The sequence below is a fragment of the Pleurodeles waltl genome, chromosome 3_1 (assembly GCF_031143425.1).
Source record: "Pleurodeles waltl isolate 20211129_DDA chromosome 3_1, aPleWal1.hap1.20221129, whole genome shotgun sequence".
Lineage (NCBI taxonomy): Eukaryota > Metazoa > Chordata > Amphibia > Caudata > Salamandridae > Pleurodeles > Pleurodeles waltl.
The window spans coordinates 1534418075-1534562253 of NC_090440.1; positions in this window are offsets into that span (position 1 = coordinate 1534418075).

Here is a 144179-nt window from a genome sequence, read left to right on the forward strand (position 1 = left end):
TTTGAAAAGAAAATGGCACATTTAGAACATTGTATTGTTCCTGTCCTAACTATCTAGAGACTGCAGCCTGTTCCTGGGTCACACGACTGGGTGTAGTTGACAGTTGGATTTTACTTATTCCTCCCAGACAGCCACACAATAGAGGGATCTATTGAGCCTGGATGTGCCATCAACTGGCACGATGGGGGCAGAAATCTGGAGCACAACCCGACTTGCAACTGAATAGACCGTGCCCTGCCTTCACACAAGAGACTTGTCACCATTGCATTGTTGATGCAGCCAGCTTGGAGCCACGGCAGTGGAGGCAGGAAACTTCAGAGACTTCAAAGGGAACTCTCCAGAAACTTTTACTACTTCAAAGTGGGCAACTGAAAAAATATTAGACCCTCAGACTTAACACTTGAGTATACTTCTGGAACTGTGGATGCTGCAGAAGGAGGACTGCCCTGCTGTTTATCCTCCAGAAGAACTGCCACTCTGTAACCCTGCTGAATTTTCTTCTTTGTACCCCACTGCCCTGTTTGCTGAATGAAGACTGGACCTGCACGCTTCATCCCAGGATGAAATGACTTAGGGTCAGCCAGCCAACCTCCTGTTCTGAGCTACAGGGACATTACGGCCTCCCTGCCACTGCCCAGATAATCTACTGCCTGGAACTGCAACTGGACTTGCAACTGGATCTGCCTGAGCCCTACAAGCTTCTGCAAAATTGAGTTAATGACTCCCAAGTGGTCTCCTCAGGTCCTGAACCCTTGGATATGGCCTCAGTTGAATGTTTGTGATGTTTTGGCCAGTTCCCGAACATGAATGGGCCAGTTTACACCATGATGTTGTCACCGAACTACCCTCCAATGCTAAGTTCCGGTGAACTCGACTTCACACCACAGGGGCGGCCAACGACACCCAGAGGGACAGATCTGAACTTTGCAATATAACATTGATAGCTTACTGTACTCACCAACAAGAAGCTGCAGCAACAACTGTCTGGAACGCCTGACAGGATCTTTGTGCCACAGCTAGACCATCCGCAATGCCCAGCCTGCTTTTCGCACTACCTTGATGACCATCCGCGAAGCTCTCCCTGCTCTTCGCAGCTATTTTCACCTTAAACGTACCTCTTCATGCCTGTGCGTGACTGCGGTCAACGGGAACTTGTGAATTTCACCCGGTCTCACATGGCCAGATAACCACAAGTTGCGCTTTGTGCTTTTAGGTGCTTTACTTACCTGAAATCCTTAAAATTTCTTATCTGCAGTTCTACTGTTTGTAATTTTGCCATTATGGTGTTAAACCATTTGTTAGATTTTACTCTATTTTTCCAAATTAGTGTTGGATGTTTCTTGTGCTGTGTTTTCACTTTAATACTGTTTGAAATACTGTTGAAATACTGCATAAACTCCTTACTCATTGCTTTATGTTAAGCCTGACTGCTTTTGTGCCAAGCTACTGGAGGCTCAAGCACAGGTTATTTTAGAGTTTCTTGTGACTTCACCTTGACAGAAATAATGGCTGCTGCTTGAGTGGGGTTCCCCTCCCCTCAAGCAACAACCCAATTTCGAACATGGTCGAAAATAAAAATGTGTATAACACAGCAACAAACCAATGGGTGACGAGGGATGGCTGTAAGCCCCTGTAAGTAAATGTATATATAATTTTTGTAAAATCAAAATGTCTTGGCTAATGCCAGACCTAAATATTGGAACCTAGTTTTAAATTCAAGTTATTTGACCCACTAATAGAAGACAAGTTTTACTCTTTGGATGTGATACCCAGTTACAATGATGCGTATTGCATATATCACCCGTCCTGGGCACATCAACAGTGTTAGGGTCTCAGTTGCCAGTCACCCTTGCATCAGCTGCCCTTCAAGTCTCATCTCAGCCACCTTCTCTCTGTCATGCCAGTCTTTGGACCTGGACAGAGGCAACTGTATGGGCTCATGCTGAAAGAGCCCATGCTTCAGAGGAGCTGGCACATCTTGTCGCGCTCCATGGTATCCTCTCCTGGGTTCAGGTGTAGAGCAGGTGCAGCTCTGATATCACCCACCTTCTCGTAATGATGCTGCAGATTAGGGGTCATATTCACATGTGCCTATTTATTAATGTGCATATTTACTGCTACACCTATGTGTAAATCTACACTTTTTTGCGGTTCATAGTTTCTGAGTATAGATTTACACTATGTTGAATAAGTTAGGCTGAAAGGTTATGTAAAAAAAATCCCAATGCAGCAAAAAAGGTCTGCTGCTTTTGACAATAGTGTTGATGAACAATGAATCAAGCTCAATGGTTTTAACAGTAATATAATTTTACGATCCCTTCTGAGAAAGACCAAACATACATTTTGTCAGACTAAATATAAACAATGTCTTAACATAAAATGAAGGGATCTAGTCACAAACTACATTTTGCAGTATGTAAAATAGTGCTACGGTAGTAATACTCAAATACTACAAAAAGCTACTTACAAGCCTATGTACTGAGACCTCAAGCTCTCTTACATTCACCTTGTGGAGATCTTTGCCATGATGGCAGAATTGTTCGCACACATAGCAGTGCATTTCAGAAGTAGAAGTGGGAGGAACAAGAGGGAGTGGTTGGAAAATGTGGAATACTTACTCAGAAATGGGAAGGGTGTAGGGATATTTAAGGAGGGGTTTATGAGGGTACACACTAATATAAATGCACAGTCACAAAAGAATATGACTATTGATATCAACGAACTACACCTCTAACAATACTACAGTCCTAAAGGTGTCAAAACAGGTATTTAATACTCCAGCTCAGCCTTGGTGTAAGTCAAGAACCCTACGGGGCCCTCACAGGTACTGCAACACACTACCATAGAAAACATTGGAGTCAGAGAAATAAAATGATATGTAGCAAAGATTGTGTATAAGTATCAAATAATTGTTTTATTATTACAAAATAAACTAAATGAACATTTAAATATTTTGTAAACTTTTGTAAAGAAATTTAAACATTTAAATTAAACAAGCACAACATGATGAAACTAATTTACTACGCATTACGTATAAATGAAAATGTTAGTGGGGGAATTTTTTGGATCAATTTTACAAATATTTGTAAATAAATTTTTAACAAATAATCATTTAATTTAATATATATGTTGAACTGATCTTCTGTAACATTTAATTTGAATAGTTCGAGGTTAAAAATACATTAATATACATTTATATTTTACAGTAAAGTATTTCAATTTGTTTTTCTAAATGACAACAAACTTTAATATTTTCTCATAGGGACATCTCTGCCACGGTAACTGAGATCTCCACCTACGTCTGCAAAGTTACTAATAGTAACTTTAGGTGTGTAAATTTAGTTATAAAATGTTCCTTCCTCTGACTTGAGAGAGTGGAAGCATGCAAGTCTTTCCCTTGTTGCAAATATACACTTGGAAAGGTTGAAGTGTAAAAAAGGTATACATTTACACCTAGATGTAGTAGAAAATTGATACATGAGTGAATATACCAATGAATATTTACCTTTGTTAATAGGTCTCTTTGGTTTTCATAATGGATAGACCCTTTAACATGTATATTATGAACATAAGGTTTTTCAATTTCTTCCCACCTCACTTTTCTTCATGGCAAGGCTTCCTCAGAGGTCCCTCAGGCTATGGCGGTGAGAGAAAGAAAGGGCAAATGTTCTGGTCCCCTGAGGGACTAGCATTCACATAGAGATTTAAGGACAGCCATGATTCGAGGTTGGTGAATTTCCCAGGCTGCAATGGGCCTCCAGCATTTTGACACATATTACATACAGTTTTTTTGCCACTTGTGCACAGCAACTAACCTTATTTTTTAAATTTGACCATTGGAGATTGGATTCAAACCAACTTTAACAGAGCATTACAATGGATGAGCCTCTTTTAGGTTGATCTCCACCATAGCAAGCAGAGGCCCAAACACAAGATGTACAACACTCTTTGCTTGGATGCAGTGAATGAAGGGAGGAGTGGTGAAAGCAGCTTTGCAGTGCATGGTGTAACTTGTTATTCTCTGCAATGAACCTAGAGATGGCAAGGCAATAAGATGTGCTGCTGTCCTTTTTTTGCGATGCAGGGCACCTTCCCCACAAATTTTATAATTTCTGAGATCTGGTCCTTGTGTCTGCTGCCACCATATTTGTCAGATACCAGTCTTATTGGTTCCTAAGTGTTTCGAGAGAGAAGGAAGAGTCAGGCACTGCAATAGACTTATAGTAGAACCCTCGGGGTGCACAACTGGGCACCACAAGATTCAGGCAGGTGCTTGGGTTGAACCGGCAAAGGAGGGAAAGAGCTAAAAGACAGTGTAATGCATAGTTCCTAGACAGGAAACCAAAGCATCCCCTGATTTTCCATTTCCTTTTCTACTACAGTCCTGTTGATGGTGTCCAAGATATGTCTTTGATTTCTAGAGCTAGAAATCACAGAGGTTTCTTTATTTCTTAGGTCACCATTGCTTAGTACTCCTGCAGATCGAACTGTCCAAGAACATGGGTTATGACTTGGCTGCCCAAGGTGAGAAGCCCAGAAAGAAGTTCTATATTCCTGCATCCAACCCATGTAAAAACAAGTGGAAAGAAATGCTACTGTTGTGTAGCAATTTATAGCTTCATGCATGTTATTTTAACATACTAGGCCTGCCGCTATGCACTTTAACCTAGATATATTGTATTCGGCTTTGCTTTATTATTGTTACAGTATCCACTTTTATGGTCTTGTTTTATTTTCTCTCTATCAGACTGTTTTGCCTAGGCCAGCACTCTGTTCTCAAACAAGACATTCTTGCTCACTCTGTGCTTCTTCCAAGACTGCAGTAAGATAGGTTGTCGGTGAACGTGGTATAAGTTTAGTCTATGACATTCTTAGAAAATACACATCCTTATGTAGGGACATTTTCTTAGAACACCACCTGTTTTATTATAAAAACACTTCCCTGTCCCTTACACATTAGAGGGAGATTCCAGCCAGTGAACCAGAACTGTATGCGATTGCTGAATGCTTCGCTACACCTGTCTTTACAGACTTCAGGCCTTTGCTCAGGTATGGAGGATGATGTCTTCGCAGGGGAACCTGAAGGGCAGAATTAGAGCTCAACACACTGTGCTCTATCATAATCTAGGTAGGAATTAGACTGTTGACTCTAGTGACAATATGGTAGCATTATTTTTATGTTTTACTCTCCTTGTCACAATTTTAATCTTGTCATGCTGTATCATCCTGGTTATTGCAGTCCACGTTTTGCTATCTAAGATGCAGTCGCTTTATTAAAGAATTATTGAAATATATACTGCCTTTGTTTGTCATTGTGTATGTGAGACTAATGTAACTGAGAGAAATGGATAAGACCTGAGTGACCACAGCTTCCCTGAGAAACCAGTTATGTCATGCACTCAACTGCCCAATCATCGCTGCCCTTGGGTAGAGATGAGGCACTGCTAGTTAGCTGGAGCAGAACTGGGATTGGAGTGACAGGTGCCACTTGTAGTGGGTAAAGACTCAGTCTCCCACACCACAGACAATTCTGCCACTCGAAATCCAGTAGTCTCATTAGAATAAGGAGAGCCTACGCAACATTACTGGCAAGCGGCCTGCAATTTTGCCCTTGACTAGAAAGTGAATAAAAACAAAACAAAAAACTCTTCTGAAAGATCAGGTGTAAAGGCCTAGAGCTGGTGTAAGCATTTTTAGGGCTTCACACACAAATATATTTTGCCCTTGTGGTGCTCCTATTCCTTTAGTAAAAAAAACTATTTTTTTTACTATCTGTAAACTGATACCCTCTTATGGCCACTTACAGTGGCTCCATAATACAACTGCTTATAGAGGACATAATGTAGCACTAGCACTGTAAAGGCCAAGCAATATCAGTTTTGTGGTGTTGTCCAACTGTGAGTGAACATGTGATCTTACATATGCCACCCCTCCATGTGTGGTAGTTATAAAGAAAAGTAACACACCTTAAAAACATAGAGGGATATCTAAATATTTAAGAGATGGGGTTTCCCTCTATTGGAGAAGTTCAGGCAACAAAAGTAATGAAAACTGATACAATTAAAATCTTCCTGCCCAAACCCCATAATACAGAATTAGATGCACAAATAAATATTTTTATTAATTTTGTAAGACACAAATATTAATAACAAATGCACACATAGGACCTGATGATGAGGTGTTACAAGGTGCAACAGAAAAAACAGGATAAGGATTGTCTTTTTGCGCCTCGCTAACCTTGGCACAGTTTTGAAACTTCGTTATCTTCAACAAGAGGAGTCCTTGTCTTGAATTGAAGCTGAAATCACAAAATATGAGAGTAATTCATTGTCAGCTAAGCAGAGTTTGCCGCACAGTAACATCAGAGAGGAGTAGATTGCAAACCGTGAAGGTTCATCATTGGATTAGTAAAACTGCATCTCAAATCATTCAATTGAGTAAATTTGATATTCTCCTGGATACAGTATGCGCAAATATAATTCAAGTTGATTTAGTAAATCAGAAGCATCATGTGCAAGGTGAAGGAAATACTCTTTCCATAAAGTAAACACCCTAACTAATAGGCTTATGATGTGGGCAGGACAGAAGTTTTCAAAAGCAGTTGGTATCAGCAAATATAGATTTGAAAGAGGAACCAGATGAAAGTTCCAATTAGAATCAAAGCTTTCAAATATGTTTCTGCTACCAGGAAAATAAGGAGCGTTCCTCTCAGGATGTTGAGAGACTTCTGGCTGCAAAGGTGGACAGACATAAGTGATCCAACTAATTAACAAGCTTCACACACTTAAAACACCACATTTTGCCCAATTGCTACAATCTTCAGTTTCCCATCAAGCGATGACCAATCACAATCCAGTGTCCTCCCTGTGCCTAGTGTAAGCCTCCTTCTCATGGATCAGTACAATGCCAACTCTTTCTTCCACCCTAACCTTCACAAAATCACACAAAGGAATATTGATCCTTAGCTTTCTCTCCGGCTGCAGGTGCTGAGGTTTTGGTCCAAACCAACTAATCACTAGACTGCAACATTCAAAATGAAAGCTATCAAAGAATAAAATTTCAATGAGCCCATGGAGACTTAGGGGCATATTTATACTCTGTTTGCACCGAATTAGCGTAATTTTTTTTACTCTCATTTGGTGCAAAACTAACGCCATATTTATACTTTGGTGCTAGACCTGTCTAGTGCCAAATTTATGGAGTTAAAGTCATTTTTTGGAAGTGGAGACCTACCTTGCCTTTATGAGATGCAAGGTAGGCGTTCCCATGCAGAAAATGACTCTATGGCCTTAGCGCCATATTTAGGGGCATATTTAAACTCAGGGGCATATTTGTACTCTGTTTGCACCGAATTAGCATCATTTCTTTTACTCTAATGTGGTGCAAAACCAACTCCATATTTATACTTTGGTGCTAGACCCGTCTAGCACCAAGGCCCTGATTTATACTTTTTTTGTGCTGCATTAACTCAATTTTTTGATGCAAAAGTGGTGCAAACTTACAAAATATTGGCCCTTATTTATACTTTTTGCAGCAAAACTGCACTAACTCAGTTTTGCACCAAAAAGTTTATCACCGGCTTGCACCATTTCTGTGCACCAGCCAGGCACCATATTTATGGAATGGTGCAAGCCGGTACAAAGGGTAGGCTAGAGTGAAAAACAAATAACTTTATTCGGGTGGGACTGGCGGTATAGAAGAAGAGGGTTTAGCACAAAAAAATGACTTTAGGCAGGTTAGAGTAAAAAAAAAATGACTGACCAGATTAGCGTCATTTTATGGTGCTAAACCTACCATGCCACATAACTCCTGCCTTAGAAAAGGCAGAAGTCATGTCCACCACCCCAATGGCCAGCACAGAGGACAAGGGTCCGATGGGCATGGCCATTGCACCCTGTGCCATGTATGGGGGCCCATTTCACGGCCCCCTATAGCACTTTCAAAAATAAAATGCAATCTTACCTGTACTTACCTGGGATGGGGTCCCCCATCCTCTGCAGTCCCTCTGGTGTAGGTGGGGGTGCCCCTGAGGCCTGGGGAGGGCACCTGTGAGCTTATTCCATGGAGTTCCGCCATGGAAAAAGGCCCACAGGTCCTCTAATGCTTGCCCTGACCCAGACTTTACAAAATGGGGCAAAGCAAGCTTTGTACCATTTTTTGACCCCTCCTACCTCCCTTGCACCATTTTTGCATCGGAGTATAAATATGGCGTTAAGGCCATAGAGTCCTTTATTGCACGGGAACGCCTACCCTGCATCTCGTTAAGGAAAGGTAGGTTTACACTTCCAAAAAATTACTTTAACTCCATAACTTTGGTAATAGAAGGGTCTAGCACCAAAGTATAAATATGGAGTTAGCTTTGCACCGAATTAGAGTAAAAAAATATGACACTAATTCAGTGCAAACAGAGTATAAATATGCACCTTAGCATAAAATAATGATGCTAATCTGGTTAGAGTCATTTATTTTGACTCTAACTTGCCTAACGTAATTTTCTTTTACGCTAGCCAACTCTTTGCACCGGCTTGCACCATTCCATAACTATGGTGCCCAGCTGGTGCTAAAAAATGGTGCAAGCTGGTGCAAAACGTTTTGGTGCAAAACTGCGTTAGTGCAGTTTTGCACCAAAAAGTATAAATAAGGCCCTTGGTATCTAAACCAGAAAATATTATGCACAGCAAGCAGAAATACAACGTTTTATTGCAAAATAGTGTGAAGCACCACTCAGCTAACTTTGAATGCAAAGTGGCTAACTAAAGTTAATAAAATATGTGTTTATACATGGTATATTCTGCTAAATTGAAAAGTGAACAACGAGAAAGTTAAATAACATATTTCAAGTATTTAATCAGTATATCATTTTTAAATCATTTAAGCCAAAGGTAATGCAGGTTCCAGGTTAACATATCATTTGAGCGCAATTAAATAAATCAATTTTGCGTCATCACTACACTATACAAAGTTGTTGTAATGTAAAAAAATGTTTTTTATGTGCAGGCCAAAATGCACATTCTTCCTTGTTGTCAGCTAAAGACCACAACAAATTGTAGCAGCCATTAGTAAAGCAATTTCTCATAAGAATATAAGTGGCTCCTAAAGGTGTGAGAAGAGTTCTGTGAAGTTGCCATTTCTGACTGCTCAGAATTTTATGCATATTTAACAGAATATTTGCCAGGTATGTAAAGTGAAAAGATGACATTCTTCTTCCTTTTTTAAAGTAAACAGCTGGAAAACAGAGCCCTGAACAGCAGCAGGAACTTTCCCAAAGCGATGCATGGTTAGGGACATCGGCAGCATTCGCTGAACTTTTGAGTTGTGGCCCCATGCTCTTTCTGATTTGCCCAGGACACGGCCATAGCTATCTATACTGGGGACTTGTCCCCCACCCCGGTAGTCTGCAATCGTGCCCCAGCACGGAGCCAGAAATGACAGACCACAAGTATACAGTTCTGGCCTGGAGGTCACGTGCGCCCTCGCACCTGTTTATTTATAACCTGGGGGCCAGACTCGGCCTCCAGGTTAGGAAGCAATACATTGTATGGAGAGCCCAAGTGGCTCTTTACATCTATCCCTTGTTTTATTCGAAAGAAACAAACAGAACTCAAGCGTGTAAACAGAGTCAAGAAAAGACAAGGGGCCACATGTACAAAGCATTTTGCATGTCGCAAACGGCGAATCGGGCCGTTTGTGATGTGCAAAATGCAATTTGAGCTGAACAGACCAATTTTGGCGATTCGGTAAACGATTTACCGAATCGCAAAAAGGGTTTGCGAGTCGCAATTAGGAAGGGGTGTTCCTTACGTGAGAGAGAGAGAAAAGGGACAGCATGCAAATGCTAGTACATTTGGCAGATAAAGGGGGTCATTCTAACCCTGGCGGTCGGTGTTAAAGTGGCGGCCAACCCGCCAACAGGCTGGCGGTCCAAAAAATGGAATTCTGACCCTGGCGGGAACCGCCAACACAGCCCGCCAACTTAACACTCCGACCGCCGCGGCGGTACAGACAAACAGCGTGGCGGTCACCGCCAACAGGCAGGCGGCAGACAATGTACCGCCCACACTATCATAACTCACCAATCCGCCACCTTTTCCGGGGCGGGAGCACCGACGATAAAAACACGGCGGAAACAGACTACGAACGGGAAAACGCTCACCAAAACACACTCCACGAGTACGGAGGACAGCATGGAACCCGAATTAAACATCCTACCTGCTCTCGTCTACCTTCTCATCTACCACGAGTACGAAGTCCGGCGCAGACGACAACGGTGAGTACTGCACCTACGACACACGGGAGGGGGAGGACGAAAGGTTACGGGCACACACATATGCAACCCCCCCACCCCCCCAATCGTGTACTCACCAATGCAGAGCACCAAGTCACAGTGACACCACCCAAACACCCCTGAAAAATGCTAGGACATAATCATATTTGGAATAAATATTTATGTACCAAAAAGCTCCAGAAAATTAGCGTACAACCATGAAAGATATCCACAACAAAACAAATGACATACACATCAGTGTATAACTGAAGTACCAAGTCCTGCACATCCTACGAATTCAGCATGTCCGTGGGCCAAAGTCTTGAGAAACAAGGGCAAAGCCCACACAGGAGACCTGAGTCCTTTGGAGAGAACACTGCAGGGGCATCAGATGTAAAAACTACAGGCACCTCAGGGGGAAGGGAAGGGGGGGGCACCACAGCCACATGAGTCCACGACGCCAGATCCACGAGGAGCCACCATGCCCACGGGACCATCCTGGGGAGTGCAAAGCCACAGTCTCTCAAGTCTCTGCAGTGGGTGGATTGCCCACTGGACCATCCTGGGGAGTGCAAAGCCACAGTCTCTCAATGTCTCTACAGTGGGTGGGCTGCCCACTGGGCCATCCTGGGGAGTGCAAAGCCACAGTCTCTCAATGTCTCTACAGTGGGTGGGCTGCCCACTGGGCCATCCTGGGGAGTGCAAAGCCACAGTCTCTCAAGTCTCTGCAGTGGGTGGATTGGCCACTGGACCATCCTGGGGAGTGCAAAGCCACAGTCCATCAGGTGGATGACAGTCTCCACTGGTCAAGGAGGAGGCATGGTGGGCACAATGAACCATCAACGGTGCTTGAGACGGCGGTGCCCTGTTCAGCGGTGCTTGAGACGGCGGGGCCCAGCGGAGCGGTGCTTGAGAGGAAGGGCCCAGCGGAGCGGTGCTTGAGAGGAAGGGCCCAGCGGAGCGGTGCTTGAGACGGCGGGGCCCAGCGGAGCAGTGCTTGACAGGAAGGGCCCAGCGGAGCGGTGCTTGAGAGGAAGGGCCCAGCGGAGCGGTGCTTGAGAGGAAGGGCCCAGCGGAGCGGTGCTTGAGACGGCGGGGCCCAGCGGAGCGGTGCTTGAGAGGAAGGGCGCAGCGGAGCGGTGCTTGAGACGGCGGGGCCCAGCGGAGCGGTGCTTGACAGGAAGGGCCCAGCGGAGCGGGGCTTGAGAGGAAGGGCCCAGCGGAGCAGTGCTTGAGAGGAAGGGCCCAGCGGAGCGGTGCTTGAGACGGCGGGGCCCAGCGGAGCGGTGCTTGAGAGGAAGGGCCCAGCGGAGCGGTGCTTGAGACGGCGGGGCCCAGCGGAGCGGTGCTTGACAGGAAGGGCCCAGCGGAGCGGTGCTTGAGACGGCGGGGCCCAGCGGAGCGGTGCTTGAGAGGAAGGGCCCAGCGGAGCGGTGCTTGAGAGGAAGGGCCCAGCGGAGCGGTGCTTGAGACGGCAGGGCCCAGCGGAGCGGTGCTTGACAGGAAGGGCCCAGCGGAGCGGTGCTTGAGACGGCGGGGCCCAGCGGAGCGGTGCTTGAGAGGAAGGGCCCAGCGGAGCGGTGCTTGAGAGGAAGGGCCCAGCGGAGCGGTGCTTGAGACGGCGGGGCCCAGCGGAGCGGTGCTTGAGAAGAAGGGCCCAGCGGAGCGGTGCTTGAGACGGCGGGGCCCTGTTCAGCGGTACTCTTCTGCACCGCGGGCCCTGTTCAGCGGTGCCTATCTCCACGGCGGGGCCCTGTTCAGCGGTGCTCTTCTGCACCGCGGGCCCTGTTCAGCGGTGCTTATCTCCACGGCGGGGCCCTGTTCAGCGGTGCTCTTCTGCACCGCGGGCCCTGTTCAGCGGTGCCTATCTCCACGGCGGGGCCCTGTTCAGCGGTGCTCTTCTGCACCGCGGGCCCTGTTCAGCGGTGCCTATCTCCACGGCGGGCCCTGTTCAGCGGTGCTCTTCTGCACCGCGGGCCCTGTTCAGCGGTGCCTATCTCCACGGCGGGGCCCTGTTCAGCGGTGCTCTTCTGCACCGCGGGCCCTGTTCAGCGGTGCCTATCTCCACGGCGGGGCCCTGTTCAGCGGTGCTCTTCTGCACCGCGGGCCCTGTTCAGCGGTGCCCATCCAGCAGGTCAAGGGAGCCAGACCTGGCCTGGACTCCCTGTTCAGTCGCCCTCGGACCGTGACGTTTCTGGACCCTTCGGGGACGGACTCCTGGCCTCCTTAGTGTCCTCCGTCCCAGCTGGGATGTGGCATGTGGGGTCCACCTTCTCCGCGCTCCTGCTGCCCTTCCGCTCCTTTGATGGGGCTCTCGGGCCCTTGCCTCCCCCAGATGGTGTGGGTGGTGAAGTGGCCGCACATTGCTCCTTGGGGGCAGCCCTGTCGGTCCTCGCACAGCGGTCCTTGGTTTTGCGGGTCCTCTTGCCGGGGGGGGGGCTGGACGTGTCCTTGCTGCTGATCGATGTGTCACTGCTGGCAAAGGGTGGGCTCCAGAACCCAGGCACAACAGTGACACCCGAAGCTGGGCTGGTGGTGGCTGCGGTGCTCTTGGGACTCTTTGAAGATGGATGGGGGAGGTCATCGGGGGGAAAGAGGTTAAGGTTAGCCAGGAAAAGTTTTTTAGGGCCAAGGTAAAGGGTAGGAGAAGTGGAGATGGAAGTGGAGGTAGAGGAGGTGGTTGTAGGAGAGTCAGGTGTGCTGTCATTGGGTGAAGGTGCTGGTGCTGTAGGCTGTCGTGAGGTGGATGGCTGTTGGGTGGGTGGCTGCCTGCGTTTGTGTGTCTTGGAAGAGGGGGTGACAGACACAGTGGGAGAGGACACAGGGGACGTGTACATGGCAGTGGGGGTGGTGACTGCACGAGTGTGGACTGTACTGGAGGGTGAGGTGGTGATGGAAGCACTGGCTGATGTTGGGGTGCATGCAGGTGTGAGTGTAGACGTCACAGGGAGGGAGGAGGGAGACGAGGAGGAGGGGGACACAGGGGTGGCAGTGGCTGTTGGCATGTCTGCATCTGGGTGTTGCTCGGGTGAGTGTTTGCGGGATCTGTGGTGCTTGTGTTTGGATGAGCTGCTCTTGGGTGTTGAGGTGTGTGCAGGCTGGTCTGATGGTGTGGATGGGATAGGCTGAGGAACAGGAGACAGAGACAGGCTGGAGGCAGTCAGAAGAGGGAGGCTGGAAACAGGGACAATGGCTGCCGTCAGTGCTGAGGCCAGAGCAGTGAACGCTCGTTGATGGGCAGCCTGACCCGAATGAATGCCCTTCAGGTACGCATTGCTCTGTTGCACCTCCCTTTGCACACCCTGGATGGCATTCAGAAGGGTCGTCTGCCTAACAATGAGCGTCCTTACCAGGTCAATGAGCTCCGCACTGAGGGCAGCAGGGGCAACAGGGGCAGGGGCTGAGGTGCCTGGGGCGAAGGAGACGCGCGCCTTCCTGGGCGAACCGGCACGGAGCGAAGACTGAGGGGCTGCTGGGAGGGCGGGGCTGGTGCGCTGGGTGGCTCCCATCTGAGGACGTGTCGCTTTCGCTGCTCTCACCAGCGGTCCCCGTCGTGGTGCTCCCCTCGCCCTCCGGATCACTGGTGCCCTCGGTGTCTGTTCCTGGGCCCACCGGGGCCTTGTGTCCTGCAGCTCCCTCGTGCTCCGATGCCATATCTCCTCCGCCTGATGATGCTAATGCACACATGCACAAGAAGATGAAGAGAAAGGGTGGGGGGAGAAAAAAGAAGACCAGGTTGAGTGCATGCAATGTCAACACCATTGGCGGAGAGGACAGACACAGGTGCCTAATGCACTAAGCCGCGCATTCGGGGTACACTACTCAGTACTACTGACTAAGACAACAGGCCAAGAGACGTCAAACGCGCACATGGGAGATGCTGGACCTTCAATGGCTGTACTTGTCACCCTACAGAGGTGGGGGCCGGGGGCACAGGGCCATGCCTAAGGGAGAGGACTACACTACAGAAAGCGCCCTGGCCTAATGTCACCCACAGCCCTCCTCCCCCACCCAGACGCCTCCACTGCGCAGAAAGATAGGAGAATGTGCTGATACTCACCCCCTTGTGTCTGCTGTGATGTCTTAAAGCGCCCATCCAATTCAGGGTAGGCCACCGCCAGGATCCGGGACATCAGGGGGGTCATGGTGCGACTGGCACCCCTCCTAGGTTGGGAGGCCATCCCCAGCAGTGTTTCTGCGGTCTTCCTTGTTCTGCGGCGGATGTCCTCCCACCTCTTGCGGCAGTGGGTGCCCCGTCTGTTGTGGACCCCCAAGGTCCGGACTTCCTTGGCGATGGCACGCCAAATCTCGATCTTCTGATGGGCGCTGACCTATTAGACATGTACAGGGTGGAAAGGAGGAAATCATCAATGGCCTGCATGTTAGATGTAATTGGCTCCCCCCAACCCACTTTGCCATATGGCACATGCTCTCATCTGTCGGGCGTTGCACTCCTCATTCGCCCCCACCCCACCAACTTACATCCACCCCAATCCACACAGGCATAGCCCATTCCATTAGCACCCGGGTACTCACTTGTTGGTCTGGAGGACCGTAGAGTAGCGCATACTGGGGGAGGACCCCATCCACGAGCTTGTCCAATTCTTCAGACGTGAAGGCAGGGGCCCTTTCCCCAGTCACAGCAGCCATTGTATCTTCCAGACCGAGGTCACAGCAGCACTTGCAGTATAGGTCCTCTCCTGTGGATGATCAGGTCTCGAGTGATTAAGCAGATAGAAAATGGCGGTCACGTCCGCGGCGGTGCGTACCGCGGCGGTGCGTACCGCGACCGCCGGCGCACTTCGTTATTGGCTCCTGAAACCCATAGGCTTCAATGTTAACCAATGCGGCTTTGCGCCGCGGTCTTCGACCGCCTACCGCCACTGTGTGACCCGCCAGCGCAGTGACCTCACATCCCATTGTCCCACTTCACAGGTCAGGCAGCCGCCATTTCAAGGGCCCACATGGCTTAATTTTGACTTGACATTGCCACACATACACGCCTTTCAACCCATTGCCATTCTTTAACTGTGCAAGCTGTCTGTACGTACCTGTGGTTTGGCAGACTCTGTGCTCCATGTTGTCCTTCCTAGGCACCGTCCGCTGGGACTTGGGATGAGAAGGAGGAATCCTCGCGTGTACCGACCGCTGGTGGACCTGTCGACAATGGAAGAACGCCATATAATCCTTCGATACCGACTTGACCGTGCCACTATCCATGAACTGTGTGCCCAGCTGGAGCCAGCCCTGATGTCCCCCATCCGCCAACCCACAGGGATTCCCCCTCTGGTGCAGGTTTTGTCAGTCCTCCATTTTTTGGCCAGTGGGTCATTCCAGACCACAGTGGCCATGTCATCTGGAATGTCTCAGCCTATGTTTTCAAAGATTTTGAGCAGAGTGTTGTCTGCCCTGATGAAACTCATGCGGAGCTACATCATTTTCCCCGAGGAGGGTGACTTGCCCACAGTGAAGGGTGATTTCTATGCCCTTGGACATATCCCCAACATCATTGGTGCCATTGATGGGACCCATGTGGCTTTGGTACCCCCAAAAGACGATGAGCAGGTGTACCGAAACAGAAAGAATTATCATTCGATAAATGTCCAGGTGGTCTGTTTGGCTGACCAGTACATCTCCCATGTAAATGCCAAGTTCCCAGGGTCAGTGCATGACGCGTATGTGATGCGAAATAGCAGCATCCCCTATGTGATGGAGCAGCTACAGAGACAACGTGTGTGGCTAATAGGTGACTCTGGTTACCCCAACCTGCCGTGGCTACTGACCCCAGTAAGGAATCCCCGGACAAGGGCAGAGGAACGCTACAATGAGGCCCATGGGCGTACAAGGAGGGTGATTGAGCGAACCTTTGGCCTCCTGAAGGCCAGGTTTAGGTGCCTGCATATGACTGGTGGATCCCTAATGTACTCACCAAAGAAGGTGTGCCATATCATCGTGGCGTGCTGTATGCTTCACAACCTGGCTTTGCGACGCCAGGTGCCTTTCCTGCAGGAGGATGGTCCAGATGGTGGTGTTGTAGAAGCCGTGGAGCCTGTGGAGAGTGAAGAGGAGGAAGACTCTGAGGACGACACAGACAATAGGGACAGAGTGATACAACAGTATTTCCAGTAACACCCAGGTAAGAATCACCCACGCCATTTCACAATTGCTTCTAGCCTCCTGCATCTGTACTTTCTGTAGTTCCCCACAGATGTTTTTTAATAATTTATGCCTTTCCCTTCCCTTCTCAGTGCTGTCTGACTCAGTACCTGACTTCTGCTTGGTTCGCCCATGAAATACAGCGTATTGACATTGGTATGTTGTCATGACTAATTGACAGAACAGAAATTGAACAGTAATATGTTATCCCTTTGTTAATAATACAGCATGACTCAAAACAGGTTTGTGTGCAAAATGTGATTTATTTACAGTGCTAGATACCGGTACATGTGATTCTAAGGGTGATGGGTGGGGGTGGAGGAATATCCATGGCAGAGTCCAGTTCTCAGTCTCACAGGTGCATTGTTCTTTTGCCTGTGGAAGGATGGAGCATAGGCAGTTCACGGTTGGACAGGGTGGCAATGTGGGACAGTGGGAAGACTTGAGGGGGTATGTCCTGCTGGCGGGGGTCTTGACATCCTACTCTGTCTTTTTCTTTGGTCTCAGGCTCCTCTTACGGGGTGGTTGTTCTTCAGCAGGAGGTGGGGTTCTGGGGGGCTGTCGAGGTGTTGGGACCTCCTGTCCACTAGCGCCGGCGGAGGTGGTAGGCTGTTCCTGGTCCGGCCTAGTGACAGGGGCCCTGTGTGGTGCACCATGGTCCCGCAACGCGTCCTCTATCCTGTGGAGGGCCAGGACGATGGTCCCCATTGCGGTCCCGATGATTCTCAGCTCCTCCCTGAACCCCATGTAGCGTTCCTCCTGCTGTGCCTGGATCTCAGTGAACCTGGCCAGTACCGTCGCCATCGTTTCTTGGGAGTGGTGGTAGGCCCCCATGAGGGTGGTGAGGGCCTCTTGGAGAGTGGGTTCCCTGGGCCTCTCCTCCCCCCCCTGTCGCACAGCAGCCCTCCGAGCTGCCCGGTTTCCCCCGGCCTCTGTCCCCTGGCCGGTGTGCCCGCTCCCACTGCCCCCAGGTCCCTGTTGTTGTTGGGGTGTCGGGTTAGCCTGGGTGCCCTGTAGTGGCAGACACACCGCTGATTGAGCTGTCCTAGAGACAGAGGCATGGGCCCGCTGGGTGGGAGCTGTGCTGGTGTCGGCAGAGGGGGTCGGGTCTGGTGTGGCCTGTGTCTGGGTGAGGGGAACCGACTGCCCAGAGGTCCCCGATGGTCCGGGCTGGTCATCAGGTTCACTGTCGACAGAGCTGCTATCCTCAGTGTGGGCCTGTTCCGGTGGTGGGATGGACACTTCTGGACCCTCCTGGCTGGTGTGCTGTCGTTCGTGTCCTGCATGGGGTAAGAGAGTTTGGTTATTGTTTCTGTGTGTGCAATAGCATGCGTGTTGTGGGTGCCCTTGTCCCCCAGTGCAGGCATTCCCTGGAGGGAGGTGTTGTGAGGGTATTTAGTGGGGGGGAGGGGTTAGTGCAGTGGTCATGCTTAGGTGATGGGTGCCCATGGTTTGTGTTGGCATGCAGGAGTTGGTGTTGGGATGGGTGGGTTGTGCTGGTGAGACATTGTCAGGAAGGATGTGTGCTGGGGGGTTGGGGGTGAGGGTGGGGGTGTGGGTTGGCATGCTGGTGGGGTGTGGGGGATATAGTAGTTGAGATGGGACTTACCAGAGTCCATTCCTCCGGCTACTCCTGCGAGGCCCTGAGGATGCAGGATGGTCAAGACCTCTTGCTCCCACGATGTAAATTCGGGAGGGGTGGGTGGGGGTCCGCCGCCAGTCTTCTGGACCGCGATGTTGTGCCTGGAGACCATCGACCGGACCTTCCCCCGTAGGTCGTTCCATCTTTTGCGGATGTCCTCCCTGTTCCTGGGATGCTGTCCCACCGCGTTGACCCTGTCCACGATCCGCTGCCATAGCTCCGCCTTCCTGGCTATACTGGTGTGCTGCACCTGCGAGCCGAAGAGCTGGGGTTCCACTCTTAGGATTTCCTCCACCATGACCCGGAGTTCTTGGTCCGAAAATCGTGGATGCCTTTGGGGTGCCATGGGGTGGTGTGGGTGAGGTGTGGGGTGGTGTATGTGATGAGGAGTGTGTTGGTGAGTGGTGCTTTGTGCTACTATGTGGTGTGTGTGATGGTGTAGTGTGCCTCAGTGTGTCTTGCTTTGGATTGTCTGCTGTGTCTCTCTCTCCTTCTCTCAGTAATTGGGGTCGCATGGGTTTGTGGGTGATGTGGGTGTGTGTTTTATAGTTGGTTGATTGTGTGGGAGTGGTGTGTGTATGTGTATCAGGTGTGTGTTTTTCAAATTGTCCAATGTGGCTGTGTTTTGGTGATGTGTGTGTATTCTGACCGCGGCGGTGTGTAGCGCCAATGGAATACCGCGTTTGAATGACCGCCGTGTGGATTCGTGGGTCGTAATGGCATGGGCGTATTTCTGTTGGCGTGACGGTGAAGGTTTGGTCATCTCCAGTTTATCGCTGCCCGCCGATGTGGCGGGCTGCAGTGGAGGACGGATTTTTGGAGGTTTGGCCGTTGTGGGTCAGAATGACCGTGGCGGTTGACCGCGGCGGTGTTATGGCGGTCTTCTGACCGGCGGTAAGGGCATTTTACCGCCGAGGTCAGAATCACCCCCAAAGTCTCTAAGCTGTTTGCTGGGTGTCAGGTTGGGACAAAGATCATACTTCTGACTTCGGCAGGCATGTTCGCCACAGCCTTTGACATTGAGCTCTGGAGGTCAGGCCGGCGGTTGCCCCAGAGAGGCACCATCACCAGACCTTGGAAGAAATTATTTCATGTTCAGCCTCGTAGAATGGCGATGGTCACATTGTCTTCTTCCCACTCACAGTGAGGGTCCTAGGTTCTGTCTTTGTTGGTAGGCACCACCCATTTGAACCGCAAGACATTTTGGGTCACTAATATTCTATTCCTTTGAGCAGTGACCATGGTTCCATCCACTTTTCCCTCTTACCACACCTCAAGTTCATATTGGGTTCGGAACCCCAGGTGTTGGTCTTTCAGGATGACAACGTCTTCAACTTGTATATTGGAGTGTCTCGCATGCCTTTTCTTGCTGGCTTTGGTGTTTGTCCTCTGTTGTTTCTTCTGTGTTGCTTCAAAGTCCATAGTGGCTGGTTGCCAGTTCGCATCTGCTGGGATGCAGTGACGCGGAGGCTGCCTTAACAACAGTGTGGTGGGAGCACAATCTGTGGTGCAGTGGGGGGTCTGTCTGTAGGGCCATAGGAACTTGTACAGACCCACTCAGTGTCTTCCCCTTGCTCCATCCCTGGTTTAGGGTACTCATAAATCATTCATCATCCCCGTTTGCTTGGGGACAGTGTGGGGTGATTCTGCAATGTCAAATTGTGAGAGAGGTGAGGTACTCTTGAGATTTCTGCCCGTGGAAGGGAGGGCCATTGTCCGTCCAGACCTCATCAGGGTGTCCTAGCAGGGCAAATGTCTTCTCCAACACCGGCCTGACATGCTCAAATTCACTGGACGTGACTAGCGCAAGCATGGGAAAACATGTGTAGGAATCAAACATCACTGCTGTTAGCTGGCCATCGGGGAAGCTTCTGAAGTCCATGCTTATTTCGGACCACGGTCAGGTGCTAGGGTCTTAGCTTAGCACCAGAGCAAGGAGCTGCTCTTAGGCAGTGATGGTGCAGGGGTGGCATCTCTTCACCAGTTTGTCGACGAGGGCATCCATCCCCGGGAACCAGACTTTGCTCCAAAGACAAGCTTTTGCAAGTCCTTGGTGGGCCAATTTGATTACTTTTTCCCAGAGGCATTGTGGTACAACTATTCCCTGCCCAGTGAGCAGGAGGCTCTCATTTCTTTCTGACAGTTCGCTATGTGCTCTCCACTGCAGCTGCATGGCGGTGCGCTCTTCTGTGTTGAGCGCTTTGGCCCCTTCTAGGAAGCACTTCCAGTGTCTTCTTGACAGCACCTCCTTGGCTCTTTGTATGACGGTGTCACTGCGAGTGGCACCCACGATTTCAGGTACCATCAGCCCTGTAGAATATGCCAATCGGATGACCATTTTTACAAAACACTCTGTCCTTTCCCTTTATCTTCGCTGGAACTGTGTGGCACCTGTTGTGGAGGATGTAGCGATAGATAATCAGCCGGATTGTTGACCCCTGGGCAATAAATGACTTGAAAACAGTAGATTTGTAGTAACAGTGCCCACCGCTCGATTCTTGGGTGGGCGAGTCACGATGTGCCGGCAAAAAGGGATACCAGTGGCTTGAGATCCGCGATTACTCTGAATTCATGCCCGCACAGGTATAAGTGGAAATGCTGCCACACACATCGAACGGCAAGGGCTTCCCTTTCTATCTGGTTGTAGTGTGCCTCTGTCGGTGAAAGAGCCCTGCTCACATAAGCCACCGGTGTTAATTCTTGGTTTTCTTTTTCTTGAAGCAGGACTCCACGAGGCTTACCGAACTGGTGTCCACAACTACATCTGTCCTCCTCTGTGGGTGGAAGTAGGCCATTGTGACTTTGTCCAGCAGTACCTTCTTGATGGTTTGAAAGGCCTTGTCTGCCTCAGGGCTCTATTCCGATGTTGTGCCAGTCCAAATGAGATGCCAGAGGGGTTCCGCTATTATGGCTAGGTGGAGGATGAATCTCCCACAGTAGGTTGCCATCCACAGGAAGCTCCTTACTTTGGTGGGGTTTTGCAGGATCGGTGTACTCCAAATGTCCTCTGCCTTCTTCAGGTTGACCTGGAGCCCCTCACGAAAGAATATGTAATGAAAGAAGTTGATGGAGTTGCAGTTGAAGCTACACTTCCTTTTGTGCAAGGTGAGGCCAGCCTCAGGGAGTCGTTGAAGCATTGCCCGCAGCCAGAGGTGATGATCCTCAAGGGTTTCAGAGAAGATGAGGATGTCGTCACTTAAATTGAGAATGTAGATCAGGCCTGACAGCGTCTCATGGATCGTGCTCTGGGAAACTTCGGCAGCTGACGAGACTCCAAAGCTTAGACACTTGTAGCACCAGAGGCCCACGTTGGTGGAAACCGAGGTAATGTTGCAGCTTCCTGGGGCCAGCTCCAACTGATGGTATCCAGAGTTAGGTCTAACTTGGAGAACCATTTGGCCCCCACTGAGATCAGCTATGATATCATCCATGGTAGGAATGACGTGACACTACCGCTTGATGGCGCTGTTGGGGAGCCTTATGTTTACGAATTCACAATAGTAACCTCAATCACCCTGTGGTGGAGGTGATAGTTTCTTGTACTGCTCCATGTTCATGATGTTTACCAAGGTGCCGGTATCAGTGAGTGCCGTCACCGGGACACCGTTGATGTTCACTGTGCACATCGGGGTGGCCACTTTTTCTGCTCTGGCCTCCCTGCGAAGGGTATAATGAAGATGTCTTTGTCTTCTTCATGGTCATACTTGGCGCCTCTTCGGCAGACCTTGGGAAGGCTGCCACTGCCGTTCTGTTGCTGCAGCTTTCCTGGCTTTTTCTGCACCAGGCAGAGGTTTACCACCTCTACAGAGTGTGGTGAAGTAGTTTGGCTTGCCGCATCTTGAACATGTCTTCCCTTTCGCTGGGCAGACTCCTGGAGTCCTATACTTAAGGCCTTAGTTCCTGCAACCCTTGTTGTCCTGCTTTTGGCGATACGTTGGGCATTTGGATTCCATCGCCTCTGAATGGCGTCCACTTGCTCTTCTTTCCCCACAGCTTGCTTGGCTGTCCTTGCTGTCGTGGAGGGCCGACCCAATGCAGCTGCTATATCCTTGGCCTGGTTGTTTGAAATCTCATGCAATTTGGCCAGGATTAGAATCTCACTGGGCTGACGCAGGATCAGCTTGCGCAGCAGGCTGGAGAGCACATACTTCGATTATGTGTGAGTGTATTTCTTTGTGTTGGTTGAGGCCCACACACGTGCTCGCTAGCTTCTGCAGCCATGTGTAAAACATGTCCACCAACTACGTGTTTGTCTGCTTAGCCTGGCGCAGTTTGAAACGCTCATAGGTTGAGCTGGGGGATCAAATACTGATTGAGTGCAGCCACTGCGGCATCAAAGTTGTCATTGTTGCCTGTGTTTGGCAGTGTCTTGAATAGCTCGTAGAGTTCATCACCCCAAAAATGAATCATCAGTGACCTTTGAACAGGGCCATCCACTTTCCTCCTGGTGCAGATGTAATGCCTCAGTCTTTCCAGCCAGTGGCACCACTCTGGCACATGCTCTGACGGTGTCTGCCAGTTGGCTGAATGGTGGCAGCGCTGTGATGGATGAATGAGCCCTTGGGTTGGGTGCTGGGGGTAGCTGGAGATGCTGTGGCGATGAACTCATGGTGTTGTTTTGGAGTTGTCAAGATCACTCTGGAATGAGTTCTTGTTTCCGCTTAGTAGGGCATGGATGGCCCTGTTGCTTCTCCTTAGATATTTTTTTTTTAGGTGCTGCTTGTGACAATGCAGAGATCTTGTACACCAGTGTCCTCTGGTGGTAGGGGACTATACCAACTCCCAAGCAGACCCCTGTTGCCCCTGTGCACTTTGTGGTGGGGCACGAGTGGCTGTTCACTGTCACTTGGGGAGTCTAGGCATCGTACCTCGGTGCCTTGATCTCTAAGTGCCCTCTGCTGGCAGCTTCACAGTGTGGAGCCAAGTCTCAGGAAGGGATGGCTGTCCTGCAGGTGGGTTTTCAGACCCCGCACGAGGAGCATTGCAAGCCTCACAGGCCATCTGGTGCACTGTATTGAGGTAACGCGTGGCCCACCTTTTCATTCACGGTCACCAACTGGGGACTTTCTTGCTGGGCCGCAGGATGATCTTTGGGTCAGCAAGCCGCCCTTCTCCAGGAGACAATGTACCTCTGTTGCGCCGTCCATCGGGCGAGCATGCCACACCATGCTGATCCCAGTGCTGGAATGGTGGGAGTTGCTTGGCGGGAGCTGCTGAGATAGGCACTAGATGTCGGGCAGTGCATTGGATCCCATCTTCATTGACAGTTTAGTGAAGGACTGTCTCCCAACACAGTAGGCTACAATCGGACCCCAGCACGGAGCCAGAAACGGCAGACCACAAGTACACAGTTCTGATGTGGAGGTCACATGCGCCCTTGCACCTATTTATTTATAACCTGGGGGCCGGGCACGGCCTCCAGGGTGTTATGCAATACATTGTATGAGAGATCCTGAGTGGCTCTCTACACTATCATTGGTGCAGCAGGTGTAGTGTCAAAATGGCCCAGACCCTAAGGAGCCCGATGAATGCTGACAATTGCTGTATATCACCACCCCAACAACAGTCAAAGGGGCCATTTCTCTTGCTTGCTCCAGTGCTGACGCCTGAGGGTGGGACTTTTGGGCACAAGAAAAGAATATGACAATGGTGGCCAATGACCATTTTGTTTCCTGGTTGCTACTGTGATACCATTGGGGAATCAGATGTCTGTGTCTCCTGTCCATGTTTGGAAGGACGACCACTGGCACGGATTAGGCGAAGTGAACCTCACTAGCCTATGGCAAATTTTGTATTTCCTTGTCAAGTTATAAATCTCTGAATTCACCCACACAGTACACATGGTTATGCACTGAGGAGTGTGAGTGTGGTGCCTGAGAGGGGAAAAGCAATTGCCTGTGACTGTTAATGAAAGGACCATTCTTTTCCTAAAACACAGAGGAAGACAGGAGGAAAAAAGGTCCCACTTCTTTGTGCTTGGCGTACCTCTTTTTCACAGCATGGGAAATGCTAAAGAGAGGCAGATGTGCACTGAATAGACAATATAAACGTTAATTATGTGTCCCAGGTGTTCTTTCTCCACATCATGTTACATACAGTAGATATCATCCTTTCTCAGCTGTAATGATCCTTTGTTGACTATTTGCTACTGTCAGAAAAGATTCCATTTTGATACTAACGTGGCCTTTCTGACTTGGCAACATTGTGTTTCGAGCATCACAAAAGCGGCTAAAAGCCAACGATTATCCTGTTCTCGTAATGGTAGATAAAAACTATCATTTTGAGAAATCCAAGGTGTTTTCATGAACCTCTGAATGGAGCTGATTGGAATGACTGATTGCATTTTTTATAGGTGATTGACATCACTTATGAAAAAAAACAGAGTTATCGAAGTTGCTTAGGGTCCTACTTAAACTATGACTGTTTTTTTTTAACCCTGTTCAAGAAGGGTCCTGTAAATTGTGTGGGTATCTGATGGGTGCTTTGTGCCTAGCCCCAACATTTTTATTACCATCTTGTGCCTCTTGTCACAGGGCATCTTGAGGGAGAACAAACTCTGGGAAAGAGGAAACCAGGCAAGGCGTTTACGATCCTCTAACCTTGGAGGTTGTGCTTGATTGTTTCATCGAATGTTCTTTTTCATGTTTGTTTCTTTTTGAGTGTGTGTGCTGGAGACATTGGGCTACTGCAGCTCTCTTTTGTTCTCAATCAGAAACCCGACTGTTTTTATTCCTTATTTGTAACATATATTGGAAATGCCAGTAGTTCTGTAAATGAAACTGCCTCTTTAGTCACTGGTACGTTTAGGTAATCAGTATGTTATAATAAATTGCTATGCTACTTAACCTTGCATTCTTCAATTCATTAATTCATCCACTGACTCTGACCAATCCACCATAAAACATATACACAAACTCAACAAACATATGCCAGAAACTTAAAAAAATAAACGTAGCAAAAAGAAAATATAGTGCTGCCTGAACATGGATTACCATCTTGAAATTGTGTCTTACTTGTACATGATAGAGTGCTGAAATGACCTATTGAATTAATGATGTGACATTAGAATGTTAACTCCTTAGCTGCTGCCCACCCACCCCCGGAGTGCTAAGCACTTTTTGGGCTATTGGGATAGTTCACACTTAGGGCTCAATAACTTTTTCCCACAAAAGATATCCACACCAAATTTGTGTCCTTTTTTACAAAATCCTGGGGATTCTAAAGGTACCTAGAGTTTGTGAATTCTCCTGGAGGGGACCGCCACAATAGGCAAAAAAAAAAGGAAAATTGTGAGGCTTTTTTTAATAAAAATAAGTAAAAGGTGCTCCAGATAGAAGTGTCTGTTTTTTCATAGTCTTTGTGCTCTCAATCCCCTTCAGGTTTGTAGTGGAAACAAGTGTGAAACCCATGGGTAATCCAGGAAAGCTATAGATTTCTGAACAGCAGTTACTATTCTGAAATCAGCAAGAGGTCATATGTGTAGACCCCTCAAGAGTTCCTAAGGAAAGCAACTGTTGAAAAAAAGAAATATTGAAAATGAGTAGCAAAAAACAGCCATTTGTGACATTTTCATGTGCAACTATTTGTCACGATCAACAAGACACTAAGCAGATCCCAAGGTAGTATGTTGTATATATACTTATTCACTGTCTGAGCACTGAATCGTCTGCACTAATTTGGATACATAGGCAAATGTATATTGTCCTTATACCAACGTTGTGAAAACATTCATCATACAAGATACTGTGGGGGTCATTCCGACCCTGGCGGTATTGGGGTCCGCGGGAGCACCGCCAACAGGCTGGCGGTGCTCCTTTGGGCATTCTGACCGCGGCGGTACAGCCGCGGCCAGAAACGGAAAGTCGGCGGTGTACCGCCGACTTTCCGCTGCCCAGGGGAATCCTCCATGGCGGCGCAGCTTGCTGCGCCGCCATGGGGGATTCCGACCCCCTCACCGCCATCCTGTTCCTGGCAGTTTGGACCGCCAGGAACAGGATGGCGGTGAGGGGTGTCGTGGGGCCCCTGGGGGCCCCTGCAGTGCCCATGCCATTGGGCACTGCAGGGGCCCCCGTAAGAGGGCCCCACTTTGAATTTCAGTGTCTGCTTAGCAGACACTGAAATTCGCGACGGGTGCTACTGCACCCGTCGCACACCTTCCACTCCGCCGGCTCCATTCGGAGCCGGCTTCATCGTAGAAGGGTGTTTCCCACTGGGCTGGCGGGCGGCCTTTTGGCGGTCGCCCGCCAGCCCAGTGGGAAACCCAGAATGACCGCCGCAGTCTTTTGATCGCGGTGCGGTCTTCTGGCGGTTCCCGCTTGGCGGGCCCCCCTGTGTCCTGTACCCTCTTTGAATAACATTGGTTATGATGGCATTTACTAACCTGGTTTGCACACCTTCAAAGGAAGAAGAAATGTTGATGAATAAGTCCCACAGGATACTTGTTTGACTTATTACACTTACTCTGGTTCTCATGGGCAATCAGGATTGACGTGTGTTGTATATGCAAGTTCCCAAAAAAACACTTCAAATCTAATCAAGTCATTAATATTTTGCCACACAGGGTAATGCGTGATAACGTGGCATAAGTTCCGTCCACCATTATGGGCAGAGTGGGGACTATAACGAACCTGTCACTCAGTGCACAGAACACTGACCATGTTCTGACGGTGGATAAAGGTGTGAAGCAGACCGTGAGGAAGTCCGTGATTACCTTGAATAGAGGAACTAACAGATGAAAACTCAACGTTGTGCAAGCAGGAGCTGTTTCCTCCTGGGAAGTGGTGGTCCCCAGGCTACTATAAGTCCTAGGAGTGGGGGCTGGTGCACCACCCAATTTTCCAGCCCCCAATGCCCCCAGACTTGGTCCACCTAGGCGCAAAATAAAGAAAGAGCGCAGGAGTCTGCACTGAAAAAAAAAACTTAAAAAAATCCTCAGATCCACTGACTTTTCCAAGATTCTATTTAAAAGATTGCATTTTGGCCAAGCGGGGTCCCTAGGGGACCCCTGCACCAAGGCTAGAGGCTCAGTGTGTCCCTAACCTGTCTCCTTTTCTTTTTTTGTTGGACTCAACTGAAGCTGAGTCTCAAACTGGCTGCCAACACTTCCTTGTTAAAGTGCTAACAGCTAATCAGACATCATCAAAGGACAGTTGGATCCCTTGATATCTATATTTTTCTAACCTCTTATTTCTCTGAAACTATAGAGCTATACCAAATCACAAAAAGCACGCTTTCTGGACCAAGTGCTAGCATTCTGCTGAATTTGGTGTAATTCCGTCTAGCAGTTCGGGCTGTTGTCATGCTCAAAATCTCTATGAGGAAAATGCATGAGGAAAACGTGTTTTGGGACTCCCCTTTTCTCTTCCCCCATTTGTTGAATCACCACAAAACTTTTAAGACAGCAGCTGCACCGACTGTAGTATAAGTTTTGAAAATTTCATGAAGGTTTGTCAAGTGGCGCCAAAGTTATTGGTAAAACAAAAAAGCCTCTTCCTATGGAAACTAGGTCCTAACTATGACTACCTACTGGAGACCACCAGTAGGTAATATATACATACAGATTTTGCTATATATATATATATAAATCCACTTTAGTCGCTGAGTTCCAGCCACTTTGGTGCAGCGACTCCGCGGAAGGGTAGCAAGCCCTCTAATATCCGGCACAACGCATTGCCCAAATGAGCAGACAATACAGACGTCCTTAAGGCAACGTACCGTGGTTCGTAGTCAGAAGGAATGCTCCAATATGGCCAAAATACTTTTAGAAAGTGAACGAGCAAGTGTTAGTCCATTATTTGTGTTGATTGTTAGACTTACGTTTATTTTTATAAATGTCATTTAACCGTGTATGACGTTTATTCAAACCTGTGTGCAAGGAGCGGAAGCTCTGAAACGCGTCGGGTGAAATTTGCTGTCATTCTTGAAAATAAAGACGCTGTCTGACGCTGTAGGTTGCCTTTGTGACGTTTGGATTGTCTGCTCATTCTGGCAATGCGTTGTGCTGGATATCTATATATATATATATATATATATATATATATATATATATATACATATATGTATAAAACCTAGTGGCAGTTGCTACTATGTACTTATAGTTAGGACCTAGTTTCTATAGAAAAACATTTTTTTACTCGCCTATATCTTTGGTGCTGATTGAAGAATCTTCACAAAATTTGCCCAAAAATGCCCCAGTCAAGGCAACTGCTGTCTGGAAAGTTTCGGGGTCATCTGTCAAGCAAGGGCTGAGAAAAAGGGGGAGGCTCAAAACACGTTTTCCTCATTTGTTTTTCCATAGGGATTTTGAACTGGTATAGCGCCAAAACTATTGGACGGAATTGCACCAAATTTGGTAGAAAGGTAGACCTTTGTTCAGAAAGAGGCTTTTTTCTTAATTGGTGTAAATCTGTTCAGTAGTTTTAGAGAAATTAAAGAAAATCCAAATTTGTATATATAGAGACACAAAGGATTTGTGACCTCTCCCGATCTCGTACTGACATCTGATTGGCTGCCAACACTTCAACAAGGAAGTGTTGGTTAAAAATAAAGAGAAGGGGCCAAGGTACAGACACCCTGACCCCTTAGTTCTGGTGGTGTGGTCCCAGAGGGACTACCGGAGCCACAAAGTATTTTTTCAAAATGGTTTGCTGCTAATTTACTGCTGGGTCATGAATCTGTGGCAAAAACTAAAAAAAAAATGAGGTGCGGGCTCCAGCACTTCATAAGTCTGAAGCCCCCAGGTGGGACAAGTCCTGGGCCCTTTATTATTTGTAATACAGGAGGATCACCCAGCTCCTCTGCAGCTCCGGGGACCGCATCTCCCCAGGGTTTAATGAATTGTAAAAGGGGGCCACCTGGGCTTCACCCCGGCTTTGAGGACCGCCATGTCCTCAGGGCTGCGATCTAATTCTGTGCAGGGGGCTGCACAGCCTCCCACAGCCCCAGAGACCACCACCTCCCCGAGGCTAATAGTAAATTTAATGCGGGTGGCTGAGTGACACCCTCGCAGTCCGAGGGACTGCCACAAAATTCAATGTGGGGGGCGCATGGCCCCCCCGCAGTCCCAGGGACTACCACTTCCCTAGGGCTATTATGTAATTCAATGTGGGCGACGACATGGCCCCCACAGCTCCAGGGACCACCATCTTCCTGGAGCTATAAGGTAATTCAGTGCAGGGGGCCTTGCAGGCCCCCAGTAGCCCTATGAACCACCACCTCCCCAGGGCTACACTGAAATATGGTGCTGGGGGTCCGCGCCCTGGGGACCACTACCATCCCGGGGCAAACTATAAATAATAGAACAGGGGTTTGTTTCAGACTCCCAGGCCCTGGGGATCACCACCTCCCTGGGGCTATTTTTGTGGGGGGGGTGCTGCATGGCCCCCTCTATCAGCCACTGATGGCCCTGGGGACAGCCACCCCCCAGGGCCGGCTCCTCATATGTCCCTGGATACCCACCCCAGGACAAGGCTGTTTGTTGTGGCTTGGTGGCAACTTTGACAGTGTCCACCAGGGCACAGCAAACACTCTGCTTCAATGAAGGTAGAGTTCTCCCTTCATCAGAGTGGAGGTTTTCTCTGTCTGCCTGCCTGCGGAGATGCAGGCAGGGAGAAAGAGGAAACATTGTTCTCCAGCAGCTCCCTCTCTGTGACAGCAATGCTGGCTCCACAGGAGGCAGGGAGCCAGCTGGGACCCTGGGGGCCTTCAGGCTCCACCCACAGTCCTCAACATTGAGACTGGGTGCCTTAGGGGCACAAAGCTCACATGGCCGGGCCAAGGGATGGAGTCCCCAGGGCCAAAATCAGCCAAATCAAATGCCTTCTCGATGTCTAGTGAGAGTACCATTTCGTCATGTGCATTCGGAGGAGTGTCTCCCATTACGCTCAGCAGCCTGCGGATTTTTAAAAAGGTGTTACATTTTGGGATGAATCCGTTTTGATCATCATGTATCAGGGTGTGCATGAAGGGGGCTATCCTGTTAGCCAATATTTTGCCTCGTATTTTACTATCTAAATTTAGGAGCGAGAGTGGTCTGTAAGATTTAACATCTGTGGGATCGCGCCCTTGCTTAGGGAGAACCACTATCATTGCCTCTCTCTGTGTTGGTGGCAATATCTTGTTGGTCCATGCCTCCTCAAATAATTTCAGCAGATGAGGCTTTAAGCGTGCTGAGTAAGTGGAGTAGTATTCCATTGTGAGGCCATCTGTGCCTGGCGCTTTGTTCCTTGGCATCTGCGCTAAAGCTAAGTCTAGTTCCCCCAGTGTCAGAGGAGCCTCCAGTACCTCCCTATCTGCCTGTGAGAGCTGCGACAGGGATGAACCTGCCAGAAAGGACTCAAGTTGTTGGATTGTGCATGATGTGCGTGTGGTACATAGGTTCGTGTAGTATTCCCTAAACGTCACATTTATCTCGTCCTGCGTGGTGGCCATTGTGCTTGCGCCTGCACGTATAGTCCCAATGGGGGTCTGCTGCCGGTCCTTACGTAGGAGCCACACCAACAGTCTGCCCAATCTGTCTCCCTCTGTTTTTAGTCATATTAAGTGATATTTATGATCATGTCGGCGGAGTCTGGTGTCTGCCTCGTTATATTTTGTAAGCGCTTCTTTTAGCGCTGTGTGGGGTGTTTCATTGCATGCCACTGCAATTTCTATAGCTCTGAGTTCCTTTTCCAGTTTACTGACCTCTGCATGTAGGGTGCGTCTCACTCCATATGTGGTTGAGATGCAATGACCTCTGGTAACTGCCTTATGTGCCTCCCATTCTACAGCTCTTGAGTTTGTGGATTCGTCATTTATTTCCCAGTACTGTCTCAGTGTTGTGCTCAGAGCGTCTATGAATGCCTGGTCTTGGAGAGCTTCCACTTGTAATCTCCACGTGGGGATCATTTGGCGTTTCCTGCCCCAATTCAGTGTTATTCTAAGCGGTGAGTGATCCGATAGTGTCCTAGCTAAGTATTCTGTCCTATTGACCAATAAGCATATATCCTGGGTTCCCCATATTATGTCAATTCTGGTATGTACTTTGTGTGGTATTGAATAGAATGAGTATTCCCTCTGTTGTCGGTTCTTCATGCGCCATACGTCATGGAGTCTCATGTCGCCAGCCCATGCCTGCAGTGGACATCTGGTATTTCTGTTTGCTGTCACTTTCAAATGAGTGTTTGACCTATCTAGTATTGCGTTCGGTGTGCAATTGAAGTCACCGCCCCATATGGCCGGGGCTTTGGGGTTTATCAGTAGTGCCGGAGTGAGTGTGCCCAAGAATACTGTTATCGCGCTGTTGGGGGCGTATATGCCAATTAACTATAATTGTCTACCATCCAGCTGGCCTTCCACCACCACAAGTCTGCCCCCTTGATCTATTCTGTGCAAAGTTTGGCCTCCTGCTATCCATATCAGTACTCCTCTAACAAAAGCTGAGTATGATGTGCCTATGACCTGTCCTCCCCACTTCACGCGCATCTCCTGTAAATCAGGCTTCAGTAGGTGTGTCTCTTGTAAGATGGCGATGTGTGAGCCCTGGCGCCTGAGGCGTGCATATACTCGGGATCTTTTTGCTCACTGTCCCCAGGCCCCTCACATTCCATGTGACTATTTCATATTGATGTGTGGTGTGATTCGCATTTTGAGCCATGTAGCATTGTGAGGTGTATCTGCATGTGACACACTCTTATTTACCAAACCCTTCCTGGCACCTCCCGGCCCTGCAAAGTATTTTGTTAAGACTAACATCCTCAGCAGTATTTTCTGTATCTTCAATAGACCTGTAGTGTAGAAATTAACTATTTCCCCCCCTCTTCCCACCCCAACTGATTCCCTAACCCAACTATAAACTTGTGGTAAACTACTCAACCCGTGGTTGTGTGAGAAAACCTGTATCCATGTGGATATCTGTGGTGGAGCTATTGTAAAGACCAGATGTGGCTCTTTTACGGGGCTCACAGCCTTCCGCAGACCTAGTCTGCAAATGCAATTGGGCGCTCCCGGAATATATGCCCCCCCGCATTCAAATGTTCAGCAGCATCGAGCAGTGCACTTGGTGGAAAGATGAAAGTTTGTACAAAAGATACTCATTGTTGTAGATTACGTCCTCCAACATGTAATCATGTACACGGGTGACCTGTGCCTTCCTTCAAGTTTAACGGACAGTTCAAAGGGAGAAGCGGCACAGCAGCATTTAGTCAAAGTGCATCCGCGGATCTGGGGGTGAGTTTCGGACCATTCAGCACGTCTGTTATTGTAGAGTCTGAGCTAGCCGAGTCGGAGTCCAAGCTGTCCACAAGTGCCTCAAAGGAGTTCTGTGTGAGCAGAGGAGTTTCTTTCAGAACTTTTGCCCTTTCTTCCGCTGCCTGTTTTTCTGTGGGTTGTCCCTTAGGTCGTTTCCTGAAGCGTTTTCGCGAGGGGGAAATTAGCCACTCCTCACCTTCATCTGTGCCCTCCTGGGAACGTGCAAGCCCCTTGGCATGAAGCCACGTCCAGTCATCCTCAGGGGAGGTGAACACATGGGTGCGGTCATCTAATGTCACTCTTAATTTAGCAGGGACCAGTAGGGCATATTTAATATTGTGCTCGCGTAGCCGTTGTTTAATTTTAGCGTAGGAATTACGTTGTCTCTGTACTTCTTGAGTGAAGTCTGGGTAAGCATTAACAACCGAGTCCTCATACCTGAATGGGCCTTTGTTGCGGAACTGCTGCAGTATTGCATTGCGGTCTCTGTAATTTAGGAATCTGGCTATCAGCGGTCTAGGTGGTTGGCCCGCGATGGAGCTCCGTTCAGTACTTCTTTAATTAGCCATTGTTCTAGAAATATTTCTGTGCTTTGCTCAGGCAGTTTTTTGGGGAACCCTAGAAAACGTAAGTTATTGCGGCGCGATCTGCCTTCTGCCTCCTCTGCCCGCCTCCATAATATTTTCATGTCTGCATCCAGGCGTTGAATTTGTTTTTGATTATCTGAGGCCATAGGGGTTAGCTCAGTCAACACCTCTTCTGCTGATTTCACTCTTTCCGTCAATTTGCGGTGGTAAACTCTAAGTAGGTTCAGGTCTTGTGATACTCTGTCTATTTTATTTTCCAAAGAAGATTTAGGGGGTCATTCTGACCTTGGCGGTCTTTTCGCAAGACCGCCGAGTTACCGCCGCGGTGAAGACCGCCGACCGCGGCGGTATGCCGCTGTGCGCATTCTGACCGCTGGGAGCGTTCCGCCGGAAAACCGCCAGCAGCCACACTGGCGGTCGGCGGGAAAGTGGAGACTGGTCAACCTCCACCGCCACGCCAGCAGAACACCGCCCACAGAATTACGACCCACATTTCTGTGTGGCGGTCTTCTGTTGGCGGTCTTCTGTTGGCGGTCACCTCCCCATGGCTCCTGTCACCTCCCGGAGGACCAACGCACAAGGTAAGTTGATCGTCCGTGAGGGGAGGGGGTGGGGGGGTGTTGTGTGATGTGTGCGTGCATGGGGGTGTGCGTTTGAGTGTGTAGAGGGGGTGTGTGAGTGCGTGCATGCGGGCGGGGAGTGCTGCTGTGCCTATGGGCAATGTGTGTAGTTCGGCGGGTGCGCATGTCGGCATGTATGTGTGCGGGTATGTGTCCCCGTTGTGTATGTGTGTGTGTAGGGGGTGTGTATATGTGCATGTTGGGGGTGTGTGCATGTCGGGGTGCGTGTATGTGCATGTCGGGGTGGGGGTGGGGAGGGGGTTCGTACCACCTCTGGGGGGTGGCAGGGGGGTGGAGGGTGTGGGGGGAGGACTCGGGGGGCAGTGGGGGGTGGGGGAGACCCCTATCAGTGCCAGGGAAGGAATTCCCTGGCCCCGATAGTGCCTACCGCCATGGTTCGCATGGCGGTTCCCGAATGCCAGAAACCGCGGCGGTAAGCAGGGTCATGATACCGTTGGCGGTCTTGGGTCGACCGCCGGACCGGAGTGCGCAGACTCCAGCCCGTCGGTCATGACCGCCGTGGCTGTCGGAGTGGGGAAGTGGCGGTCGGTCGCGGCGGTGACCGCCGCGGTCAGAATGCCATTTTTAATACCGCCGGTCTGTTCGCGGTCCGACCGCCGCCTCTCCGCCGACCGCCAAGGTCAGAATGAGGGCCTTAGTGTCCATGATTGCCTGTAGCACTTTTTCAAATTGTGTGGAGTGGATTTGGAGTGTGCTTTCCAGTGATTGTAAGGATGGTATTAACTGTTGGTCGCTGGGTGCTGGTCCATGTGTGTTTCGGTCTTGATTTTTTGCTGATTTGGATTTCCCAGCCATTTTGCTCAACTGTTGGGCACCTCTTGAGGTGCAACAGAGCGTGTCCAGATGTTGCCTACTCAGCAGATTTCACTTTTGGTGCGCCCTTGGTCCAGCGCGAATTTCTCTGAACCTTGGTGCTGCCGGGAGTGCTTAGATTTCCCCTGGGCAAGCTGGACAGAAGTGGCGTGCGTCACAAGCTTTTAACTGATAGGCACTTACTCCAGCTTATGAATGTTCTGGGGCAGAGGCCTGCTATGAGCCAGCCATCCCCAATTACATAGGTCCTTGAGGGGTCTGGGGCGACCCCTGTTATACAGTTCCTGTGTGGCACCTGTGCATTGATGTGGCCTCCAGCGGGAGCGGGGGGGCAGGCGTCAGCAATGCCCGAGGAGCAGCGGCGAGGACAGAAAAAGGGAGGGGGAAGGGGTCCGGCCTCACCCCCCCGTTCAGCTCCTTCCCAGGTTGTTTGATCAGGTGGCCGGCACCGCCGGGGGCAGAGAGATCCGCTGTTGGAATCAGGCAGGAAGCCGCATTCCCGGCTTCTGAATATCACCGCCGCACCCGGGTGGTCAGTCTCTGGGGCTGCACGGTGAGCAGGCGCCCGCGTCCGGGCCAGGCCAGATCCATTTTGCCTGTCTTGGATGGCAGGCCTTCATTTCTTATGTGGCGCGCGGGTCCCAGTGCTCTGCACGGGGTCCGCCGCAGTCCGAGCGCCAAGATGGCGTGCCCGTCAGTGGGAGCGCCGGGATTCCACTCAGTGCAGGAATGGGGGAGGGGGAGAGAGCCCCAGCTGGGACCTGTCTCCCCCTGTTGGAAGCCCCCCTCTGCGGCCGCCCACGCACCGCCCGTCAGTATCCCCCGGCCGGGGCTGTAGAACGTGCCTCGTGTCGCCCCAGCCACCGCAGCCTTCCTCTCTCTCCTCCGGCTTCCACACGCCCGCCGCCCGACCTCTGCGGCCGCATTGCCACTCACGGTGCCAAGCGGTCCCTCCGTCACTCGCCGGCCACCCGAGCCTGGCCGTGCTCCTGTATGCGGCGGGCGCCGCTCCGGGAGTGCCCTAAAGGATGTTTCCGGCAAGCCCAAGTCAGAGCTCACGGATAAAGCAACCTTCTCAGCCGCCATTTTGGCTCCTCCCTCCGACTGGCACCTGTTTATCTAGCTGACAAGCTCACCTTCTCCCATATCCGGGATAACATCATATCAGAGATGAAGAAGTGTAAAATGAAAAAGGCAAGGCAACAGTTCTTCTCCTTCTAGCCACCTGGGATCTGGGATGACATCCTTATATGCATTATATCCTTATATCCTTGTATGCACTGTTGCTGCCCAATTTTGGAAATAGATGATGGTACACCTATTTCAAGAACATTACATCATGATGGAATAGCAATCCCCTTTCTTTTTTTAAAACAAGCAACCCCTCGTTGACTCTGTCTTTGCCTTGGACCCAGTATAGCTATTTGATTCCTTTTTTCTAGGTTTGAGCTATATAAATATGTGCACACATACATTCATGTATACACAAACACATACTTGCATACATCTCACTAGTTACCTGTATGAGGCTATTTTGCCAGAAGTTAAAAATGGCTTTGTTTGAACTATACACTGGTATTTAAAATTCAAAGTAATGTTTTTCATTGCAGATTTTCATTAGAACAGCCCTTGCCACACCTACATACTGGGTGGTTAGGAAATCTTCAGGCTCAAAGGACTGCCTCGGAATCTTCAAATTAATTACAGTAACACATTACATTCTGACTCTAGTACATATGATGAGGTCTCAAGAATAACAATAGAAACATAAGTGATGGAAGAAATAAAGTATCTCCCTTTTTTTAGACAATACCTCAGAACTCCGGGCAAATTGATACATGACAAAGGACAATAATGCCAAACAAAATATGACCCAAAGATAAAAAGGTTATACATGCAACACAATACTTTAAGAATGAACAAAACATATTTATTTCCTCACACAGGTTCTCTTTTGTTCTTGCTGTCTTTTTTGAGGCATGCCATTAGAAAAAGCACTGTGCCTCTCAAACATTTGCAAATCTAACCACTGTTGAGCTTGGAGTACACTGGTTAACCCAAAATAGCCAAGTGTTAAATAATGTGCACCAATTCTCCCATTAATCAGTTACCTCGAGAAACACCAGCACCATGCCTGGGGGAGATTCAAGCTATACCGGTTCTGCTCCACATCTATGTCCATCAATGCTTTCATTCTCAGGAACTTCTTCTTTGGGCAGCCCTTCCATTGAGACCACATCCAAAAAGAAGTCTACCACAGCCTTAGTATTGAGATGTCTGCCCAATTTAACCTTAGTCCATTAAAAAAAAGTAATCAATTAGTACAATAGGCAGGTGTCAATCCAGTGTAACAGCTTGAAATAGTCCCTCACAAAACTCCTTTTTTCTCACAGTCCTTTGGCAATTCTAGTTGACACCACTATATCTCTAATTCTTGACCACTTCCTTATGCACACATCACATCTCTCTACTTTGTACTCAAATTTTTCATCCTGAAACTATCACCTGTATGCCTCTCTTGATCTCTTCCTAATGAAAGTCATACCTAAATGGCCAACATGCACAATACCAACATGTTTTGGCCTTAGTTCAGATGGTTGCACAAATGTCTACCCCCTCATTGAAATGTAATTCTCTTTTTCCTTTAACCTAATCTAGTCCATGACCTGGAATAATATAGTAGCCTTCAGATTGCCATTCTATCGCTAATCATTTTAAACAACCCTTATTTTCTAGATCAAAATGAGTCAATTTCCTCATCCATGTATATAACTTTTTCATGCTCACTAAGCTGTACACATATAAGGAAATTCCTATTCAATATGCCTGTAATATGTTATGTTATGCAGATTTGTGGAGTGCATTATCACCCGGGAGGGTTTTCTGGTACTGAGCAGGTATGAAACTTTGTATATGAATAGATGTGTGCAAGTGTAAGTCTGGGCAAACCAAGGTGTCTGCAAGGTTTGTGAAAGCAGATGTGATTGTTGAGGTATGCAGGGCCACTGTTATGTACTGACTTGAAAGTGTGGGTCAGGAGTTTGAATTGTGTTTGTCTGTGTATGGGGAGCCAATTGAGCACTTTCAGATGTGGTGTGATGTCAGAATGCATAGGAGGTTAAGAATGGTTCTGACCACGGGTTCTGGATGGTCTGCAGCTTTCTGGTGATTTTTTTGTTGATCTCAGCATAGAGGGTGTTCCCATAATTGAGGTTGCTTGATATAAGGGTGTGCTTGACAGTTTTCCAGTTGTTAATTGGGAGCCATTTGAAAATCTTCCTTAGCATCTTTGGGGTATGGAAACATGAGCCTGTGACAGTGCTGACTTTGACTGTAATGTTGAGAATATGTATTGCCTCAAAATCAAGATCAAAGGCAGAGACAAATGTGCTGTAATGGAGTGCAATGGCAGTGTGCCACAGTCATAAGGCACACAGTCAGGGTACTCCATGAGGGTGAACCTTGAAATGGGTTAAATGGTAAATGGACCCACCATCCATTCTGCCCAACTTTTAAAACATTGGCCCGATTGCCACCTGCACAGTGAAAGGCTGATCTTCTTTCACTGATATGCTACCCCATTAGAGCCACAAGTTAACAGCTGTGCTAGATACAGAGCGCACTCTGTGATAAAATTCACTGACTCAGACTGTGCCTGACAGACCCATTTAAATGTGTGCCATGGCGCAGTCTGAGACATTGTACCCTGTACATATTGTGGTCCCTAGTGTTCCAAATATTATATTTACATTTTAAAACACGTGTGGTGTTCACAGCCATCACTGATGCCATATGAAAATGCCATCTTCTTACATTGATAAACACCATCTACGGTAAAAAAAACACTTTCATATGCTGTGATTCCTCCTTCAGCATGACTTAATGATAGTCTGGTATATGAACACACTTGGTAAAACACTTGGGCACACTTGTACTCACCAATCAGTCCACTATTACAGCAATCTTCAGAAGAGTGTGATTGACAACCCATATTACATGAATCAAAATGCATATATCCATGCAAAAGCATGTCACAATAATACTGGGTGACAACCACAAAGAAAGCCTCAGTTGACTCAACCACCCTGTCTCCACATATTGTTTCCAAGACTTTTATCAACTCTTTCCTCAGTACAGCAGAAATTCATATAATGTATTCTTCTTGGGTTGCTTATCATCCTTAAGGTTTATTTTGTGTTTGAGTCTTTTTAGCTTTCACATTGTGCCCCAGCACACTTCAGCATGCTTACTAAACACACAGCCCACAAAGCATTCTCACAGTTCTTCACTTATCATGAACAAGTAGTTTGTATGACACTGTCACTCTTCATGTGCGGGTATCACTTACACTATTCTTGTTGGTCTAAACATTATTCCCAACAAACTGTACTGGTAGAGCACGAGCATTGCACCTTCCTATTCTACAGGTCTCTTAGGTACATTGGCTTCCTCTTTTGATGCTGTTCACTACCTCAGCAGCATTCATAACGATGGAATTCTTGGATGTCAAATGTCTTTGCCATATTTTCAGTTACTTTGTAAAGATTTGACAATAACAAGGTGCGACCAAAAGTCTAAGCAATGTCATTTACTAATCTACAGATTCTCCTGCATGTAGCTCCCTTGAAAATAATTAGTATTTTTTGTCAGCAGTGGTCCTTTGTACAATGAAACTTATCTTAAGCCTTTTTACTGCCTTGTCACTGTGTTTACATTCATCTTCTTTAGGTAGTTTTCACAACCAGAAGATGTTCGTATATCCTTTAACCCTACATTCCTCAACAGTGTTTTAATATGATCTATTTCTTCTATGCCTAATATGGAAATTAGTGGTACCTCAAACATATATGGTAAATGCTTGATCCAGACCCCCTTTGGTATAGGATGCTCACCCAGTATTTACAAGACTGGTGGTGGAGGACTTAAAGATTCCATGATTAAAAGAATGTCCACATAACTAAGAGAACAAATAGACTTGGAACAAAATATCAGACTGATGTTCCACTTTATAAGAACTCTGTAGAGCAGGAGTTTTTAACGAGGAGTTCACAGACCCCTGAGAATCCGCATCAGGGGTCCAGGACTTCTAGAAATATAGACAATATTAACAGAATAATAATGTATAAATATATAATAAATAAGCCATATGTAAAATTGAAAATGTTAAAATGCTCCGTCATTTGAAGAAATAAGAAATTAGGGGTTGAACATTAGATTGCTATACTTAGCTTGATTCGTTTGAGCAGCACAAGTACAGCAAACAGAGACTAGAATGGATGATTGAAGCACCAGGATGCACTAACAGAAATAGCACATTGGGTAAGAGCAAAAAAGACAACGTGTTATGCTGACGTATAGCTTATCACTTCATCTTCTTAGAACTAAAACCACATTTTAAATAGCCTCCAATTTCCCAATAAAATTAAAATTATGACTTTTGTATGTTTTTGTGTTTGTGAAGCATTAAAATATTAAATTATTTGTATATTTGCAGGGGTGGTTCCTTCGCTATGGTGAAGGAGCATCACCCCTCTGGCTGAGCCAGAAGCAGAAAAATAAGATGATAGTTTACTGTTGTTTTCATTTTCTGCTTCTGGCACAGCCAGCAGTGCAGGGAGGGGCGGGCCGGGCCATAGTGGGTCGGGGGAGAGAGGAGGGGAGAGTGCACCTAAGTGTGCATGTGTTTGGCCGTAACAGCCAGGCTTGAGAAACTGCACAGACCCCAGGGCAGTCACTGCCACTCAGACCAATCCTTGTGCTGCTTTCATGCTTGGTTTTGCATGAAAGCAGTACCAGAATTGCTGTGGAGCCTGTGCTGAGCAGTGAATGGGACACAAAAAGAAGAGGAGCGCAAAGAGACGGAGGCAAGGTAAGTGCTCTTTCATTTTTTTAAACATTTTTCTGTAAAGATTTTCACATGCCAGATGCTGTTTATTAGATAACTTCATGCAAAATGAGGGAGACACAGGAGATTTATTACAATCGTTTCACTATCAGCTGCTGTCCTCCATCAACATTCCAGAACCCTTTTATGTTGTGAGTGACATAGAGAAAGGGGAACTAGTACGGTGTTTGGCAGAGACATTCTACATAACATATGCACAACTCTACACATCTCTCCCCTTTCTAAACATAAGTATAAACTCTAAACTTAAAATTCTTAAAATTCATTTACATAACAAACTGCCACACTATATACAAAAAATATAATTTCAAAGGACATATTGCCAAAATTACCACAAGAATAATAATTAGTTCCTGTTTCCTCTACATGCTATTAACAACAGTAGTCTTGGAATTTTTTTAGAGCTTATAACTTTTCTACCCATTCTACTCCTTCTTTCACATGCGCTTGATTCCTTGGCCATTAGACTAGATATTCCTATTTCCTCTCTCCTATTCTCATTGGTGTCACTTGTTTCTTGGTGATCTTGCAATTCTTGAGGACTTACTTTTCCACTATTCTCATTTCTCCATCATCCAACCACGTCTAAGCCTGTGTTCAAATTGTGTTTCTCTTTTTTCTTTACACGGTCGAACATCCACATCTTTGTCCTTACACATAGACAAGGAAGGCATGTGCCACACTCTACCATCGCTCAGTTTAGCCGAATTGCAAAACACTTTCTCCACTCTCAAAGGTGATGAAAATTTGCTTTGGCACTTCCCCACATGTCTATTACTTTTAACTCTCATCATTGCACCCACACTTAACATAACAGCCTTGCACTTATGTTTTAGTTCATAGTATTCCTTGCACATTTTCTGTGCCTTTTCTATATTATCTTTCACGTCCCTTGGGGTCCATTCCACTCTCCTGGCAGTCTTAAGCCAACGAACATTGTCCTTGGAGATAGGAGTTCTTCCCCTCATACCTCTTTGAAAACCTTCTGTATTAGTCTCCGTGACATAGCCACAGCAGATGCTAGTCTGAAAGGCACTCTTCGTAACCTATAGCACTAAAACGGCGTTATAAATGTGGATAAACTCCTACTATCAGGATGTAATGAAACCTGATGGTATGCTGCCTTTAAATCTATTGAAGAAAACCATTTGATTCCTTTGGTCCGAGCCAACATTTCACTGATGTGTGGTAAGGGAAATTGATCTATGAGTATGTTTTTATTAAGATCCCACAAATCGATGCACAATCTCAGATTTCCATTGGCTTTCTTCACTACAACAAGAGGAGCTACACACTCTCAGGATTCAACTGGTTCAATATTCTTTTCATCCTGTAACTTCTCCAATGGCAACTTCACTTCTTTTTATAATGACATGGAAATATTACTAACCTTATGTACTTGAGATTTAGCATTTCCCTTCACATTTATTTTGTGTCTGAACCCCCTCAATGTTCCAATATGCCCAGTGAATACTTTTGGAATCTTGTTTAGTACCACTTTACTAATTTCCAACTCTGGTTGTACTGTTAAAACTGGTTCTGGGTTATTCGGGTCCAATACCATCTCTAATTTGCCTTGGACTAACCAGCCTAAAACAGAGGTACCAGTGAATGCAATTTACAATTTTCCCATAGTTTCTCTATCCTTGTACTGAAATTTCAAATTCTTGTAACCTAAAAAATCAATAATCTCACCAGTGAAAGTTTTAATGGTAATGTCCAGCTTACATAACTAATTTCCTAAAATGTGTTTACATTTCCTTTCCCACACATCCTTATTAACAATTGTGTATGGTGATCCAGAATCTACTACTATGGAAATGTTCACTCCACCAGTTGTTATATCACAAATAGGTTTTTCTTCATTTTTTTTCCTCACTATTAATATTCAACACAGTGTTGTCATATGCACTAAGTACACACATATTAAATGTGTCCTCCTCAGATGTACTTGTATCATCCAGTTCTAGTACATTACCAACAACACTTTTCTTTGAAAGTGTCTCACCAAACCACAATTTGAACACTTTTGTCTCCTTGCTGGACATGACTTATCATTAGCTAAGTGGCCACTTCTGCCACATCTATAACATTTCCTGTTTCCATCACCTCTGTAGTTTTTCTGTTCTAATTCTTGTTTCTCTGTAACTTTCTTCTTGTAATCCTTTATGGTTTTCTTTCCTTTCACTCTTGCATTTATTGCATCATCACATTTGTTTTCTGATAACACTGCTTTGGCTCTGGTCAACTCTTCTCTCTTAAAGATGCCAATAATATCCTGCAGAGAACTCTCCCCTTTGACCCTAAACTGTCTTTTATGCTCGAATGAGATGTTTGCATAACTATCTGGTCACAGATGGGTTCATCATGCAGGTTGCCAAAATGTCAGTTAATGGCTAAGTTCTTTTGGGCAGATACATAATCCTGCACTGTTTCATCTTTTCCTTGCTTCCTGTGGAAACATTTATATCTGTCTACTGCTACACATACTGTCAGTTTGTAATAGCTGTTCAAATCTTCTGGGGAATTAGAATAGACATCTCCTTGACCCTCTTATCTCTGTTTCTTGTTTATACCGTTAAACATTTTCAGACCACATGGTCTAAAACAATACAATAGAATGTTTCTTTTTTTTTCAGTGATATCTGCCACCACTCCCTTTGAGTTATGCTGCGGCCGTTGCTGTATATTTGTTAAAATCTTTTTCTGTATTTTGGATATTTTTTCAAGGTTCCAAGCATTGAAATTCCCTAGGTGAGGGTCCCCTACTTCCGGAAATGATTCATTGGAAGTCCACAAAAGTCAAAAGGTTAAGAACCCTTACTGTAGAGAAGTCCTTAGTACCTTAAGGTTGGTAGATCAGTTACCCACCCATTAATCACAAAAGTGATTTTTTTCATTTCTGTACTGATGCATCATTGCAGATCATGACACTGATATGAAACTATTGGTGTGCCTGGCTGGCAACATGCAACTTTTTATTGTGTTTGTTTGAGGAACATGTGGATTTCCAACTGAATTATATTGGTGCAAAGGAAAAGAGGTGCAGATTACACTCAGTGTTGGCGCTTGACCACCCTTCACATGGATTATGCTGAACATAACTTTTGCATTGGCTGACTCTGTGTTCAAAGTCTCTTCATAAAATGCAGTCCATTGAAACCAGAATAGTCAAAAGATTTACCCCATCGCTGGTGACAGTAGAATCATGAATACTTTAGGCAATTCAGTCATGTCAAAGTGGTGAATGCTTATGACGAGTTTCAACTACCGCAATCTGACAAAGTGACAATTCTGGATAGCCTTAGCATCTCCATTACCCCTAACAACACAGGGGATTTGTATCTGTGCTCCACCAACTTGTCACCAGTATTAATGGTAGCAGGGCCAAGAAATGTAAGAAGAAACACCATTAATGTAACCCAACAGAGAGGCAAGTCCCACACGTGAGCCAGTGAATCTCCAAAGTCAAATAACTCCATTGGGACGGTAATTCAATAAGAACAACACTACCTTGATGATTGTAATGCATACAATACATAATGCATTCATATTTCTAGAGATCAGTGTATCTTCTGTTTGTTTTCATTTGTTTTAGCATTATAGCAGCTCATGTGTCATTGCCTCGATTGACAAGGCAGTTACACTGAATGCCTCTGCTTTAGTGGTTAGTCTTTCCTTTCCTGTGAGCTGACTGCCACAAAGGTGCCTATGTTCCAGGGTTTAAGATTTAACTGGGCTTGCCTTCTGTTCTTGACTGATGAATCAGTGCTGGTTCTATGCTCTGCAGTCAGGGTTTTGTTATTTTTCAAGAGTTGCAAAGAGTGTTGTCTGATCTTCTGGATGTTCAAACTGGTATGTGAGAGTTAATACGGCTATTAAGAACTTACACCTGCAAAGGATATGGTGGTAGTGTGGCCACTAACATTGATAAGTCAACCAGCATCCTTACCATTGCCTTCTGTACAGTGAGCTGTGACAATTGTTCCTCATTGAAGCATGTTTCATTCGTAGTTGTTCACTGGACAAGACAGAAGGAATGTTGTATTTTATTTCATTAGCCTGAGGCAGACACCATGGGAGTTGAGCTTGGTTTCCTTTACTCCTCACACTCATTCATTGGATCATCTCACCCTGTGTCTAAGAGTCAATGACTTGGGAACCTTCTGGGGGTCTTCCTGGGACATATTGGTGATATTGGTTGCTTTCTTACCTTATTAATTTCCATGACCCTGTCTAAGTTCTTCTGTCCTTGGGCATGGATGTTGAGGGCTGGTACTTGGTATGGTGCTGTCAGTAGAGGTTGGGCAGGCACACATCACTGTGTATTTGTTAATTTGTGCAGTTTTCTGTCCTCCAGCATCAGCAGCTGATGGACACTAGTCTATGCTGTTGTCATACCTGTGTTTCAGTGTAAATCTTCCACAGGGGATGTGTGCTTGCCAGACCTGATGCTTCTGTTTTCAGATTGCCTATTCTAGACTAGTGTGGTGATCTTGCTTGTTCGCCTCTGACATTATGGTCCTTTGTCAGCATTTTGGTAAATAATGGATGTTTACTATACTCTCATTTTAAAGCTGCATCTGCTCCGGCTTCCTACCCAGTGGCCTTTGCCCGAGAATGTTCTCTGATAGCTAGTGCTTTAGTGTCGGCTTTTAAGTGTTTGCTTCTTTGTTTTCCCACCAGTTTAGCACTCTTCACCAGTTCATTTTAATATTAGTTCAATTGCTTAGGGCTGTAAATATATTCTGTGCTCCCATGCAAAATGTGATTCTTAAATATAAAATTATTTCAGTGAGACATATGGTTTTTAGGATAACATTTTAACATCATGATGGCTACATAGATCAAAATCTGATGCAAAATGTTTAAAACTTGGATTTGCCTCCTGATTATTAGAACTCTATTGTTTCTACATCAGGGGTGAGACCCACCCCACAGTTTGTTTTACAATATGCATGCCTAAGATGGGTCTAGTGCAGGAATAAACTTTGCTTTGATTTTATTCACACTATCCTGGGTGGGGGCCTTTGATGGATCAGGTTGCTTCCCAGGTTCTCTTGTTTGGAGTGAACATTTCTCTGCTTCATTGTATGTGGAGGCAGTGGCCCTCCTCCCCCTTCAACAAGGTTGCAACTCTGGAGAATATATTCTAATCAAAGAGAACATTCCCTCAAGATTAATTTTTAAAGTGTTTGTAAATCATCAGAAAGCTCAGAAACAAATCATTGCTGTTAGTGTGTACTATAAGAAAAAGAGGGAGGGGCCAAGGGTGGAAGAGAAGAAACTAACATTGTGTTTTTTGGTGCTACTAATGTAAAATATACATTTTATTTCTATTTGTAAAATTGAAATTGTATTTCTATTTGACAGGTGAGTGTAAGAGATGCAGTGAGATTGCCACTAACCTTGTTTGTTATTGTATGTGCTGCAAGAGAGAAGTTACACAAACCGTTAAAAGGAAATCTGGTGGCATGCTATCTTTTTTTAGTACCCCAACACTAGTTTCATCTTGGAGTACTGGGTTGCCCTAGTGTGCATTTTAACAAAACCTTACAGCCCGCTGCAGAGAGCTAGACCGGTTGTTAAAAGTCATGAAACTGAGTTATAGGCTCGAGCGATAGACGAGAGCCTATAACAAGCCCTGAGCCACTTCTAGTCTGCTGCTGAGGGCTATACTGGTTGCTAGAGGCCTTGAAACCCCGTTTATAGGCCTGAGTCGCAGGCGAAGGCTTTAACAAGGGAGAATGCCTTTAATAATTTCTATAGCTCGAAGAAGAAGAACTATAAGGCTATTATAGCACTCCACCCAATGTGGGTAGAATGTTCTAAATGTAAATGTGTAAAAGACAATCATTGGAATGTTTGAACAAAAGGCTTATATCAGCCATTATAAGCCCAGAGCCACACAAGTGCCTTCAACTGAGCTCTCTACATTCCAGAATTCCAACAAGGAATATGATTGTGCCTAGATTTTGGGCTGAGCTTGTCTTGCTCCCCTTAGATCAGGAATACTGAAAGGTGGTAACATGACAGAGTTTGACGCTTTGTGTTTATTCTGAAGCACCTTTTGTAATTTTGTACCAGTGTTTTTGAGTGTTTGGGTCCCTGTGGGATTGTTCTTCTTTGATGTTACCTGGTCTCAGTCAGGATGAAGTGTGCCAGTGCTTCCTGACTGCACATAGTGAAAGACCTCTCTCTCATGGAGACTGAATAAATGCATGTCTCTGGTGTGCTTTTCTGTTCTTGCAGTTGGTATATCTGAGCTTTCTGGTTCTTCAGTTCAGTTTGGGGGATTAGTAATACTGACCATTTAAGGGTAGATGGTTCATGACCTCCAAATATGGGAGAAATTGCAAGGCATTCACTTGCGTTCCTAACCGTTGGTTTACAGTCATTACACCCAGAGAGTCTTTAACTTTACATGACATGTGGGAGCCTGCAAAAGATGTGGGTGAAGTCCTGGCAATGCTTGGTATATCCCCATTAAATAGGAACTGTAACAAGAAAAAAGGGCACAATGGAATCGCTCCCATTACTTACCAGTGATCTTTATTAGAGTCCCAGGAAGAAAACAGAAAGTAAGATCGCCTACGTATTTTTGAGTGCTCAATATTCAAATGTTTACTATCTCATTAAAGAGAAAAATAGCCATGAATGTAATTTCTGTGACTGTGTAAATGTGAATGATTGAATGAGCATTATTCACCCTGGTGGAATTATGAGATATACGTGTATCTACTCTAAGTATAGCCACTGCAAAGCCATGTTGACCACTCAATGAAATACTCACTAGTGGTATCTCACATTCATCTGGGCTATATTCTTGACCAGAGTTAAATGTAGAAGCTGCTTTAGTGAGTAGAAGAGATTCTACGGTATAGGCTTCATACATAGTGTGAGTAGCTCTTTTAGCATTTCTGACTCTGAATTCATTGTCAGCTTTTGTCTCATATTGTGTACCATGAAATATTTCTTCCTGATTACTATATAATGATTGTGCTGTTTCCCTTAACTCTTAAGTTCTTTCAGGTACAAGGGAGCCCCATCAGGGTTGACTGGGTGGGAGCAACGATACCCTTCTTAAGCTATTCCAGCCTATGTGAATCTGGATAATCCGCTGAAACCTGCCTGAACATTATCAAGACTAACATTCAAAACCAGGCAGAACTCACTCTCTCGGATCCAGCATGCTATTCATTCACTTTGTGTGTTCTTCGCATCGTACTTACTTGCCAGTCGAACCAAGTGGCATTTCTTTTACTCCAGTACTCAATGCTCCTTTATGTTGAGAACGGACTGGCTGCTCCGCTCTGGGCCATGTGGAAGCGAGGGTGCCCCTTGTAAGAAGAATGAGGGCATTAAAAAAAACTATCTGTTGAGATCTTTAAGAGGTGGAAGGGTCCTATATGTATACTGGTCCCAGTTAATCTAGTCTGCAGCACATCACATTTCCTCAACCTGTTGGCACCTGTCATTCACTGTCAGCTGTGCCCTGAACATTCCAAAGTGGGGTTCCAGATACCTAGTGTCACCCAACCACTGCCTCATGACCATGGCAAGTGAGACATACACACACAAATTCACAGATACAGAACCAGTGATGCGCCCTGGAGAAATACACACTGTGAAACTGAGTAAAATATGTTATCAGGACATATACTGGAGATCTCCGCCAGAAGAATTACATTCCCCATCCCTGGAAATATCTTCATTCTCAGGAGACTGCACAAAATGCCCAGTCTGCTACACGGAATCCTTTGACATTCCCACAAACCAACCGGCATACCTCTAGGAATTGTTTGTTGCCAGCGAGGAAGTCAGACCATATTGTCTCTGAAAGTATGTAAGGAAGTGGATTACATAAATCTGACAAACAGAACACGTCATCATAACACATAAACTAAAAGACATAAGACAGAGGAACAGTGTCATAAATATTTAACATCCTAGTATTTCGAATGTTCTAAACACAAGCTGCACCCATGCTTCAGGTGCCCTTAGTATTAACCAAAAGTCAGCTAAACAATTATGATGGGTAAAGTCTACCGAACCTGAAATTGAGTTCAAGCCCGCAGGCCCCATACAGACCTCTCCATCTATTTCTTCACCAATACATACAAGCCGCTAGAGAGCCGAATGACACAAAAAATGCCCAGTTTCAGATGAAACATGCTATTCCTCACACCATTGATCCCAGGACTCAAGTGACTAGCCTTACCTGCATAATTAAATGCAGATGAGAGCATGTGACTGATGAAATGCTTACTGCCACAACAATACATTTTTTGATATCTAATTCACTTATGTGGCTGCTTTTATTTTGGTGTTTTTACCTATTTTCTGTCCCAGTCAGACCCTGACCAAGGTTTAGAAAGGAGTGTTTAGATGAGGAACAGGATCAGCATTTGTAAGACGAATTTTCCCCAGATATTTCACTTTTTGTTCATCATGATTGTGACCTTCTTAATTAAAACCAGTGACTCACCCATGGTAAATTCACAGTAAATTCACACATGTTTACTGCCAGTGTCCCACTTTTAAGATAAGGCCACTGTGATGCAGCAGGGGTAAGGGGCACCTAGCTGGTTACATGTGAACACGTGCGCAAACATGTGTGAGGGTTGAGCGTGTGAGGGTTGAGCATGTGAGACTCCTGTCATGCACAGCCCGGTGACTGTGCACAGCTAGACTTGCTCAGAGGGGACTCTGCAGGATTGGATATTGACCAGGGGTGGACCTCATAATGTTAGTGTACACTTATAGGGAAAGTATGGAGAGTCAGTGTGGTTTACTCTCTTGTCTCAGTGACACTCCATTATACAACAATGCGGAAGTCTTCCTTAAAGTGAAGCTTCACTTCGCTTTGGCATACAGAGACAAGTGAGGTATTGATCTGCAGCAGAATCTGTATGCCATACCCAAAAATGAGAGTTCCAAGAAGATTTCTGTGCAACTTATCAATCATCCAGGATCGCCAGATTTCTGTGGCTCAGCTCAGGTTCGGAGCCCAGGCCTTTCGTCACCCTGCGGTGCAAAGTTAATTATATTTCTCTCCAGCAGCAGGAACAAAGGCCTCCTCACAAAAAGGGGGAAATTAACAGTGCTTCACTCATCTCCTGGGGAGGAAAGGGTTGTAAATAAAAGATCTGCAATAATCAACCAGCTGTCACGCTGTACCAGGGATGGGCCAGTCCAAGCCCACTGAACAAATAAGAGGCCCAGACCTCTGGAGTCAACACATGGGGCTCCCTATGAAGATTTGGTTGGAAAGCCCTGGCTGTTTTATCAGTGAGAGGTGGAGCCGAGGTCCCCACAGCAAATGCGATCAGTGACTCCTGCGTGACCCCTTTTTGAAATGTCCTAGAAGGATGTGCAGGTGGGTTGGGTTAGGGGCGGAGAGGTGATTTGGCACCAAAGGATATCCAGGGGTGCTACACTTCTGGAACTTTCTGCCTCTACTTACAAAGTCCTTCACAAGGGAGAGCGCCCCATTGGTTGTGAATTTCTGCAGAACACTGGGACTGGAGGTGGGAGGCCATGGACAACTGGAAGGAGGGACACCCAGACACCCATCTGGACTAAGGACTCTGACTACAGCTGTCCCAAGGACCAGTGGGACTCTCTCCAGGACCAGGAACGCTAGGCCCCGTACACCCTCAAAGGACTAGTTGGGGGAAAAACTGGACTTCTATGCAAAGGAGGAGAGAAGCTCTAGAGAGGAGAAAGGCTGTAGGGAGTCAATAGAACCAGTTCCCTGCACAGTTTGCCACCTGCGAGGCCAGAAAACTTTGGGAAAGTGTTCAATGTGAATAAGGCTTGTCACCAGCAGTAAAATGAGCTCAAGATGGAGCAAGATGTCCCAAAGGGCCAGAGATATCAGCCACAGAACGATTTGACTTTTGACCCTCCCCCACCAGGGCGATCGGAGCACGTGGAATACTGCTGCAGCATTCCTCAGTGTCCCTGGGTTTGGCCAGGGCCCAGGGTTTGCTACAAAGAGTCTGTTTATTTTTCCATGCATGCATGGGGACTTCAACCCCCAGGCCTGTTTATAGATGGGGATCCAGGACCTCTGCTAAGTAAAAGAAGAACAGGGAAGCACCATTGCGCTTTCCCCAGAGAGTAGAGAAGAGGGGCAGGGCCCAGAATTCTTTCCCTAACCCCTGCAGCAATGAGAGTAGCAAATGAGAAACTCTGCACACTCCCCTCTCCTGGTGGGCCTGGCTCACTCCCTGTGCCCGCGTCCAGGGGGAGCGGGAGGCCACTATAGAATCCAGTGTCCTGTTGCAAGAGTGGGCAGAGAAGAAGAGCAGCCGGCTCTTGCAGGTATCGAAGGAAGTGCTGCCCACGTGGGGAGCCGGCAGGGCAATGAGGAGCGGGCTCCCTTGGCTGCCCCCAAGGTCAGCAGGGATGGTGGTGCCGGAGTGGTACTGGGCACCTCCTAATAAAAAGTATGATGCCACATAGCATAAGGCCGCATGGCAAGGAACCAAAAAGGAAATAAAAAGAGGAAAGCAGCGGCTCTCCCTGGAGTAGCAGGAGAGATACTCATCAAATATGCACACTCTTGAGGCAGCACCCCATAATGCCCTGCGGGACCTAAACGTACCAAAGCCAATTTTGCTGCTTCTGGTGGCCCCAGAATGCTGGGGTGACCCCAAATAACCTACAAAAGAGCACAGGGGAGCTGTAGAGGTGTTACAGCTTCCCCCTGAAAGGCCCATGTTACTTTCAAGGAAGTACTGACCCTAAGTTTAGATGGTCCCCAAAAGGACAGACCCAGGATTTCCTTCAGGGTTTCAAGCTTTCTCAAGACTAGAGCATGTGCTCTAGAGCAGGAGTGCAGCACCATCTAGGGGCCAAGTCTATGGCTGCAGGTAATGAAAGATGCATGTGTAGAGTGCCCTCTAGAGTCTTAGGCCCTCATTATGATAATGGGGGTAAAGCCCGCCTACTACTACAGCGACGGCCACCAACTTACCGTTGCCATGGCTACCAACCGTCCACCAAAATATGACCGTAGCCGGAATTCCACCAGAAGGCTGGTGGGATTCCGGCTACGGTCATGGCGGCGGACAGCGGTAAGGTGGCACTGCTGCCAGCAGCAGCGCCACGCCAGCAGAACGCCGCTGACTGTATCATGACCCATGATACGACCTGGCGGTGTTCCACTGGTGGATGCTGCTGCTGGCAGCAGCGCCGCATCCCGTCTCCTACCGGAGGACCCCCTGCAAGCAGGTAAGTTGGGTTCTCCAACAGGGGAGAGGGTGGGGGGTGTTGTGTGTGTGTGGGGGTTTGTGTGACTGAGTTTGTATGTGTGCATGCGGGTGTGAGGTGTGTGTAATACGTGTGTGCATGAATGGGTGTGAGTGTGCATGTATGTTGTGTCGTGTGATTGCGTGTGTGCTAGAATGTATATTAGTGAGTGTTGCTGTGTGTGTATGAATGTATGCATGCGTGGGTGAATGTGGGTGTGTGTATGTTGCTGCAGGTAGGTGTGTGTATGTCGGGGGGTTGGAAGGAGGGGGAGGGTGGGAGAGGACTCTGGGGAGGGGGGGCGGGGGAGACCCCTATCAGTGCCAGGGAAGGTATTCCCTGGCACTGATTGAGCCTACCACCATGGTTTTCGTGGTGGTACAGAAGCCATGGAAACCATGGCGGTGGGCGGGGTGATATGGCCATGGGTGGCCCAGTGATGGCCACCGGACTGGAGACTGTAGCCTCCAGCCCGACAGTCATTACCGCTGGTGTCATAATATGGCAGTATGTACTGCCAGCCTGTTGGCAGTACTACCGCCACTATTACACCGACCGCCTGGGTCGTAATGACCCCCTTAGTCTATTGTTACATGTAGTGTGATCAACATGTGATACCCTTCAAGGGCTGGTTTTATAAATGCGTTTTCATGGGTGGAAAGTTAATAAAAAGCATACAGACTCATGTGATATTCATTTTTAAATGCTTTATTGGAATAACAATGACAGTAATTACTGATCCAAGTGCAAATCCTTTATTAACACTATTAAGTGCATTTACACACTGTTATTTTTGACTGCTGGATGTATTCCTTAAATTATATTTTTGACATGTGATTTGTTGAGCGTGAACCTCTGATCAAGTCAATAGAATTACCTGATGTGTTTATATCACCCTTTAGGGGCTTGGAGGTGATTGTACGTCATCAAATGTGTTTCCACCAGCCTTATATAATGAGTAGTATTGAGTAGTGTGTATGTAAGAAATGTACTTTTCCTTTTTCAAAAGAAAACCACATACTGGGCAATTATTTATTTGGTGTTATTATTGAGTGCACGTGAATGGTCATTACAAGCCCACACTACCTCTCTTGAGTGGGCCTTGGACTGCTTTGTGCTGCTACGCTGAGACAGTCAAGAGCTACAATAGGGTGTTTGGTTACTAGTGGACGGTGAATGTGTATTATTTACTTGTGAAGGCCACACAACTAATGGCTCATTTCCTTACCTTACAGCACTGGTTAGCATTTGTGGGCCTCTGACTATAGTGGCACAGAGTGAGAAAAATGATTGGTTTGAATGCTACCCTGAATGACTGCCACAACTTAGACAATTGTAAAGCAGTCATCCCACCATCTTTTGGGTGTTTGACTGCAGATAATATGACTGGAGTAGTTTTCCAAATCTACTACTACCAACGTTTATGATTCTAAAAGGTGGTAATTTGCACCCATTCAAGGAGTACTTCTAAGGGTGCAGTTAATACTTTTATTAGTAAACAGGTAATTATATATATATTTAAGATAAGTTAAAACCTCTTAGTGAAGTGAGAACAAGAATAACTGCCATAAACATAGTAAACACACACACATATATAATACATGTATATGAAACCTAATATACAAAATATCTTTTAAACATCATATAATTTATATAAATAATTGCAAATTAAAAATACTAAATAAACAAATACACTTCTATATGAATTATATCCAAGCATATAATCAACAAAACATATTAAGAACATAGATTTGAACAATTTGCACCCTATTACTCCAACAAATTCCAACACTCACAAACAAATAGAAATAATATTAGAAAAAATGAACAATATACATTATTAAAAATATGATAAAATTAATTATGATATAAAAACCTAAGGCATTATATAATTAATACAAATATTATTTTAAACAAATCAGTTACAAAATAAAGTATACAATTAACCAGTCAACAAATCAATACACATAATTAGCATTTTAAAAAGTCTATTAAATACTTAAAAGGAGTTACATAAATAATAATCAAATTAAAAAATTAGAAATTACAATAGAAATCTCTCACAATGAATTAGAAAATAAATAATAAAAATACATCCTACTCTACTCCCCTGCAGTTGCAACAACCCTCCAATACAAAACAATGGAATAAAACAAAACAAATCAAATGTAGTACCAAATTAAAACAACACTAGACTAAAAATAATTACACATATTTAACGTTAAAATAATAACAGCTTATAGCACAGAAACTAATAAAACTCAACAAAATAATTAGGAAAACGATATTATATACAAATTGATTAAATAAATTATATAAAATACTTTAAAAACAATATTCTTAACTGTAATATTCTGTTGTGCTATATACTTGGCATCACAATTTTTCTGACAAACTATATGTTGGAAGGAGGGGGAGTCAATATTTTTTAAATGATACCAATCAAAACACATACGAAAATATAGCAAAACAATGTAAAACAAAAAAAAACACAAAAACTAAGCAAGACACAGAGCCGAATCCATTTATGACTGGAAACCAAAAGCAACCCTGGCAAAATTATTTGAATTAGCTATTCAATGCAGGCAGCCTCAACTGGAATGAGGTTGTATTGCATGGCTGTATCATTGCTGACCACCAGGCTCTGAAGCCATCCCCCAGAGTCTGCAGTCGACTGGGGAAATTTCAGAGTTGCAGAATGGCAAGAACAGCCAGGAGTCTGTTGCAGAGTCTGCCTCAGGGTAAAAGCAGATAAGACTAGAGGGTGAAGTGACTGGTAGTGTTAGTCTCTTGGCAGGGCCAGATAAGCCTTTTATGCCACTGGCAATTTCCCCAGTGGGCTGAGCCCTTCGAGGGCAGTTTTGAAAGCCCAGGGCCCCCCCCCGGTGCTAGTGTCACTTTCCCAGCCCCCACTTTTAATTGCAGTATACACAAGGAAGCTTCAAGAGAGAGAGAGAAATAAAAGGAGGGAGTGGGAAAGTACAAGAAAAGTGATCAGAAAAAAAAGAGAGGAAGTGCAGGGAAAATTTCCAGATTGGAGATGCTGCAATCAATGTTACACCAGTGAACTCACAGAGATTCTGAAAACTCCAAGCATCATTCAAAGAACAAGTGTTGCAAATGAGCAGTGCCCATTCAGCAGGATAGTGGTAAGGGTGTATTATGTAGCTAATAGCGCATTTAGGAGCACACTGTCACAAATATATTAATAAAGCATAGTGTGGTAGCACACTGTCAACTACAGACAGCACATTTTCCATTAAAAGTATACCACTGAATTTGCCCAGGCATACAGTTTACTGATAAAACTATATGGTGCACAAATGATAATGTGTGGAAAAGGGTTTCCGAGAATAGTTGCCATTTGCGCATCACCAAGTAAGTGTCTTGATGTGTTTTGATCTTATTAAAATCTCTGTTTCCATCACACTTTGGGATTAGAAAAAAGGTCCTTCATTTGAGCTTTCATACTATTTTGAAATATTTTACAGTTTATTTATTTCATGTATTTAAATGTTGTTGTTAGAAAGAAATAACTTCCTATGGTCTTTCCTTGATATCAGCAAGATTGTTACCAAGTTCACTTTACAAAATCCTGCCACTTTGAAGTAAGAGAAAGGAAAGTACACATGTCCCAATGTTAAACGAAGAAGCAGCAATTTACAGAAGACTAGACTGACATTTAACCTGTCTTTGAACTTAGAGCACACATGTCAAGATAAAATATAATGTTAAGTCTTCCTTCATGCTCTTTCGCCTTCTGAACTCAAGCCTGGTTATTATGGGGTTGCTGCAGCACCCACAGCACCCTTACTTCCAGCTCCTATGGGGAAGAGAGAGAGAGAATTGTGATGAGGTAAAGAAAGTGATCCCGAGAGGAGATGAAGTGAGCGAGAAAGGTTTAATCATTTTGCCAGGGCTATATTTGGTAAAGAGGGAGGGCTAATATTAGTTTATGAAGATAAGAACTAAAACACACAGTTGCTGGTTTCTGACAGATGTCCACATTATCTTATAAGTTGACTCCTGCTAAAGATATTAATGAACCATTGTTCAATTATTTACCCCCTCCCTTTTCTGGTAAGTAACCTTCTCAGAATATTACCTTTTTGGCACAGCACTGGCAACACAGAGTGAAGACAGGAAAATCTTTTTTATTCACTACAAAACGCTCTTCAGAATGTATCCTTGAAAATTCAGATATCGGAAACGGGCTTTTGTGTTTTTTGTGCATACTGTAAAGCTATGCGTCGCTCCTTGAAGCCACACAGCTATCACAGCAGCACAGACTTTAATGTGATATAAACATGAAAGTAGAGCCGACTAAATAATGTACGTGCGCACTTGAAAGAACGAACGTGTAATTGCCTAAGGCGATAAGTACCTCTAATTCATACAAGGAACGAGGAAAGTGCCTTAAGTGAGTCACATCCGTGTGTCAAATGAAAAAAACATAAACACATTAGTGAAGCCCTACTTGGCGACGCAGCGTCGCTTTCCTTCTCAAATACACTACGACAGCCACCGCAGCCATTCATTAATATTGGTTGTGGTGTCATTTCTGAGGGGGGAAATGAGAGATCCACTGATCGTCATTTTCCTTTGAGGGGGGGCGGGGAGGGGTTCGACGGCGCTCTGTTGCAGGCGTGGCCCCCAGTGATGTTAACAATGTAAAATCATTAAAAGGAAGTTTCACAAGCAGTGTTGATCAGGGTAGTGGGTTAGGATCTTCTACATGCAGGGGTGTTTTTGAAAATATGTTGCTGAGTGTGGTTAGATATCAATGCTCAACACAGTTTTTGTTTTATTTTTTAATAGTGGATTTTTTCCTGTAGAGATTGGTTTGTATACTGTGTGGCCATGTTGGTCATGGTAACACTTATTAACAGTATTGTACTGGATTTTATTAACACTATTATATTTTTAGAGTTTCATATTATTCTCCCCTGGAGAAATTTTGGTGGAAGGAGTAGAAAACATTGCCTTTTAAATCACATTCATCAATCATTAATGTAGTGCAACTTAAAGACAAAGGTGATATACCCATCCATTGTCCCACACCACAAATTAGGCTAGTAGATATCAGAATTCGAAGAACCATTCTAGATCGGATCGTATTCTAGCTCTGCAATAGATGATGCATCTCGCTCCCACTGTACGCTAACGTTTTTTTGCATCAAGTTCCACAGTGTTCTATCATCTCTTCCCTCCTCTACAATTCACATCTGAGCCCACTGCTGGACACCCAGATCATGTGGAAACTCAGAAACCTGACAAATCTTCTCTCCATTGCCAAGACCAATTCAGCTGGGGTTCAAAGGGATACTGATCAACTACCTGAAACTCAGCTCATCAATAATCGAGTTCCTCACACAGGGAACTAGGACACTTAACACCACCTTTGGCCCCAGGCATTACCTCCAAAGACAAGGAGAAACCTGGGAGTTTGGCCTAGCTCCAAAAGTAAAACAAGTTAACAAATGTGCCTGCCTCATCATGTTAATCCTGTGATATATTTCCTCCTTCAAAGAGTATGCATATTTAAAGAAGGAAGCACTGCTCATCTCAAGAACCATTGAACATCAGACAATCTAAACAAGTGAAGGGTTCTCACGGTAAAACTCACACACTGTGTCTGCCTATGGGGCTTGCCATACGAAAATCTGTTGTCTCCCTTGATCTAAGTAAATCATAAGGAGATTGGCCATATTATAGGACCTGCTCTCTCAGTGTCACCATATATATATAAGCAATGGACAATAAAAGAAGAATGCCAGCAGTGGCCCGAGCAGGAATAGTGAAAATGTGTTAGCTGGGTGCAGGATCAGCCCAAGAATTGAGGACAGCTGGGTATGGAACCAGAGCTGAGATGATTAAAAGACTCATGTGCACTCACCTTTGTATATGTGTATGCATCTTGGCACATTTATTAGTGTGTTTGTCATTGTACCCCTCCATAATAAACAGTACAGCTCCTTGGAAGCTCTGTTTTGTGTCAAGGCCCAACAACAGTAAATGCTATCCCCCCATCATAAGGCATTATTCTGTGGTACAAGTGTGCCTGCTTATGGCTCAACAGTGTCAATGACATAATAATGGTAATCCTTGACTATCCTGGGCATTCTGTCTCTAGACTGTATTATAATAGCAGCCATGATAGACATATTAAAAGCATGAATGACCTTTTGGCCATCACTGACATAATGGTGGCTATCCTCGCATATTAATGGCCATGAGTGATATATGGTGGCCATCTGGCCATTATGGTGTCTAACCTTTGCACAACAGTGGCCCTTGTATACCAGTGGGCATTATATTTCAGGCTTCCTGGTTGCTATGATGAGTGTAATATTTGGGCATTTGAGTCAAAACCTCTCTATTTGAGGCTTTTATAAATGTGACCACTCAATGAAAATTACAAACTGATGTTTGGGGATTGTATATTTCCTAAAAATAAAAACTGATATTTCAAAGGCATAACATGTTTTGTTTAAAAGCAAATTGATAACTGGTAGAAAAATGTGTATTTTCAGAAACTGTAATCCTGATGAGGACAAAAGGATGCAATTCCAGAACACATTTGAAGATAGTTAAATGATAACTCAAGTTGAGCTGGGGAGACCTATTGCTCTGGTTATGTCCTCTGTGCCAGAGGAAGTTCAATGCTTTGGCTGTTACTTCACTGGTCCGGTGTTGGTAATATTGATATGTTTATTTAAATGGCATTTCTACAGGTAAACTTGCCAAAAATGCTTGGATGGTCACTAATGATAATCCTGGTATGGGTGATCATAGCGTAATGGTAACATATGTGGTCACTATATTACAAGGATTACAATTTGCCAGTACCTTGGCAAACGTAAGTCTTACTACTGAAAATGTTGGAGACACCATGCTTAGAAGCATCATTTGCTACGAACTGCTATACAAAAATAAGCTTCTACTTTTTTAGAATTGTTGAGAGACCGTGTATATCTGCCACTAGGTAAAAAAAAAAAGTACACATTATTTACTCTTTTATGTTTCTCAACATATTCGATCATCACAAAATTGCCCTGTGGCTTTCACACCCATGTCAGAACCAGACAACAGGTGTATATTCACATGTATTGGGTTAGTAGGTTGCTGCTGCCTGTGGGATAGTTCTTAATTGCTGTCCCACAGTGAGGTTCTCAGAACTCTTCAATCTACTAGTTACAATAATTTTGGGTAAATACTGAAGTATTGCAACATATTGCAACGCAACCTCCTCTAACAGTTGAATTCAAGAATTCGAATGTGCAGGCATATTCAAGCTACCTGAATGGCCTCTGAGACCTCTGCTAAAACAGTGAGGTGTGTGATCATAAGCATGTTTTGCTCCCAGGAACTGAAGGTAAGCTACTTTGGTGGCCTTTCAGCCTTTCGCCTGTGATAACTGTTCTTGAACACTGACTCCCAGAGATGTAAGTGGGCAAAAAATACATTTCGCACTCCCTTTTGGAGAGGAAAACAGTTCTATAGTCAAATTGTATTAAGAATACATAATAGACAATGCTCTGAATGATGTTATTACACAGTGCCATGTTTACCATGTGTTATGTTATTTGATGTTACTGCCATTTATAAAGCACGCGTACACCAGACGGTTTCTTGGCGCTAAGTAACAGTACCATTACATACTGCCCACACTTTCAGTCCTATGCTTGTTTGGAGAGCCATGTTTTCAGAAGTTGTCTAAATCTGATGTATCAAGGAGTCATCCTAATATCAAGCGGAAAAGAGTTCTAGATATGGGGGCGAGTATGGTAAATCTGAAGCCACCAAGTCTCTTCAAAAGGATGGAATAGTAAGAAGATTCAGGTGACTAGATCTCAAGGTATGGTTAGGTATGTATTTTTGGATAGGGGTAGAGATAAACGCTGGGCTTCTATCATAAAGAAATGTAAAAATGATACATTCAGGCTTGAATACAGTTCGCTGTTTTACCGGCAGCCTATATAGTGTCCTCATCAAAGGGGTGATGTAGCACTTTCTTCGCTGCTGGTAGATTCATCTGGCTGCCTGATTTTGTTCCAATTGTAATCTACAGTTGAGACCTTTGGGGAGTCCCAGGTAAAGTTAATTCACATAAACTATCCAGACTAGTGTGATGATGACCTGGATAAGAGATTTGAAATGAAGGAATTTACCTATGTTTCTGATTTTCCGAAGCTGTTAAAAGCAAGACAAGATCACTGCGTGTACTTGAGATTTCATAGATAGATCTTTATCAAAAAGTACACCAAGACTCATAACTCTCTTAACTGAATTCTTAGCTGGGGGGAATGTCTATTGTGGCTGGCCAGAATGTGGAGTTCCACAAGTCATGCATGCTGCCAGTTATAATAATCTCTGTCTTGTCTGAGTTTATTTTGAGTTGATCACTAATAATCCAATTATGGATCAATAACATCATATCTTGAAAGTCACTTTGGATTCTGGTCAGTTATGAGTGGCAAAAAGCAGTTACATGTCATCTGCATTTTATAAATTCTCACCTTTATTTTTTTAGGGAGTGTACAAGAAGACATATGTATAAATGGAAGAGGTGGAGGGACAGAGAGTACCCCTTAGGTACTCCACAAATTAGTTGGACCTTAGAAGTGCTGAAGGGGGAGCAGATTCTTGTGCCAACTCCCCCTCGCATCCTCCTCAGATCTCCTCGCTGCAGCTTGATAGACCCCTTGTGTGATGATGGAGCAGCTGCCCAACTCCCCCATTCACCGCCTCGCCCGCACCCACGTTGGGCACATCCTCCCCCTAGTGGTCATTGTTGTTGTCATTGTGTCCTGTTAGGCCTTTCTTTTTGTCATTGTTGTTGTGACTGTGCTCAGTTAGCCTTTCTTTTTCGTCATTTTTTATTTTGTCATGGTTCTTGTCACTGTGCCCTATTAGACTTTTTTTGTCATTGTTGTTGTCATTGTGACCAGTTACCCTTTATTTAGTTTAGACAGCCTGCAGTTCCTGCCATATTTGCAGTTTTTTCGTGTCTCCCCCCTTCTGGTGCTCCTCCCTCTCCCAGGACCTACTTAATGGAGGCCGCAGAGCGGCTGCATTGCCAACACATCGGAGGTGCAGCAAAAGCAAGCCCATCTACATCTATCCACACCTGGACTGCACCCAGTGCCAGGAACCTTGCCATCTGGCCACCCACCGATACTCCACCACAAGCTCCAGGCCCTCAGCTCCAGATGTCACAACAACAACTGCTGCATCACCTCCCCCAATCAACTGAAGGACCCTTCATCTGCCACTTTTGCCTCTTCTCCTACAACACAGTACTGCCCACCCACCCAGGAACCCTTGTCACTCCCACCCAGAAGACTACAAACACCCCAGAACTGATTTAGTGCATTCTGCTCAATGCCTGGTTCCTCTGCAAACACACCACTGAAATTTTGGACACCATCACCTAGGGTGACCACCTGTCCGTAATTTCCACGGACTGCCAGTGATATCACCCTGGCGTCTGTTATGAAAGGGTTAACACACCATTTGTCTGTAATTTTAGCCTTTCAACTAAAGGACAAAATGTAATTAGAACAGATCGGTTTCCCCAGCTGGACTGATAGGCAGGAGTCTCCTGTGCTCTGAAGGAGGGAGGGGCAGACAGATAAGAAAATGCCTTCTTGCCAGGGTCTCTCCTTCGATAAAGAATGCAAATGTGCGCAGGTGGTAAATCTGAAAATGTAAAGGGGCTTGGAAACATGCTTTGACTTTTAGAGAGATACTGTAAGGGTGTTCCAAGGTGAGCTGTGGAGTGTGTGGTTTTATTGGACTGTTATACATTTTTTTAGTAATAGGTATAATCTGCATATCATTCAAATCTGTATTTTAGAAGGACTTTTTTTCTTTAACCGAAATGTATTTGTGAATTTTGTAGCAGCCTATATTATGATGTGTCTAATGCATGTTTAAAATAAGGATTTACACATTCACAGTTCTTTCAGGGACCTCTGTACCTCATAGTACTGACAAACATTGGCAAAGCCAATAGGTCTTGTCTACGCAAGAGTTATTGGCTTTGCTAATGTGTTTTAGCACAGTTATACACCAGAGCGGCTGCTGTTCAGCATGGCTAAAAGTTAGTGGCATAGTGGTGTAAAGTGGAGTAGAGTGGCATAGGAGCAGTGGGGTAGAGCATAGTGGTGCAGACTAGAGCGCAGTGGGGTACAGTGCAGTTGTTCAGAGTCCACTGGTGTAGAGTGCAGTGGTTTAGAGTGCAGTGGTATGGAGTGGCGTGATGGAGAGTAGAGTGGCATAGAGTGCAGTGGAGCAGAGTGGCATACACTAGAGTGGCAGAGAGTGCAGTAGTGTAGAGTGGTGCAGTGGAATTGAGTGCAGAGTAGGCTTGCATGGCATAGAGTGCAGTGGCATAGAGTGGTGCAGTGTAGAGTGGTGCAGAGTAGAGTATAGTGCTGTAGAGTGCAGTGGCATAGAGTGCAGTGACATAGAGTGCAGCAGTACAGAGTAGAGTGGTGTAGAGTACAGTGGCGGAGAGTGCAATGTTGCAGAGTAGAGTGTCAGTGCAGTGGTGTAGAATGGCACAGAGAGCAGTATTGTAGAGTACAGTCGTGCAGAGTAGAGGGCAGTGGCGTACAATGCAGGTTAGAGTGCATTGGTGTAGAGTGCAGTGCCATAGAGTGGCATGGGGCAGAGTAGAGTGGCATAGAGTGCAGTGTAGTAAAGTGGCATACAATAGTGTGCAGAGAATGCAGTAGTGCAGAGTGGTGCAGTGGCATAGATTGCAGAGTAGCCTCGCGTGGCGTAGAGTGCAGTGGCGTAGAGTGGTGCAGAGTGGGTAGTGTAGAGTGCTGCAGTACAGAGTAGAGTATAGTGCTGTAGATTGCAGTGGCATAGAGTGGAGTGGCATCGAGTGCAGCAGTAGAGAGTAGAGTGGTGCAGAATACAGTGGAAGAGAGTGCAATGTTGCAGAGCAGAGTGTCAGTGCAGTAGTGTAGAGTGGCATAGAGTGGTACAGAGAGCAGTGGCGTAGAGTACAGTGGTGCAGAGTAAAGGGCAGTAGCTTACAGTGCAGTTGTTTAGAGTGCATTGGTATTGAGTGCAGTGGCAGAGTGGCATGGGGCAGAGTAGAGTGGCATATAGTGCAGTGGAGTAGGGTGGCATACAATAGAGTGGCAGAGAGTTCAGTGGTGCAGAGGCATAGAGTGCAGAGTAGACTCGAGTGGCAAAGAGTGGAGTGGTGTAAAGTGGTGCAGAGTGGAGTAGTGCAGCGTGGTGCAGAGCAGAGTATAGTGCTATAAAGTGCAGAGAGGTAGAGTGGAGTTATGCAGAGTAGAGTGGTACAGAGTGCAGTGGAATAGAGTCTGTTGGTGCAGAATGCAGTAGTTCAGAGTAGATTGGTGTAGAGTATAGTGGCGACCAGTGCAGTGTTGCAGAGTAGAGTGTCAGAGTGCAGTGACATATAGTGCAGTTGTTTAGAGTGCATTGGTGTAGTGTGTACTGAAGTAGAGTGCAGTGGTCAGAGTGCAGTGGGACAGAGTGGCATAGAGTGCAGTGATGTCGAATGGATTGTTTCAGAGTAGAGTGCAGTGGCATAGAGAGGAGAGGTGTACGGTAGAGTACAGTGTCATAGAATGCAGTGGCGCAGAGTGCAGTGGCGTAAAGTAGATTGTTTCACAGTAGAGTGAAGTGGTGTAGAGTGGCGAGGTGCAGGGTAGAGTGGAGTGGCATAAAGTGGCATACAGTGTGATGGCATAGAGTAAAGTGGTGTAGAATGGCATGTGATAGAGTAGATTAGAGTGGCGTAGTTTTTCACTGCAAGCACTACAGCCTACTCAGAGACCTCAACTTCCACCTCGATTAGCCCAATATTACCAACTCCACCAATCTCCTGAAAAGCATGAGAAACATTGGCCTCATCCAACTGGTCACCGTTATGCTTGACCCGATCTTCACATCCAGCAACAGAGTCAAGTACAGCTATGTCACTGAACTCACCTGGACCAACCACGCCATCGTCCACTTCACCATCACAGGCTCCCAGGGCACCATCACCAAGCCCCCTAGCTCCTCCCACTGCAACTGGAACAAAGTGACTGAGACCGAGTGGACACAGGCCCTCAGCACCATCCAGCCAAAAGCCATGCCAGACCTGGAACAGGCTGTCTAGAACATCTACGTCTTGATGACCAAATGTGTCGACAGAGTCACCCCCATGAAGCCAGAAACAACTGATAGATCCTCAAGACAAACCAGCCGGTATACACCAGAACTCAGAGCCATCAAGGACAACTGCAAATGACTAGAGAAACAATGGCACACCACCCGAGAACCCCGCAGACTGAACCACCTTCAAATCAGCCCTTTACAAGTACCACCAATGCATCAAGGACACAAAAAGAGAAACCCTCACGGACTGCATTAAAACAAGTGGCAACCACACAAAGGAACTTTTCAACAAAGTCAGGGAGTTCTCCTGCCCGTCAGCCACGAGAACATAGTTCACCCTCCCGAGAACTGTGCAACACCCTGTCAGACTACTTCCAGAGCAAGATAGTCACCATCTACAACAATTTCGACTCCCAACCCACCGTCTTCAACTTCAACAACCTCTGCCCACAGATGGAGTCCAGCCAATCGATCACTACATGGAATCTGCTCACCACACAAAACACTACAGCCATTATGTCCTCCATCCACTACGGAGCACCCATGGAGCCCTGCCCCATTCACTTCTTCAACCTCGGAACCACAGAGATCAACACTGAACTCAGCAACATTCTCAACACCTCCATCACCTTGGCACCCTTTCCCAACAGATAGAAACATGCTGAAGTCAGACCCCTCCTGAAGAAACCCTCGCCTGACCCAGCAAACTCAAAAACTTTTGCCCCATCTTATTGCTTCTGTACTCCACCAAAGTCCTCGAAAAAGCCATCAAGCACTAGCTCACAGAACTCCTAGAAAAAAACAACCGTCTAGATGCCTCCCACTCTGGCTTCCATGCCAACCACAGCAACGAGACCACCCTTATTGCTGCCACCAACGACATCAGATCCTTCCTCATCTATGCTGAAACAGCAGTCCTGATCCTCCTCGACCTCTCAGCAGCATTTAACACTGTATTCCATCACACCTATATCAATAGACTCAACCGCATCGGCCTCCAGGAGAACGCCTTCAAGAGGATCGCATCCTTCCGCATCGGACAAACTGTGAAAATCCACCTACTACCCTTCACCTCTGAACCCAATAGCATCATCTGTGGCAAACCCAAAGATGGTCCCTCAGCCCCACCCGGTTCAACACCTACATGATATTCCTCGCTGACATAGTAAGAACCCATGGATTCAACATCATAACCTATGCAGATGACACACAACTCATTCTCTCACTCACCGAAGAACCCTACCACCGAAGACCCCTACCACCACTAGAATGAAATTGTGCAATTCTATGACCAGTCCCATCAACTGGATGGGGACAAACTGCCTGAAGCTCAACACGGACAAGACAAAAGTGCTGATCTTCAGGAGGAACACCTCCCTGTGGGACAACAGCAGGCAGCCCTCTGAGCTCTGACCCACACCCACACCAACAGACCATGCCCACAACCTCAGCATCATCCTCAACAGTTAACTCACCATGAAGCGCCAAGTCAATGCAGTCGCCTCCTCTTGGTTCCACACCTTCCACGTGCTCTGAGGAATCTTAAGATGGATCCCGTCAACACCAGAAAGGCTGTCACCCAGTCCCTCATCACTAGCCGTCAACGTGCTCTACTCCGGTATCACCACCCACCTCCTCGAGGGACACCAGACCATACAGAATGTAGCAACTAAATTTATCTTCAACCTCCTTAAATGACACCATATCACCCCCCACCTCAAGAACCTCCACTGGCTCCCCGTCCAAAAGAGATGCCAGTTCAAGCTACTGACACATGTCTACAAAGCCCTACATGACCAGGGACTGGTATACATCAACCACTGCATGAACTTCCACCAACCCGACAGACACCTGCTCTTTACCTCTCTGGCCTTCACACACACACCTCCATCATTTGTCGCAGCCACAGCGGAGTAGTTCCTTCTCCTACCACAATGTCAAGGCTTGGAACAGCATGTCTGTCCACCTTTGAACAACACCCTCCCTGGTGGAATTCAGAAGAAGACTCAAGACCTGTTTTTTCAACTGAGACGAGAGAAACCACAGCACCCGGATACCCTTAGGGGGTGAAAGAGCATTGCTTTATCATTAATTGATTGATTGATTGAGGGGGATAGACAGACCGACCGAAAGTGGACCTTCAAGAAACAGACAATCTAATCAAGTGCACTTCCCCGTAGGTCTGCAGCTCTGACATGGTTGACTAGAAGTTCATGGTCAACCATGTCGAAAGCCGCTGGAAGATCAGAAGCACCAGAGCCTGAGTGGCACTTTTATCAACTTCTTCCCTCATGTCATATATGACTGAGAGGATGACTGCTTTGGTAGAATGGGCTGGCCAGAAGCCTGCTAGATGAGGGTAGAGCAAGTGGGTTTCCTCTAGGAAAGAATATAAACATCTAGCAACATACATGTCTAAAACCTTTGCTAATTAAGTAAACAGTTCTTAAAGAACTGTGGATCATCACCGAATTTCTTTATTAATAGGACCACTATCACCTCCTTAAAAGAGCTAGGAACTAAAACTCGGCTCAAGGAATTTCTGAGGAGGGATAGAACTGGGTCAGGGAAAAGGGATAAAACCTATTTTAGCACCTTTGTAGGGCAGGTGTCAGTAGGGGAGCCCAATTTTACTTTAGTCAGCAGGTCCATGAGGCACACCTTTCTGATGGCGGGAAACTCAGACATTATCATTGGGCTTTAATCATTGGTAGGTGTTGCCACATGAGGGGAACTTGGAGGAATGCTATTTTAAATTATTTTGATCTTGTCAATAAAGATGGAATTAAATGAATCACATAGGGCAAGGGTGGGAAAAATGTTTTAAATCACTCTGTCAAGGTTTGATAATTCAGACACAATTCCAAAAATATCCTTAGACTTCTTGGTCGAGTTTATACATTTTTCAAGAGAAAAAAGCAGAGTTTGCCTGTATAATTGATTTTTTATATATTTTTTATATGAGATGGATAAACTTCCTTTTTTCTGGTGAATAATTCCTACGCCAATTGTGTTCGGCCCAGCGACTTTCCAGTTTTGCAAGTTTTAATTCTTCAGAAAACCATTTCAACTCATCTTTGCGGCTGATTGGTCTGGCTTTCCGAAGAGGATCATGCATATTGGCCAGGCACTGAGAGAGGGTGAGGGAATCATTGAAGAAACACCCAGAGCCCTATTGTAGTGGTCAGGCTTGCTCGTTACGTACCATAAGGGAACTGGTCAGACAAAATTTGCCAGGGCTGCTTTGGGTTCCCAGTCCGGCCCTGCTGAGGTCTTTTTTATTATTTTTTAACACTAAAAACGCAGGGGTTTCCTGGTGCTACAAGAAAAGAAGTACTGCAGTAAAGGGCAAAACAGTAAAACTGAATTTGCAAGTAATCTCGCCTTGTGTAATGATTGTAGGAAGTGCGTATAGCATAGTACATTAAAACATATTTTAAATCAGATTTTCCAAAACCATTAATATTTTATGGGGCAAACAAAGAGCCAAAAATGTTGCTGTTTGCTCAAATGGTAGCCAGAGGGAATCTAGTTGTGTCTCTGAAAAGTGGTCAAATGTACACAGTTTGTGGGTATTCCACGCAGCTAGGTTTTGAATTTGCTGCAATCTGTTCAGCAAATATATTTGTAAGCTCCCAATACAGACTGTTACAGTAGTCCAACCGAGATAATATCAAGGCAGACACCGGTGTTTATTGTTTTGTTTAGCAGCCAGAAGGATCTTCCTGGGGACATAAAGGGTTAAGAAGATTATATGGCAGAATTACTATGTGCTGAAACATAGGAATCATGGTTGATACAGACTCCTAAGACATTGGGGACATATTTCCATGCCCCTTGTACTGCGTTAGCTCTGCCATAGTGTCATTTTTGAGATGCTAAGGTGGCCTTTCCCCCACGCCAGATTTACAAATTGGCACAGTGCCTGCATTATGCCACTTCGCAGTGCCTTGTGCTAAATTATGCCTGCATCAGGCATAATTTATGCAAGGGGCGCTCCCACGCAGGGAGGCCCGAAAAAATGGCACAGAGAAGTTTGCTAGATTTCATTGAGGCATTTTTCCCATCATTTTTAATGCCTTCTCAAGGCAGACCTTAAAATGACATACCAATTAAAATCAACTGGCCTGCCTGTGCTTTGCTGGACTAGTGTCAAAATGTTTGACACTAGTGCAGCAAAGCGTCACAGCAGCATCAAAAATTCTGGCCTTGTTGTGGTAATGTTAGGGCGTCAGACCTTAATAAATAAACATCCAAGGGGACGCAAATAGGTCGATTAACCTTTTGACTCGCATTTAAGATGTTCCCACCATAACTCCAGTACATGTAGCTCAATACTCAACAATTAATCAATAACAATAATAGTCAATGATAATCAATAGCACTGGTAATCAATCAGAGTCAGTAATTGTCACACACCATGACCGTTCAGTCATGAATAAGAAAGCCTTTAGTAAAAGTTAGAATATTTATATCCCTATATTCACAATGCTAATATCATGTAAGATAATCTCAAAATCAAATGATACGCATAGAGAAACACCACTGGCTGTCCAAAGCGGCGAAAGAAGCGTAATCTAATCAAAGCTCGAGCCACTTCACATTCTAAAGTTACAGTGCAAATTATTAATTTGAACAATTGCGCAAACGATGTCACATACATTTAAATTCAGCAAAGAAAAGACATCAAATGTACCTCCATATAGTGAACTTCATTAGTGAGGTATCCTACCTAACACCAAATTAGCATCAGCATGTTGGGTTTCATGCAAAATAATTTAGTAAACGCAAATTTAGAAAACATCTAACTATGACTCTATCAAAATATTGTGGTTGGTACCTAGAAAGAAAAAGCAAATAGTCTTAAGGAACACATTAGTAATAATATACCTCTCCTCAAATGGATCGGCAAACTAAGATAGTCTTCAACATCAGTTCAGTCAGCAAGGCATCAGCATTCAGCATAAAAGTTCAGAAAATGCAAAGTCTTTAAGCAGTGAAGTTAAGCACGTCTCTTTCCAGGACGCTCAAGAAAGTAGTGGCCTTTCGGCAAGAAAGAAAATGGGTAAATGTGCTGTCTTCCATCAGTGCAGTCCGGCTAAGTTAGATTTTCTAAAACTGCTTCCCATGTCCCTATTGATCAAGGGATCGCATGTTCACACGTTGTACAATAAAACTAAAACAGCAAATCTATAATTTCTACTAGTACTCGGTTCACATGTTGCTGATTTGCTCCCCTTGTAATGTTCTCATCATCTGGCTTGTCAGGTAACAATATTGTTGCAGCTTGTACTCTTTACCAACTTTCTCCCAAACTCCTGTTTTTTTCAATTCCTTCTAATCAGCACTTCCATTTGTCAGGTCAGTAAGTAAGCTTCTCATTTCTTTACTATTATCAGTAATGAACAAACAGCAATGCCTAGAATTAAGCATACTACAAACTCTGCCATACTGTGCTAAAAGAATGTCTAAAGCAAGGCAATTATGACGAGTCATAGCTCTTTCAGCAGCTAATTCAGTATCTATCAGGAATATGGCTCCTGAAAAGTTTGTCAGCATGTGATCTGCAATAGTAGACATCTTTTGAATCTTTCTCGAATTCAGAACAACTCCCACTGAAGGAATTATTGCTCCAAATATATCTCCCACTATACCAAAAGGAGACTCTCTCCTCAGTCTCATAATTCAGTCACTTTTGAAACTTCTTCTAGTCATCCATTTGAAAAGATTTTGGGAAAACAATTCCCAAATAACTTGTCCCATACCATCCTCTTGGAAGATGGTAATAGGCACTAGGACCACAGATGTAATATATCCCAGGAATGGCTGGATCCTATCCATTCAACATAAATGTCCATGTACTCTGAAACAAAAACACGTCTACATTCACTCGTTCCCACAAATAAAGTGTCAGTGCATGATTTAGGCCTATATATACAAATTGTCCCTACGTGTTGCGCATCTAGAGCTAATTTCTCTTGTGTTTTAATTGCACTATAAGCATAATCATTCTTGTAAGTCTTTTTCTCTAAGCCTTTTTCTAACCTCTCCTTCAATGCCTTTCTCCTGTCATCTGTGTGCACTAAGAAGCTCCTCTCTAAAGGTGTACGCAAGCATGTCAAATTGTTGCGGTGTGCATAACCCATGCCAAATGTTAATGTAGGTTCAAAGAAACCTCTAACTAGTACTATGTCACTATCCTTAGCTACTCTACTCAAATACTTAATTATAGGGGCAAACGAAAACACAACATCAGAGTTGGAGTTGAAATACTGGATGTTCTCCTGGGTATAGAATCTTGTCAGTAACAAACTACAACTTATCCCATAAGTGAGAGCCAAACTGTGATAAGTAACTCCTTCTACTGTTTTTGTTTGCATTCAACGTCTCAACATATTCATTCAGCAAGCGATAGAAGACATTAGAAGAAAGTTCCCCTTGGGCATTAGTACCTTCATGCAAATACTTCTCATCTAACCTAAACGTCTCTATTGTTGTTAGTGCAGCAGTTGTTTCTAAAGCAGAATTATGGTTCACTTTGCTCTTACCAAGAACAGTCATTCCCAATACCAATACCACAAACAATAGCCCACATACAATCGACAAACCAATGCTCATATATTTACAGCACCTGTTTTTCCTACCCTGATGGCTAATGTCACTTATGATCTGTAAATAATCAGAAAGCAGAAGAGAAATTTAGAAAAATCAGCAAATCAAATCTTCTTTCAGTGGTTATTTACAGCTCTCAGTCTTTCTTCTAGGATTCCTTGTCAAAATCGGTAAGCAGCTTGTCAAAATCAGGTTATCAAAGTCTTTTCAGGTTACTTCCTTCAGGTGCCAAAATACTGACCTGCAATGTCTCTTAAAAAACAAAAAGACAAAAATTATTTCTGTCATTCACTTGTAGTTGCATACGCCCATTCACGACCTGTGTATCTTCGACTTGCTATTCTTTTTCTTTTCAACTTTCGATCACCATTCAATTCTCCCTCACTTAGATCTTCTCTCCTTGTTGCATCCACTTCTTCAATTGTTGTTTCAACAAATACTTCCTTTCTCTTTCCTTGTAACTCTGGTCACTTATCTCCTTTCAGTGGACCCTTGGTAAATGTTCTTTTCAGTCTTGAACTTGAAACATCTCCTTATTCTGTGGTGTCTTCTCTTGACGGACCTGCAACTGGTTCAGGAGGAGTCAGATTACTGCGACTTTGATCCGCCTCAACTCCTTCCCCTAGGGATCTGGCAATTGCTCTGTTTGTCTCTCAAAATTGTCTGCTTCTGGGACAGACCTCCTTCGACAAGGCTCTCCTACTACCTCAATTGAGAGAGGCTCACCGTCACCCTCCTGGAGGTCTTCTCCTTCATCTCTCACAGGAGTGACTGAACCGTCCCCGAGCTCAGATCCAATCTCAGTTCCCCTTTGTTCTCTTTATGACCCTGAGACTTATTTTGCTGTTGTTGGTACTTTCAACAACTCAGCTTCTTCATCGTTCGGGCATATCACTTTCTTCGTGTGACTGGCATCAATCCAGTTTGGAACTCCAGCTCACTTTGCAGCTGTGGTAGTTTTCAGAACTACCTGGAAAGGACCCTTCCAACGAGACTCCAAACACGTTTTCCTCACGTGTTTCCAGGCCACAAGCAAGTCACCGGCCCTCTGATTGTACCGTGGGTCATGGATCGGTGCCAGTGTGGTGGCTTCAACCTGCTGAGAGAAAGAGCGAATGACATTAGCCAGATCTTTGCAGTAGTCCAACACCATTTCATCTGTAATGTTGACAAGTTTGCATTTGCAGGCACTGCTGGCAACCTCATGGCTCGGCCCATAAGGATCTCATGAGGCGACAATCCCGTTTTTCCTGTTGGGGGTCTTTCTCATTGTCATCAGAACTAAAGGCAGTGCATCAGGCCATTTCAGATTCATGGACGCACACATCTTTGCAACTCTTGACTTGAAGGTACCATTAATTTGTTCCACTAGTCCTAATGCTTCAGGGCGGTAACTACAATGCAACTTCTGCTCAATGTTCAATGCTGCACACAGTAATTTCATTACTTCATTTTTGAAGTGACTACCACTCTATGATTCTAAAGAGATCGGAAACCTGAAAGGTGGTATCAGTTCCCTAAGCAGTAGTTTCGCTACAGTGAGACTGTCATTTCTTCGTGTTGGGTAAGCTTCAATCCAGTGACTAAAAATGCAGACAATCACCAACACATATCTCAAACCTCCACACACAGGCATCTCAATAAAATCCATCTGCATTCTGCTGAATGGACCTCCTGCTCTTCCAATGTGGCTCAGATTAACCACTGTCCCTTTCCCCGGGTTCCTTTGTTGGCAAATGACGCAACAATGGCAAACTGCTTCAGCAACCTGTCTAAACCTTGAGTTGAACCAATCATGCTTGAACAAACGAATCATGGCATCCCTCTCAACATGTGCTTGACCATGATAGTACCTAGGCATTTGAGACAACAGACTATTAGGCAAAATTAATTGACCCTCTTCTGGAACCCACAATTCATCTTGTCGCTGTACACATTTAATTTTGCTCCATGGTCGTTTCTCATCCCTGTCAACATTATTCTGTAACATTTTCAATTCTTCCAAAGTATCAATTACTTTCAAAATTTGGACATGTTTCACCTTCTTCGGGTAACAGTTCCCATTTATCTTTGAACAATTTACAGTTCAATACGCAAAACCTTGCGACTTAATCCGCATATCAATTTTCCATTGACACGAAGTCCTGAGACTTCAGATGTGCATTGCATTTCACCACAGCAATCTTTTCACGCATTTGAATAGCATGCAACAGATCTCTAACTCTCTCACCAGTCCTCACTGGTAAACCAGAAGAGGTCATGAAACCTCTTTGTGACCACAACTGGCCAAAATCATGGCCCATTCCAAATCCTTACTGGCTATCCGTATAGATGGTAACCTTCAGTTGAGAAGAAACATGGCACGCTCTCTTATGGGCTACCAGTTCTGCTACTTGGCCAGAATACACTCCTTGAAGCCAAAAAGCTTCCAGGATACCAGTAATTGTGCACACGGCATATCCTGCTCTCACTGTCCCTCTATTGTCTCTTAGACAAGAACCATCAACAAAGATAATTTGGTCTTTCTCTTCCAATCGAGTGTCTCTAATGGCAGGTCTTGGTTTTGTGCACAAGTCAGTTACTTCAAGACAATCATGCTCAACATCTTCCAATTTTAAAATTTTAACATTTTCATTTGGAAGTAAGGTTTCCTGGCTCAGCACTGTACATCTTTTCAATGACACATTTGGTGACCCTATGTCACAGTGCCCTTTCCTCAGGATCTGCACGCTGCTGAGCAAAAGGCCCACCTCCCGGCGTCACCAACTCAGAAGGTTATAATAGCACAGAGTTATGATGAAGCCAGGCGTGGGGAAGGGCATTAGGGTAGGGAACTGCAGGGAGCGAGATCTGAAAAGAAACAGTTAGAACAAATATACATACATTCATTTGTAACAGTATAGGTCACAGATAGACTCTTGAATAAAGGCGTCTCTGTGATGTCAGATTGAGACCCTTTGTGAATTGGGCATAGCCCCTTCTTTGAATCATGGAACAAGAACAAACTGCAACCTCCAAACCTGGAGATGGCAAGAGCTTTGGACTATGGTCATACTCTAAATATTAATCATGTAACAATTAGGCATTCAGAAGTTAAACATTTGATCTCAGCCTAGAAATTCTCAAAGACTTAAATATGTATCTCACATATTATGCTTCCCAAAAACAATGAAACTATAATTTGCTTATCTCTGAAATGTTTTCACATTTACTATCTAGGGCTGAAAGTTTACTCATTGAACTTGAAGCTTTTTGTTCATTGGGCAGAAGCGCCTTGCTTGTTGTTCATGAAGCACTTTAATCATCATACATGAAGCGCTTTGTTCATTATGCCATAGAGCGCTATTACTTGCTTTGTCTGAAGCGCTACGCTCGTTATGCCAAGGGGTGCTTTACTCATGTGGCCTGAAGCGTTTTGATACTTGTGCTCAGGTCGCTTTACTCATGTAGCCTGAAACGCTTTGATTGTCGTACCAAGGATGCTTTACTCTTGTGCCTTGAAGCGCTTTGCTCGCTGTGCTAAGGGGGCGCTTTTACTCATGTGGACTAAAGCGTTTTGATCCTCATGCCAAGACCTCTTTACTCATTTGGCCTGAAACGCTTTGATTGTCGTGCCATGGGCACTTTACTCATGTGGACTGAAACGCTTTGATTGTCGTGCCAAGGGTGCTTTACTCATGTGGACTGAAACGCGTTGATTGTCGTGCCAAGGGCACTTTACTCCTGTGGACTGAAATGCTTTGATTATCGTGCCAAGGGCGCTTTACACGTGTGGCCTGAAGTTCTTTGCTCGTTGTGCTAAGGGGCACTTTACTCCTGTGATCTGAAGAGCTTTGATCGTCGTGCCAAGGACACTTTACTCTTAGAACTGGAAATGTTTTGTCGTTGTGCTAAGGGGAGCTGTACTTTTGGAAGTAACAACTTCCTTCAAGATTGGGCTCATCAAGACCTTAACGCTACGAGTACGACCTACCCGTATCTGAATTCACCATGGAAACAAGAATACTCCGACTTGCTGTCAATCTGCCATGCAGGAAATCTGCTCTTCTTCAGGTCTGACTGCATCAAAGTCTTCAAAATAGTGAGCAATGTGCTTGGTGTGGCTGGGCTGTATAGGCCTGCCACACCCCAAAATGGTCGCTGCCTCTAAAAACCATGGAATTATAGTCCCTTCATAGAATAGCACTGATAAGTGCATCTTGTCCACCAATGTCCTGACCCTGCAGCTACATGACCTTTACCACAGGGCAGGCGATGCTGATGACCACTTTTAGAACAGGAAGGAATGACAAGTGGTGCGCATGAAGCACCACAAATACGTGCAGCAGAGTTTCGGGCGGGACCTGGACCGCGCACAGCCTTATTCCTGACACCCTAGAATACTCATCTTGTATCTGGTCAATCTTGCACCAGTCAAATATTGAGTAGGATCTCAATAGAGTAAGGGACCATTATAGTCAAAGGTTATCCCATCACAATGCAATCACACTGTGTAACACTTTGTCCAACCGCTGCAACTGCATGCAAACAACCTGGTAAGGCTGCTGCAACTGGGTCAAAAGTAGCTGAAAAATATGCTACTGGGCGGCTTACACCTCCATGGACCTGCGTCAAAACAGAGAAAGAACATGCATCACGCTCATGAAAAAAGAATGTGAAAGGTTTTGTGTAGTCAGGCATACCCAAAGCTGGAGCTTTGCACAGACTCTCACTCAATTCAGTACACACTTTCATTCCGGCCTGGTCTAACACTATGGGATTGGTGACTTCCTTATGAGTCAGCTTCTGCAATGGTCTTGAAATGACTGAAAAATTGGGAATCCATTGGCAGCAATAGCCTACCATCCCGAGAAACATCCTGACATCTCTCTGTGTGGTCAGGGGATTCATCTGCAATATGGTTGTAACCCTTTCTCTGGATATCTTTCTCGATCCCTTGTCAATATGATGACTCAACTATTTCACTTCTTTCTGACAGTATTGCAATTTAAGCAGGGACACTTTATGACCATTCTTTCTCAAATGGTTCAGCAAAGCAAACAGGTCATACTTGCACTCGTCCCTTGTTTTGGACGCAATCAGCAAGTCATCAATTTGCTGTACCAAGGTCGATTGGAAGGCAATTCCAATGACTCCAAATTATTTTTCAAGAGCTGATTGAATATGGAAAGTGACTCTGAAAACCCTTGAGGAATTCAACACCAACAGTAAACTCGGTCCAAAAATTTGAAACAAAAGAGAAATTGTCTGTCCTCATGAAGAGGCACAGAAAAGAAGGCTTACAAGTTAGTGAGAGTGAACCATTTAGCATCATATGGAATCTGAAACATTATCACAGCTGGATTTGGCACCACGGGACAACATTTGACCACAATGTCATTTATTTTTCTCAGATCCTGGACAATTCAAACTTTCCCACAGGGCTTTTTCAAACCCATTATCGGTCAATTACATGGCCTGCTCAATACTTCCTTCAAAACCCCTTGTTTTACAAATTCTGCAATTATTTGGGTGACCTTTATAAGAACATCTTGTGGCATGAGGTACTCGGAATTTGAGGAAAAATAGCAGTCGGCTTTACAGTAACTTTAACTGGCTCAACTCCCTTTATCAGACCTATCTCTTTTCCTGTCAGATCCCACACCTCTTCTTTAACCGTTCTCTGCAAGTCAGGATGAAACTCCTTTACTGTAAATACTGGGAAAAATTCAATCAGAGGGTAATCCTCATTTATTGACTCACATTCTGTCTCTAGTGCCTGGCCATCTTCATCATCACTATTGGTCTGAATCTCAATTCCATCATTTGAAAAAGTAATCGAGCATCTTGTTTTACACAGCAAGTCCCTCCTCAGTAGCGGTATTGGACTTGAATCACAGACTATGAATTTGCGCAATCCCTGTAAGTTGCCAATTGTAACCTGAACTGGTTCTGTAATTGGGTTAGTCAAATACTGATTCGCTACTCCTACAATCTGAACTGTTTTACCTGAAAGGGCCAAGTTTGGAACCTTAACTGATCTTACTGTAGAATGTGTACTCTCGTGTCAACCAAGAATGAAACTCTGTGACCCTTGACTTTTCCCTTCACATAGGGACCTCTCTGATCTACTTCTAAGGATATTGCAAGCACACATGGCTCCTCATCTGAACTTTCGCTCACCCAATCATCATTTATTCCATTCTCACTTTGTAACAGGAATTGGTGTGCTGTGTTATTACTTTGGTTAAGCTTCTGACCTGTAACCTGTTCAGAAAGCATCATTTGCTGCTGTTCCATTGGGGCTTGAGGTATTTGAATTTGCTGTCTAGTTACCATGGGAACCTGCTGCTGCAGTGGCTGCAACTGTGTCAGTTGTACACGTGGCATTTGCACCTGCTGCATGGGTTGAAAATTCTGCATTTGATTTATAATATTTTGAATATTTGTCCCTATTAGTCAAGGGATCGCATGTTCACTAAATCTAAAACCGCAAATCTATCATTTCTACTAGTACTCGGTTCACATGTCGCTGATTGGCTCCTCTTGTAATGTCCTCAACATCCGGCTCGTCAGGTAACAATATTGTTGCAGCTTGTACTCCAATCAGTGTCTCCATTCTTCTTCTCCAGAGAAAGTCAGTCTTACATATATTACACTTATTATTATTACATTTAGCAAGTACAACATCTTCTAGCATGCGGTTCTCATGAGAAAGACTTTTAGCAACGAGCACATTTAGTCAGCACAGTGGAATATCACAATTTAATTCTCTAAACAAACGTTTTATTAATCGGTCTAGAAATACAGCTTGACACCAAGCCATGCAACTAGGCCAAGACCTCCACTATGTTAAGGCCTACAATTAATAAAGCTTAATACATAATGCATAACCTTCAATATGATGTATTACTACATGAATCAAACAAAAGCTTCATGTTTCATATTAATAAGCCATTAATAAGTATTCTTCGTGAACATTGGCGGCCACTTACATGGGTTTACCTATCAATAGTGCATCCAGGGGCACCAGGGCACAGGAGTGTGAGGAATCACACATGCATCTGACAAAATGTTTAGCAATAAACACAATATTCACCCATTTCTTAATATACTGCATACATCACATTTCACGTTGTTACTAAAGTACAGCTTAAAAGATGTGAGAAAGCACTTCTTTCCATCTAACAGATTGTGGCCCTGATTCTTACCTTGGCGGGCGGCGGAGGCCGCCCGCCAAAGTACCCCTGCCAGAACACCGCACCGCGGTCGTCAGACCGCTGCGGTGATTCTGGGATTTCCACTGGGCTGGCGGGCGACCGCCAAAAGGCCGCCCGCCAGCCCAGTGGAAATCAACCTTCCCACGAGGACGCCGGCTCTGAATGGAGCCGGCGGAGTGGGAAGGTGCGACGGGTGCTGTTGCACCCATCGCGTATTTCAGTGTCTGCAAAGCAGACACTGAAATACAAAGTGGGGCCCTCTTACGGGGGCCCCACGACACCCCATACCGCCATCCTGTTCCTGGCGGCTCTGTGTCAGAATCCCCATGGCAGCGCAGCGAGCTGCGCCGCCATGGAGGATTCTTATGGGCAGCGGAAAACCGGCGGAAAAACCGGCGGGAGACCGCCGGTTTTCCTCTTCTGAAAACCCTGGCCCCGGCGGTCCATGACCGCCGGGGTCAGAATGACCCCCTGTGTGTTAAAACGATTTGACAGAGGAAACAACTTTGATAATAGTCACAAGGCCTATTCAGTGTGTTTGTATATTAATGGATGAGGTTAACCCATTCTATCCAGGTTCTTTTTTAATTCTTTCCTCTGTGCCTACTGCACAGAAAAGAATGGCATTAACGATAAATTACTTTGCACCAATAGTAAAATTCTATTTTCAGCTCTGCTGGGGGAGGGAAGGGGCATCGTGACCCTCTAGAGGCTTCGCCAGTCATGAGACGTCTTTCCTCCCACAGTCATAATGATGATTATAATTATTATCTTACTGGCTGCGACTGTGCACACACATGAAAGACTAATACATTTCCATGATTGCATGGATGATTAAATTGTGCATCTGTGGTTGGCAACTAACAATAGCATAGTATGTGGGTGCCTTAAAGACCACTTAATTGCACATTCAGTCTTTCATCCTCCTAAAGCTGACAATATCAGTAACATTGAGTTGGGTAATAATAAGCTTTTATTATTTGTGTCAGGACACCCTTTGGTCGAATGTGTGCCTTACAAATACACATGGCTTATCTGTGCTATGTTGGATACACGTGTAATGTTAATGTCTATTGTTGAGTTTATATCCGTGCTGTCTCATTTGCAATGAGTGATGCTGTGGGTGCGATAATAAACTCCTTCTTAATAGGGTTGGCCTTTTTATAATGGATATATATGCACTTTTAATTCATTTCCTTGCATTGTGTATTCAATATAAACAATCATTTGGTTAATTTCAAAGGTATCAGCATTTCACAGATATGACACATCTACATAAAATGTACATTCATAAACATTTTTAGTTAAAAATACCGAAGAAAGCCTGGATCCCATTCATACTCCGTTCGTTTTGACTTGGTAGAGGGTGACTTGTTTTGGGTAATGAGATCTCTAATTTCATCATCTACTACACTTATGTACTCTTTATTCAGTACCACGCCTTATTGCAGCCACATTTCTTGACGAATCATCAGCGAACATTCATTCACACGTTGTTTCAACTACGTGCGTTCATTTGGTTGTCCATGTTTTATCACAGTATCTTCCAGATAGATGAGGATGCAGATATGTGAAAATATATAAAGGGACCTCTTACTAAGGCCCTCATTCTGACCTTGGCGGTCGGCGGAGAGGCGGCGGTCGGACCGCGAACAGACCGGTGGTATTAAAAATGGCATTCTGACCGCGGCGGTCACCGCCGCGACCGACCGCCACTTCCCCACTCCGACAGCCACGGCGGTCATGACCGACGGGCTGGAGTCTGCGCACTCCGGTCCGGCGGTCGACCCAAGACCGCCAACGGTATCATGACCCTGCTTACCGCCGCGGTTTCTGGCGTTCGGGAACCGCCATGCGAACCATGGCGGTAGGCACTATCGGGGCCAGGGAATTCCTTCCCTGGCACTGATAGGGGTCTCCCCCACCCCCCACTGCCCCCCCGAGTCCTCCCCCCACACCCTCCACCCCCCTGCTACCCCCCAGAGGTGGTACGAACCCCCTCCCCACCCCCACCCCGACATGCACATACACGCACCCCGACATGCACACACCGCCAACATGCACATATACACACCCCCTACACACACACATACACAATGGGGACACATACCCGCACACATACATGCCGACATGCGCACCCGCCGAACTACACACATTGCCCATAGGCACAGCAGCACTCCCCGCCCGCATGCACGCACTCACACACCCCCTCTACACACTCACACGCACACCCCCATGCACGCACACATCACACAACACCCCCCCACCCCCTCCCCTCACGGACGATCAACTTACCTTGTGCGTTGGTCCTCCGGGAGGTGACAGGAGCCATGGGGAGGTGACCGCCAACAGAAGACCGCCAACAGAAGACCGCCACACAGAAATGTGGGTCGTAATTCTGTGGGCGGTGTTCTGCTGGCGTGGCGGTGGAGGTTGACCAGTCTCCACTTTCCCGCCGACCGCCAGTGTGGCTGCTGGCGGTTTTCCGGCGGAACGCTCCCAGCGGTCAGAATGCGCACAGCGGCATACCGCCGCGGTCGGCGGTCTTCACCGCGGCGGTAACTCGGCGGTCTTGCGAAAAGACCGCCAAGGTCAGAATGACCCCCTAAGTCTTTAATGACTTAATATTAACCCCAAATATCCATCATTTATCCAGGTTGCTGGTCTTAATCTAAGGTACTTCCTTTGCCCTATTCAAGCATGGAAATAGATGCAACAGTCATCTCACTGACCTACGCATATACCGTCAGTGAACATATAATTGCTACTTCATTTTGAATGTCTTTTTGTGACTTTCATACACCAGTTATAGTGGGATAAATCCTTGTCTGACCAACACGAATCCATAGATGGTTAATCAAGATCTCTAACCCCATGCAGCATACATGTTCTATTATTTTGTACCTCTTTAGACAGCAAAAATGCTAACTAGATTTTTGGATGCTTTTGAACTATTGATCTACATTTGGCTCTAGGTATCACTTGACAGACGAAATTAGAGTATCCATATCCGACTTGCTACAGATTATTCTTATCGTAAGGGTGATAGGAACTTACCTGAAAAGACACCTGCTCCGGTGCAGCACCTGCAATAAAAGAAAAGAAAGACGTGTTCGGAGGAATCATGGCGATACTAAGAAAGTGGACAACAGGGAGTGCACCACTGTAAGGAGTGCAGCGCTGTCACACGTGTCCTCTGTTACAACACAGGTTGTTTAGCTGCACGGGCACAAAACACAGGCATCGCATGGGAAAACAATGGCTAAGGAGAGAGTCGCAGAGGGAGCCTGAGCACTGTGAGAAGAGAAACTAATGGAGAAGCACTCATTACAGAACACGAGGAAGATGGACAAGACTCATCGCAGGACCCAGAACCAGGAGAGGATGAATCGGCAGGTGGGAGAGAGGGGTATGTTTAAGGCTTCCCTCACAGTGCTAGATAGCCCGTGAGGGCATTTTATAAAAATATATTAAAAAAAAAAAACATGTTGAGGGACTGAATGGGCGTCCCAGATAACCTACAAAACGCTAAGAAAAAATAAAGGAAAATATATAAAAACCTGTAGCTCAGTGTGACGGTCACTAGACCTTCACACTGAGCAGTCAGGATTTGAGTGCAGCCGCACATGCTTCCTTTTTAAAAAAAAAATATTTTTAAACATGACAAATACATTTATTATTTTTAATTGTAACGAAAAAACAATTCTAAGTAAATCATACATCACAGCCTAAAAAACTCCCCAGCTCTATCCTTCTCACTTTCTTTCTCTCTCTCTCTCTGTCTCTTTAATTTCTCCCACACCCACTCAGACGCATACACGCCCACTCACAAACCCACTCAGACACTGATGCACCCACTCACAGATCCACTGACATTCTCATGCACCCACTCACAGACCCACGCACACACTCATGCACCCACTAAAACACTGATGTATGCACTTTATTACCCAGACAGACACTCTTACAGCCACTCTCACCCCCAGATACATGCTCTCACACCTATTCTGACAACCACACAGGCCGTGGCCAACTCCTACCTGTACATGACCAAAGGGACGTGCACAGCGTGGGGTTGGGTGGTTAGGTGGGTTGGTCGAAGGGTCTGACTGCAGGCCAGGTCTTGGGTGCAACCTCCACTGTTAATGGGCGACGGCCGTGCACTGTGCAAGCTTGGGTGCTTATAGGGGATTGGCCTCAGGCCCTGTGGCCAACTGCTGCCACCCATGGCCAAAGGCCGTTCGTGGTGGTTGATGGATTAACTTATAGTAATAAAGATTTTTATGCTTTAAAAAACCATAGAAATTCACTGAAAAAACAAATTTTACATGGACATTATAGTTATGAAATTTAATTAAAAAACCCATCTAAATTCACGTTAAAAAACAAAGGTTAGAGGGACATTATAGTTAGGCTCACATATTAAAAGCACAGAACCATAGAATTTCACCAGTTATAGTTAGAGTTACTTCAAGTAACTATAACTTGCGCCCTCACCATGCACTGCTAATTTCCCCACAAATTAGGGCACTCATGAATTCTTTGATAATATCATTGATAAAGTCACTGTAAGATCTGCAGTAAAATGATTGATCACATTCCTGTGCATGGCGAGGGCGCGAGTTATAGTTATACACACACACAATTATATATATATATATATATATATATATGTATATATATATATATATATTTCCAAATTTCGTGTAGGTCAGCGTCCAACACGGCAGGCTCCAACAGGGTCACAAGCCCTTTTAAATCATCCAAAATACTTCTTGAAAGAAGGAAATGTCGCAGCCACTCTTGCTACAATCCCAATATTATTTATTCAAGCATGAAAGGAAAAGACAAAAACATATATCCTCCAACGCATTTCGGGAGACTCTGCTCCCTTGATCACAGAGATATTTAAAAAAACACACTCTTTACCCCTTTCCCCTTATAACTAACATAATAAACATAAAAAGTGGACTTCATGTGCTGTCAAAACAACGGCAGCCATCTTAAAACAGAAATCTTGCACTATTCAATATAACTAGAATTAATATAGTTTGCTTAAACCTACAATTCTTACATGTTATCTACTTATTTTTGCACCATACATTAAACTTATCAAATATACTTTCAATTACGAATATCTACATGTCTAATAAATGTTAATTAATTAATTTGATTCTTAATTATTTATCAGTAATATAAACCAAATATTCTTTATACAGATACTAATTTTTCATAGACAAATACTCATCTTATTTGGTTCCATATATCTGTGGGTAATCCAGCAGTACCCTGGAGATATAATAGCTCTTTTGCTTCTTATTTATTTTACCATACATCTTCAGATAGAATTAGTCATCATATTTCTGTCGATGTACTATAAATAGTCCCAGTGGACCTTTACATACTTCCTGCCAATTCTAAAGAGAAAAGAAGTTAAAGTTATTAAACAATAAAACTTCCACATGGAATATAGTGATAATCATGACTACTAAAATTCAAACCTATTAAATTCTAAAACACTTCCAAGTTACACGATCAGTCAATATAAATGCACTGATAATTCTTCATCCTTGTTCAAACCTGTAGGTTCCATTGTATTACAACTAATAATTAGCCTTGATTCCAATTTTCTTAAATCCAACCTCCTATTGCCACCTCTTATTTTCAATATGACCCTATCTAGGACCATAAATTGTAATTTACTTTCATTTTTATTATGAAATTCCTTAAAGTGTCTGGCCACAGGATAGGATTTATCCTCTTTTCATATTACTCTTATGTGCTCCATAATGCGCTTCTTAGCTATATGTATGGTGCTACCAATATAAAATGTATTACAGGGACACTTTAGAGCATAAACACAATGGTCTGATGTACAAGAAACATGCTTTCCTATTTTGAACGGTTTCTTAGTCCCAAGAAATAATACCTCTTTGCAATTGGAACTATATTTACATGCTTTACATTTACCACATGTGTAGAAACCTTGAATGGGTTGTGTTTTCTCTTTGTTAGATATTAAACTGTGGCTTAGCATGTCTTTTAAAGACCTACTACTTCTAAATGTGAAAGCCGGATAATCATCCAGTAATTTACCTATGTTTTCATCAGTCCTAAGAGCTGGCCAAAATTTTACAAATGCTTTCTTAATCTCTTTTACTTTATCATGGTATGAAGTGATGAATCTTATCTTTGCATTTTCCTTCTTATCAATGACTTCCACCTTATCAACCAAAAGATCCTCTCTTTTGGTCTGTTTAACCCTCGTTACGGCTTTATTTATTACAGCCTGTGAGTAACCTCTTTCGATAAATCTTTTGGTGATTACTTTAACCTCATTGTCAAATGCAGCATCCAAACTGCAATTTCTTCTAGCCCTTAATAGTTCCCCATAGGGGATACTATAAATCAGTTTTTTTGGGTGACTACTCTCAGCATGTAATAAACTGTTCCCTGCAGTATTTTTCCTGTAGAGTTCACATTCCAATTTATCATTAACCGCCTTAAGTTGTACATCCAGGAATTCCAATTCTGTTGAATCAATTGTGCAGCTAAACCTAAGATTCAAATTGTTGCTGGTCAATTCCTCTACAAAGTTCAAAGCTGATTCTTTACTACCTTTCCAAATACAGAAAATGTCATCAATGCACCTCAACCACAGGACTGCTTGGTTTTCAAAACCTAAGATGTTCCAGACAACCTGCTCTTCCCACCAGCCAAGGTATAAACCCGCATAACTGGGGGCAAAGCAGGTTCCCATAGCAGTCCCCTGGACCTGACGGTATAGGGTGTTATTGAAAGTGAAAAAATTATAAGTCAAGCACATCTGCACCATATCTAATAACATTTCTGTATGTAAAAGGTAAGATAGTGACCTTGCCCTCAAAAAATGTCTGACAGCCTCAATTCCTTTTTCATGTGGGATACACGTATATAAACTGTTCACATCTAAACTTAGTAGAAGGAAATCCTTTTCCCATCCAATTCCATTAATTATACGAAGGAAATCTCGCGTATCCTTAATATAGGAGGGTAAAGCCTCCACAAAGGGACGCAAAAAATAGTCTACATATTTAGAAACGTTTTCCAACAAACTACCAATGGAAGACACAATCGGCCTCCCCGGTGGATTTTTTGCATTTTTGTGCAATTTAGGTAAAAAATAAATAGCTGCTGTTATAGGAAATTCTACCTTTAAAAATTGATATTCCTCCCATTCAATCAATCCTGATTCCTTCCACTCATCTAGTTTCTCAAAAACATTCCTCTTAGCTGTTAACATTTCATTTTTATCAACCACTAAATAATTCTCTTTGTCTTGCAGTTGTCTTACACCTTCCTTTATATAATCATCCCTGGATAGGATCACAACATTCCCACCTTTATCAGATTTTTTAATTACAATGTTTTCATCATGTTGTAAGGACTCTATCGCTTTGGGATGTTTCCTTGATAAATTATCATGCTTAGATCTCTTAATATACCTTAAAGTTTTTAAACAGCCAATTACACCTCTCTCAAAAACATTAATTGCATCACAGTTTACTTGTGGAGAAAAAGTTGATTTAGATCTGAAATTACTTGGGCACCTCCTGTCAACTTCAATACCCATTTGAGATAGATTCAAAATTGGATCCTGTTCAGCCACCGTATTCTCATCTAATTCACGTAACGTATGTAATAATTCAATGTCTCCAATTGCCAAATTTGATGCCTTACCATTGCTACTTACATCTTGATCTTTAACTTTCGTTTCAAACCACTTTTTTAATTTCAATTTTCTCACAAAGTGAAAGAAGTCTATGCGACTTTGTTTGTAATTGAAGGGCATAACTGGACAAAACGATAGTCCTAATGATAATACTTCACGTTCCATTTCCGAGATATTTCTACTAGAAAGGTTGACCACTGTCATTTTTTGCACTACTTCATTGACAATTGGCCTCTTGTCTGTAATCCCTTTGAGCCATCCTTTGGTTCCAAGAACAGCCGGCTGAATGTGTGGTTATGAAAGCTGGTAAGTTACAATAGCGTTTCATAATAAATAAATGACTCAGCAAGGACCGGTGTGATTGCTATCGGTTGAATAAACAACACGCGTTTGTTTGAAAAACTGTAACGCGCCGAATTAAACATTCAAAATTAACGCGCTCAAGGAGATACGCGCGTATCACTGAAACGCTTATTTTCCCTTTTTCCTTCTTCGAGATGGATGAATGCCGGTGGTGAGACTTGCCGCCGGCTAAGCATGCGCTAATTAACTTAAACGTGCTAAAGGAAATATTCAAAGCATACGCGCCAAAGAAGAGACGCGTGTATTACGGAATCCTTCATTTCCCCCTTTTGAGGATAAAAAATACCGGCGGATTCTTTCTTTTTGACGCGCTTGTGTATTTAGTAATACAATACACACAACAAGTGGAATTTTGTTTCAAAATACACGCGTTTTCAAGTGTGTTGGAAAAGATTGGCGCTTTTGAGGCATATTTTCAATGAGGAATGTTCCTTTAGAGAAAAAAACACAGGAAGTTAAAGACACAGGAACATTAAGCTGCACTAAAACAAAGTGATATTAGCATTAATATTTTGCACAGAACATTCTTTACAACAGGCTGGGTTAAAAGCAACGGAATAATCTGTGAACTATCACAGAGTCTGCTACAAATACATATATATACAATCATGAAAACTCAGGCAGAAAGCAATATGGCATCAGACATAAACGTTACACGATTAGCAGCAGCTGAGGCACTATTTAATGCAGTTGATGAGAGTAATTTGGAACTTGTGGGCAAGGAAGGAGGCTCAAAAAACCAGTGGTCATTATGGAATAAATTATGGAAAAATTCCAAAAAAGAACAGTCAAAATGGTGGGAGGCTGTAACGCTGCAGAAGTATATAGACTGTGGAAGAATCCCGAGGGGTTTAAGGATCTTTATAATACCAACACATGAGAATCCCGATCCAGAAATGGTGGTGGAATGGATGGAAAACAACCACCAGTGCAGTATTAACATGTTGAAAATTTTAGTTAAATATGCATGGAAAGATCAATTAAGACTGAGTGATGAAATTGCAACAATAACCAAGGATTTGAAAGAGTTGTGTACTGCTGAAGTTTTTGAAAAAGAAATGGATAAATGCAACGAGAAATTACGTAAGGCTGAGGATGTTCTAAAAGCAAAGAAACAACAGAAGTTTCTACGAGATCTTAAAGATTATGAAAGAGGGCAGATTCTTACCTTTGGTAGGAAGTATGAGATAATTAGGAACAGGTCGAAAGAAGACTTATTCAAGATTAAAATTGGACAGGATAAAAACTTAACATTAGGAGAAGAAGCAGCTAAGGTGCAATCGGAAGTGAACCTAGTAGTACATGATAGTGAGGGAAGTGAAAGTGATATTTCCTCACAATCCGACTGTGGGGGAGTAAAAGATGGTGTTTTAAAGGAGTTCGACCTGATAGCCCAAGGGAGATCTATGGGTCAAATGGTACAAGGAAGAGAAGCTCAGCAAGGTCGAGGAAGAGGAGGAAGATCAAGAAGAGGCTTCAGAGAACCAAAGGATGGCTCAAAGGGAGTACAGATAGGAGGCCAATTGTCAATGAAGTAGTGCAAAAAATGACAGTGGTCAACCTTTCTAGTAGAAATATCTTGGAAACGGAACGTGAAGTATTATCATTAGGACTATCGTTTTGTCCAGTTATGCCCTTCAATTACACACAAAGTCGCATAGACTTCTTTCACTTTGTGAGAAAATTGAAATTAAAAAAGTGGTTTGAAACGAAAGTTAAAGATCAAGATGTAAGTAGCAATGGTAAGGCATCAAATTTGGCAATTGGAGACATTGAATTATTACATACGTTATGTGAATTAGATGAGAATACGGTGGCTGAACAGGATCCAATTTTGAATCTATCTCAAATGGGTATTGAAGTTGACAGGAGGTGCCCAAGTAATTTCAGATCTAAATCAACTTTTTCTCCACAAGTAAACTGTGATGCAATTAATGTTTTTGAGAGAGGTGTAATTGGCTGTTTAAAAACTTTAAGGTATATTAAGAGATCTAAGCATAATAATTTATCAAGGAAACATTGCAAAGCGATAGAGTCCTTACAAAATGATGAAAACATTGTAATTAAAAAATCTGATAAAGGTGGGAATGTTGTGATCCTATCCAGGGATGATTATATAAAGGAAGGTTTAAGACAACTGCAAGATAAAGAGAATTATTTAGTGGTTGATAAAAATGAAATGTTAACAGCTAAGAGGAAGGTTTTTGAGAAACTAGATGAGTGGAAAGAATCAGGATTGATTGAATGGGAGGAATATGAATTTTTAAAAGTAGAATTTCCTATAACAGCAGCTATTTATTTTTTACCTAAATTGCACAAAAATGCAAAAAAATCCACAGGGGAGGCCGATTGTGTCTTCCATTGGTAGTTTGTTGGAAAGCGTTTCTAAATATGTAGACTATTTTTTGCGTCCCTTTGTGGAGGCTTTACCCTCCTATATTAAGGATACGTGAGGTTTCCTTTGTATAATTATTGGAATTGGATGGGAAAAGGATTTCCTTCTACTAAGTTTAGATGTGAACAGTTTATATACGTGTATCCCATATGAAAAAGGAATTGAGGCTGTCAGACATTTTTTGAGGGCAAGGTCACTATCTTACCTTTTACATACAGAAATGTTATTAGATATGGTGCAGATGTGCTTGACTTATAATTTTTTCACTTTAAATAATACCTTATACCGTTAGGTCCAGGGGACTGCTATGGGAACCTGCTTTGCCCCCAGTTATGCAGGTTTATACCTTGGCTGGTGGGAAGAGCAGGTTGTCTGGAACATCTTAGGTTTTGAAAACCAAGCAGTCCTGTGGGTGAGGTACATTGACAACATTTTCTGTATTTGGAAAGGTAGAAAAGAATCAGCTTTGAACTTTGTAGAGGAATTGAACAGCAACAATTGAATCTTAGGTTTAGCTGTACAATTGATTCAACAGAATTGGAATTCCTGGATGTACGAGTTAAGGCGGTTAATGATAAATTGGAATGTGAACTCTACAAGAAAAATACTGCAGGGAACAGTTTATTACATGCTGAGAGTAGTCACCCAAAAAACATGATTTATAGTATCCCCTATGGGGAACTATTAAGGGTTAGAAGAAATTGCAGTTTGGATGCTGCATTTGACAATGAGGTTAAAGTAATGACCAAAAGATTTATCGAAAGAGGTTACTCACAGGCTGTAATAAATAAAGCCGTAACAAGGGTTAAACAGACCAAAAGAGAGGATCTTTTGGTTGATAAGGTGGAAGTCATTAATAAGAAGGAAAATACAAAGATAAGATTCATCACTTCATACCATGATAAAGTAAAAGAGATTAAGAAAGCATTTGTAAAATTTTAGCCAGCTCTTAGGACTGATGAAAACATAGGTAAATTACTGGATGATTATCCGGCTTTCACATTTAGAAGAAGTAGGTCTTTAAAAGACATGCTAAGCCACAGTTTAATATCTAACAAAGAGAAAACACAACCCATTCAAGGTTTCTACACATGTGGTAAATGTAAAGCATGTAAATATAGTTCCAATTGCAAAGAGGTATTATTTCTTGGGACTAAGAAACCGTTCAAAATAGGAAAGCATGTTTCTTGTACATCAGACCATTGTGTTTATGCTCTAAAGTGTCCCTGTAATACATTTTATATTGGTAGCACCATACATATAGCTAAGAAGCGCATTATGGAGCACATAAGAGTAATATGAAAAGAGGATAAATCCTATCCTGTGGCCAGACACTTTAAGGAATTTCATAATAAAAATGAAAGTAAATTACAATTTATGGTCCTAGATAGGGTCATATTGAAAATAAGAGGTGGCAATAGGACGTTGGATTTAAGAAAATTGGAATCAAGGCTAATTATTAGTTGTAATACAATGGAACCTACAGGTTTGAACAAGGATGAAGAATTATCAGTGCATTTATATTGACTGATCGTGTAACTTGGAAGTGTTTTAGAATTTAATAGGTTTGAATTTTAGTAGTCATGATTATCACTATATTCCATGTGGAAGTTTTATTGTTTAATAACTTTAACTTCTTTTCTCTTTAGAATTGGCAGGAAGTATGTAAAGGTCCACTGGGACTATTTATAGTACATCGACAGAAATATGATGACTAATTCTATCTGAAGATGTATGGTAAAATAAATAAGAAGCAAAAGAGCTATTATATCTCCAGGGTACTGCTGGATTACCCACAGATATATGGAACCAAATAAGATGAGTATTTGTCTATGAAAAATGAGTATCTGTATAAAGAATTTTTGGTTTATATTACTGATAAATAATTAAGAATCAAATTAATTAATTAACATTTATTAGACATGTAGATATTCGTAATTGAAAGTATATTTGATAAGTTTAATGTATGGTGCAAAAATAAGTAGATAACATGTAAGAATTGTAGGTTTAAGCAAACTATATTAATTCTAGTTATATTGAATAGTGCAAGATTTCTGTTTTAAGATGGCTGCCGTTGTTTTGACATCACATGAAGTCCACTTTTTATGTTTATTATGTTAGTTATAAGGGGAAAGGTGTAAAGAGTGTGTTTTTTTTAATATCTCTGTGATCAAGGGAGCAGAGTCTCCCGAAACGCGTTGGAGGATATATGTTTTTGTCTTTTGCTTTCATGCTTGAATAAATAATATTGGGATTGTAGCAAGAGTGGCTGCGACATTTCCTTCTTTCAAGAAGTATTTTGGATGATATATATATATATATATATATATATATATATATATATATATATATATATATATATATATGTATGTATACATATACACACATACATATATATATATAGATATACACACATACATACATATATATATATATATATATATATATATATATATATTTATATATATATATACATGGAGAGAGAGAGAGAGCGAGAGAGCAAGAGAGAGATAGAAAGACAGGGAGAGGGGTGGGGGAGAGAAAGACAGAGATGCATTTTTCTCAAAATTGCTTTAAGAGAAAAGAGTTAAGGCAGACTTTAGGGAAGAATAGTTTTGGGCCCTGCATATGTGGAGAGGGGGAAATCAGGCTATAGCCCCAGATTCCTAAACTAGCTTTTGGTTCTTCCTGAGCTGTGTCCTCTTCTTCCTTTCCTCTCTTAAATATTATTCCATTTAGAGTAAAGGGATGCACAGAAGGCTCTGGCATTTTATGTAGGGTCCAGCTTTTATTTGGTTAAAATTGTAAAGTGCGTTAAAAATGGAACACAGGGTGTTGTTCACCCTTTAACCCCTACAGTGCGGGCGTTGGCCACTGGCCGATGCCCACACTACCTCCCTGGTACGGGTCACAACCAGTGGCCGACACCAGGGAGGGTCCCAAGGAATTTATATTTTCTAAAAATACTCCAGGAGACATGGAAGATCTTCTGTTTCTCCCCCTGAAACCCCACCTGCCCCTTTGTGACGTCAGTCACTGTTTTGTTTTCATCCATTCTTTTCTTCTTCTCTTGTGGCTGCTTCGTGCTCCATTGGGGAAACAGCCCCAAATGGCTTGTTTGAAAGGGGAAACGCTCCCCTTTCAAACGAGGCATTCCTGAACCAGTTTCCTGGCCAGGAAACCCCACTAGACACCAGGGATTTCACTTGGGGGGGGAGGGTTGGCCAAATTCAAATTGCAAAACCGTTATCCTATTCCCTTCATTTCCTCGTGGTTCTTTCAATACATTTCCTTTGTGGTTCTTTCATTTAATTTCCTGATGTGTTTCGGCTTTAGACGAAAGCCTTACTCATAGGTGCAAAAATATACCAGTTTGATAATGACCACGTGGTGGAACTAATTACCCATATATACTGTGGTCTTAAAGTCACAGGATCTTATTTGCAGTCTTATATCACAAACCCATTTAAAGTGCACTTCATTTACTTTACTTGTATAGTGTCATTTTCTTATTTCCTTTTTTCTTCTTTTTTTTTTTTTATAATCACATTTTTATTGTTTTGAAAAGGTACAAATAAGGAAAACAAATAACTAGCAAAACTTGATCTCTTTCACACCTGTTGGACAATATATTCTGGTCTGACATTTCAATGTTTTAAACATCTGTAAGAAGTCACTTCGTCACAGTTTGCCAGGGTAGAAACAAGGTAAGAATAACAAGGGTATACATTTGTTCTAAGCCCCTTATTTTAGCTTAGGAGTCCCACCCATTTCCCCCATATTCTTTCATACTTGTGAGGGCATCCCCTTGATTCATATACCACTTTTTCTTGGGCTGCACACCAGTCAACCCCCTTCCTCCATTTCTGAAGGGAAGGACCTTTGATGCTCATCCAAGCGGCTGCTATATCTCTCTTTGCTACCGCAGTCACCGTTCCAACCAATGTTTTATCTGTTCTAGATCCCTCCATATCACTAATCATCCCCAATAGTATCGTTTTAGGAGTCAGTACCTGTGGTGATCCCAAGGCTTTATTCAGCTCCTGGTTTATCCCCTTCCAGAACCTCTGAATCATTGGGCAGGACCATATCATATGATAGAAGTCAGCTTTGTCCTCTTTGCATCTTGGGCACCGACTAGAGCCAAGGGCACCCATTTTGTACAATCTGTTTGGAGTCAGATATGCTTTGTGAAGGAAGAAGAATTGAGTCACCCTTAACCTCGTCGACACTACCAGCGTTCGGGGGGCCATCAGTGCCTCCACCCAGTCTTCCTCTTCAAGTGGACCCACCCATTTCTCCCACCCTTTCCTGAGATGATCTAAATCCCCTGGAGCGTTTGTGATCAGCATTCTATAGATTTGAGAGACCCCCTTCTTCCCCAGGTTGCCCATTAGTGTTTTGGCTTCAACCGGGTTGAACTCTGGTATATGGGATAGTTCTTTCAAGTGCCTAGTGAGGGCATGTCGGAGCTGGAGATATTTAAAGAATTGTTTCGGGGATAGTTGGAATTCTTGCTGCATTTCATCAAAGGACTTCATCAAGCTTCCTTTACATACGTCCCCAACCAGGCATATTCCCAGTGTGTCCCAATTCCTGAACCCCTCCAACTCGGCCGTCTCTCTCAGCCATCTGCCATGCCACAGCGGTGTTTGCTGAGTGACCACTTTGCTCCAGCCAGTATGCCTTAGAGCCGCTCTCCATGCCAAAAATACCGCTCTGGTGATGGGCTCTAGATTCATGGGGATTGGGGTCCCATATAACACATCTAGGATATGGGGATATCCTAGGGCGTCTAATTCTACCTCATATGCTGGATCTGACCAGCCTCCGTTGAACCAGTCATGCACCACCAGGAGCTGTGTTGCCAGGTAGTACAGGTAGGGGTCAACCATGCCCAACCCCCCGTCATGTATGTCTCTTCGGCAGTTCCGGGTTGCTACTTTATGTCTCGTTCCCCCCCACGTGACGGGGGTGGTGATTCCGTCCAGTTTTTTAAACCACGACTGTGGAATGCTAAATGGTAAGTTCTGGACCACATTAAAGAGGCGAGGTAGGATCATCATCTTGTACAGGGCAATACGGCCCAGAATATTCAGAGGTAGAGAATGCCAATGCCTAAGGTCTTCCCGTATACGAGACATCAGTGGGTTTAAATTCAGGGACTAGGACAACTCAGGGAGCAGTGCGACCCATTTCCCCAAGTATTTAAAACTTAACCGACGCAGTGGAACCGCCTCCTGCCAGTCAAAGCAGTCTCTCGACTGCGTCAAGGGGACCAGCACCGATTTGGACGGGTTCATTTTGAGCCCCGAGGTTTCTTCGAAGTGTCGCAGTAACTGGAAGCTTCGGGGTCCGGTCACTCCCGGGTCCGCCATGTATAGCAGGACATCGTCCGCGTATAAGGCCACTCGGTCTTCATAAGAGGGGCCCCATCTCCATCCCTGGAAAATCGGATCATCTCTCAACATTCCCGCCAAAGGCTCAATGGCCAGAGCAAAGAGGAGAGGGGAGAGGGGTCAGCCCTGTCTCGTTCCCCGCTGTATCGGAAAGGCCGAGGACAAGACTCCATTGACCCGCACCCGCGCCATGGGTCTGGTATACAGGGCCTGGACCAGTCTACGAAACCGTGGCCCAAAGCCGGCCCGCCGGAGTACCGCGAAAAGGAATTCCCAGTTCACTGAGTCAAATGCCTTTTCAAAATCGATGAATAGGAGAGCTAGTTGCTGGGGTAAGCGGTGTCGCCCTGCAAGAGCCACTTGTAGCCTTCGTATACAGTGGCGCGTGCTACGTCCGGTCATGAAGCCGCATTGATCTGGGTGCACCAGTAAGGGCATCACCCTTTTGAGGCGGGAGGTCAACATTGTGGCATAGATCTTTATTTCACTATTAATCAGAGATATGGGTCTGTAGTCTGCGCAGGAGAGGGAGGGGGGTTCGGTCTTAGGCAATACAACAATGGTGGCAATGTCTAGACCGTCCGGGAAGAAGCCCTTTTGGTCCACCTCAGTATAGAGATTCATTAGATGGGGGACCAGCTCCTCTTTGAATCTTTTATAGTACTCTGGGGGAAACCCATCAGGCCCTGGAGTTTTCCCCACCCCCATTGCCGCTATGGCCTCGTTAATTTCCGCTTCCGTGAACTGTTCCTCCAGAGCCCGTATGTCTACCGTAGGCAGAACCGGGAGTGACGAGTCTGTCAGGGACCCTTCTGGGGAGTCCCTAACCTCTGTACTTGTGGCTCGGTATAGGTTCTTATAATATTGGGCGAATGTTTCGGCCACCTCCTGGAGCTCCACCACTCGTTCCCCCCGTTCATTGTCTACCTCAGGGACGATTCGGGGAGCTTGTTGTTGGGAAACCAACCAATACAGTAGTTTCCCTGTTTTATTACCCCAACCGTATACTCGAGCCGTGGAGGCGCGCCACATGTGTTTTGCCGTTTCTAGGGATAGACTGCGTATTTCTTCCTGAATCAACAAGAATTTTCTGGTTATTTGTTCGTCTGAGTGAGATTCCTGTTCTCTCTCAAGAAGAGTGGCACGAGCCTCCAGTTGTGTGATTCTGGAGTTTCGGGCATGTTCTCGAGCACGGATCAGGCCCTTGGCTATCCCTCTCATTACTACCTTACTTGCAGCCCATAGGATTCCTGGTGATCTCACTGAGCCCTCATTAGTGTTGAAGTAGTCGCGCAACGACACCCTTAAACTATCTACCACTTCTTCATCTTGCAAATGCCATGCATTTAATCTCCATATGGGGCGGATCAGCGGGTCAGCCAGGCCCATCCTAAGCCGAACCGGCGCGTGGTCCGAGATCCCACGCGGTAGGATCTCGATGTGGGTGAGGTGCCCACAATCCCTGACTGACACAAATACCAAGTCTATTCTGGACTCTGTGCCGTGGGCTGCCGACCTATGCGTGAATTGTTTGCTTCTCGGGTGCCACGCCCTCCATACATCGCAGAGCCGTGTTGATGCCCTCCACCCTTCCAGACTAGCGGACAATGCCTGTCTATGCGCCGAAGGTCCCCCGCTTGTATCTAGATCTGGGTTTGGGACTGCATTGAAATCGCCCCCTATTACCGTTTTCCCGGGGGGTAGTTCTGCTAATAACCTTGTCAAATCATCTAGAGTTTTACGTATCAAGTTTGGGGGGGCATAAGCGCTCACAATATTCATTATCTGGCCTTCTATCAAGCCTGAGATTGCCACGTACCTCCCTAGCGGGTCTCTCCATTCTTGTCTCACCACCAGGGGTAGGGAGTGATGTAGCAGTACAGCAACCCCCCTTGAGCCTCTTGTAAACCCTGCATGGAATACCCTGTCAAATCCCTTGCGGGCTAAGAAGGGGCAGTGATTCCCCAAGAGGTGTGTTTCCTGCATCAGAAGTATATTAGGATTGTGTCTATGAATGTAAGTGAGTACTGCTGATCTCTTAATCTTGTCAAGGAGCCCGTTGACGTTCCACGATATTATGTGAGTCATCCCCCTTCCTTCCCTCTCCTCCATCCCTGTCCCGACGCCCGCAGTTTCTCCCCTGGATCCTTCCTAGTGTGTCTGTGTTTGAATGTCCTATTACTATTGTTCCCTGCCGGTATTGGAGACCCTAGACCTACATTAACTATTCTGAACAATAACAACAGCCTGTTGGCTGGATAGAACCAAACATGTCCCCCAACTCCCATCCCACCCCATACTTCCCCCCAGAAGCATCTGTCGCCCAATACCAACAGCCCGTTCCCAAACATAACGAGCTGCTAACTGCTAGTGTCTGAGCTATGGTGGACCCCTCCATTTTTGCGGATTAAGAAGTGCTTAAGTTTTGTAATGCTTGACTCCAAGCTCGATGACCATCTCCTTGGTCTCTGGCCTTTCAGGTCTATCTTTCCTCTCTCTCCGGAGGAGGACTCAGATCACTGGACTCTGTGAGAGATCCGATTCGTCTACTGTTCCGGGGAGCTGTTCTCCAGGATCCGGGGGGGTCTGGTTAATTTCTTTGTCTCTCGGTCTCACTTCTACCCCCTGCTTTTGGGTTGATTCCTCAGCGGATCCTCGAGGGGAACCCGAGATCATCTCCCCCCCTCCCTGCCCCTCCTGGAACGAGTTCTTTGGCGAGACTTCCGGGGCTATCGCTGCCGGATGCTCCTTTGCGGACCCGAGAGTGCCAGCCATTGTTCTACCTCATTGGGACCCATCGGGACCTCTTCGGTCAGCCACCTCCAGGCCTGATCTGGGGATTCAAAGAAGTGGGTCTTGTTGCCGAGAACCACCCTTAGCTTAGCCGGGAAGAGAAGACGGTACAGCACTTCCATCGCCCTTAGTTTTTGTTTTATTTCTATAAACGAACGGCGTTGCATTTGAACGTCTTTGGTATAATCTGGAAACACCATAACTTTGGATCCATCACAATGCAGTTCTCCTTTTGTTCTTGCCGCCTGGAGTATCGCATCTCTGTCTCTGAAGTTGAAGAGTCTAAGGATCACTGGCCTCGGTGGAGAGCCTGGTGGGGGTTTGGCTTGTAGGGCCCGATGGGCACGTTCGATCGCAAACCAGGGTGTCAGAAGGTCCCGGGGCAGCCAGGACCGGAACCAGTCCTCCAGGAATATGGCCAGAGAGGACGCGTCGGTGTTTTCGGGCAGTCCCACGATTCTGAGGTTGTTGCGGCGGGATCTATATTCAGCATCCTCTGCTCTTCGATATAGTTCCGCTGTCCGGGTTGTTAGAGTTTATACTTGTGCTTTGAGGGTCGCCAGCTCGTCCTCCACCGTAGAGATCCTGGACTCTGTTTCTGCAATCCTCGCTGTAACATTGCAAAGGTCTTGGCGCACCAGGGCCTAGTCCACCCTCACTTCCCCAATTTTGCCCTCCACCGCCTCTTGGGTGGAATGTATTGCTTGAAGAATAGCTGCCAGATCACTGTTCTCGGTTTGTTTCCCGTCACCATTTCCGGTCTTTCGGTCCTCTTTCGAGGCTCCGTTGGGCCCCATGGCGAATTGGTCAATGCGTGTTTGCGCTGCGGCGGGGCGGGTTTGCCTATCTTTGCCCATTTAACTACCTTGTTGGGCCTGCTTGCGGGATATTTCCTTGCCGCTTATTCCTCGGTTTCTACCGGGGTGCCCATTTCTGCCCTTGTGCTCACTTCTGCTGGTGTGTCCTAATTCATCTTTCCGTCACATGGGCCTCAGTCTTTCTTTATGTCAGCCTTACCGAAAGGCTCTATTCATTGCCTTGTCCACCTCTCAGTTCTTTATTTCCTTGTGACTGAGGATTGTTAGTCACGAAGGGAGGGGGCTGGGGGGAGGAAACGATAATTCACTCTCCCTTTGCCCCTAGGCCCCAGCGTCCTCCCCAGTATATCTCGAAACAAGGGGGGGGAGGCGAGGGGGCCCGGCTCGCAGCCGCTCACCGTCACGAAGGGGACGAGGAGGAAGCGATGAGAAGGTCCCCGTTATCCGCCCTCGTCCTTCAGGGCGCTCTCAGCATTCCCGGGAACTCCAGGCCTGTCTCAGTCCCTCTGGTTCAGTGCCACTTCCCGCCGTCCACGGGGGAGCGGGCCTTCCCTAGCCGAGGCTTCTTGGCTCCACTGCCTCTGTCTTCTACGCACCTGTCAGTTGGGCGCGAGGCATCAGAAGCCGAGGGTCTCCTTTCTCTCCCCCAGCCTGCCCAGCATCGTCGGACCAGTGCGCCGTCTTTGGCTTTTCCCCCTCAGGCCGATCACCTCCGACTGCCGCCGCTTCACCGGCGGCGGTTATGCGTTCTGAGCGCCCGCCATTTTGCTTGCGGGACGCTCCGTCCGATCTCCGCTCTTCCCGGGTCCTCAAACACCGGACCACGACTCCTCTGCTCCGGAGGTTGCCCCGATCCTCCTCTGTCTCATCCCTCCTCCGGGTAGGGCCAATTCGTGCACTTTTCCTGAGCGGATGATGGAGGGGTCCGGAGCACCTTTAAGGTGCAGCCGCCATCTTGACGCTCAAGCCACGCCCCTTCCTTTTTTCTTCTTGTCACAAAAAGTTCTGCATATTGGTGCAAACTGGAATATTTTTGCACCTATGAGTAAGGCTTTTGTCTAAAGCCGAAACACGCCAGGAAATTAAATGAAAGAACCACAAAGGAAATTAATTGAAAGAATCACGAGGAAATGAAGGGAAAAGGATAACGGTTTTGCAATTTGAATTTGATGAATAAAATGCCTCTACTGCTGCAAACAACAGGTGTACGGCATTTCTTTTTGTAAGGAGAAGTTGGGATGGATATTTAGCGAGGGTGCTCCATCCCCGCAACAAAGTTAAAAGCAAATACGGTAATAAGCATTTATGTTCCATATTTGATTATATTGTTAAAGTATTTATCTGTGGAGTAACATGTTTAAAGATGGCTACCATTAGTACGTAAGGATTGCAGTCCATCTTTTATGTTTATGTTTAAAGTTAAAATGGAAATTGAAGGAGGGTTTATTGTATTTCCGTGAACAAGGGAGCGAGGTCTCCCCAAAGGCGTCGGACGGATTGTGTAATTTAATGCATTTTTTTGTTTTTGCCTGATTAATTTTGTGGATCGCATAAGCAAGTGACTGCGGCGTTTCCTTTTGGTAAAGGAACAATTTGGTATGTGGATTTAAGTGTTCGCGACCCCACCGCATTCTGTCGTGTGGGGCGCAGACTAAAACGCGATTTTGATTTTTTTTTATATATATATATATATATATATATATATATATATATTCGCCACCAGTTGTCTTGCAGTTGCAATTTGCGTCTTCAAAGCAACGCACGTACTTCAACTAACACGTTTCATTTAGGCAGCAATGAAAATGTCAAGTAAGTCTCGTGAATATGTTTCCTACTACAAAAGGATCAGACTTTAATCTAGTGGCAGTTTTGATGTCATAAAGTAGCGCAGAAGGTTTATTTGCCTACTGCAAAGATCAAATCTGTATTTTATGTAAAAAGCTGAGTACATTAATAAATTCAGCCAATACCTGACATACAATACAAATTAAATTTATGTGCGGCGGGCTATGGAGAGATGAAGGACACTTTTGCTGGGAGGTAGTGAGGGAATCCAAGGAGGAGGTCATGGGAGTAGGAGCACCAATAATGATTGTTGGACTGGGCGCTAGAGGTGCTAAAGACTGTGATGATTGGTATGTGACAAGGTGTTTTTTGAGTGTCTTGAAAGAACCTGCTGCTTGAGGGTAAAAGCGAAGGTAAGGTGACCTCTACTGTTGCACATATCACACACACACACCCACCAGCAATTTTCTGACTGTCTACGTAGGCTAGTGTTTTAGAGCATCAGTGTAGCCAGTAGCAGAGATGTCATCTCGTTAAATTACTGCTGCTCAAGCCCTCACTCGGGTTATAGAGGACAGCTCTGATGTAGGATCAGAGACTGAGACAGCAGATAATGAGACAGCATCTGAGAGATAGAACAGTGGCGCAGAGTCTGGGTGTGATTTTTCAGTCGGAGGAGTTCCATTCCATAACTCCTCTTCCAATGATTATGAGGGAGGTGATGAGGACAGTCCTCCTGTCCCTTCGCAAGCACAGACTGTGCAACGGGACAATAGCGGGTTAGCCCAACCCAGAGAGCAGGTGCATGTGGCGGCAAGCACAGAGACAGAGTGCTCTCTTGGGAGCTCCCCAATTTAGTTCAAACTCAAATTCCACCACCCAAATCGTATTGTGGATACATCAAAATTATCTCTCACAAAACAAACTGGTTTTGCAAGGCAGGCACCTGTGTTTTTGGTCCTGGGCTCGGTGGCCATATAGGGAAACATACTAAACTCAGACATTTCTGGAAACTAGACATCGGGGGGAGTCCACAGAGGTGTGACTTGTGTGGATTCCCCAAAGTTTTCTTACCCAGAATAACCTGCAAAGCTGAAATGTTGAATACCAACCCCATTTTTTCTTGCATTTCTGTTACACAAACTACAGGAATATGCTGGGATCCACAAAATTCCTACCACCCAGTGTTTCCCCACCTGTCCTGATAAAAACACTACCCCACTTTAGTACCTGTATCTAGTGCCTGCGTGAGGAATGGATCACCCCAGGGTCAACAGTTGCCCTCATTTAAGGACCAACATTAACTGTTGTGTGATCTATTACTGTTACGGGCACTAGGCCTACCCACACGAGTGAGGTACCATTTTTATTGGGAGACTTGGGGGAATGCTGAGTAGAAGGAAATTTGTGGCTCCTCTAAGATTTCAGAACTTTCTTTCACCGAAATGTGAGGAAAAAGTATTTTTCTTTCAAATATTGAGGTTTGCAAAGGATTCTGGGTAACCAAACCTGGTGAGAGCCCTACAAGTCACCCCATCTTGGATTCCCCTAGGTGTCTAGTTTTCAAAAATGCATAGGTTTGGTAGGTTTCACTAGATGCCGGCTGAGCTAGAGGCCAAAATCCACAGCTAGGCACTTTCCAAAAAACAGCTCTGTTTTCTTTGGGAAAATGTGATATGTCCATGTTTTTTTTTTGTGGCATTTCCTGTTGCGGGCACTAGGCCTACCCACACAGGTGAGGTACCATTTTTATCTTTGTGGAAGAAAATTTGTTGCTCCCCTCAGATTCCAGAACTTTCTGTCACCGAAATATGAGGAAAAAGTGTTTTTTTGCCAAATATTGAGGTTTGCAAAGGATTCTGGGTAACCGAACCTGGTGAGAGCCCCGTAAGTCACCCCATCTTGGATTCCCCTAGGTGTCTAGTTTTCAAAAATGCACAGGTTTGGTAGGTTTCCTTAGGTGCCAGCTGAGCTAGAGGCCAAAATCCACAGCTAGGCACTTTCCAAAAATCAAGTTAGTTTTCAACGTAAACATGTAATGTGTCCATGTTGCATTTCCTGTCGTGGGCATTAGGCCTACGCATGCAAGTGAGGTACCATTTTTATCAGGAGACTTGGGGGAACACAGAATAGCATAACAAGTGTTATTGCCCCTTGTCTTTCTCTACATGTTTTCCTTCCAAATGTAAGCCAGTGTGTAAAAAAAGGCATATATTTGAGAAATGCCCTGTAATTCGCATGTTAATATGGGCTCCCTGGAATTCAGAGATGTGCAAATAACCACTGCTTCTCAACACCTTATCTTGTGCCCATTTTGGAAATACAATGGTTTTCTTGATACCTATTTTTCACTCTTTATATTTCAGCAAATTAATTGCTGTATACCCGGTATAGAATGAAAACCTATTGCAAGGTGAAGCTCATATATTGGCTCTGGGTACCTAGGGATCTTGATGAACCTACAAGCCCTATATATATCCTCACAACCAGAAGAGTCCAGCAGACGTAACGGTATATTGTTTTGAAAAATCTGACATCGCAGAAAAAAGTTACAGAGTAAAACATGGAGACAAATGGCTGTTTTTTTCAGCTTTATTTCAATCTTTTTTTATTTCAGCTGTTATTTTCTGTAGGAAAACCTTGTAGAATCTACACAAATGACCCCTTTCTAAATTCAGAATTTAGTCTCCTTTTTAGAAATGTTTAGTTTTCCAGGATCCAGCATTGGTTTCACACCTATTCCTGTCACTAACTGGAAGGAGGCTGAAAGCACAAAAAATAGTAAAAATGGGGTATGTCCCAGTAAAATGCCAAAATTGTGTTGAAAAATGTAGTTTTCTGATTCAAGTCTGCCTGCTCCTGAAAGCTGGGAAGATGGTGATTTTAGCACCCCAAACCCTTTGTTGATGCCACAAGCGTTCTTTGGCAGCCCTTTTTTCCAATTTAAAAAAAAAAATGAAAATGTTGCTGTATTTTGGCTAATTTCTTGGTCTCCTCCAGTGGAACCCACAAACTCTGGGTGCCTTTAGAATCCCTAGGATGTTGGAAAAGAAGGAGACAAATTTGGCATGGATAGCTTATGTGGACAAAATGTTATGAAGGCCTAAGTGCAAACTACCCCACATAGCCAAAAAAGGGCTCAGCACTGGGGAGGGTGGAGGCCCAGTAGCTAAGGGGTTAAGTACTTACCAGATATTTCTTTACTTTTGAGGTCCAATGGAGAAGATGACTTCTTCTATCTCCACCCAACTGTCTTCATCCCTAACTGGCCACCTCAAATGAAAGCCAAGACAATAAGTTATTAAGCACTACGCTTCCCCTGAACTTAATTTCAAGTTACTACCTCAGAACCTGTACCATCTTGCAGTGAAACCACTCTTTTGCACTAATAAAACCATCCCCTCCGTGCCACCACAAATTACTGACTGCCGGTGTATGTTTTCATCCATGCAACACTCAGCAAATCATTGTCACCTCTTATCTTTCTCTTACACAACCTCTTATACTCTACTGTTGTGGGATTTTCATGAATTCAATCCCTCTTTACATATTTATTAAAGTAATTACACTGAGGATTATGATACATTTGTGTCAGGATCATTACTTAGAAAATTAATTGAATAACAAAATGAAAATAAAAAGAAATATAAAAAAGTTGAGTGAGAGCCTGGGTAAATATACAGCATAGATTATATGCAAAGAGAGGTATCCTTTCCCTACAACTCCTAATGAAGAATGACCAAGGGGTGGACAAAGCAGTGGGAAGAGTCTTCTGGATGGGAAGAGGATGTTAGAGTCTCTGAGGTATGTCCTACCTGTTATAACAATTAACAAAAACAAAAACAAATCATTTCGAGCAAAATAAAAAACTACTTGAACCATCTGCAGACTACCTACTCAAGGAACTATTTTCAAACCAATTTTGCTGCTGATGGAGCAGATATGCTAATTCAAGACATTTCTGATGATTAATGTGTGTTTATTAATGAGTAAAATGTGTAGAGAAATTAACATTAGAAAATAACGTGTGTAATAGAAAATGTGCCCACGGGGAGTGGTCCCCATGTGTATTAACAGATGCTAAATAATGAGAAGAGTTTATATAAAACGTATTAATATATCATAAATGGATGTATAACCTATGCTTTGTGTGAATTCATATTCTTAACTTAGCTGGACTAAAGGCCTGGTTTCACTGGGCCTTGCCTGCTTACAATGTGAAGACTCAACAAAGCTTGCGAGGACTGGTAACTGGAGAACAGGACCTTGAACTGTGCAGAGTTCAGATGGCTCTGCTAGAACATTCTGCAATGTACCAGTGGACAGGAGATGATGAAGTCAATTTGATACAATTATGTGTAATGTAGGCTAAATGTACTTTCCCAGGACTTGAACAATAGAGGCACTGACTAAAGACTATACATGCAACAGTTTTGTTACCTGAAGAGCCGGATGATGTTCTCATCACAAGAAGGACCAATCAAATCTATGGAGCCTACGCAGAAAATGAGATTTGGTAAATAAAAAACTATAGCTTAGAGTGATAACTGCCGATGAGACTGACCAATTAACAATTAGTGGGACGGACTGGGAGACCCTAATAAAAAGTCATGACAAGGGGAGCGAAATCAGAACTGCGAGGAGAAAGTCAATGAAGTTGATGACATCAGGAGACGCTGTCCGAAGTGCTGATACTTGGGCTCATACTCTGTGAGCCTGTTATGTAGACCACTGATGACCTGGGGACGAAGACTGACTTGTTGCTGATCCATCCTGGATAGGTAGCTATGAAAATGTGATTGACAAAATAGTGCCTTTTCTTCTAGATGCCAACTGCGCTGTTTCTGAATAGATTTTCTCTCTTAGGTAGATTTTTCCAAATTAATGTTTTATCTAAATTATTTTTGCATGAAGACTCACATGCTGATGCTAATCTTGGTTAGGTAGGCTGACAGGGGAGAAGTTGACGATGACAATTGACTGACAAATTGAATTGCTGAATTACTCCATTAATGTTGATAATCTCTGACTTATGATTTGCATTGTTGCTTATGATTTCTTTGGAAAATAATGTGTTCTCGATAAATTAATAAAGATTGATTAATAGATGCAAAATGAACATTTGATTAGAATTGTAATCAAAAGGGAATAAAAATGATTAACTTTTTCCATGGGTGATGGTTATTTCTGATTAACATGGGTTTTCTTTCAATTCCTTAAGTGTTTGATATTGATTTATTGATGTTGATTATTGGTTCAGTAATCACTGCATAATTAGGATACTCCATGCGATTCAAAAGGTTAATTGACCTACACGCGTCCCCTTGTAAGTTTATTTACTAAGGACCGGGAGCGCTAGCACTGCAGTTCAAGTAGAAAATGTACTCTGGAAGCAGTCCTCTCACTGAGACTTCTTACAATCACCTGCTTTCCTAAATTCTCATTGGAAGTTCTCCTAGCAGCCTGAGCTCTAATTCTAAAACATTGCGTTATTCCTGTTACAACTGGTTTGTAGAATGAGAAAAGAATTCCGCCACATGGCGATTGGTCAACTTGGTGGGAACTCCACTTTTCAAGAGTAATGCCAAGTTGCCAAAATGCTCCATTTCTGCTTGTAGAATTAAAATTCCTCTGAGTGTTAGCGCAGAGACTTCTGTGTCATTTCTTTTTTGTCACGCTTCACTTTTTTTTCTATAGTCACTCTGGTAGCATACCTATTTTTCTTTAACACATTGCTTTCTCCTTCTCTCTCTTTTTCCCTGTGAATCTGCCTGCTTTCAATTCAACAGAGCCTTTTTATGATGTTTGCACTCTCTTCGTCATCCCTTAGTTTTTTCTTGAAAAGTAGTTTAGTTATTCTTTACACTTTGTGGTGTTATCCATTTTCAGCTCCCACCTAGTGATTTCTTCCAACCATGCCTGTAAACCTGCAAATATTTCCCTGATCCATACTCGCTCCCACCTCCTTCTCTTTCTGTGGATCCCAATTTTTCCTCTCCTCCTGTATCACTACCTTCAACTCAATTTTCTTCTTTGTTCCCCTGTTCTTTGTTCACAGACTTGCGCATTGTTAACCTCCCTCCACCTCATCCCTGATGAAATCTTCTGCCAGAGCCTGTGTTCAGTGGTTCAGGTCTTGACTTCAACCTGTGCCCTCCCTAGGCAAAACCAGTAAAATGCACTGCAATACATCTTGTATATGGAGTGTAAGCAATTCAATTCCAAAATTGCAGTGACCTTGTGTGCCACATCAGGATTCTGGCATTGCTTCTGGAAAATATATGCTTGAATTTCCTTAAGGAAATGTAGGCAGCAGGACAGTTGGAAAGGTTGAGGTGCACACCAGGAACAATGAAGAGAGCCGGTTGGGGCGATGCTCTCCTCCCTTCCTCCCTCCTTTGGCTCCAGTTCTGAGTTATATCTTGTTGGCATTAAGCTTTAGAAAGTTGTGGGATGTCCACTGTTGCATGCAATCAAGTCTTCCTTTACCTTTGTTGCTGATTTCAAGCCAGGTGTTCCAACCCAGTGATGGTCTGATTATCATCTTTGTAAAAGAAAGCCTTTAGCTCAAAAGATATGATGAGCTGAGAAAGGGGACGGACGTAGATGTTAAAGAGTATATGAGATAAAGAGGAAGCCCTGCAGGACTACACAGCAATCGGCTGACTTGTGCGAGGTGAAAGGAGGTAGTGTTAACAGTTGTGCCCAGTTCAATAGCAACAAAATAAATTTGCCTATGACTGTCCCTTGCGTTGCTTATCTCAGTCATATGATTGATTAATACGGCATGGTTCGCTCTAATGAATGTGACTGAGACATCTAAAAGGAACAAGGCTGTACTATCTTCTTCATCCTGAATTCCTCCAACGCCTGGAGACAGGGGCATAGCTACCAGTGGCAGCCGGTACAACACATTGGTATCAGGAGGTGGGAGGTATCTATAACAGCTTCTTGAGCACTCATAGGGCACCTCAGTAACTATGCTGGAGATCTTAAAGTAAAGGATCATGAAAGATGGCTTTAATTTTTATTTTATTTTCACATTTTCTGTGCATTGAAAACAGAGGCCAAATGTCCGTCTAGTCTTATGACAAACTGCATTTTAATCTTTTAACATAGAGACTGGTGTTTACTTTTCTTTCACTTACTGCAAAGTGTGAGGAGTTTGTAAAGTGAACTGTATGAAAATCTTGCTAGTGTTAAAAGGAAGGCTGTATGATATTGTTTTCTTCCAAAACACAACAAAATGTAAATATCTCTAAATGAACTATACAAATATTTCACAATGAATAAACAGTCAGGATAGCATAAACAAAGTATTTTTTTCAAATTCTAAGGAGTGATTGAAACAACCATTTTAATGAGATCAAAACAAATCAAGACATTTTAAATGGTGATGAGCAAATGACAAATACTAGCTGAAACCCAATTTCCATACCTCATTGTTTATGCCCTACATACCACACCATGCTTTAGTAAAATATTTGTGACAGTGCGCGCTTAAATGCAACATAAGTTATATATTACACCCTTACCACTCTCCTGCTGAATTGTCATGGCTCAATTGCGACCCTCGTCCTTTTGCTTTGAAATGTCAGAATTCCTTTCCATTCAGCGATGTAACATTGATTGCATTACCACTAGTCTGAAAAATGTTCCACCACCACTGACTGCTAGGGCCAGGGGAGTTCTTACAACATTGGGAGTTTGCTGGTAGCTCCATCCTGTTCCCTGAGCTGCAGGAGTCAAACTCCGAGCAGCAGAATCTACTGATACATTTTCCAGAGCCACTGAGAAGGCCTCCCTGCATGCACAATGAATGGCTGAGCACTGTGAATGCTCATGTGTGTAAATGCATAGTGTGCCATACAGCCCTGGCTGCCTAACGGCAGGAGATGTCAAAGAAGTTTTACGCATGATGCTGGATGGCTTCTGAAGATGAGGCAATCATTGAGCTCAGCCTGGTGGGTGAAGGCAAAAGATGATAGTAAAATAACATAGCTGTACTTAGTAGAGAGTGCTGGAGCTGGGAAAATGAATGATTTGTGCATTGTTTGCTTCATTTTATGCTAAGAATATGCTCAAGTAACTTTAAAACAACTTCTTGGGATCCCAAATGCACAATTATTCCATATCAAAACAGGAATAGTTATCCTTCTGAGACACGTAGGAACCAGCCAGAATCTCAAGAAAGATGTTTCTCTCCAGAATGAAACACTGGGAAAGGGGGAATTTGGGTAACTGTTATACACAGGACTGTAGTAGAGGTGGGTGAGCCAAAAAAATTAAAATGAGAGCAGAGTTAAGGGTCTGTCTTGGACCTAAGAGCCCAGGCACGAGTTGAGCCATGGAAACACTTGTGCCCTTATTTATACTTTTTGGTGCAAAACTGCACTTATTCCATGTCTTTGAAGGAAATTTGCGCTCGTCCCCGGACCACACCTGCTTCATTTCTGTCAGAAAATATTTTTGTGCTCTTTACCAGATGTTTACTTCTTATGCTTGTGAACAAATAACCACCTGCATTCCTGTTCCCAAGTAATACGTAATGTAGTTTTAAGATTTCAAGGGGGTTGAATCCAGTTGATGCAGGGCATGTGGTTGAGTTAAGGCTACGGGTTGAGAAATGTATCTGCAATTGTGAATTAGGAATGCACTGTTGCCATGTTCATATTTTAATAGACTGTGTAAGCTTTTTATTTTTAAGAAATAGGGCCTCATTACGAGTTTGGCAGTCCGTGGGCCGTCATTCTGGCGTTGGTAGTCTGACCACTGGCGGTTTGGCGGTCGGACTGCCGTATTATGAGTCTTGCGATTTTATGGAGCAAAGACCGCCTCGGTTCTGCTGGCACCACCAGGCAGCACAGACCACCCTGGTCAGAAGGCAGCACAAACAGGCCAGCAGAGACAGTGTTTCCGCCGGGCACATTATGCGGTGGCACACCGTCAATGTGACCATGGCGGTCCAAGCACCACATCTCACCAGACAGAAACGGGGACTATAAAGTGAGACACTCACCTGCAGGCAGCCTTACACTTTCATGGACACAACTGCCTGTAAGTACACACACCTACCTGTGTCATGCAGCTCAACAAAAGATCGTTTCACCATCAGACGCATCATATGGGGGGCAGTACAGGCAACAAATACACGTCTCATTGTGTACCAGTTGGAAACAGACACAAAGAAGGACACAATCACAGTCACAAAACGCCCCCTTTGGGCAGGTCACTCACACTGCACAGCAACACTACACAAAAACACTCTTCTGCTCATCTCAGGCACAGGGACAGTCAAGTGTACACAACATTGTCTCACACAACACCAACAACACACCAACATCACATCAACATATACAACTCACACACTCACATCCCTCACATGCCATGGACTGCCGTCACATTCAACATACATATGTATGGATTCTGCATGGAACACAAACACCACTCCCAGTAAAAAGCCCTGCAATGGGCATTCACATCACCCGCATTGCAACACAATGAAAGGACAATGGGACGAACAATACGCAGAGATGGGGGCATCAGGAACATTCAGGGAAGGGGGCTGCACTGGGGCAAATATCACTTTGTACATGCCCCTAAAACAACATTTGTACAGGAACTAGCCCTTCATCCATCTGTGGGACAAACAGCACTAGACCCAAATAACATTCCTATCTGCTCAATGTGGAAGTGCAAGTCAACAAAGCACATACAAACCCAACTGAATAGGACATACCTCCACATAAAGTAGCTGCAAGGTACACACAGCAAAATGGACACAGTCACAGTCAAATGCAAACAAAGGTAGCACAATTCAACAGATTCCATGTCTGCACAAACAAAATTCAATCTGCCACACATTAGATTAATCCACAATGCATATCAGGGGGACAAGTCTAACACCGTACATGCTCACATTGGACCACACATGATGAAATACTTACCATACCAAACAGTACACAATGCTATGACTCCACCAGTGCATTTACACCCACATATCCATACAGTCAACATATGCCCTTGTCTTGGGGGGCACCAGCACTGCACACAAAGTCAGATACAGATAACAACAACAAATGGAACAGCAAGCAGGCTGAAACACACACAACTATATACAGACAACACAAGTCACTCAGGAACAACAAAAAGGTAGAAAAGTAATTGCAGGACAAATGTGTACCCCAAAGAACAACAGTTTGGGTTTATTGTATAGAAATTTGAAAAGTCGAAGGCCATTAGCCAGTCCATTGCAATGCACGGGCACATCACTGTGCTGTCACTTCACTCCCAACTGCCAGGAAACCTTCACAAGAAGGGGCATCAAGTGGACAGGCTGGCACCTCAGGGATCATCCTTGGGGAGGGGGTTAGATTTAGGAGGGGTGGGTTTGTGTTTGGGTGGGATGGACTGCTTCTTGGGAGAGGTGGGCTTCTTATTAGGGGAGGGGTATAGGTGCTTGCAGGAGGGGAAGATGTGACAGGGGAGGACTTGGAGGTCAGAAGGAGGGGTTAGGACATAAGTCAGAGCCTCTTGGGTTTGGGATGGGGTGAGGGGAACAAGGAAAAGGTCAAAAGTAAAAATTATCTTAGTACACGGGGATGGTCAGCAGAAGGTGGTGAGGATTTGGAGGTCGAGGGATTGGATGTCTGCGGTGTCAGAGTGGATGCTGTGGTTGTGTCCGTGTGGGAGGTATGCTTGTGTTTGGGTGGTGTCAGTTACATGGGTGAGTATGTGCATTTGTGTTTCTAGTGGGGTTGGGTGGTGGAGGTGCTGGGGAATGGAGTGGTGGATGTGTGTGCTCGTTAGGGAGGTGTCTGAGGGTATGCTGGATGTGGTGGATGTATGTGTGTCTGTTGGGTGGTGACTGTGGGAATGCTGGATGTATGTGTGTCTGTTTGGGTGGTGTCTGCAGGTATGCTGGGTGTGATGGGTGTGTCATTGACTGTTGTGGTGGTGCCTGTTGGTATGCTTGATGTCATGTGTGGAATGGCAGGGGTAGTGGGGTGTCTGGTGAAGCGGTGACTGATGTGTCTGTGGGGGTCTGTTGTTTGCTTGCGTGCCGGTGTGTTTTGTGGTGCTTGCGTATGTGTATGCTGCTCTTGGGTATTGAGGTGTGTGTATGCAGATTGGCCTGTGTGCTTGGGGTAGGTAGGGGAATGGGAGATTTGGATTGGGAAGAGGGAGGTGGAGAGGGGACGGAAGATGGGGGTGACTGTCTGCCATCAGTGTGGAAGTGAGAGCCTAAAAAGTTCTCTGTAGGCCAGACATTGCACCATGAATGTCTTCCAGTAATGCATTAATCTGCTGGAGTTGGGATGCCAATCCCTGGGTAGCATTCACAATGGCTGTCTGACCCACAGAGAGACTTCTCAGGAGGTCAATAGCCTCCTCACTTGGGGCAACAGGTGTAACAGGAGCTGTGGCGGAGGTGCCTGTGGCAAAGGAGACATACACACTCTTGGGTGAGCGGTCACAAACCACTGGGTGGGAAGTAACAGGGAGGGTGGTGATAGAACGGGGGTGACAGACAGTGATGGTACAGGGGTATGCCCAATGGATCAGCCACCACTAGGGAGTGTCTACTGGAGGAAGAATCTGATGATGAAGATGCTATTACGGTCACCTTTGTGGCTCTCCCCTTACCCTCTGGGCTACTGAGTCCCTCTGTGTCTGTGGTGTTTTGACCCAAGGTCCCATGGCCAGATGCGTCCCAACTCGGCTGTGCCATGTCTCCTTTGCTTCCAAGTGATTAGGGTCATCCAATGTCCCTGATCATGCCTGAACAACAGCTCTGATTAGAAAACATTACCATGATGGCAAGTAGGCCCCAGCATCAAACTCCACCTAAGTGTCTCATACATGTGCTAAACCATATGCATACATGCCATATGAACTGTCAACAGTTGCCCACTGGAAAATCAGGATCCCAGACAACTATAATTGCATGGCTGACGTTGTGCAATCACAGAAACCACTGAACTAGTAGGAGACCTCATCACCCTCAAAGCTCTGCCCCATGGAGCAGACCTCAGTTACCTTTCGTCATGCAATAGTAGGCCAATGGCAACTGCATTCCCACAGATGTCACATAAGGTCATACACACATCTAGTTGACAAATACATAATGACTCAACAATAGGAAATGATGATTCAAAATCCTGCCATTTTGCTGACAAAAGTACAATAGCCTGAAGAGGTTGACATGTCACACTGGAAGAAGTTCCACAATGCGCACTTCACCAAATGATATTTGTCCCAGTGGAGTCATGGAGGCAGTACTGATGTTGCTCAGATAAGCCACACATTTGGCATGGAAATGAACACTGTAGACATCATGTGCAACATGTCAGGGAGGGATGTCTCTAAACTCCACGACACAATGAGTCTGCAAGCCCAAGGAAAATCACCACTAATGTCTGTCAATCCTTATAATGACATACTCCAAGTGCATCAGTAGGTGCGATTAGTCCTCTGATGTTGGGGAGACCCAGGGATGTGTAAGTACTTGTTGAAGTCTATCAACATGTAACTCAATTGGAAGCTACAAAGCTACAGCATTGTCTCCATTATGGCCATGGCCTGTGGATGAATGCTTGAACGCAAACATGTGATTTCCACATAACTGCAAGTCACTCCATGATGCATGCCTACATTATGGGGGTCATTACAATCCTGGCGGTCAAAGACCGCCAGGACTGTTTCGACTGAAGCACTGCCAACAGGCTGGCGGTGCTTCCCAGGGACAGGCGGTTTACCACCACTTCAGTCACGGCGGTTTACCACCACTTCAGTCACGGCGATTTTAATCCGCCAGGGCAGCGCTGCTTGCAGCGCTGCTCAGGGGATTACGAGTCCCCCTACCGCCAGCGTTTTCCTGACGGTTTGAACTGCCAGGGAAAGGCTGGTGGTACGGGGAGTCGCGGGGCCCCCTGACACGGCCCTGTGCAGCTTTTCACTGTCTGCCATGCAGACAGAGAAAAGCGCGACGGGTGCAAATGCACCCGTCGCACAGCCGCAACACCACCGGCTCCATTTGGAGCTGGCTTCTGTGTTGCGGCCGTGATCCCCGCTGGGCCGGCGGGCGGAAACAAGGTTTCCGCCTGCCGGCCCAGTGGGGATCTGAAAATGACCGCGGCGGAAGCCGCCCACCAAAGTTGTAATGAGGGCCTATATTTTGTCGAAGAGACAGGGACACATGCTGACCAGAGGCACAAGGAATGTTGGCAGCAGTGATGGCACATAAATCATGTCAGTGGACATTCCCCACTTACCAAGGGAAAGTTTTCATCTGTAGTTGCACCCTAAGAACAGTGCATGCTCCGTTACATATATAATGGCTACCTTTACAGTGCAGACTGTAGTGAAGACTCAGTACCCATCATAAGCTGAAGACAACTAGCCTCTGGGTGGCAGATGCCAAAATACTCATTTAACAAAACACTTGGCTGAGAACAGTGATCCATGACTTACCTTTGGCCTGTAACATTGAGGAGTAGTGGTCTGTTGTATAGCCTTTAGAACCACTACAACAACCAACAGTACTTGATTGATCACTATACACAGCCATATGTTGTCCCAGAAGAACAAGTTGTTTTTTGATTGTACACAGGTGTGACCTAGGTCCCTGGGCCAATATGCAGGGCACATCAGTATACAACACATCACATGTCTACACTAACTATCACTCATCTACTGTTTTACACATGGCTTATTCCCTAATAGTCAGGATGAGCTGTCAGAAACTAACACAATCACTTGGCAATGTGACAGCGAGGAATATGCCCTGTACTTACCCCCTTGTGGCCGCTGTGCTGTCCTCAAATGCCAATCAAGGTCTCATTAGGCCACTGCCAGAATCCAGGCCAATAGGGGGGTCACGGTCCAACGGGCACCCAACCCACTTTGGGAGGACATTCCCAGCTGGGCTGCTGCGATTTTCTGGACCCAGCATCTCAGGTCCTCCCACCTCTTCTGACAGTAGGAGCTCCATCTTCTGTGGACCCTCAGGGTCCACACCTTCTTGGAGATGACTCTCCATGGTCCCCTTTTTCTGATGGGCGTTGACCTGTATGGATGCAAACGACAAATCAAGAGGTTCCAATCACAAGTTTCATCACAATTAGTTGAGTCATATACATTTCAGTAACACCAAGATAGAACTTCCCTGTTTGTTAATACCCCCACATGTGAAACACACAAGCCAAAAAGTACTGGGATCTGACTACAGACACATGTATTTGCATCTGCAGACTAGTCTACTACCCTGATCATGGCATACAATGACTAACAAAACCTGTTGACATCAGATAGCCCCTGCTGTAGCAACCTGTACTTTAATGTGAACCACAATGAAACACTACACACCTATGTGGCTTCTGAAGGGTAAACTTATTAGGCATGAATGGACCAACACATTCACACTCTGTGAGAATGCCTTAATGCATCCAGTCCCTACAGGCAACTACCAGATTACAAACTTCAACATTACACATGAGTATAACCAAGGGGCTGTCATTGTGGGTACAGAAAGTGTCTTCCTTGTCCATTTGTGGACATGTGGAATGACAAATGCAGACTCATGTCCCTCCAGGGGGTGGGCTTCTGTCGGATGTACCTGTACCACAGAACACTCACTTGGACATATGTGTCTATCCTACAGAGATGGCATCCAAAACACAAAGGCATGCATTGTACAGTTTCTGCTATGTGACCAGGCTACTGAGTCACAAATCATGGCCTCCCAGGAATCAAGACACTATCTGCACACTGGTACTGTCAGTAATGCAAGACCCCTGTACAGTGATAACAGAGCTGTGGGAGTAAGGGACATGCCATGATTCTGAGACACACATTGACAATGATGCGAAATGCACATATGGACTGGATTAATGATTTACTTCTGTACCCATTCCTACCTTAGTCAAAGGAATTAGGCAATCAAGGCAGGTTTTGCCACCAGAGCATCATATTGGCCACATGACAGGATCTGCTGGTGTACACGAAGTGGACATAGTACCACAGTTTCATAGCGCTAGTGACTTTACCACAGCCTAGACTAATCCCATACTGGGGGATACATTTGACAAGCCCTGGTCTCTGCAGGCTGAGCAGACCTAACCTAAAGGACACTCCATTCCCATCACTTCCATGCATGACCGTACATCATGTATACAACTGCAATTTGGCATGTAGTGTTTGTGGCAACCTGAAGAGCAGAATGACTTATGATATGCCTTACACACTCTAGCAAGTTCAGGTGTGGCTTGTAAGATCAGTGGCACTATACACATTGCTCACATGACTCTCAAATGACTCATACAACATGCATACACAGCTCATGCTGTCATGCACATCCATGTTGTCTTGTATTTACAACAATCATGAGGAAAGAGATGTCAGCGGATGGCATTAATATCTCCTTACCAAGTTGTGGGCATCCAACACAAGGATGATGTAGAACCCCAAAACCTCACACAACACAATGTGATAGAACTTAACATATGGTACTGCCCACCAATACCTGCATATTCTACATCCCATTGATACCACACATACTGCAACTACAGGCACACAAGAAGCCTACCTGACACACATTCTAGCCTGTGAGGAGGGAAAGGATGGTGAAGTACAGACAACATTGAGTACATATGTGACTTGCCTGCCCTTCTGGTGAGCCATAGAGCTGTCCATATAGTGGTAGGACCTCAGACACCAGTCTCTTCAGCTCCTCTGGTGAGAAGGCATGGGCCTTATCACTGCAGACTGTGGCATGACTGCTCCCAGATTCAGCACACAGCAGCTCAGGTCATGGAGGTATTGCTGGCAGCAGTGTCAGGAGTCAAGTGAGTGAATCTGCAGAACATGGTGATCACCTCACCACCAGCAGACACAGCCATTGGCACACAAATGCTACTGGCAACAACGTTAGCCTATGGCTGTATCCACCGCATTTGCAACTGCCTACTACCATGATGATGTCCGCCGGTGGACACAGGCAGTTCCTAATGTCCAGTGGAGTAGGTCAGGCATCTGCCAATTTGGTGGCGGAAGTGCTGTTTTGGGCTTTTGTAACTGCGTCACACCTGCAAAAAAGGATTTTAGACCTCACAAACAGCCTCATCCTATCTTGTCATATAGCTCCTACTTTGTAGTATATTGCAGGGCACAGATGGCATTTAACAGTGGGGCACAGTCCACCACAGCTGGCGATCATTTTGGTTCCTGTATTATCATTGTTGGAAGTGTTGCACTGCAACTCGGGATCCAGGACTGGGTGGCACAAGATGGTGGACACTGTGCTCAGAACACAGGTTTGGGGCAAAAGGTTGCCTGTGATGTAGAGGCAACCGGGCTGGGAGGTATTGATGTGGCCACAGAGAGACTCACTATTGGTGTCCGACCAGGTTGCCCTGATGGGTCAGAACTGTCCTCCATGTTCAGACATCCAGGAGTGTCTTTTTCACTGAAGGCTTCATATTTGGGCTTGGGGACTTAGGGGGTACTGGCAGTTTGTTCTGTGGCCTCTGTGTGCCCAGTGGCAGCTCGACCTGTTGATGTGAAAGATACAATGTTACTGGTTGTATTGTGACATCGACCTCCAACAATTTAGTGTAACACAAAGCATAGACCATGGACAAAGTTATTTTGTAGTTAATCTTATTGTGACAAGTACCCATGGAATTGATTGTATTAACCTGACATTTGTGAAGCATGCCAATTCCATCTGAGTCAAGCAGCTGCTAAAATGTGCAGATTATTAGCCCTTGGGGGGATGGCCTGAGGGTGACATCTTGCCATAAATGCAGGCAAAATAGAGTCTAGGCAAGATATGAATGTGACCATTTTGAGGCCTAGTTGATTGTGCTTTAAGCAGACTCAAGGGTTTGGTGTATATGTGACTGGAGTCATTATGTGAACAGTGCAGTGTGAATGTGTCTGGTGCCAATACCATTCTGGTTTTGCATCTTGAGGCCTTTGGGATCATTGTTTTATATACTGGTTAAGCTGTCCTCTTATCCTTGTTAGTTTCATATTGGGTTAGCAAGTCAAGATGGAGCAAGGTGGACAGACACATCTCTGAGTTGAGCATGATCTGTATCTTCAGCCCTCTCAGGTGCATACATTTCAATCAAGAGTTAGCAGGCAGGAGCAGTGAGCACTGTTCTGGTGTTTGGAGTTAAAGAAACAGTGCCTCCTGGGAGTTGCAGCCATGTCACTATCCATACTACACATACTTGGGAAATTTATACTCCCAGGTGAGTAAATTTCAGTTAAGAGTTCATAAATAGATGGATTTGGGCAAACAAACATTGTTTTTGTGGTCGGAGTTAGAGACACAGGGCCCATTGGGCTTAGCGTTCCGGTCACTCCCTCTGCTTCCCACCACCATACAAATGTTATCCTCACAGATGAGTGAACTTCATTTGAGGCTTAAGACATGGGGGTATTTGGGCATAGTAACACTGGGCTTGTGTTTGGATTTGAAGAGACGCAGCCTCCTGGCCTTAGCAGCCATATCACTCCCTCTACTTCATACACTTGATAAATGTCATCCCCACAGATGAGTATACTACATGTGTGAGTTTCGAAAGAAGGGTATTTGGAAAACTGAACACTGGACTGGTGTTTCAAGTCAGTGAAACAGAGCCTCCTGGCCTTACAGTCATGTAACTCCCTGTACCACACACACTATACAAATATCATCCTCCTAAAAGCAAGATGGCGAGCACGTAGTGCTGTCGCCTATAGGCTCCTCCCCAGCACCGTGCAAGCGGGCATCCAGTGCGGTGAGGACGCAGTGCATCGGTGGTGTCGCGGTCTGGGAGTAAGTCAGCAAGGCTCCGGGAGGCTCGATGTTGCTGCGGGAGCCGCTCGGAGCTTGTAATATCGGGAGCAGATTCTGCTGGCTACGTGTGGTGAGAAGGACGTGCTCGGGCGGGCTTAGGACGTGTTCCCCAGGCAGTACCCTGGTTATCCTGGTCTCTATCAAGGTGGGGTCTCCATTCTATCTTCAAGCTAGTGAAGCAGAATCGCAGATTCAGGCGGCAAGGTGTATTGGCATATTTGCTGACAAACAGCAAGGGGAGTCGTCTGGCTCCTATAAAGTGGATATGGCACCAAAAAATGCACAGACTATAGGAGAAAAGGATGAGAAACCTGACACTGCAATAACTGGTGGCCGCTCAACGAGTGGGGCTCAACAGAAATGTATGGTGAAGCAGGATTGGTGCAGTGGGACACCTGCAGGTTGGCAGTCTGTAACAGGACCGACAGAATTGAGCGGTAAAATTGACGGCGAGATTTCTAATGATATGATTAGTGTGGATCAGACTAACCGTAGACAGAAGGACAGACCACAACCTGCTATCACCAATTTCTTTACTAGTGGGGGACAAGTGAATGCAAGTGTAGGGCCCTCCACCCTGTCTGTAGACACGATAATGAACGCAGTAGAGAATTTGGATCTGACAAACCTGGTGGCAGAGTTACCTCAGGCTGGAATAATGTCTCTAGGGGGTGTTCTGGAGATGGGAAAGCTACAACGTGGGGTGGAGATTCAGCCAGCTGAAACTAGGAGTTTAGAAGACCTGACTGGAGCAACCACCAGTGTGTTTAGTTTAGTGGAGATTCAGCTACAAAAACATAATGACCTACAAAGGAGCCATTTATAGATGGGGGCCCCATTGCAGAAGGACAGGATGAAGAGACAGAAAAGACTGAATGGAACAGGAAGAATTTGGACTGGTCTAAGGAAGGAGGAGATAAGTTTTATTCACTTACCGAAGACTCAGAGGTCATCATTAGTGGCTGTAACCAAAGTGAGGATGAAGAAAGTCTCTCCTCAGAAAGTGGGAACAGCCTGTCACCAGCTTTAGGACCTACAGTTAAACAGCAGCAGTAGCGCAGATGCACAAAAGCGAGATCAGGCTCAATAGATGGGAAAGATCCTTTAGGACGGGGAGCAGTGACCCGTAAGTGGGATTAATCAGGCATTAAACTCTCAAATCAGAAGAAGGATCCCTAGACTCTCTCACTTGTCAATGATGCTGGAGGGGAGAATAGAGAACGTGATCTTACAGGTAGTACAGGATGTTCAGGTAAAACAATGCTACAATTCATGTATGGTACAATAAAGGAGTTACAAACTGAAACCCGGACAGAGAGTTGGAGGGCCTGGATGGCTACTACACAGCTACAGATTACGGTGCAGAAGGTCGCTAAGACTTGTGGGGAAACAGAAGAAAAATGAAATACAATGGAAAGCAGAACTTCTATAACGGAGGCAGATGTTTAGGTATTAACGGAGCAGGTAGAATCACAAGGAGGGCAACTAACTGATATCATGTGGAAGTGAGAAGATTATGAAAACCAGCAGAGGGGGAAAATTCTGTGATTCTTAGACATAGAAGAGGGGGTGGAGGGCAATGATATCAGTATTTTTATGATTCATCTATGGAAAGCCTTTCCGGAATTTTTGAAATGGGACTAGGAGGTAGAAGTACAGAGGGTTCATCATTGTCCCCAAATCATGCGCGGGAAAGGACACAGTTCCAAGCCCAAACATCCAACAGCTATGTAGGGTTTATTCAGTAATTTTTTGTTAAGACAACCGATTTTTAAAAAGACCCGCCCGATTCTCCACGATGTGTGGACAATTTCACTTTTTTTACACAACCGGGCTACTGCCATGCTACAGTAGAACGCAGATGGAGGCTACGACAACTGATCATATCCTGTCAGAATGCGGGGGAGGCCTTTCTGATGACCCCAGCACAATTGAAAGCTATAATAGAAGGAAGGACCAGAGTATTTACTTCTGAAATTCTGGCAAAAGATTATTTGAATAAATGGAATCCACAAAATCCACAGAAGCCTGAATAGAGACAAAAAGGAGACTGAGCAGTGATGAGAATGTGTCTTAGATGGGGGGGAATCCAATTGGATAATTAATCTGAGGCTAGAAGCTTTCCTCCTTTTGGTTTTTCAAAGGATTCAGGGATGTCCTCTCCCTCTCCCCACTTTCTTTTTTTCTTTTTCTTTTTTTGACATTCTCAATGTATGGTTCTGATAATATTATTTGGTGTAAGCACAGTTGGTCCGGGGGGTCTGTAGGTGGCATTCAGTGAGCCTTCATTCAGACCAGTGGGTGTCTGATTGCTTCAATTGTTGGGGTGGTGGGGGGATGGGAGAAGGGCATGGAATAGGGAAACAGGGAGGGTTGGGAAACGGGAGGAGGATTGGGAGAGAGGATGGATTGAGGAGGCAGACGGATGGCATTTATGGAAGGGATGCTTGAGAATTGGCTATTGCAGAGGGAGAGGAAAGAGGAAGACACTATGGGAACTAAAAAAGAGATAACAAAATAATAAAAATATGGTGCAAAAAAATTAAGGATGGTGTGTAGTGCAGGAAGTTGGCAGTTAAACTTAGCAATATGCATGTTTGCAGGATGCAATGGGAAAATGGCTAAACTTCGGATTTCATCTATAAATATTTGTGGTTTAAATAATGCTTGGAAAAGGTGAAAATTAGATGAGGATATGAAAATATTAAGGGCAGGCATATATTGCCTGCAGGAAACACATGTAGAATACTATAATAAATCTATGGTAGATGCCCTTGGTATGAATGCAGTGAAATGCAGCAAGGAGAACAAGAAAACCAAAGGGGTTGCCGTACTAGCGGGTAGTGGGGGATGCAAGTTTGCTCAACAAATTGCAGCAAAATATGGTAGATTGGGTTTGACGGAGTGTTGATAAAGCAAAGGGCGTTTTACTCTGTGCTCTCTACATGGCTCAGTGCTGAATGATTCAGCAGCGCTGGATTTCTTGGTGGTTGAATTAGCTGAATGGCCTGCCCCCTACATAGTGTGTGGAGATTTTAACTTTAATGGCTCCTGGGATGGTTTAAAGGAATTAACGGATATCAACCCTAATAGCTATTTCGGGTGTAAACTTAGAGTCCTTAAAGCTCTCAAAAGGGAATAGGATTGGTGGATGTTTGGCCAATACTGAATGTATCGGATCCTGGGTACAAGTATTATTCAGCCCCACATGGGAAGTTGGCCCGAAGAGATTACTTTTTCATTTCTCCCGAGTTGTTAATAGAGGCACATATGGAGTAATACCCACGGTTTATGTCAGACCACAATCTCCTAGGATCAGAAATAACTATGGAGGGTCTTAAAAGTAGTCGATGGGGTTGGACCTTCGAGAGGAGATTTTTGACCGACCCTGGATACCTGCATCACATGAATATATGGCTACAAGAATTTTGGGAAATAAATAGGGGTACTGCCCCAGTGGAAGTAGAATGGGATATAGTAAACGTTAAGCTTTAGCCTATGGAGACAGAAGCAGACCCAAGATCTGATTAGAGGAACACACTCAAAACTTAGAGCAGCAGAAAATCAACTTACCCTAGCTATCGAGGGGGGTACGGATGTTAATATTGTCTTACAGAAGATTGCAATTGCCAAAGCAAGATTGTTATAAATATAATGAAAATTTGGGGCGTCTATTGGTGGTACAAACTCGTCAGAAAGCAGCCACTGGAACCATGAGAGAAATAAGAGACCTACAGGAAAGGTTGGTTTCAGATCCCGAGGATTTCAGGAAAGCGTTTTGCATGTATTTTGCAGAACTTAATAGGGCAACTCCTCTGGTGGATGAGCAATCTATGAATGTATTTTTAAGTAATGTAGAGGCAGGAAGAATCACCCAGAATGAACAGGAGGGATTATGGGATAAGATTACGATGGAGGAGCTTGAGGCTGCGATTCGAGGTTTACCCACCAGAAAAGTAGGAATGGACGGAATCACCCTGGAATCTTATAAGAACTTTGGGAAAGTACTGCTGCCAGTTATTCTAGAACCTTTTACTCAGATACAACAAGGTAGTAAATCTCCCCTTCCTGGGCAAATGCAAACATAGTGGTATTTCAGAAAATGGGGAAAACTCTGCAAAATACTAGCTCATATCGGCCCATTACACTAATAGATAGTGATGCTAAGTCGTAGTCTAAAATTTTTGCATCCAGTTTATCTACTGTTATTAGTAAACTAGTTACACAAAATCAACACAGGTTTGTCCCAGGGAGAGATACCACTGACCATATCATAAGAGTCATTATGCTGTTTGATGCTACTAACGTTGCTAAAAATCCCATGGCCTTGGCCTTGTTGGTTGCTGAAAAGGGTTTCGACATGGTTAATTGGGATTATCTGGGGAAAGTTCTGGGGTGTATAGACTGGGAAGCAATTTTATTATGGCACTAAAAGCTATAATATAGGTACCCAGTCGCCCATATACAATTGATGGGAGGTCAATCCAATATTATATAAATTGGACGAGGTACTAGACAGGGGTGTCTTTGCTCCCCATTATTGTTCGCACTGTATACTGACCCTTTGCTCCGGCAGCTAGAAAAGAATCAAACTATTATACCAGTAAGTCGCTATGGATAAGACACCGAAACTCTAGCTTATGCAGATGACATAGCTGTGGTAACAGCTAACCCAGACGAGCCTTAAAGAGAAATTGAAAAGGTGGCATGTAACTTTGGAGAGTTTTCAGGGTATTTACTGAATAGAGATGTAACCCAGCTGGTGAATAATGAGTATACCACTACACAGGATACCTGAAGGATGGATCATGCAGTGTACTTAGGGATTGACATTAGTTCTAATGTGGAACAGATAGTTTATCTAATTTGACACTAAATTGGACACCAATTTTAAGTAAAGCTAAACAAAATTTTAGTAGGTGGAACAATCTGCACATGTCTAAAATGGGGCACTGCAATATGATTAAAAGGCCCAAGGTCTTGTATCTGATCTGGGCAATCCCACTTGAATTTGAAAAGTCATGGTTCATAGCAATGGATCATTTAATTACAAGATTTATCTGGGTGTATGGTAAAATCAGAAGATCAAGCAAATATCTGACAGTACCCAGGGAGAAAGGGGGATGGTCCCTACCAAATGTAAGATTATATCCACTGGCAACGGCCTTTCAATACATACACCCACTGGTGCAAGTAGAGAACATGTGTGGCAGTGGCAGGATATATGCCACATATTTATGAACTATTATTTGGCCTGATGTCTAATGGTGGATTGTTGGCATTGTTAGAGCCCAGCTACTAAGAAAGTGTGGTTTAAAGTATTAGAGGCTGCTTTTACATGCTGGAATCCTTGGCAAAAGAAAGTAGGACTTGTTAGGTTTAACCAGTACATGCCAATTCACAATAATCCCTCCCTCCTATAGATATTTAGGGATAGATGCATAGCAGAGTGGAGTTTACAGGGGGTTGAAAGGCTAGGAGAATTTTTTGAGGGAATTGGGGTGAGAACATTTGAGGATCTCCGGGAAAGGTATGGACTTGAGCAAAGAGATTTCTTTAAATACCTATAAGTCAGAGATTTTCTATGTAGGAAAACGGACAGATCGGCAGGGTTCACAAAGATCCCCCTCCTGGAGATGATTAAGGGGTGGACCTCGAATGTCAATAAGTTTATTGTATTCAATATTTATATGCGCGGAGCCCGCTGATCTTGAGAAGTATATCGAAGTGGCAAACTTGCTTAAATATCAGAGACGCTAATGCCCATATTTATACTTTTTTACGCAAAACTGCGCAAACGCAGTTTTGCGTCAAAAAAGTTAACGCAGGCTAACGGCATTTCTTAGTGCCACCTGTGCCTCAAATTTATACTTTGATGCATGGAGGTGCAAAGCACGGGTTAGAGTCTTTTTTTTTTTACTCTAACCATCGTGCAGCGCCGTAAAGCAAAACAACGTTAACGCAGGGAAAATGACTCTAATCCGGTTTGCGACATCGCAAACCGGATATGCACCATTTTCCACCGCATTAGCATCAAAAAGTGGCACAGACACAGCAAACAGTGCTAAGGGCCCCAAAATGGATCCCAGAAGCCAGGATAGACCCCAGGGAGACCCCAATCTACCAGAAACCAGCCAGAAGGACACAGACAAGAATCAGGGGAGAGACAAGAAGAAACGGAAGTGTCGTTTCAGTGCAGAGGAGCATGAAATACTGGCCAGAGAGGTGACGGAGCACTAGCATCAACTTTTCATCACCTCAAAATTGCCAATTGGGAGGAGAGAGGCAATTTGGCAACAAATTGTCAACAAGATAAACAGTGTGGCAGTGGTACGGAGAACTGTCACAGAGTGCAAGAAACACTGGCATGACTGCAAGCGCAGGACGAAGGAAAAAATTGCAAGGAACAGGAAGGCAGCACCGCAAACTGGAGGTGGGAGTCCAGCACCGCAGGAGGCCCTGAACGAGATGGAGGAGATGGTGGCAGCCGTCATCCCAGAGGAGATCGTCACAGGAATCACAGGACAGGACAGTGCAGACTACCAGAAAACAACACATATGCAGGATAAGTTGCATGGGGGACAAAAACGCCTAAATGTTAACTGCGAGCAGGGGGAGGTACATACCTACTACACAATGCATGTCAGCCATGGAAATCAGGCAGAAGAAAGGGCAAAGGGGCACGGCACGGGTGCATGGGCTATGCAGGGGAATCCATGGGCACAACACCAACAACCTTTGTATGGGGGAACTCTGCCATGCCAAGGCTGCTGGAAAGGCAAAGCCAGTCCAGGAGGGTAGAGTAGAACGTAAAACTGGGCTGCTGTCACAGGAGAACTGGTATTGACAGTACGTGAACTAGGTGACAATGCCCAGTTTCAGGCCATTTACTCAAGCGGCATTTTCCATAGACAACAGTTGCCACTACAACCTGTGCTGTATGTGCTGGTCAGTAGGAAATGGCAGTTGGGTGCCCATGGAACAAACACAACCAAAATAGAGGGTTCAGGATGACGACATGATCAACCCCCTCGAATTCCTAACAAAGTGTAAATCTTGTCAAATGCTCATGTCTATAGGTGCAATAAACATCATGTATTGTTACCTACAAAATGAAGTACACAGCAGTAATGTCATACCCATGCTGCCCATTCAAGGGTCTATCCCGTGCCTGCATCTCAATTGTCATACTGCTAAGACAACATCATTGAGGGGGAGGACATATGTGTCTAGCTAGTGAAACACACCCTCACAGTCATAAGAGGAAATGCAATACTTTCAGGCCCATCAGTGCAATCCAATGTAGCACACATTGGCAAACATCAACATGACACACTACCAATGCTGACACATGTATTGTGTCATGCCAATGCAATACATGGTATGTGCTAGGTCTCAGCAACATATAGGTGTATGTGAAATATCATAGACTGGGTCAGTCCCATATTTTTATGTGTGGTGCAAGTGGCATCAGAACACCCACAGGCATTGCAAGGCCACATGATGTTAATGGAAGTGGAGGGAGGGGTAAGTAGGACAAGAAGGTGGCAAAACACAATTTGGACAGAACCTACACCTACAGGATGTGACTCAGACAATGCCCCAAACTGACCACACTACATGTGACATGCAGGTGGGGCATAGGCCTGTGAGAATGCCAATATTGAAGACAGGAACAATGAACAGGAACCAAGTTTACAATGTTCCAGTAATAGAAAGTCAGTGACGTCACATTACATCTGGCACAACACAGACATACTAATTGTACAGTATTTCATTGCAGAGGACGATGGCTCTCCTGTGGATATGCCTGTCTTGGACTACCCTGATGACAAGGATACCATTAGCCAGCAAGCCCTCCAAGATGTCCTGGGAACCCTCCAGCCCCACCTTCAGTCAAAAGGAGGAGCATAGATGTAGCAGCCATCGCAGAGGACCCACCCACCACCCCAATAGTACAACCTGCCAGCTCACACACAGCTGAGGACTCCGATGACACTGGCATCATCTTCGAGAGGACAGTAGTGGGAGTACAGCGTGAGCTGGCCAAGTAGGTGTGGGTGGGGATGCAAAATATGGCAGCCAGCCTTGAGGGGATGTGCTTGTGCATGATGACATCCGCAGAACAGTCAGTAGCCATGCAAGTCCAACAATCCCTACTGCAAGGATCACAACAGTGTGTGAGGGACTTCACCACAGCAGTTAGGGAATTGCCACAACACCTGGCATCCGAAACATTTCACTGTGTGCATGACTACAATCATGACCCCCTCAGGGCCGACCTAGCTGCCTACCACAGCGATGTAGCTGCTATACTCAGTAACCAGCAGCTTCTCCTTGCTGCAGTTATGCCCTTAATAGCCCCACAGTTGGCAGCTACCAGGAATTCAGAGTCCACTTCTTCACAAAACACTGATGTGTGCGTTGCCCCCTCAAACCCACCACCACCAAGGACATAGGAGACTACACACACATCAGAAGATGAAGACGTGGAAAAGATCACCATCAGCCGTTGGATTACTCGGTAGCACCAGCCCATGCCACATGGGCAGTGATTTTCCTATGTCCTGTGCTTGATAGCATGCCAGTCTTGCTACAGTTGGTAATATGCACTGTTCTCCAATACAGTATTTACCTTACTACTGTGGACTGCAATTGTCTCTCACTACCCAATTGGCAATTCATGTTCCTCTGCATTGAATGACACTCCATCACACCATGTCCAATGACATCTCCCTCATCATTGCACTTGTGTCGCGTCACAATAGAAGGCATCACGCTAAAAGACTTACAGTCCTGGACTATGTAAATATTGCACTTTAAAAGAAACTGCACCTACACAACCACTTTGTCTCTACGTAATGTGACACATCAACTGTGCAGGAGATTTGTGATGCATGTTACATGTCAATGGCCACAGAATGTCAATCTAATAGTGTAGAAAGAATGTGGGCTGATATCTATGCACAAGAGTCTGGATTCTGTCATCATCTGTGCTGCCTTTGGCCTATTTCTGAAGTTAAAGCATCACAAACAGTATAATGCTGTATAGAAATGTATATGTCAAGCCCAATGTACCTACAAGATGAAACTCAATGCTGTCCACATCCCCTACAAGACAATCATTATGTATGTGACATATGACTCTAAACTTTATTCCCACGCCCACACCATACAGCAGGAATGGATGTGTACGAGTGTTTGGACAATAACGTCACCTGGGAGTACAATGTAATAAATAATAGGTGTGATTTATGTATACTGAACTTCAAATGATTATGACTCCACTTGTCAGAGTTCACATGAACATCAGGCTACAGTCAGACACCTCACAATGCCCAGGATTCCAACACAGGACTCAAACGATGACAGATTTAAAATCACACCAACCTTCTCAATACATTGGGAACCATAGTTACCTTGAGTGGTGGGTCCATTGGATGGCAGATGCATAGAGACGTAGCTTTGTTGTAGCTGCCAATGTGACAGCTCATTTGGAAGTGGGAATAACAATGTCAAGAATGGGATGTGGATGCAGGATGGAACACACAAGCAAACACAAATTTGACACTGTGCACTCACGCAAAGGCCCTGATCCCCAAGCATATGACACATATTGTAAAGGAGTACATCAAACTTTATTATATATGTATGAAAGGAAACTTAAACTATGTCAAACACCTAAACTAACCTAACCTATCCTAACTATACATTACCCACAACTGGCCCTAACTACCCTAAGCTAAATTTACTGACCACATGCAACTAAACACTCTAAACATAAACCCTCCCACCCCCCTTATATGACGGGACACATGTAGGACAACATATACTAACCTAAACACATACTAACTAATTCTAAACAAATATATATTTTTGTGTATAATTCTTTTTTTTAAAATACACATAAACCCCAACATCAACCGCCACCCACCCACCCACAAACCAACATGTAATAATATAACTCACCCCACCCCCAACCCACTTATCCTAACTAAACTAACAGCCTATTCTAACCTATCACTAAGCCCCCTAAACCCACTAAAAACAATATGAGGAAAGAGGAGGGAGAGGACAGAATTAGGGGTGAGGAACAATCAACTCAAAGATTTGCCCTCTTCAGTATTTTTTTATCAATCGCAGTTTCCTGCTGTTGCGGGCCACCTCCTGCTGTAGACTGTCAATGCACCGCAACATACGTTGCATGTCACGTTGGAGGTTGCGGAAAGCTGCATTGCCCATTACTCCAGCTGTGGTGGTCTGAGTAGTACTTGATATTGCAGGTGCTGGTGCTATGGTTGGAAGTGGCGGTGCAGAAGGTGCTGCTGTTGGACCTTGTGCAGATGAGGTCGAGGGACCAGCTGGAGTGGCTGTCATCCCAGTGTCCACTGTGCTTGGAGTTGGTGTGGTGGCAGCTGTTGTGGCCAATGCTGGCTCCCCTTGGCTAAAAGTCATCCATGCCCCTGTGGCTTGCTCGTGACAATACCTCCTAGCCATCATACAGTACCCAGCCTACACATCGAGGATGTGTCTGCACCACACTGCCCGCCGCTGAGATACACATATTTCCTTTGCAGTCATGTGGGCATCTGTAAAAATATAGACAAGCAAACATTAGTGACATCATTGGGTTATACATGTAGAGATGATAATCTAACACTTCCTCACAAATAGCACATGCAGTCCAAATCACAGTACAGATGATAGAATGTCCCTGAGGAATGACATGCCAACGCAGCCTACCCATCAACTATCTAACACAGCAATGCACAACAAGGTGTGTACTAAATTAACTGATCTGTGCACATATGTAGTGCTATTGGTCATATAACAAATGCTGCAAGTACTCAACATGTGACAGGCCAACTAATCCCTATCTTCTGGATTAAATTCAAGGCACACAAGACCTGTGATTTGTATATGGAACTGGCAGAATGGTATGCAGTTGGTAATCATAAGGGGGCATTGTAGTTTGGCACACATGAATGCGTGAATTACATGTCTGTCATCTACACTGTGGCCAGCACGCCTAGCTACATATATTTTCTCCCCCTAACCCTGTGCCTCAGTGGGGATGGGCATGTAATACATATTTTCAAACATCAAGGATAACCACAAAGCTTTGTCCAGCTGTACATGGTTTTAGTCAGTGTACCACAGGTAAGGAGGCCTGCCAACTAGGACTGAGCCAACCATTGGACAATCACATCTACATTCATGTCTCTATTTGTGGACAGCCATAAACATCAGATCTCACTGACACACTTCCTAAATCAACCACATTGATGCAAGCAGCCATCTGGCCTTGACTTGCATGCACGCCTATGACATATCACTCAAGTGCCACGTAAAAGGAGTACAACATGTGGAGCTAGATGCTATGGCACAGTCACCCATACAGTCCTACATGTTCATTACTTAACAGGGTTGCACAAGTTTGTGTGTAAAACGGATGCATCACTGTTTTGTGTGAATTATGGTATGGCTTGCTGACTAAATTATGAAACTGGCCACCTCCAAATAAATTTTTGGTATATATGTGGCTACAAATCACCTTGTTCACCTGCCCGTGCCTATTGCACAGCACTCGACTCCCAATAAATGACTCTCTGCCAGTGAATGTCTAACTCTTCCATGGAACACTATTTCAACCTCCTGTCAAGTCACATATCAGATCATGTGCCAGCTCATCATATCTTGCAACGAGCCCACAACACAGGAGTCAATCACACAACAGTTGCAAATACAACACAGGACAAACATTTTCACACTTACTGGATACATCTGGGTCCTCGAATCGAGCCACTTCACCTATGGTGTAGGAGGCTGGTCCACCTGTAAAATATGAAAGGGTTATATGTGCTCAATATCTGCTCACTGTACAAAAGTTGGAACAACTAATCACTGTGTGACATTTTATATGATAGAGCTGCACATGAGGCATGTAGACACCACAACAGACATATCACTGCAAACATGCATCAACACTGTCACTCCAGTGAGTGATAGACACACTTATGCACACATGCACTGGCCCTAACAATCGGGTGGTGCCAAACATGATACCTCAATTTAGTGGATGATACATTCCAGATGGTACTCCATTTCATCTTTTGTACTTGGGAGACACATGCAATGCCACATTCCTGGTGCACTGCAATAGCAGTGACTCATGTATCATGTATATATGTGTTGATTTGCTTTCATGAATTATTGTGCTTTCAGTGGTTCATAATAGGTGTGCCAGTGTTGTATGGAGGTTACATATGCCACATTGGCAGTGTACCCTAAGCCATATATGCCCCCTATGACAACATGATGGCAGGGATCCTGTGTGTTAATTGATGACAATGTTACGCTAAACATGGATTGGCCACTTTTCTGTTTCAAAACTGCAAAATGACGTATGCTGACAGTGTCTTATTTGATCATCGTTGACAGAATGCATGGGCACAGGTGTAGTCAATGCACCTGAAATATGTCACTCTGGGCCATGTGTACCTATATCAGGTATTGCGAATCACACATTGCCAGATTCTTCAACTTAAAATTAGCAAGTTGGGTGATCAGGTAGTACACCCTAACTGACACTGTTCGCTAGTGAAAACTGGCGTAGCAAATGTCCTACTTCTGCAATCATGATGAGGTAGGTCTCTATTTCAAAACACCTTGGGAATGGCGGCACTCACAGGAATGCTGGCCTGCTAAGCCCAGCAGACCACCATGTCTGTGACTGCCTTCATACTGAGAAGTTTACATTTGTAGAAATGCTGCTATATTTCAGCAGGGGTGTACCAAAAGAAATTTAACAACCTAGTTCTTCACTAAAATAGTATTATGGAAGCAGTTAGTGGTCCCTTGCACAACATCATGCTCACAAATAGTTTCAGACCATGCATTCACAAAGAGCAGGGATCCCATGCTGACCCTTTCACTGTAGAAAATGGGTTGGCACCAAAGTGACACAGATGGTAACTGCAATAGCCCAGTCACAGCAATTGTGCCCAAGCAAAAGAATTTGTTGGGCCCTGCTACTCAATGATAGTGTTGAAGTAAGCCTCAGCAAGGCCTTCTAGTGCAAGGGGTTCACCTTTCTCTGCACAAAGTCCTTAGACCATGTAGGAAGAAGTTGGCACAGGAACTGAAATAAAAGACAAAGTTTATTAACCTCATGAGGTGGTACTACAGTTCAAACAGCACCCTTAGGTAATGTCTGAAGTAGCACACTGACCTGAGAGAGCATGGTCCTTTTATACCCACGCAGGGGCTAAAAGGAGGTGGTACAATTATAGAAGCAAGACTTGTATACATGTAAGGTCATGTGGAAAATGCACAGTCGACAGGTAGGAGGAGCTAACAGTTTTCAAGAACTAACAGCTGCAGACCTTACTGAGCATGTGCGGAAGTGGGAGATGCTAAATATAACTTGTTACTAAGGCAGATTTCAAGAGTAGTTAACAGAAAGGTAGGACAGAGCACATGGTGAGCACATGGCAGCATGTGGCAGAGAAAATGGCTGCCATGAATACAAAATGGATTCCGCGAAATGTTCACAATAGTTACTAAATACAGATGTCTTCTGCTAATGCTTAATCAAATCGCTGCTAAACTACAACAGACGACCCTTTCAGCATTAGCTGAAGACATTCGTATTTCTGGGATAATCTAAATATTCATCTTGTATATTTATGCTCATCATTTCAGCTATTTCTTTATCTAACATATGTTGTGCTTTTATTTCTGTAATATTTCTTTTGGTAGGCATACAAACAGTAATACACATGGAGCAGAACATTGGACCACACTGAATACAGATACAGCATGTGAAAAATATTGCAATCATTACACACAGGATAGTCAGTAGTTTCCAGCCCCAGGCGGAAACAAGAGCCCAAAACCATCCAGAAAAAGTTCAAGTACCAGTCTCTGTGTGGATTTCTGCAGCAATTTTATGCAATTTAGATATTGCATCATATACTGAAGGTGAGTGATCAGGAATGAAAACACAGCAACTACTACCGATGATGCGACATGCACCACCTCGGTCAGCTAATATCACATCTAGTACCATACGATTTTGGAGCGCTACAATCCTCGCAATTTGGAGCTCCTCAGTAATATTCCCAAGTGCCAGAGCTGCCTGATTGGTAACAGCTTCCACAACCCTAGTCAATCGTCTCACTTTCCTACTGTTTAATGCAGCACCCACTAAGGGGAACAATCCTAAATTAAAATCAACATATTGTTGTAGGCTAGTATCCGTTTGGTCTACCTCATTTGTACTTATTTCCCTTTTATATCTATTGTTAATAATGTCATTGAACAGTTTTAAAATCTCGGTGATACGATGCAGGGGCCAAAAACACAGGGGGTAATAGAAAAGATACATAACACACACCTGACCACCCAACAGGTAGTTGGTAATATCCATAGTTACCACAAACAAAATATGTATTATGTGAAGCTGTAAAACTACTATTATTTACACCCTCAATAGTTAAAATCAAGGTACAATCGCTTATCCCTACTGGAATTTGCCCAATGCTACGTATACATAAATCTACTTTAGTTTTTGTAACAGAAATCACAAATTGTTCTTTCTTGTCAGAGTCTCTTATATTTGTGAAGACATATGGTATTGAAACATTGTCCGGTTGCTACTCTTCCCCTTCCCATTTAGTTCCTTTGGCTTGGGGATACCCATCTTTGTCTTGGTAGCATACTTTATTAAGGCAAAAAAGAAGTTCGCCCTCTGTACGTTTTCCAGATGCAAACAAAAGCGTGTACCAAGCTTGACAAGAACCATTGTGTGAAAAAGGAAGAGGAATGAAAGGTGTTCCTCCTTTCTTTTGATGCGCAGGTATCATTCCACATACCCAACAGTTAGTAGTATTTGTAGCATTATGAGTATGATGCAACATCTGAATGAAAGTATTATTGAAGTACGATTGACGGTGCTTCTGCTCCTGATAGGGAAGCGTAAAGTAATAATGATCCTCTGGTACTGGAGTAGTGGCGACAAAAAACTCACGAGCAGGAGCCTTCTTTTCAATAAACCAGGTGATTGTTGCTGTAACCACCAAAACAACAACAAACCCCATAGTACTAATGATCAGTTTGTTATTCATTTTAGCAACAGTGATTATCGACCCTTTCAGAAATGGATTAAAAACAATCGTTGGAGCTCTTATCCCTGGGCAGCCGCTGATTTCTTCACCACGGGCCAAGACGGGTGTCACTACTCTAATGCATGGCTGATCCCCCCCCCCTTGCCACATTGGCTCTCCGTTTCACTAACCCAGGGCGGTAGCTCAACCAGTTTCTTCAAAACATTTTCAGATTCTTTCCTCGGTCTCAAATTATATCGCGACACTCCAGAAGTCGTATGGTCCGGGAAGACCGCTGCAGATTCATCAGGTGATATAGCACGGCCTTTCTCCGTAGTCAAAATCTCTTGATGATCGGTCAGCACAGCAGGTTCCACCAAGGTAGGTAGCACTCTCTTGCAGTGAGTACTATTGACCCAATTATTTTGGTTCGTCACTTGAACTGTTGTCCTTGTCGCAAGGAGCACCTGTTCTGGGCCTCACCACCTTGGTTCCAAGCTGCTTAATCTTTCAAAAGACTTAATCATCACCTGGTCACCAGGTCGGAGTTCATGGCCTTCACCTGTAGATCTGTCAGGAAGTGCTTCTCGAACCTGTTGATGAACAGCAAGCAAATTGTCGGTTAACTGTGCCAAATAATCATTCATCAGGACACAAGGTACATCATATACAGATTTTGGCTTAGAAACTCCCCAAATATTCATTGGCCTCCCAAATACTATTTTGTATGGGCTAAGGCCGAGTCGAGAGTGTGGCACTGACCCAATAGACAATAATGCCAACGGTAATGCATCCGGCCAAGTTAAGGATGTGGTCATTGCACAGGACGATGGCTCTCCTGTGGATATGCCTGTCTTGGACTACCCTGATGACAAGGATACCATTAGCCAGCAATCCCTCCAAGATGTCCTGGGAACCCTCCAGCCCCACCTTCAGTCAAAAGGAGGAGAATAGATGTAGCAGCCATCGCAGAGGACCCACCCACCACCCCAATAGTACAACCTGCCAGCTCACACACAGCTGAGGACTCTGATGACACTGGCATCATCTTCGAGAGGACAGTAGTGGGAGTACAGCGTGAGCTGGCCAAGTAGGTGCAGGTGGGGATGCAAAATATGGCAGCCAGCCTTGAGGGGATGTGCTTGTGCATGATGACATCCGCAGAACAGTCAGTAGCCATGCAAGTCCAACAATCCCTACTGCAAGGATCACAACAGTGTGTGAGGGACTTCACCACAGCAGTTAGGGAATTGCCACAACACCTGGCATCCCAAACATTTCACTGTGTGCATGACTACAATCATGACCCCCTCAGGGCCGAACTAGCTGCCTACCACAGCGATGTAGCTGCTATACTCAGTAACCAGCAGCTTCTCCTTGCTGCAGTTATGCCCTTAATAGCCCCACAGTTGGCAGCTACCAGGAATTCAGAGTCCACTTCTTCACAAAACCCTGATGTGTGCGTTGCCCCCTCAAACCCACCACCACCAAGGACAGAGGAGACTACACACACATCAGAAGATGAAGACGTGGAAAAGATCACCATCAGCCGTTGGATTACTCGGTAGCACCAGCCCATGCCACATGGGCAGTGATTTTCCTATGTCCTGTGCTTGATAGCATGCCAGTCTTGCTACAGTTGGTAATATGCACTGTTCTCCAATACAGTATTTACCTTACTACTGGGGACTGCAATTGTCTCTCACTACCTAATTGGCAATTCATGTTCCTCTGCATTGAATGACACTCCATCACACCATGTCCAATGACATGTCCCTCATCATTGCACTTGTGTCGCGTCACAATAGAAGGCATCACACTAAAAGACTTACAGTCCTGGACTATGTAAATATTGCACTTTAAAAGAAACTGCACCTACACAACCACTTTGTCTCTACGTAATGTGACACATCAACTGTGCAGGAGATTTGTGATGCATGTAACATGTCAATGGCCACAGAATGTCAATCTAATAGTGTAGAAAGAATGTGGGCTGATATCTATGCACAAGAGTCTGGATTCTGTCATCATCTGTGCTGCCTTTGGCTTATTTCTGAAGTTAAAGCATCACAAACAGTATAATGCTGTATAGAAATGTATGTGTCAGGCCCAATGTACCTACAAGATGAAACTCAATGCTGTCCACATCCCCTACAAGACAATCATTATGTATGTGACATATGACTCTAAACTTTATTCCCACACCCACACCATACAGCAGGAATGGATGTGTACGAGTGTTTGGACAATAACGTCACCTGGGAGTACAAAGTAATAAATAATAGATGTGATTTATGTATACTGAACTTCAAATGATTATGACTCCACTTGTCAGAGTTCACATGAACATCAGGCTACAGTCAGACACCTCACAATGCCCAGGATTCCAACACAGGACTCAAACGATGACAGATTTAAAATCACACCAACCTTCTCAATACATTAGGAACCATAGTTACCTTGAGTGGTGGGTCCATTGGATGGCAGATGCATAGAGACGTAGCTTTGTTGTAGCTGCCAATGTGACAGCTCATTTGGAAGTGGGAATAACAATGTCAAGAATGGGATGTGGATGCAGGATGGAACACACAAGCAAACACAAATTTGACACTGTGCACTCACGCAAAGGCCCTGATCCCCAAGCATATGACACATATTGTAAAGGAGTACATCAAACTTTATTATATATGTATGAAAGGAAACTTAAACTATGTCAAACACCTAAACTAACCTAACCTATCCTAACTATACATTACCCACAACTGGCCCTAACTACCCTAAGCTAAACTTACTGACCACATGCAACTAAACACTCTAAACATAAACCCTCCCACCCCCCTTATATGACGGGACACATGTAGGACAACATATACTAACCTAAATACATACTAACTAATTCTAAACAAATATATATTTTTGTGTATAATTCTTTTTTTTTAAATACACATAAACCCCAACATCAACCGCCACCCACCCACCCACAAACCAACATGTAATAATATAACTCACCCCACCCCCAACCCACTTATCCTAACTAAACTAACAGCCTATTCTAACCTATCACTAAGCCCCCTAAACCCACTAAAAACAATATGAGGAAAGAGGAGGGAGAGGACAGAATTAGGGGTGAGGAACAATCAACTCAAAGATTTGCCCTCTTCAGTATTTTTTTATCAATCGCAGTTTCCTGCTGTTGCGGGCCACCTCCTGCTGTAGACTGTCAATGCACCGCAACATACGTTGCATGTCACGTTGGGGTTGCGGAAAGCTGCATTGCCCATTACTCCAGCTGTGGTGGTCTGAGTAGTACTTGATATTGCAGGTGCTATGGTTGGAAGTGGCGGTGCAGTAGGTGCTGCTGTTGGACCTTGTACAGATGAGGTCGAGGGACCAGCTGGAGTGGCTGTCATCCCAGTGTCCACTGTGCTTGGAGTTGGTGTGGTGGCAGCTGTTGTGGCCAATGCTGGCTCCCCTTGGCTAAAAGTCCTCCATGCCCCTGTGGCTTGCTCGTGACGATACCTCCTAGCCATCATACGGTACCCAGCCTCCACATCGAGGATGTGTCTGCACCACACTGCCCGCCGCTGAGATACACATATTTCCTGTGCAGTCATGTGGGCATCTGTAAAAATATAGACAAGCAAACATTAGTGACATCATTGGGTTATACATGTACAGATGATAATCTAACACTTCCTCACAAATAGCACATGCAGTCCAAATCACAGTACAGATGATAGAATGTCCCTGATGAATGACATGCCAACGCAGCCTACCCATCAACTATCTAACACAGCAATGCACAACAAGGAGTGTACTAAATTAACTGATCTGTGCACATATGTAGTGCTATTGGTCATATAACAAATGCTGCAAGTACTCAACATGTGACAGGCCAATTAATCCCTATCTTCTGGATTAAATTCAAGGCACACAAGACCTGTGATTTGTATATGGAACTGGCAGAATGGTATGCAGTTGGTAATCATAAGGGGGCATTGTAGTTTGGCACACATGAATGCGTGAATTACATGTCTGTCATCTACACTGTGACCAGCACGCCTAGCTACATATATTTTCTCCCCCTAACCCTGTGCCTCAGTGGGGATGGGCATGTAATACATATTTTCAAACATCAAGGATAACCAGAAAGCTTTGTCCAGCTGTACATGGTTTTAGTCAGTGTACCACAGGTAAGGAGGCCTGCCAACTAGGACTGAGCCAACCATTGGACAATCACATCTACATTCATGTCTCTATTTGTGGACAGCCATAAACATCAGGGCCCGTATTTATACTTTTTGACGCTAAACTGCGCTAACGCAGTTTAGCGTCAAAAATTTTTGCGTCGGCTAACGCCATTCTGAAGCACCATGCGGGCGCCGTATTTATTGAATGGCGTTAGCCGGCGCAAGCAGACCGGCGCTGCCTGGTGTGCGTGGAAAAAAAACACGTACACCAGGCAGCGCCGGCGTAGGGAAAAATGGCGCTAGGGCGTCTTAAAAATGGTGCAAGTCAGGTTGACGCAAAAAATCGCCTCCACCCGATTTGCGCCATTTTTAACGACGCCCAGACGCCATTTACATGACTCCTGCCTTAGTAAAGACAGGAGTCATGCCCCCTTGCCCAATGGCCATGCCCAGGGGACTTATGTCCCCTGGGCATGGTCATTGGGCATTGAGGCATGTAGGGGGGCACAAATCAGGCCCCCTTATGCCACAAAAAAATATAAAGAAAAAAATATTTATACTTACCTGAACTTACCTGAATGTCCCTGGGGTGGGTCCCTCCATCCTTGGGTGTCCTCCTGGGGTGGGCAAGGGTGGCAGGGGGGGTCCCTGGGGGCATGGGAGGGCAGCTGTGGGCTCATTTTGAGCCCACAGGTCCCTTAACGCCTGCCCTGACCCAGGCGTTAAAAAGTGGCGCAAATGCGGGGTTTTCTGCCCCGCCAACTCCCGGGCGTGATTTTTGCCCGGGAGTATAAATACGACGCATTTGCGTCGCAGTCATTTTTTTGGACGGGAACGCCTACCTTGCATCTCATTAACGCAAGGAAGGCGTTCACGCAAAAAAATGACGCTCTTTACTCATACTTTGGCGCTAGACGCGTCTAGCGCCAAAGTATAAATATGGCGTTAGTTTTGCGCCGAATTTGCGTAAAAAAAAACGACGCTAATTCGACACAAACGGAGTATAAATATGCCCCCAGATCTCACTGACACACTTCCTAAATCAACCACATTGATGCAAGCAGCCATCTGGCCTTGACTTGCATGCACGCCTATGACATATCACTCAAGTGCCACGTAAATGGAGTACAACATGTGGAGCTAGATGCTATGGCACAGTCACCCATACAGTCCTTCATGTTCATTACTTAACAGGGTTGCACAAGTTTGTGTGTAAAACAGATGCATCACTGTTATGTGTGAATTATGGTATGGCTTGCTGACTAAATTATAAAACTGGCCACCTCCAAATCAATTTTTGGTATATATGTGGCTACAAATTACCTTGTTCACCTGCCCGTGCCTATTGCACAGCACTCGACTCCCAATAAATGACTCTCTGCCAGTGAATGTCTAACTCTTCCATGGAACACTATTTAAACCTCCTGTCAAGTCACATATCAGATCATGTGCCAGCTCATCATATCTTGCAACGAGCCCAACACACAGGAGTCAATCACACAACAGTTGCAAATACAACACAGGACAAACATTTTCACACTTACTGGATACATCTGGGTCCTCGAATCGAGCCACTTCACCTATGGTGTAGGAGGCTGGTCCACCTGTAAAATATGAAAGGGTTATATGTGCTCAATATCTGCTCACTGTACAAAAGTTGGAACAACTAATCACTGTGTGACATTTTATATGATAGAGCTGCACATGAGGCATGTAGACACCACAACAGACATATCACTGCAAACATGCATCAACACTGTCACTCCAGTGAGTGATAGACACACTTATGCACACATGCACTGGCCCAACAATCGGGTGGTGCCAAACATGATACCTCAATTTAGTGGATGATACATTCCAGATGGTACTCCATTTCATCTTTTGTACTTGGGAGACACATGCAATGCCACATTCCTGGTGCACTGCAATAGCAGTGACTCATGTATCATGTATATATGTGTTGATTTGCTTTCATGAATTATTGTGCTTTCAGTGGTTCATAATAGGTGTGCCAGTGTTGTATGGAGGTTACATATGCCACATTGGCAGTGTACCCTAAGCCATATATGCCCCCTATGACAACATGATGGTAGGGATCCTGTGTGTTAATTGATGACAATGTTACGCTAAACATGGATTGGCCACTTTTCTGTTTCAAAACTGCAAAATGACGTATGCTGACAGTGTCTTATTTGATCATCGTTGACAGAATGCATGGGCACAGGTGTAGTCAATGCACCTGAAATATGTCACTCTGGGCCATGTGTACCTATATCAGGTATTGCGAATCACACATTGCCAGATTCTTCAACTTAAAATTAGCAAGTTGGGTGATCAGGTAGTACACCCTAACTGACACTGTTCGCTAGTGAAAACTGGCGTAGCAAATGTCCTACTTCTGCAATCATGATGAGGTAGGTCTCTATTTCAAAACACCTTGGGAATGGCGGCACTCACAGGAATGCTGGCCTGCTAAGCCCAGCAGACCACCATGTCTGTGACTGCCTTCATACTGAGAAGTTTACATTTGTTGAAATGCTGCTATATTTCAGCAGGGGTGTACCAAAAGAAATTTAACAACCTAGTTCTTCACTAAAATAGTATTATGGAAGCAGTTAGTGGTCCCTTGCACAACATCATGCTCACAAATAGTTTCAGACCATGCATTCACAAAGAGCAGGGATCCCATGCTGACCCTTTCACTGTAGAAAATGGGTTGGCACCAAAGTGACACAGATGGTAACTGCAATAGCCCAGTCACAGCAATTGTGCCCAAGCAAAAGAATTTGTTAGGCCCTGCTACTCAATGATAGTGTTGAAGTAAGCCTCAGCAAGGCCTTCTAGTGCAAGGGGTTCACCTTTCTCTGCACAAAGTCCTTAGACCATGTAGGAAGAAGTTGGCACAGGAACTGAAATAAAAGACAAAGTTTATTAACCTCATGAGGTGGTACTACAGTTCAAACAGCACCCTTACGTAATGTCTGAAGTAGCACACTGAACTGAGAGAGCATGGTCCTTTTATACCTACGCAGGGATTAAAAGGAGGCGGTACAATTATAGAAGCAAGACTTGTATACATGTAAGGTCATGTGGAAAATGCACAGTCGACAGGTAGGAGGAGCTAACAGTTTTCAAGAACTAACAGCTGCAGACCTTACTGAGCATGTGCGGAAGTGGGAGATGCTAAATATAACTTGTTACTAGGCAGATTTCAAGAGTAGTTAACAGAAAGGTAGGACAGAGCACATGGTGAGCACATGGCAGCATGTGGCAGAGAAAATGGCTGCCATGAATACAAAATGGATTCCGCGAAATGTTCACAATAGTTACTAAATACAGATGTCTTCTGCTAATGCTTAATCAAATCGCTGCTAAACTACAACAGACGACCCTTTCAGCATTAGCTGAAGACATTCGTATTTCTGGGATGATCTAAATATTCATCTTGTATATTTCTGCTCATCATTTCAGCTATTTCTTTATCTAACATATGTTGTGCTTTCATTTCTGTAATATTTCTTTTGGTAGGCATACAAACAGTAATACACATGGAGCAGAACATTGGACCACACTGAATACAGATACAGCATGTGAAAAATATTGCAATCATTACACACAGGATAGTCAGTAGTTTCCAGCCCCAGACGGAAACAAGAGCCCAAAACCATCCAGAAAAAGTTCAAGTACCAGTCTCTGTGTGGATTTCTGCAGCAATTTTATGCAATTTAGATATTGCATCATATACTGAAGGTGAGTGATCAGGAATGAAAACACAGCAACTACTACCGATGATGCGACATGCACCACCTCGGTCAGCTAATATCACATCTAGTACCATACGATTTTGGAGCGCTACAATCCTCGCAATTTGGAGCTCCTCAGTAATATTCCCAAGTGCCAGAGCTGCCTGATTGGTAACAGCTTCCACAACCCTAGTCAATCGTCTCACTTTCCTACTGTTTAACGCAGCACCCACTAAGGGGAACAATCCTAAATTAAAATCAACATATTGTTGTAGGCTAGTATCCGTTTGGTCTACCTCATTTGTACTTATTTCCCTTTTATATCTATTGTTAATAATGTCATTGAACAGTTTTAAAATCTCGGTGATACGATGCAGGGGCCAAAAACACAGGGGGTAATAGAAAAGATACATAACACACACCTGACCACCCAACAGGTAGTTGGTAATATCCATAGTTACCACAAACAAAATATGTATTATGTGAAGCTGTAAAACTACTATTATTTACACCCTCAATAGTTAAAATCAAGGTACAATCGCTTATCCCTACTGGAATTTGCCCAATGCTACGTATACATAAATCTGCTTTAGTTTTTGTAACAGAAATCACAAATTGTTCTTTCTTGTCAGAGTCTCTTATATTTGTGAAGACATATGGTATTGAAACATTGTCCGGTTGCTACTCTTCCCCTTCCAATTTAGTTCCTTTGGCTTGGGGATACCCATCTTTGTCTTGGTAGCATACTTTATTAAGGCAAAAAAGAAGTTCGCCCTCTGTACGTTTTCCAGATGCAAACAAAAGCGTGTACCAAGCTTGACAAGAACCATTGTGTGAAAAAGGAAGAGGAATGAAAGGTGTTCCTCCTTTCTTTTGATGCGCAGGTATCATTCCACATACCCAACAGTTAGTAGTATTTGTAGCATTATGAGTATGATGCAACATCTGAATGAAAGTATTATTGAAGTACGATTGACGGTGCTTCTGCTCCTGATAGGGAAGCGTAAAGTAATAATGATCCTCTGGTACTGGAGTAGTGGCGACAAAAAACTCACGAGCAGGAGCCTTCTTTTCAATAAACCAGGTGATTGTTGCTGTAACCACCAAAACAACAACAAACCCCATAGTACTAATGATCAGTTTGTTATTCATTTTAGTGATAATCGACCCTTTCAGAAATGGATTAAAAACAATCGTTGGAGCTCTTATCCCTGGGCAGCCGCTGATTTCTTCACCACGGGCCAAGACGGGTGTCACTACTCTAATGCATGGCTGATCCCCCCCCCCTTGCCACATTGGCTCTCCGTTTCACTAACCCAGGGCGGTAGCTCAACCAGTTTCTTCAAAACATTTTCAGATTCTTTCCTCGGTCTCAAATTATATCGCGACACTCCAGAAGTCGTATGGTCCGGGAAGTCCTCTGCAGATTCATCAGGTGATATAGCACGGCCTTTCTCCGTAGTCAAAATCTCTTGATGATCGGTCAGCACAGCAGGTTCCACCAAGGTAGGTAGCACTCTCTTGCAGTGAGTACTATTGACCCAATTATTTTGGTTCGTCACTTGAACTGTTGTCCTTGTCGCAAGGAGCACCTGTTCTGGGCCTCACCACCTTGGTTCCAAGCTGCTTGATCTTTCAAAAGACTTAATCATCACCTGGTCACCAGGTCGGAGTTCATGGCCTTCACCTGTAGATCTGTCAGGAAGTGCTTCTCGAACCTGTTGATGAACAGAAAGCAAATTGTCGGTTAACTGTGCCAAATAATCATTCATCAGGACACAAGGTACATCATATACAGATTTTGGCTTAGGAACTCCCCAAATATTCATTGGCCTCCCAAATACTATTTTGTATGGTCTAAGGCCGAGTCAAGAGTGTGGCACTGACCCAATAGACAATAATGCCAACGGTAATGCATCCGGCCAAGTTAAGGATGTGGAAACCTGTATCTTTGCTAACTTCAGCTTCAAAGTAGCATTATACCTTTCCACCAACCCTGCTGATTGTGGGTGGAAAACCGAATGGAACTTCTGTTTGATCCCTAATCCTTTCAGGACATACTTAATAACTTCCCCAACAAAATGAGGTCTGTTATCACTCCATAAAAGTCTGCAAACACCAAACCTAGGGAAAAATTATTTCAAAAGCACCTTCACTGTGGTAATGGCAGTAGTATCCTTTGTGGGATATGCCTCTATCCATTTACTGAAGGCACATACCACCACCAAGACATACTTTATATTGTTTCAGCGTTCAAGCTGAATATAATCCATTTGTAGAACTTCAAAAGGTGCAGTTGGTGTAGCAAACCCTCCCGCAGGAGTACGTGTCCCTTTTCCAGGATTGTATTGTAAACAGATCAAACAAGACTGTACTACTCTCTTAGCTGTACTGGAAATTTCTGGATGCTCCCAAACGTCCGTAAGCAACTTCGTTATTGTTGAAGCTCCAACATGTGCCAGCCCATGTACCATCTGAACCATAGGTTGTACAAAAGCTATAGGCAATTTCCATTTCTCCATCTGCTTACTCCGCCAACAGCCCTCATCATCCAATTCTCCATCTTCAGACCATTGCTCACGTTCTTTCACAGAAGCAGATTTCTGTATATCTAATACGTCTTGTCTAGCATTATGCCAACGTTCAGCTTGTGACTTCACTACATATATAAAAGTAGTACTTCGCTGCATCGCAGTCTCACGTGCTACGCGGTCTGCAAGAGCATTACCTTGCCCTATCTTATCGGTCACTTTCTTATGTGCACTACATTTCACAATACCTAGTTTCTTTGGATATGTCAATGCAGTCAAGAGGTTATGCACTAATTCTCCGTGCATTATCTGCATCCCGTGGGATGTGAGAAAGCCTCTCTCCTTCCAAAGCAAACCAAAATCATGAGCCACTCCAAAAGCATAGCGGCTGTCTGTATAAATGTTCACACTTAAGTCAGTACTAAGCTCACATGCTCGTGTCAAAGCTATGAGTTCAGCTGCTTGAGCTGACTTCTGTGGTATACGTGCTGTCTCCACTACATGTGTATTGTGGTGATTGCATATGCAGCTGAGGTCGTACCATCTGGCAACTTCAAACAAGACCCATCAACCCACAATTCCCAGTCTACATCTAAAAGGGGCACATCTTGTAAATCAATACAACCCTTTGTGTGTTCTGGTAAGGAATATACAATCATGTGTTTGTTGTGACTGAGGCTGAGTCACCGGATATGGCAAGAAAGTGTCTGGATTTAGTGTTGTACATCTCTTCAGTGTAATGTGAGGAGCCAACAATGTCAACTCATATCCCATTATACGGGCGCTAATTAAATGTTGTGTCTTTGTTTGATTTAAAAGAGCATCAACCACATGGGGTACTAACATCAACAGCTTATGTGACAAAACTATCCCTTCACTCTGACGTATTGACACAGCTGTTGCGGCAACTGAACGAAAACACCCAGGCAACGCTCGAGCGACAGGATCAAGTACTGCTGAAAAATATGCACAGGGACGCTGCTTATCGCCATGTGTCTGTACTAAAACTGACAATGCACATCCATCTTTCTCATGTACGTAAAGTGCAAAAGGCTTCATGTAATCTGGAGTACCTAACACTGGTGCGGAACAAAGGGCTTGTCGCAGCTGCCTGAAAGCAGTCTCACATTCATCTGTCCATGGGAGGGGCATTGGAGTATCTTTAGTCAAAAGTGCTAGCAAAGGTTTGACAATGTGTGAAAACCCTAATATCCATTGCCTACAAAAAGAAGCAAGACCACGAATGCCCGAACATCTTTCTGAGTAGAGGGTACTGGTGTGTCTAAAATTGCTTGAATACGATCTGATGTAAGTGCACGGCTCTCCTCAGACAAAAGGTGACCTAAATAGGTTACCTTTGGTCTACAATATTGCAGTTTCTTTTGTGACACTTTATGATGGTGTGAAGCAAGAAAAGAAAGTAAGGACAAAGTGCACTTTTCACATTGCTCAGTGGTATCAGCCGCCAACAAAATATCATCGACATATTGTATGACAGCCAAACCTTCAGGCAAAACAAAAGAATCAAGTTGTTATTTTAACGCTTGACTATAAATACTTGGACTCTCTGTATAGCCTTGAGGAACTCTGCAAAATCTACATGATTGTTTATTCAAAGTAAAACCAAACAAATATCGGCTGTCAGGATGAATAGGGATCGAAAAGAAAGCATTCTTTAAGTCTATCACAGAGAACGTAGTTGCTGTCAGGGGAACCAAAGTGAGCAGTGTTGTGATGTCAGATACCACAGAATATTGTGGTATCACAATCTTATTGACTTCTCGTAAATCAATAATGAATCGGTAAATCCTAGTATCAGTATCCTTTTTCAGAATAGGAAGAATCGGACTGTTACAAACATTATACAGAACTTCCTCAACAACTCCAACTGCAATAAGATCATGCACAATTCGTGTGAGTTCTTCTTCGCTCTCCTGTGAAATTTTGTATTGAAGCAAACATGGCAATACAGCTCCCTCCTTGACACTAATATGTACCGGTGGAATAATCATTTGTCCCACATCAGTATCTGAAGTAGC